At 38.4% G+C, this 144,179-nt stretch overlaps 4 protein-coding genes and 1 long non-coding RNA gene across 5 annotated transcripts; 2 read left to right on the top strand and 3 right to left on the bottom strand.

Annotated features, from left to right (window-relative positions):
* Positions 1 to 2,320: 2,320 nt before the first annotated feature.
* Positions 2,321 to 4,903, bottom strand: UTP3 (UTP3 small subunit processome component). The gene has a single exon (XM_069594291.1). The coding sequence runs from the start codon at positions 3,810 to 3,812 to the stop codon at positions 2,388 to 2,390; it is 1,425 nt and encodes a 474-aa protein (XP_069450392.1). The 5' UTR covers positions 3,813 to 4,903; the 3' UTR covers positions 2,321 to 2,387.
* A 26,816-nt stretch (positions 4,904 to 31,719) lies between these two features.
* Positions 31,720 to 41,760, top strand: JCHAIN (joining chain of multimeric IgA and IgM). The gene is made up of 4 exons (XM_069594292.1): positions 31,720 to 32,131; positions 35,450 to 35,576; positions 39,924 to 40,004; positions 40,856 to 41,760. Exons 1-4 carry the CDS (start codon positions 32,068 to 32,070, stop codon positions 41,058 to 41,060), a joined length of 477 nt encoding a protein of 158 aa, XP_069450393.1. The 5' UTR covers positions 31,720 to 32,067; the 3' UTR covers positions 41,061 to 41,760.
* Positions 41,761 to 50,424: 8,664 nt separating this feature from the next.
* Positions 50,425 to 58,363, bottom strand: ENAM (enamelin). Its single transcript, XM_069594293.1, has 2 exons — positions 58,313 to 58,363; positions 50,425 to 53,754 (listed from the first exon to the last, which is right to left on the bottom strand). Exon 2 carries the CDS (start codon positions 53,686 to 53,688, stop codon positions 50,842 to 50,844), a length of 2,847 nt encoding a protein of 948 aa, XP_069450394.1. The 5' UTR covers positions 53,689 to 53,754; positions 58,313 to 58,363; the 3' UTR covers positions 50,425 to 50,841.
* Positions 58,364 to 91,599: 33,236 nt separating this feature from the next.
* LOC138442609 (uncharacterized) lies at positions 91,600 to 128,648 on the top strand. The gene is made up of 4 exons (XR_011257788.1): positions 91,600 to 91,758; positions 91,876 to 92,004; positions 121,427 to 121,580; positions 127,051 to 128,648. It is a non-coding gene; the product is annotated as an uncharacterized lncRNA (long non-coding RNA).
* On the bottom strand, positions 93,391 to 110,219 carry AMBN (ameloblastin). The gene is made up of 11 exons (XM_069594996.1): positions 110,148 to 110,219; positions 103,608 to 103,676; positions 101,576 to 101,626; positions 100,255 to 100,302; positions 99,661 to 99,771; positions 97,967 to 98,203; positions 96,904 to 96,942; positions 96,579 to 96,638; positions 96,441 to 96,485; positions 95,995 to 96,039; positions 93,391 to 94,153 (listed from the first exon to the last, which is right to left on the bottom strand). Exons 1-11 carry the CDS (start codon positions 110,217 to 110,219, stop codon positions 93,605 to 93,607), a joined length of 1,326 nt encoding a protein of 441 aa, XP_069451097.1. The 3' UTR covers positions 93,391 to 93,604.
* Positions 128,649 to 144,179: the final 15,531 nt, after the last annotated feature.

Raw genomic sequence — 144,179 nt, 5'->3', positions numbered from 1 at the left:
ATGTTCACACGTTACTAAAGGACATGATCTGGAGGAGGAAATGGCAACCCACTCCAGTATTCTTCCCTAGAAAATTCCATGGAAAGAGGAGCCTCACAGGCTATACAGTCCTTGGGGTCGCAGAGTCAGACAAGGCTGAACATGCACATACGTCCACACACAAAGGACATGATAAATACAGACGAACAGCTGGATAAGTAAGTACATAGGATAAAGACTGGGAAGATCCCCTTTACAGGAGTTTCTGTCCCCATGAAGTTGGGTACCTCATCCTCTCAATATGAGGATGTGTTCACCATCCTGGCATGTCCCCAAACCTCCTACTATAGGGATTTTGTGGAGACTTCCTCACATAGACATGACCAATTAATAAACTTCATCTCTAGCCCCTCTGGGAGAAGGCGATGGCACCCTACTCCTGTACTCTTGCCTGGAAAATCCCATGGACATGGATGGAGGAGCCTGGTAGGCTGCAGTCCATGGGGTCTCGAAGAGTCAGACAGGACTGAGTGACTTCACTTTCACTTTTGTGCATTGGAGAAGGAAAAGGCAACCCAGTCATGTTCTTGCCTGGAGAATCCCAGGGATGGGGGAGCCTGGTGGGCTGCCGTCTATGGGATCACACAGAGTCAGACATGACTGAAGTGACTTAGCAACAGCAGCTAGCCTCTCTCCCCTCTCTGCAATGTGAAGGGCTGGGGCTGAAAACTGCAAGCTATTAATCATGGCTTGGTCTTTCTGGTGATCCGTTCCCATCCAGAAGCTCACCTAGAGTCCTCTCATTGTAACAAATGATATTCCCAGTGTTCCTGTTACTTAGGAACTTACAAAGCTTTTAGGAATTCTGTGCCAGAAACAAATATATGTATTTTCCATTATCTAACAGTTCTTAACCAATTACATATATATACCTATACCTAAGGTAGGTATAATAGTACCATACAGAATAAGAAAATGAGTCAGAAATCAGGTACTTAACTCAAAATCACCCTAGTAACTTAATTCCAAGAAAGACCTGTACTTTTTCTACTATATCAGAAAAGGAAATACAAGATAGGGCTCTTAATCCAGAAAGGCTAGAATGAAATCCCTGTTTTTCCACTTAATAGCTACATGACCTTGAAAAAGTTACTTCTCTTTGCCAGTTTCTTCATCTCTAATAGAGGTATGGATACTAGAAGTTACTACATGAGTTGTGAAGAATAAGGAGATAAATGCTTACAAAAGTATCTTCACACTCAATATAAACTTCCAATTTTCCTTTTTTATTTATAGTAATTTGGCACATGTGCTATGCTGGCAGCAGCTGTAAGCCAGAGGTTAAAATGATGAAGGCTCAAGGTAAGCCATCTTGGGTCCAAATCCCAAACACAATGTCCTTTAGAAAGTTAATCTGGAAGTTTGGCATCCTCATCTCTGATAGTTATGGCAAATGTTTTAATAAATATTAACCACTGACATCTCTGCATTTCTAGCAGCTAGCACAACATTTAATGAATAAACAGTTAAGAGGTCCTTTGTGCTCCTTTACTAGTCTTCTCATTTTCTCCCTGGCATCATCCTAAGAATTTTTAAGTTCACCATATCATCATCTTTCCCCTACTGTAAAGATCAGAATAATTATATATATATAAAAAAATAATGTAATTTTGAAGTTACCACTTACTCAGTAGTAATCTTATCAGATTTTCTGCAAGTGGAAAGTACAAAGACCAACCAACAGTATGGAAGGAGAAATGGAATTTTTATGACATTAAGCACTATGAAAAAATATTCACTATTAATGTAATTAAGGCATATCTCTATTTTCAACTAAGTTCCCCTTCTTTCCTAAGATTTTACCACAATAAAATGTACAAAAATACTTAACATTAAACCCATTATTAGTAACTTTCCGGCTCAAGAATTATACTTTAGGCAATGAAACATCAAAACTACTTTATATCCTAGCTTACAAATAAGATGACTACCAAAGCTGCATTCTCTTCACTTTACGTGAAAAATTACAAAAGTACTTTAAGTATAAATAAAAGACTGATACATGAAAAAAAAAAAGTACTCTTTAAGTCTGTTGCTCCACAACTAGCTATGTAATTTCCCCAGGCTACTGTCTGACAGAATAGTGGAGAACTTTTTCCATCACCACCTCTTTTCCCACTCATCTTCATATTGTTCCCACAGTTCTCTGTATGACCTCATTACAAATTAAAACACAAATAAAACTGAGCAATAACCCTCAATAGGGTCATATAGGAAATTTTCCTATTGTCAGAATTTTTAACATTTAAGGCTAAGCATTAAGTATTAATACACTCTTATCACCAGTTAAAAATAAAAATTTATTAATCCAAAATTATTGCCAAAAGACTTAAAGCTAAGCAAAAACTTTACTTAAGCTTAATGCTCTTTTTAACTCCTGCACGAATGCCAGACAGTTCACCAGTATAACGTTGCTCTTCCCTACGAACTTCACGAACCTGGCCTCTTCTGCGAATTTTGGCTTTTCTGAACTTCTCCCGGTGTTTGACTCTGGGATTCCGATCAATCTTCTTTCTCCTAGGTGTAAGTCCCCTATTTTTAGCAATCTGATAAGTAATGGCTCTCTTTGCATTTTGATCTTCAAGAGCCTTTTCTTCGGTACTATTTTCTTCTTTCTTTCTCTTTAATTTTTGTCTCTCTTCCATTTCTTTATAGTATTTCAGTGCAGCTTCTTCATCAAAATCAGAATCATCAGAAAGGTCTCTAACAGCTAAGGCAGCAGCAGAAGTCTCTGAAACTGATTTTGGCTTGGTCTTCACGGATTTTGCTTTTAAATTCAGTTCTTTCTTTCCAGCACCATCTTTAAGTGTGAGCAGATGACGAATTTCAGAGGACAGCTTCTGATCCACAACTGACAACTTGTTGATCAAATTTCGGTAGGTAACAAGCCTTTCAATGACAGGATGTCCATGTACAGGGACTCTCCTAGCTTTCAGGATCAGATAAAAACTAATGTTGGAGCAGTAGTTCAAATAGAGATTGTATTTGGTCCTCAGGTATTGGCTTCCTTTTCCAGGGGGGATGATCTTTTGCTCCACTAACTGTAGCAATGGCTCCAGCTCATCCTTCATCTCTGTCAACTTAACTTTCAAGTCGTCTATCAGCTCCAAGAGCTCTGGAGATTCCTTTCGCAGCATTTTCAGCTTCTCTTTCACGGAAACTTTCGCCAAATCCTTCACGACACGTGTCTCAGCCTCATTTACCTGAGGTACTGGTTTTGCAAAAGCCTCCACCCAGCTAACTCCAAAATCGTCCTCTTGCAGGGCTTGAGCTAAGCGCCGCTGAATGAGCTGTGCCTCCGCCTCCTCCTCTCTTTCCTCTTCCTCTACTTCTTGTTGACTCTGCCGGCCTCGGGACTTGGAGCCATAGTCCGTGTCGTAGTAAAGTTTTTTCCTCTGACCCCACGACAAACTGGGATCCACAGAAGCCTCAGTCTCACTCTGCACGGAGCTCCCACCATCATCATCGTCACCCTCCTCACTCTCTCCATCTTCATCGTCCTCATCGGCAACATCTAGGGCAAGCACCTCCTCCTCCTCATCGCCATCCTCCTCGTCCCCACTCTCCATTTCGCTCCAGCCCTTAGCCAAGGCGGCCCGAGATCGGGCCTCATGGAAATCATCTACCTTATCTTGGTAGTAGCTCGAGTCCCCCGGTGATGGTGGAGATTCTAAGTCCTCTCCATTGTCGTCCGCTGGGTCGCGACTTGCCTTAGCTCGCACAGCTGCCCACTTGGCCGCTCCGCGCGCGCGCCGCCCGGATCTTCCCACCATAGTTCGCGGTCTCAGCTTCTACACCGACGTCAGGCTTTCAGCCACCTCTGACCTCTGCACACGAGCCACGCGCTCCACCAACACGCCGCTGTAACAGCCACGCGATCTCTCAGCACGCTGGTCTTGCGGGCGCTCCAGTCGGATACGGCAGTTTCACCTCCTTCCGGTCTCCAGGATGCTCTCCGTGGAGCGTTTGCACCAGGACTTCCGGTTGGTCATTCGGGCCTTTCCGTGTGGGAACAGTAGGTAATGAAGTTCGGTTCCGGGACCCCTTTGGTCCTGTTCTTACTCTCGCGAGCCTGGGCGTGGCTAGGGTGACGGCCCCGTTAACCGCATGTGAAGTAGCAGTGACCATTAGAGGGCGCTCTACCTCTGCGCCTAGAAGAGGCAGCCAGGCGGTGCCGTGAGTTGTCCTGCTCTTGTACGGACGTCACCGGCCCGGAGCCGAGTGCAGATGTATAAGATTTTCTTGTTTGCTGAAGTCTTGTCTTCGCTTATCTGTCAGGAAGTTAATCAGACTGTTTTTGTCTACGCAACGTCCAAATGTGACATTTCTGGGCACGGTAGGCGGAGGTGGCGGCGGCGCCGCGGCTGACTGGAGCAATCGCGTGCGGGCGCTGGGAAGGGCACAGGCCTCCGGCGGGTGGCAGCTCGTCTCCAGCCCCCTGCCCGCAGGCCTCGGTGACTTCAGGGAATTGGAGTCCCTGAGGAGTTTCTGAGGGGTGGTGACGGTGGGGAGGCAGGGCTGTGCTCTGTCTGCAGTCTGACTGTTTCCGAGGAACTCAAGTTGCCTGCAGGAGGCGCTGCGATTTCTCTTCCTTCTAGTGGAAGAAGTTCATTCTTCAAGGTATTTTGGAAATGACACATGTTAACCCTCAGGAGCGGCCCTTTATAAATTCTTCAGCCCTTAATAAGCACGAGGCAGGGTGTTAGGCTCTGGGAGAACGATGATGGGCAAGAGCAGATGCTGTTCTCGCAATGATGGAACAGGTGGTTTAGTTAAACCAAATCATCACGCGAAACGTGCCAGATCATAAGTGGGCTGAGTACTGTGAACACTTATCCTGTTTCCCAGCCTTCAGCTACTGAGGACACTCAACGTGCCTTTCACATCGCTGTCTTTTGGTACATGCCATCCAACCCCCTTACTAAGAAGAGTTTAGTGCTCCCGGCCAAATTTGAGAAATTCTGCTGTATTGAAGAGACAGTCTAAGCATCACTTGTTGGACTTTTCTTTAACTCCCTTAACTGCCTTTTTCTCAGCTGTTTTGTATCACGTCGTAGATCTCAACAGAACTGTGATATTGCAAGCACGCAGCACAGCGTTTGGCACAGAGTAAGTGTTCAGTGAAGATTTGTTTAGTGAATAAGTATTGAAGTTACAGTACTTGATCATGTGTTGATCTCAGGTGCTAAATAAATGGAGTGAATGAATGATGCCTAAACCTGCGAACATCCCTACGGGAGATAACCTGAGCTGGAATGGATTTTAGAAATCATTAATTCCAGTTCCAGTATCTTCATTGTCTACATGTGGAAACAGAGACTTGGGAAGATTAGGTTAGCAAATTTAGCACAGAAACCTGAGACAGGGCTCCTGCACCAGGCCCTCACACCCAGCTGTTAGCAGTCCTTTGCCAGTTCAATGTGAATGAGTTTCAGACCTTTTCCAGAGGGTAGGCTGTACTGGGTGGATGAAAGAAACTTTAAGAGCTCAGATGAAAGTATTTCAAGAGAAAGAGTGGTAATAAGGAAAAAATTAGCCAGATTTGTCGGTAGAAGTTTTTCTAGGGCTGTAAGTGTGAAAGGACTGCCTCACAATCTTAGAGTAATTCAAGGTTTAAGTTTTCAGACATTACATATGGTCAGTTCATGTTCACTATATATTTTAGACATTATGCTTCCTTCAAATGTAGATAGTTTAAAGGTGAACTGTAATAAGTTGTTAAAGTTAATGGTGACATACAGGTTCTTTGTAGAAAGTGCAGTCTCATCAGGTTATAAAAAATAATAAAATTTTTTAGGAAAGTGCCATTTTGAACTAAAATATTTTTAAAGTGCTACAAGTTATTATAAGCATTTAAAAACCTGTACAGGATTTTAGGAAGTACAATTTAATGAATAAAAAATGCGTAGGTAAAAGTATGTTCTGATGCTAAGTGCAGAATTCATTTTTGAATGTAGACTTTAATAGATTTTTTGTCATCAGCAAATATTAACTGCTTATTAATTGTTGCAGAATGCTATATGCTGTAGTAGATTCAAAGGTGAATTAGCCATAGTCTCTTCTAATGATTTGGTGATGGACAGGGAGGCCTGTCATGCTGCAGTCCATGGGGTTGCAGAGTTGGACATGACTGGCCGACTGAACTGAACTTTTAATGAGCTTCCCAGGTGGCGCTAGTGGTAAAGAATCTGCCTGCCAATGCAGGAGCATGAGAGATGAAGATTCAGTCCCTGGGTGGGGAAGATCCCCTGGAGAAGGTAATGGCAACCCACTCTGGTATTCTTGCCTGGAGAATCCCATGGACAGAGAAGCCAGGCAGGCTATAGTCCATGAACTCCTGAAGAGTCGGACATCACTGAGCGACTACATCTTCTTCTAATGAGGTAGAAAAGAAGTTATGCATACAGATTATACTAAAATACAAGGCAGTATGTGATGTAAACACAGTGCTGTGAGAGATCAGAAGGGTGAGAGATCATCTCTGCATTTTGTTCTGGAAATATTGCTTAAAAGAGTGTGGCATCTAAGCTAGGACTGTAATTATATCCTTGCTTTAAATGTATTAAATTTGCGTTATATCTAAGCAATTTTTTCTGCTCATTTTTATTGCTAATTATTTAAGAATTGTAGTCATACTCAACAAAATACATATACTGTTATAGAGAAGATAGAAACTTATTTTAGATATTTTTAAAGGAATGATCACATTGCTCTAATATTTATTTGGTTTATACTATACATTTCCTAACTATATATGAAATAATATAATAATATCCAGAGTATATTCACAGAGTGTTGTATTCTAACAGTCTCAGATATTTTTGATGAACAGTTCAGAAGTCAGTTCTTCAATTCCAGCAGCTCCTGTAGTATAAACTTCCATAACCGGATCTTGGAATTATTTGCCATTTAGGTGAGGAAATTGTTTCCTTAAAAATTTATATCACTTATAATTTATATTATTTATTAAAAGACATATTAATGCTTTATTATATCATAAGGCTATGACAATTACAAAGAAAAACACTGAGTCCTTAGAAAATAAACACATATTAAATAACATTTAACCATTATATTTGTGGCAACTGTCATGTATTATCAACTCGAATCTTTGTTACATTATTGTGATGCCTGACTCAGGAGTTTGCTAACTAGACCTAATGAGAGCCAACAGGTTTGGGAGTTTTTGTTGTTGTTGCTTTTCCCTGTAGGAGGTAGGGGTTTATGAATGAGACACTAGGTTATATTAGGATACTTCCTTCAGGGCATGAGTTCAGGTTTTTAAAATTCTACCACCAGATTAGCTTAAACTGATCTCACATGCTTGTGGACTATTACAGCAGTAACAGCTAGCATTGAGAGTGGTTATTATGTTCCAGTACTATTATAAGCTCTTGACATTCAACCCTATGAAGAAGTACTATGATAATCTCTAATTTAGGATTCAAAGGCACCTGCAGTTTATCTTTAAATAATTAATTTATGACTGTCCTGGGTCTTTGTTGCTGTGTGGGGGCTTTCTGTAGTTGCTGCTAGCAGGGGCTACTCTCTAGTTGCAGTGCGTGGGCTTAGTTGCTCCATGGCATGTGGGATCTTCCCAGACCAGGGATTGAGCCCATGTCCTCTGCATTGGCAGGTGAATTCTTAACCACTGGACCACCAGCGAAGTCCCAGATGGAATATAAATGAGGCCTTAAGATGTAATGGTAGAACCAGATTTGAATCCAGACAGTCTGGCTTTGGAATTTCCACGATGCTGTCGCTAACTGCTGTACTGTATTGGCTTTCCAATATTCCCTTAATAAGTCTTTTTAATTCCAGTCTCTGCTGTACATTTGATTCAGCATCATGAGATACATCTTTCTAGAATGCTATTAATATTTCCATCATTCTGTACCCTTGCTCAAAACCTTTCAATGATTCTCCATTACTATCAAAATAAAGTTCACAACATGCATGACCCTCCCACAGTTTGCCTCAAGGCAATCTTTCCAGCCATACCTTTCACTGCATTCTCTACCACTCTTTATTCTCCAAACATTGCTTTGCAGTCTTCTCCTCTGTTTTTTGCTCTTTTCAGTGTTCCCATATTTACTTATGTAAGAAATTTACAGATAACTACACATCCTTTTGGCTAACAAATTCTCACATAGATCCATAATTGGACATGTATGAGGCTGTCTGAAAAGCTGTTATTGAAAGCATGGTGTTGGAGACAACCTGGATGCTAAAGAGAGATCAATAAATATCACGGGTGAGCAGCATGGAAATAAAGTAACTATCCATCTTAGTTTGCTTAGTACAGCCCTGTTGAACTTGTTATTTCAGTGTAATTGTTCATAGCAACCCTTTTATGATTTAGATGATAAATTATATGGGTATCTTAACTATGCAGTAATTGGAAAAAGTGAAAGTTGCTTCGTTGTGTCCAGCTCTTTGTGATCCCATGGACTGTAGCCCACCAGGGTCCTCTGTCCGTGGAATTCTCCAGGCAGAAATACTGGAGTGGGTAGCCATTCTCTTTGCCAGGGAATCCTCCCAACCTGGGGATCCAACTGGCATCTTCCACATTTCAGGCAGTTTCTTTGCTGTCTGAGCCACCAGGGAAGCCCCAGTAGTTAGAAACTGGATTACATATACATATAGCAACACGAATGGGTCTTAAAAACAGTGTGCTTAGGAAAAAAGGTAAAAAAAGTGGAGTATGTAATAAGATGTGCAACTATACAACAGTACACAGAATATGTTTTATAAGAACATATGCAAACAAAATAATGTACATTAAATATGAAAGAAGGTTGCTCATGGAGGAGCAAAGAATGGGATAAAGCTTGGAGATCAGAAGAATTAGGAGAGGTCCTTACCGTGGACCGATAACGATAATGTGCCAGGAACTGAGGAGGATAGTTAACTGTTTGCATCTGGGGTTCAGTTAAAAGTAAATAAGCAGACAAAAAATGACTACACATCTCTAACTTATAAAGTCCTTTAAAAAATTCCTAGCATCTACAGATTCAAGTTCATATTCCTATGACCTGACTCCTGCATACATCTTAAACTTCTTGCCATGCTGTCACTGCTACCGCGTGTGGCATAGCCTTGCATGTGTATATACTATGTGTGCTGCTGCTGCTGCTGCTAAGTCGCCTCAGTCGTGTCCGACTCTGTGCGACCCCATAGACGGCAGCCCACCAGGCTCCGCCGTCCCTGGGATTCTCCAGGCAAGAACACTGGAGTGGGTTGCCATTGCCTTCTCCAATGCATGAAAGTGAAAAGTGAAAGGGAAGTCGCTCAGTCATGTCCAACTCTTAGCGACTCCATGGACTGCAGCCCACCAAGCTCCGCCGTCCATGGGATTTTCTAGTAGGGATTTACTACAAGTAATATATGTAAATATTAGGCCAAGAGCTAAAACCCTTATTGTGTAGCAAACGAGGGCTGACTAAAAACGGTTTATGTGGATTGTGTTTCAAAAACCTTTATCATCAGAGCTGTAATTATCATTGTATCAGTATTTAATATAAAAATAATTGTATCTACAAGATTCCTTATTAACCTGGTGCAGGCTATGATCTTTCTTGCCGTCTTTCCTTTATTATACATGTTGGTTTTTTCTGTGCTTTCTAGAGAAGTCTTACTCATCATCTAAGACAAATGTCTTTTTTTTTTTTTTTTGCTGTGCCATGCGGGATCTTAGTTGCCTGATCAGGAATGGAACTTGTGTCCCCTGCAGTAGAAGTGCAGAATCTTAACCACTGGATCCCCAGGGAAGTCCAAGATTGACTTTCAATGTCACCTGAAAAGCCTTTCCTGCCTCCTCAGGCAGGATGAAGAACTTTCGCTTTCTCATTTCCGTGCTTCATATCTTTATTTATACTTACTGCTTCCCCTCCATTAAGTGTATGAGCTATGTTAAGTCTGGATCAAGTTGTTGTTTTTTAAATCTTTAAAATATAGTTCAGTATTTGAGAAAATATGTTTCTAAATACAATGTCAGCATACAAAATAGTAGCCTTTAACATGGAAGCAACCTAAATGTCCATCAGCAGACGAATGGATGAGAAAGCTGTGGTACATATACACAATGGAGTATTACTCAGCCATTAAAAAGAATACATTTGAATCAGTTCTAGTGAGGTGGATGAAACTGGAGCCAATTATACAGAGTGAAGTAAGCCAGAAAGAAAAACACCAATACAGTATACTAACACATATATATGGAATATAGAAAGATGGTAATGATAACCCTGTATGCGAGACAGGAAAAGAGACACAGATATATAGAACAGACTTTTGGACTCTGTGGGAGAGGGAGAGGGTGGGATGATTTGGGAGAATGGCATTGAAACATGTATACTATCATGTAAGAAACGAATTGCCAATCTAGGTTCGATACAGGATGCTTGGGCTGGTGCACTGGGATGACCCAGAGAGATGATATGGGGAGGGTGGTGGGAGGGGGGTTCAGGATTGGGAACTCATGTATACCCGTGGTGGATTCATGTCAATATATGGCAAAACCAATACAGTATTGTAAAGTAAAAAATAAAAAATAAAGAGCACACACAAAAATAAAATAAAATAAGGAAAAAAAAATTTAAAAAAAACCAACAATGACTTACAGTGTCTTTTGAACTGCTCTGGTCATCAGCGCAGGTGTTTTTTTGTTTTTTTTTTTAAGTAGCATTTAGAAAATAAAATATTTGATATATCCCTTTTGTGAACTTAAGCTAATAATCCAACACATATTTATTTTTTATCCCAGTGTCACAGACTAAGTTATGGTGACTAAATTTGTCAAATAAGTAGTTTTTGGTTTTTTTTTTAATGCTCAGAATAGTAGTAATAGTAAAACTAATTGATATGAGGGTAATAATGGGAAAATGTATTCTTGGTAATTTAATACACTCACAGAAACTCCTTGAACTATTTTTTGAGTACAAAAAAAGAAGGATTATTTTTAGGTATAAGAAAGAAAATAGAAAAGGTGAAGCATAGTTGTCATCTGTTTTCATTTCTGTGGGAAACCACTTACTCTGAAACCAGTAGGTTACAGATTCTTTTTGCAACTAAGGTCTGTATCTATTTAAAGACACAGAAATCCTAAAAGTGATTTGGGAGTAAAATATAGAACTTACCCTGAAATATGAACTAAACATATGAACTCTTCTAATTCTTTAATTAAAAATGACTAGGTTTGGTAGTTTTAATTACAAAATGAAGAATGTAATGAAATTGTGACACTGCTTTTCCATACAAATTCTAATCCTCTGCAATTATTTTCTAAACATTATTTTAATCCCATTTTATTTTTTCTTGTCATGAGAAATCTTGTAGATACAATTGTATATATAATTATATATATATACACAGAAAAAATACATATATACACAGAACTATTGATTCAATGATACTTACAGCTTTGATGTTGAAGGTCTTTTGAAACACAGTTCATGTAATTTTTTTTCTCTTTAGTTGACCCTCATTCTCGAGAGTGTAAAGCCCTAGCTCTTAAGTCATGGTGTGCCTTTATCTGACTCCAATTCTTATTTTTCTAGCTGCTGTCCTACTACTTTCATTAAAGAACTTTACATTCTAATCAAACTGATATGCATTGTTCTTTTTTGCTTTTTGAGATTTCTTTCCCTTGGCCTTTGCTTATGCTGCCCCACCTCTCAATTCTTAGATGACCTACAAGGCCCAGCTAAAATCATATCTTCTCAGGGCTGTATTCTCTGATACACTTCCTTCCATTGGCATGTAGTAGCCCTCTAACTGTTTGTTAGGAATTTTTTTTAATTGAGTATAGTTGATTTACTTTATTGTGTTAGTTTCATGTATTCAGCAAAGTGATTCAGTTTTTTTTCAGTTATTATGTGTTAGTACAAGGTACTGAACATAATTCCCTGTACCATACAGTAAATCCTTATTGCTTATCTGTTTTATTTATAGTCATTTGTGTCTGTTAATCCCATACTCCTCTAATTTGTCCCTTTCTCCCTCTCCCTTTTGGTAACCATAAGTTTGCTTTCTATGTCTGTGAGTCTGTTTCTGAATTGTATATAGATTCATTTGTTTTATTTTTCAGATTCCACATACAACTGATATCATATAGTATTTGTATTTCGCTGTCTCACTCATTCACTATGTGTAACACTCTCTAGCTCCCTTCATGTTGCTGCAAATGGCACTATTTCATTCCTTTTTATGGCTGAGTAACATTCCATTCTGTGTGTGTGTGTGTTTGTGTGTATGAAAGTGTATATATACACATACTCCAAGGCTTTCCTGGTGGCTCAGAAGATTAAAGAATCTGCCTGCAATGCAGGAGACCTGAGTTTCATCTCTGGGTTGGGAAGATTCCCTGGAGAAGGGAATGGCTACCCACTCCAGTATTCTTACCTGGAAGATTCCATGGACAGAGGAGCATGGTGGGCTGTAGTCTCGGGGATTGCAAAAAGTTGGACACAACTGAGTGGACAGACACAGCTGAGCAGACTAACACAATGCATGTCTGTCATATCTTCTCAAGTCAGTTGTCTGTTGATGGGCATTTGGGTTGTTTCCATGTCTTGGCTATTGTAAATAGTGCTGGTATGAACACTGAGGTGCATGTATCTTTTTTTTAATGTGTATTTTTGAATTAGAGTGTTCATCTTTTCTGTATGAACATATGCCCAGGAGTATGATTGCTGAATCATAAAATAGCTCTATTTTTAGTTTTTGTTAGGAACCTCCATACCATTTTTCTTGGTGGTTACACCAATTTGCATCGTCACTTATAGTGTAAGAGGATTCTCTTTTCTCCACACCTTCTCCAGCATTTGTTATTTGTAGACTTTTTGATATAGTCATTCTGGTGTGAGGTAACATCTGATTGTGCTTTTGATTCCCATTTCTCTAATAATTAGCAATATTGAAAATCCTTTCATATATCTTTGAAAAAAATGTCTATTTAGGTCCTATTTGGGGATTTTAAAGTATTTTCTCCATTGTGTCAAGACTTTATATACTTATGGTTCTCTCAGATATATCACCATGCATCTCTGTCACTTTTATAATATCTAGTATAGTTACATACACATAGTAGGTACCAATAAATAGCTAATCAAATACAGAGTTAAAGTGAGTTCTGTTAAATTTCAGTAAAGTATTAGAAGTTAATAAAAATAACTTAAGAATTTGAGTTGGAAAATATGACATTGATCTGTATCTTTTTGATATTAAGAGATAAACAGACTTTATGCTAGGATCAAGGGGAACCATTGGAAGGTTTTAAACAGGGTAAGATTAGAGAATTGATGGGAAAAGGTAAGATTATAGAGAGGTTAGTGTGACGCTGCTAAATTCATCTAGGTGATGAATTTTAGTGTCTAAACTAGTACCTGGAAATAAAGATATAAAAAAATACACAGTTTAACAGCTATTTAAGAGATGGTTTTATAGGACTTAGTGTCTGATTAAGAATGAGGGGGTGAGGAGTTATAGTAACTCACAGATTTTCTTATATAATTGAGTGGATAATGGTACCCTCCACTAAGATAGAAAACACAGGAGGAAAGAGGTTACCAGGGGCCAGTAAACAAGGGAAAATAAGTTTTGGACATGCTGCATTTTAGATTGTCTGTGAAGAGATTTAAGTGTCTGATCGCTTCTGGACAGTACGATATATGGTTTTGAAGCTTGGGAGAAAAATATGAACTAGAGCAAGAGATTTGGGTGTCTTCAACATGAAAAAATACTAAAAACAACAATACATCTGAATAAAGCTTCTGTGTGTGCTCAGCTCACATTTTTATCATGCCCCAAAGTTTTAATCCCTGTCTGGACCTGGATTCTCCACTTGGTATTGTCAGTAACATTGAATATTTGGAGTGATACTAATTATGTATCAGGTACTCTGCAAAGTATTTTAAGTATATTATCTTATTTAATTCTTATAATATATCTATGATAAGGGTGCCATCATTATCCTCTTTTCACAGATGCAGCTCAGAGATGTGAAGTAATTTGCTTGAGATTGTCTAACTGGTAGTTAAACCCAAGCCTGTCTCATTCTGAAGTTAGTTTTCATGACTATTTTATTATACTGTCTCTTAGTCTACATTTTATATCAGTGAAAAACTTATAGAGTCTAGACACATGTATTTCTGTTTCAATATATCCTGAAAATACTTGAACCCTCAGATTTATAGACTAAGATTACTCAGAGATATGGTATCAATTTCAACCTATACAATGGCAGAAAAATGGGAAAATCAGGAGGCATCAGCCATATTATATCTCTATTTTGGGGCCTGGGAAAGCATGTTTAGTAGATACATTCATAGTACTGGGAAATATGGTCAAATTATAACTAGAGGATATCATTCAGAAAGTGATCTATTTTTCATTATTTTGGGGTAGGTTTATTCTGTTTTTGTCTTCTGTGATTTTGGTAAAATTGTTTATTTACTGTAGATTGCTTTATTTCAGTTTATTTTTGTTTCTACTAATTGCCATATCAGAGCATTACTTCACATTGTGATTACTAACTACTGCAATTAATGTTTTATTATACTATATTTAAAATAACAATGAACTCATCTTTTATTTTTCATATAACTGTAAATCACTGATAATATTGTGTTGTTATATTTGGAAACTTGTTTCATGTTGCTTAAGAACAGAACTGAATGAAGATATTTAATAATCAAATGTTATACAGTTATCTATACAAAGTTATTACTCTACAAGCATATCTTATAATAATGCTAAATTTACATCCATGTAAACTATTTTAATTTTGCACAGCATACAGCACTGTACTAGGTGCTTAAGGGTAGGTGTGGTGAATCGTATGTAATATATGGTCTCTGGACTCATACTGGTGTATTAAACTTTCGTTTCCTCCAATAGTTGTGTTTTCTCTCAGCTCCAAATTGTTGACATTTTATTTTTTCTTAGACCATCAGTCAGTCAGTTCAGTCACTCAGTTGTGTCCGACTCTTTGCAACCCCATGGACTGCAGCATGCCAGGCTTCCCTGTCCATCATCAACTCCTGGAGCTTACTCAAACTTATGTCCATCAAGTCAGTGATGCCATCCAACCATCTCATCCTCTGTCATTCCCTTCTCCTCCAGCCTTCAATCTTTCCCAGTGTCAGGGTCTTTTCCAATGAGTCATTCTTCATATCAGGTGGCCAAAGTATTGGAGTTTCAGCTTTAGTATCAGTCCTACCAATGAATATTCAGGGCTGATTTCCTTTAGGAAGGACTGGTTGGATCTCCTACAGTTCAAGGGACTCTCAAGTGTCTTCTCCAACACCACAGTTCAGAAGCATCAACTCTTCAGCACTCAGTTTTCTTTATAGTCCCAACTCTCACATCTGTAGATGACTACTGGAAAAACCATAGCTTTGACCAGATGGACCTTTGTTGGCAAAGTAATGTCTCTGATTTTTAATATGCTGTCTAGGTTGGTCATGGTTTTTCTTCCAAGGAGCAAGCATCTTTTAATTTATGGCTGCAGTCACCATCTGCAGTGATTTTGGAGCCCCCCAAAATAAAGTCAGCCACTGTTTCAATTGTTTCTGCATTTATTTGCCATGAAATGATGGGAGTGGCTGCCATGATCTCCATTTTCTGAATGTTGAGTTTTAAGCCAACTTTTTCGCTCTCCTCTTTCACTTTCATCAGGAGGCTCTTTAGTTCTTTGCTTTCTGCCATCAGGTGGTGTCATCTGCATATCTGAGGTTATTGATATTTCTCCTGGCAGTCTTGATTCCAGTTTGTGCTTCATCCAGCTTGGCATTTTGCATGATGTACTCTGCATGTAAGTTAAATAAGCAGGGTGATAATACACAGCCTTGGTGTACTCCTTTGCCAATTTGGAACCAGTCTGTCCAGTTCTAACTGTTGCTTCTTGACCTGCATACAGAGTTTTCAGGAGGCAGGTCAGGTAGTCTGGTATTCCCATCTCTTAAGAATTTTCCACAGTTTGTTGTGATCCACACAGTCAAAGGCTTTGGCATAGTCAATAAAGCAGAAATAGATGTTTTTCTGGGACTTTCTTGCTTTTGTGATGATCCAGCAGAGGTTGGCAGTTTGATCTCTGGTTCCTCTGCCTTTTGTAGAACCAACTTGAACATCTGGAAGTTCACAGTTCACATACTGTTGAAGTCTGGCTTGGAGAATTTTGAGCATTACTATACCATAGTCCTCCCCTTTTTGTCCATTTTGACCATTCCTAGACCATAGTCCTCCCTTTTTTGTCTGACTTCTATTCATCTTTCAATCTCAGCATAGATAGTACTTCCTCTGGGAAGCTTTCCTTGACCCTTCCTACCTCTCTCTCAACATCTGTGCTCCTGTGGCACTTTGTACTTGACATCATGTAAACTTGTTTGATCAATGGTCCTACCTATTTTGTTCACTTGTATCCCTACCATGTAGAGTACATGCCAAAAGATACTTGTTGAGAGAAAGAATAAATGAATGAATGATCATTTGAATTAGGGGCCAGGTAGGCAGCATTGGGCTTCCCTGGTGGCTCAGATGGTAAAGTGTCTGCCTGCAATGTGGGAAATCCAGGTTTGATCCCTGCATCAGGAAGATCCCCTGGAGAAGGAAATGGCAACCCACTCCAGTACTCTTGCCTGGAAAATTCCGTGGATGGAGAAGCCTGGTAGGCTATAATTCATGGGGTCACAAAGAGTTGGATACTACTAAGTGACTTCACTTTCTTCTTTCTTAGGCAACATTAGCCTTGCAGACCACATATGCATATTTGCTATAATGGCAACTCAATTGCAGTGTCATGGAGAGAAAATAAATTTAAATTTTATTTTAAACATTTAAACTATGTGGTTCTTTCCAATTATATGAGAAATTATGAGCCAAAACGATAGCTATATTAATTTCCTGTTTGTACTGTAATAAATGTTGGTGCTATAAAAACGTTATTTGGGAAATAATTATTGCACACCTTTTGGATGAAAGCAACTTATTTGAAACTCTGAGAGAGATTCAAAAGAATTATATAATAGTCTTGAAAGACTATTTAAATCAGACATTAAAAAATTTTTTTTGATGAGATATTCCTCATCATGAATTTATGCTTTCTCCTTGTTATTGAGGGAAGCACACTTAGTACAGTACTTACATATGATGTAAAACCTCTGAGTAGAAGAGCTAGAATATGAAAAAATTCATTTTCTCAAACATTTTCCTAACTGAGCCTCTATAGTTCCTTTTGGTGCTTTCTTATATCCTTTTATGGGGGTCCAATTGCTACTGCTCTTTATTAACCCCTCTCTGCATCTAGAAAGTGTTAAGTTAGTATGAGATAAATGGTACACAAATGAAGAAGAGTGATAACAATGCAAAGTAACATGCCAGTTTGTGTAAAATGATAAAAAATTTATTAGCAATGAAGAAACAGTAATGGAGTGAACAGAATGGGATGACATTAAGCAGGGAAGACTTATAAAATTAGTTTTAAAGATTTTAGAATTTTCTACAAAGGTTGACAGGAAGAAAATCTAAATTTTTGGTGAGGAAAAACAGAGTGAAAAAAGATTCTGAAACAGGAATTAGCAAATCATATAGGAAAAAGGAAAGCAGACATATTTGACTAGATCAGAGGCCCCCGGTGAAAATAAATTAGACTTTACTTAAAGCAGTGAGGGACCAGACCACTGGAGTTAATGGATTAGAAGGAGCATATTGTTTGAGGGGTTTCCTGGAAACCCTGTTTATTATTGCATCTCTAAAATTATCATGAAATCTAAACCGTTTTTTTCAAATGACTTTTTGAAGATAGGCTGTTTGTAAATCAGGACCAGGCCAGAAGGTAGTGTGGTGAGGAGGAAGTGCTCTGTATATGGTCAAATATCTGACATGTAGTATCCCAAATAGCAGTTCTGTGAAAAGCAACTGCAGGTGCGAGTTTATTTTAAAACAGACCACATCACAGGTGCAATTTTCTTTACAAACATTTAACCACAAACCACCACCCTAAAAGTCTATGTGGAAAGATTGGGAAAAAATTTTTGTTTAATTTTTAAAAGAGTTGAGGATGAAGTTTCTTACTCATATTTTGAATTCTTTTTAAATTTAGTTTTTGCCTCCGATATCTAAAATGTAAATTTTACATATGCTGTGATTGGACAAAGATCAATATTTGAAGAAATTCTGTATGCAAGAACCAAAAAACTGTCAATTAGAAGAAATTTCTCCATATAGTTGTAAAAAAAAATACTATTGATGACTTTTGGTTTTGTGGGAAGTGAAAGAGACTGGAAGTTAAGAGGCTTAATGCTCCACCACCATTAGCTTTAGAATGACTAAGATTGATTCAGAAATTCAAAATAGATTCTAAACTTGTACAATTCAAGTAGGAAAAAGTTACTCATGTAAGGAAGTGTATGATGTCGTTACTATGGTTCTCTCCTTCACTTTGCTATGGCTCGGGAGGCCTTTTTTCTGCTATTTGTCCTGTGCAGCCCAAGCTCTTTTCTATCCTAGGCCTTTTGCCTACTGTTTCCTTTCTTCTTGGAGTAGTGTGTGTCTGAGTCTGTGGAAGGCAGAATAAGGTCTCCTTAAAAATATGTATGCCCTAATCCCTAGCACTTGTGAATCTGTTACCTATTACATAGCATGTGTGCTGTGCTCAGTTGCTTCAGTGGTGTCTGAAGCTTTGCAACCCTATGGACTGTAGCCTGCCAGGCTCCTCTGTCCTTGGAATTCTCCAGGCAAGAATACTGGAGTGGGTTGCCACACCCTCCTCCAGGGGATCTTCCCAACCCAGAGACTGAATCTGCCTCTCTTGCCTCTTCTGCATTGGCAGGCAGATTCTTTACCACTAGAGCCTCATGGAAAGCCCATTACATAGCAAAGGGGCTTCCCTGGTGGTTCAGGCAAGCGGATTCTTTACCACTAGCACCACATGGGAAGCCTATTACACAGCAAAAGAGACTTACAAATGTGATTAAAAGTATGGGCCTTACAATGGGGAGACTATCCTCAGTTATCTGGGATGGGCCCAAGGTAATCACAGGAAGCCCCTAAAAGCAGAGAACTTCCCCTAGCAGGATATGGGCAAAGCAGCGGTCAGAGACATTTTGAAGCATGAGAAGGAGTTGACCCGCTGTTGCTAACTTTGAAGATCCAGGGGACCACTCGTCAGGGAGTGCTGTCAGCATCTAGAAGTTGTGAACAACCTCAGGCTGACAGCAGGCAAGGTTCTGGGGACTTGAGCTCTAAAAGTGCAAAGGACTGAATTCAGCCAACAACCTGAATGAATTTGGCAGTAGATTCTCTACCAGCACCTCAAGTTAAGAGTTGGGCTGGCTGACCCATAATAGGTTTCCACATTGTGAAACCAGAGCAGAGGAGTTAGCTTACCTAGACTTCTGACTTACAGAACTGTGAGATCATTCATTTGTGTGTGTGTTTTTTTCATTTGTGTTTTTTAAACCACTCAATTTGTGATAAGTTGTTAATAGCAGCATAGAAAATTAGTGCAGGCTCCTTCTCACTTGTTCCTGTTTCAGCCTAGATGTGACCTCTTCAAGAGAGCCCTTTCCAGAGTGTCTCTTCTAAAGCAGGCGACCTCAGCCCTCCACCAGGTGCTGTCACACTACCGTTGTCCTTCAGTATCCATGGGGGGTTAGTTCCAGGACCCCTTGGGGATACCAAAATCTGCAGATGCTCAAGTCCCTTATGTAAAATGGGACTTATATAAAATGAGTCTGTGAATTGCAGATGTGGAACCTGTGGATAATTTTCCTTAGCTGTCTTCTCCACTACAGTATAATCCCTGGAAGGCAGGGCCAGGTCAGCTATATCTTAACACCAAGGATGCAGCATACTGGATACATATTACATTGGCCACATACATTTTTTTAAAAATTGTTTTTGGTGTATAGGCATGCCTTGTTTTATCATATTTTGCTTTATAGTGTTTTATTGTGTTTTCTACAAATTAAAGGTTTGTGGCCACCCTGCACTGAGAAAATCTAGTGGTGTCATTTTTCCAATATTTATTCATTTTATGTCTTTGTGTTACATTTTGTTAATTCTCTCAATATTTCAGACTCTCCACCAGCAAAAAGATTACAATTTGCTGAAGGCTCAAATGCTGGTTAGTACTTTTTTTTTTTAAGCAATAAACTACTATTAAAAAAAAATTTATTTTGGCTGCACCATGCAGCATGTGGGATCTTAGTTCCCTGATCAGAGATCAAGCCTGCATTCCCTGCCTGCAGTAGAAGCTCAGAGTCTTAACCACTGGACTGCCAGGGAAGTCCCTAAAGTACTTTTAAATTAACGTTAGTACTTTTTTAAAAGACATAATGCTATTGAACACTTAATAGACTAAACGATAGTATAAACATAACTTATATTTATTGGGAAACCAAGGCATTCATGTGACTCACATTTTTGCTGTGGTCTGGGACCCAAGCTGCAGTGTCTCTGAAGCATGCCTATAACAGGAAACGAAGTAATTCCAGTGCAGTAGTAGAGAATTTGTGACAAACTATAATATATCAACATGATAGAATATTTCATAACTACTTCAAAGGTTAACATGTATTCTATATCAATTTTTTGGAAATTGGTATATGAAATTGTCAAGTGACAAAGAGGTACACGAAATAGTTTGCACAAATAAAAGTGAGTTCATATAAGCTTTTAAAAATTAGAAGTTAATTTTGGAAATAAAGTTTAGTATTCTTAATTCTGTCCTTAATTCTAAGTATTTGCTTAACCTCACATTATGCAAAATGTGAAGCCATTATTTAATTCTTAATCTGCAAAGGAGATTCAGCGTTAAGATTCTGAAAGGGAAGAGATGGGCATGCACTGTTTGGAGTGATAATTGGTCTTTGGCAGTGAAAATATTTTAAATTTAATAGGAATATATAAGCTTTCAAGGATAATATAAAAACCACACAGATACTACTACTTATTCAAGAAGTAAAGCATTACACATGCAATTGTGGTTGCTTGTTTACTTCTTGCCATTAATAAGCATATCTTTAAAATTTTATTGATAACAATTCTCAGTAAGTTACAGTTGCTTTTGTAGAAGCGCTCTGCAGGTGTTCTGGGAAGTCGAGAACAACCCAGCTTGAAAGGCTTTCACCTTCCATGGGAGAAACAGACAACAGTGGATCAAGGGCTTTAGCTTGCATTTGTCATAGAAAAACTCCCTCTTTAATCTTTGTGAGTAACTTTATATACAATGAATTTATGAAATCTTGAGTGACTATGGGATGTTTTGGGACTTCTCAGATGTTTAAAATTAAGCTGACAACAATTATATATTTATTATTTATAAATACACAAAGAATTTTCCACTTTTGAATGCTTTATCCTGCTTTGCTTCTCTTGGAGATAATTTTTGTAGTCACAGTTAGTGATTCTTGGATCTTTCCTTCAGTGATAATAGGATCTTCCCTCAGTTTATTTTCCTATGTTGATTCAAAAGTTACTTTGGTATTGTCTAGTGTCTCAAAGGTAAAGAAGGTAGATATACAATATATAGAGAGAAGGTATAAAGACTTTGTTGCTGATAACTATAACATATTTTAGAAGTTATGTTTTTGGAGCTGATTGGGCAGTACTATTCATAACCAAGACTTGTTCTTCAAGTTCAAGGACAAATGGGAACAATGAATTGTTACACTGAATGCAGAATTCAATCCTTTAAAAGGAAAATCAAGAGAGTTCAGCCACTTCTTGGGTTTAAAGCCAAGAAGCCTATTAAAAAATACCATCATCCTTTTAAATGTTTAACTGGAAAAATGCCAGGATATCAAGGCTCCTTTTATGTTATGGAAGACTTTCAAGGAGAAAATATTAAAGTTAGAGGCAAAGGAGAGATAGATTACTTATGGTAAGTAAGTATTCATGCTGTCCTTGCGCTTCCCAGGTGGCACAAGTAGTAAAGAATCTGCCTGCCAGTGCAGGAGATTCAGGAGATGCGGGTTTGATCCCTGGGTCAGGAAGGTCCCTTGGAGGAGGAAATGGCAACCCACTCCAGTATTCTTGCCTGAAAAATTCCATGGACAGAGAAGCCTGGTGGGCTACAGTGTCACAGAGTGACATGACTGAACGATTGAGTGCTATGTTATCCTTATGGATGAAATGGAGAATTATAGTTCGTGTGATTGTATGGTATAACTTGATGGTATGAGTTAACGTGAAATTAACTACTATACCCAAAATGTGTTTATTAATGGATTCTTGTAAGCTTGGAGGTGGGACTTTAGGTGTAAGCCATAGAAATTTTTTTAGCAGTATGCCATTGTACATTTTTATTAATGACTTAAATGGGGATTCTGATGGTGTATGTATCAAGTTTGTAGATGCTGTGAAGCTGAGAGAAATAATAGATGTGCTAGGTTTCAAAACCTGGATGCAAAAAGAATCTAGTTGGTTGTAATGTTGGTTTGAGTTTAGTAAGAGAAAAGTTAGGGACTAGTGCTGAATCTCATACCCAAATCCCAACTGTTTAAATATGAAGTCATTACTTTATAGAAACACTGAAAACACTTTTTTAAAAGATTTTAGTTGATTGTACTGGTTAATAGAAGCCAATAGTGTAACATAGTTGTCAAGAAAGAGATACTATAATCTTAAGTAGCATTTATTGAAAAATGTTATAGTCCTTCTATGTTTTGTACTTGGTCAAATAACACTTGGACAATTGTATACATTTCTGGAAATCACAATTTAAAAAGTGACATTACAATAGAGTCTGTCCTAAAAGAGACTAATAGTAGGAGAAGACTTAAAATTAGACACAGTTTTCAACACCTTATGAAGATGTTCTCCATTCATCCTTTGTTCACTTAATATATTTTAGGCATTTGTGCTTAGTTCTTGGAAGTGAGCAAGACAATGCAGTTCTCAAGGAGCTTTTATTCTAATGAGGAGGAGACAGATGCTAAGTAAACTAAATAAGATTTTGAACAATGATAAATTCTATGAAGAAAATAGAGTAATATGACAGTGACTAGTAATTAGGATGATTAGCAATCAGGGAGATTCTCTCTAAGGCAATGACATTTGACTTGAGACTTGACTGGTAATGAGGGGCCAGACATGCAAGGATATGGCAAGTGTTTACTGCAGAGAGACCAGAGTACAAAGGTCCTGACCAGGAGTGACTGGAGGGTGATGGGTAGAAGGGAGAGTTATGGGCAATCGAGGGAGATAATGAGTTTGAATTTATTCTAACTGTAATGAGAAGCCAGTAAAAGGTTTTAAGTCATATATATCTCATTTACCTTTTGAAAAGGTCACTGTTCAGTGGACAATGAGTTATGGCGGTAAGACAATGTAGAGAAAAGTTTCGGGCTATAAATAGTTTAATGAGTTATAAACATGAAATCACTTTTTTCTCCCAATCGTTGCTTCCAGTTACCATAATTAAATTTTCTTTGCCTTACAAGGTTTTAAGAAGATTCAATAAATTTGATCATTTTCTATTATTAAATGTGTAGTTAGTTTGCTGTGAAACTAAAACAGCTCTGAAATGCAGTCTATTAAAAAAAGTTTGTGCATGCATGCTCAGTCACTTTATTATGTCTGACTCTTTGTGACCCTTTGGATTGTAGCCTGCCAGGCTCTGCTGTCCACAGGATTTTTCAGGCAAAAATTCTAGAGTGGGTTGCCATTTCCTTCTTAAGGGGATCTTCCCGACCAAAGGATTGAACCCATGTCTCCTGCATTTCCTGTAGTGCAGGCAGATTCTTTACAGGTAAACCATTGGGTTAAGTCTAAAAACTTACATCTCATACTTTATAGAAATCCATATTTTTTACAAGAGGATGTTAGTTGGCTGTACAATTATTAGAAGCCAATAGTGTAACATAGCTGCTGAAAAAGGATACTATAATTTTAAGTAGAATTTATTGAAAAATATTATAGGCCTGTTGTTCAGTCACTAAGTTGTTGTCTAACTCTTTGCAACCCCATGCACTACAGCTTGCCATGCTTCCCTGTCCTTCACTATCTCCTGGAGTTTCTCAAATTCTTGTCCGTTGAGTCAGTGATGCCATCCAACCATCTCATCCTCTGTCATCCCCTTCTTCTCCTGCCTTCAGTCTTTCCCAGCATCAGGATCTTTCCCACTGAGTCAGCTCTTCGCATCAGGTGGCTAAAGTATTGGAGCTTCAGCATCAGTCCTTCTAATGAAAATTTAGGGTTGATTTCCTTTAGGATTGACTGGCTTGATCTCCTTGCTGTCCAAGGGACTCTCAAGAGTCTTTTCTAGCCCCACAATTCAGTTCTTTGATGCTCAGCCTTCTTTATGATCCAACTCTCATATTTGTATATGACTGCTGAAAAAGCCATAGCTTTGACTAGATGGACTTTTGTTGGCAGAATGATATCTGTCTCTGCTTTTTAGTCTAGGTTTGTCATAGCTTTCTTTCCAAGGAGCAAGCATCTTTTAATTTCATGGCTGCAGTCACCATTTGTAGTGATTTTGGAGCCCCAAAAAATAAAATTTGTCACTGCTTCCACTTTTTTCTTTCTGTTTGCCATGAAGTGATAGGGCTGGATGCCATGATCTTAGTTTTTTGAATGTTGAGTTTCAAGCCAGCTTTTCCACTCTCCTCTTTCACCCTCTTCAACAAACTCTTTAGTTCCTCTTCACTTTTTTTCCATTAGAGTGCCATTATCTGTATATTTGAGGTTGTTGATATTTCTCCCAGCAGTCTTGATTGATTCCAGCTTGTGATTCATCCAGCCTGGCATTTTGCATGATGTTAAATAAGCATAGAAGTTAAATAAGCAGGGTGACTATATACAGCCTTGATGTACTCCTTTCTCAGTTTGGAACCAGTCTAGTGTTCCATGTCCGGTTCTAACTATTGCTTCTTGACCTGCATACAAGTTTCTCAGGAGACAGGACTCCGAGGTAATAGGCTGGTCCTCTATCTCTTTAAGAATTTTCCAGTTTGTTGTGATCCACAGTCAAAGGCTTTGGTCAGTGAAGCAAAAGTAGATGTTTTTCTGGACCTCCCTTGTTCTCTCCATGATCCAGTGAATGTTGGCAATTTGATCTCTGGTTTATCTGCCTTTTCCAAACCCAGCTTGTACAGCTGAAAGTTCTTGGTTCACATACTGCTGAAGCCTAATTTGAAGGATTTTTAGCATAACCTTGCTAGCATGTGAAATGAGCACAGTTGTATGATAGTATGAACATTCTTTGACATTTCCTTTCTTTGGGATTGGAATGAAAACTGACCTTTTCCAGTCCTGTGGTCACTGCTGAGTTTTCCAAATTTGCTGTTATTGAGTTCAGCCCTTTAACAGCACCATCTTTTAGGATTATAAATAGCTCAGCTGAAATTCCATCATCTTCACTAGGTTTGTTTGTAGTAATGCTTCCGAAGGCTCACTTGACCTCACAGTCTAGGATGTCCTCAGCTGTAGGTGAGTGAACATGTTTTCTCAGAAGCCTTCACTATGACCTATCTGCCTTGGTTGGCCCTGTGGTGTGGCATGGCTCATAGCTTCATTGAGTTATGCAAGTTCGTTCACCACGGCAAGTCTATAGTCCATGAAGGGGGTTATAGGCCTGCTTTTTGTTAATTTCAAGTCTTTGACATCTAATTCAAACAAAATAGAATAGTAGAGACCAGATTTATCCTCCTGCTTGGAACAGCTGACAAAATCTATGAAAGTGATTTTTAAGACATTGGCCATTAGGCCACAAAGGACAGTGATCTCTGAGAAATAGAAAACAGATGAGGAGACCTTTGCAATTGCCCCAGCTTGCTTTCTTGAGAGAATTTCTAGGCCATGGCTTCATTGGTGAAATCTGCCTAACATAGGGAAAATATTGCTAATTCTATAAACCCTTCCAGAAAATTGAGAGGAGGAAATACTTCTAAACTTATTCTATTGGGCCAGCATTATCCTGATAAAACCAGGCAAAGGCATTATAAGAAAAGAACATTTCAGACTAATATCCATTACGAACATAAAAACGGAAATTCTAAGCAAAATGTTAGTGAGTTGAGCTCATCAGTTTATAAGAAGGATATTACATCATAATTAAGAGGGTTTTATACCAAGAATGCAAGTTTAGTTTAAACTGTTAAAATCAGTGCAGTTTACCACACTAACAAACTAAAAAACGAAAATCATATGGTCATCCAACAGAGAAAAAGCATTTGAAAAAAATACATTATACGTTTCTGATAAAGAAGAAAAGTCTTAGCAAACTGGGAACAGAAAGGAACTTCATCACCTTGGTAAAGGGAATTCAAGGAAAGCCTAACATCATACTTAATGTAGCAACAGCTCATTCACATTTGTTTTAAAGCTGCATTCACAGGCAGTTTTAAAAATAGACATTTAGGTTGTTTCCAGTTTTAGGCTATTACAAGTAAAACACTTTTCCCAAGTGTCTTCTGCCTCCTCCTCCAAGTCCGAAAAACTCTAGATAAGTATTCTTTTCTTCCTTCTGGCTTCACTGAGAAATAATTGGCATATAATGTTGTGTAAGTTTAATATATTTATCACATTTCTTTATCTATTTGTCTGTGTGTGGACACTTAGATCATTTCCATGTCTTGGCTATTATGAATAATGCTTCAGTGGACACGGGTGTGTAGATGTCTTTGAGATCATTGTTTAATTTCCTTTGGATATATACCCAGAAGTAGGTTTACTAGATCAAATGATAGTTTTATTTTTAATTATTTAAAAATCTTCATATTGTTTTCCATAGCCACTGTATCAGTTTGCATTCTCACCAGTAGAACACCAGGGTTTTCCTTTTCTTCACATCCTTACCAGCATTTGTATCTCTTATCTTTTTGATAATAGCCATATTTAGCAGTTATGAGGTGATATCTCATGGTTTTGGTTTACATTTCCCAGGTGATTAGCAATGTTGAATACCTTTTCATGTACTTGTTGGACATTTATATACCTTCTTTAGAGAAATGTGTATTTAAGTCTTCTGCCCATTTAAAAATCAGATTTTTTTTGCCAGTTAGTTGTATAAGTTCCTTCTTTATTTGATATATATTAACTTTTTATCAAATATATGGTTTGTAAATATTTCTTCCCATTCATTAAGTTGCATTTTCATTTTGCTAATTGTTCCTTTTGCTGTGCAGATACTCATTAGTTTGATGGTCCATGTTTGTTTGTTTCTTTTTTTTTTTTTGCTTGTGCTTTTGGTGTAATATCCAAAATATTATTGCCAAGAACAATTATAAGGAGTTCTTTTCTGTATGTTTTATTCTAGGAGTTTTAAGGTTTAGGTCTTACATTTAAGTGCTTAATCCATTTCAAATTAATTTTATGAGTGGTTTAATAATATGGGTGTCCAGTTTCTTTATTTTGCATATGAATACCCAGTTTCCCCAACACTATTTATTAAAAAGACTACTGTTTCTCCATTGAGACTTACTGTCTCTTTTGTCAAATATTAGTTGACCATATATGTATGGATTTATTTTTGGGTTCTCCCTTCTGTTCCAGTAGTCTCTGTGTTTCTTTTCATGCCAGTGCCCTACTGTTTTGATTACTCCTATAGATTTGTTGGATATTTTCATGCATACCGTGTAAGGGTCATGTAACAGAAGCCCATATCAGTTTCCATGTTCCTACATGCCTGCAACCCCAAGGGGATGTGTCAGGCTCTCCCAGGAGTGTTTTCCTTAAATTTCATTGCAGTCAGTAGCCCCAAGTTCAATTTGCATTTTCTTCAACCCAGCAAGTAGTGACCAACATAATGCTGGTAATAATGGTTATGATGATGATAATAATCACTAGTACCTATATAGCACTAAAAAGCAGAGACATTTACTTTGCTGACAAAGGTCCATCTAGTCAAACCTATGGTTTTTCCTGTAGTCATGTACGAAAGTGAGAGATGGATCATAAAGAAAGCTGAGTGCTGAAGAATTGATGCTTTTGAACTGTAGTGTTGGAGAAGACTCTTGAGAGTCCCTTGGACTGCAAGGAGATCCAACCAGTCCTTCCTAAAGGAAATCAGTCCTGAATATTCATTGGAAGGACTGATGCTGAAGCTGAAACTCCAATACTTTGGCCACCTGATGTGAAGAACTGACTCATTTGAAAAGACCCTGATGCTGGGAAAGATTGAAGGTGGGAGGAGAAGGGATGACAGAGGATGAGATGGTTGGATGGCATCACTGACTTGATGGACATGAGTTTGAGTAAGCTCCGGGAGTTGGTGATGGACAGGGAAGCCTGGTGTGCTGCAGTCCATGGGGTCGCAAAGAGTTGGACATGACTGAGTGACTGAACTGAACTGAACTGATATAGCACTTAGCATATGCCAAGATCTGACTTCTTTATATATGGCAGTATATGTTAAGTCTCAACAATTCTGTGAAATATGTGTTATGAATTATTATTGTCCCCATTTTATAGAGAGAGGAAATGAAACATAGAAGTTGAGCAATTTGACCAAGGGTTGCCTCGTGTCACACAACTACTAAGTGGTGGATTGTGTGGTGAACCCAAGCAGTTAGATTCAGAAGCTTTTCTCTGAATTGTTATATGTATTGTTTCTCAATTTCCCCTTCTTGCAGGGTCCCTGATTTCATTATTTTCTTGATCCTCTCCCTCACTTTACTTTGGGGAGAAAAGAAAACCTTATCCTGCCCTCTCTCAAAAGTAAAAGGAGGAAAGTCTCTTACCACAAACCATGCTATTTCCATAAGCTTTTTTGATAGCATTCCTCTTTTCCCTCCAAAGTTCTCTAAGGACTGGAGGAGGTAGCTGGGAGTACTGGGGGCAGTGATAGCAGTAAGTTGAGTTCTGTTGCTTCTTGTTAAGTCTTGGAGGAAGTATCTAACTCCCTCTAGAATTTAAGGTACTTTAGCCTTTTAGCTGTGAGCCCTCATTGCCAATTCTGGGGCAAAGGGAAAAAATAACTTTTTAATACAAGGCTATTTTAATACTTTTAGGAAACAGGATGGAGGCTTGAACTAGGGTGGCAGTGAAAATGGAGAGAATTAGATAAATTTGGGATGTATTTTGGAAATAAAACCAAGTAAGACATGGTGGCAAATTGAATGTGAGGGAGAAGAACAGAAACAAATTAAAGAAGAGGATTTTGTCTTGAGCAACCTAGATGGAGGTGGGAGATGGAGGTGCTATTTACAGAGATGAGGAAGAGCAGAGACAGAAAGGCTTCCCTGGTAGCTCAGAGGTTAAAGTGTCTGCCTGCACAGAAAGAGATTGGAGTGGAAGTGTGAGGGTGGCTTGGTCATCAAGAGTACTGTTTTACCTGGTGAAGTTTTAGATACCTGTTAGACTGCCCAGTGAAGAAGATTGGATACAGGAGTTTGCAGCTCAGTGGGCAAGATAAAGTCAACAGTCACACATCTGAAGATCACAGCATGTCTTATATTCAAAGCCATGGGATAAGATAAAATCAGTTAAGGAGAGGATAAGAGAAAAGAGAAGGCTGAGGATCAACCTTAAGATTCAAAGGAAAATTCAGCAAGATCCTGAACAGGAGTTGTCAATGCAATAGTAAGACAACAAGAAGTGTGTATTTTCTGTCTCAAGAGAATCAAGTGTTTTTTCACGATATGAGTATCCTAAATATAAAAAGCTATGAACAGAGGAAGTGAAGCCTTGACCTTTTTCAGATGGTTTTCTAAACTCAGCCTGTCTGCTGTATAGGTAATTGAAACAAAACTTGAGCTGGATGAGAGAAGGTGGGACTAAATTACCATAATATCTCTTTCATTCAAATGAATCTATCACTAAAAATTCTTACTGTAAGAATTTTATATATAAATGTGGAAAAATAAACCATTTTTGGTGAAAAATTGAGAACATTGAGCCAAGCTCCCAATTATTTAACTTACTTGAATGAAACTATCTACATTTTTTCAGTGGGAAGAACAAAACCAGAGATGAAGTACTTTAAAAATTAAACCAGACCTACTGAAAAGGTTATGAGACAATTCACCTGTAAAACATAGATACAGATAAATAGAAGCCTCAGCTAAGTGATTTTTAATGTAAGCCCATTTGTTACAAAGAAAATACCTTTATTAACTTCTTGCTCTTCCATAGTAAATGCTGCTAGTTACTCTCCTCCTCCACAGGCTTCTTAGTCTACCAATTTTCAAATTTTAGTGTACATCTGAATCAGCTGGAAGGCTTTTTAAAAATACACATTTCAAGGCCACATCTCTGAAAATTCTGGTTGGGTATAGCCAGAAAGTATGTATTTTGACTAATACTTCAAGTGATCCTGTACCACACTTGACAGAACACTTGTCCTGACCCTGGATTACATGTGTACTTGACTGGTGGCAAAAGTGCTACTTGGCACTGTCCACACTTTTTAAAAATAATTTCTTATAGATGCATGGTTTATATAATAGAATTACAAAGCTGTAAGTTTGAAAGAATAAAAACATTAAATACAGAGTGCCTCTTTAGCTTAGTAATTATATGTCAATATTTGCTCTTATAAAAAATACATTTCTGGTGGTGGTGGGGGGGAGGGTTTAATTTGTCTCCAGGGATTTATCCAACTTCCTTTGGGAAGGCAGTCTACCTGAGTTTATTTTTCAAGGAAATAATGGCTTAAAAACGTATCCAGCTAACTTCTATTTACTGTGTATTTTTTTGTGTGTGTTATAATAAATCAATTATTTAGATGCCAGCACAATTATCAACCACTTAACACTTTTAAGTGGTTGATAGTTATTTTGACATCCTGACCATGCACTAAAATAATGAGCTTTCAGGTGTTTCTTTTTCTAACAGATACAATTATTCATATGAATTTGGTATATTTTTCTTAACCCTGAATAGTTTCTAAGTCCTATGCAGGTAGAAACTAAGATGAGAGTAAGGTTTGACAGTACAATAATATTGTGTACTCTAGTGCTTGGCACTTTGTTCTTTCTAGTCATTTAGTACGTGTTAATTAAAGGAGTACAGTTGTGTGCTAGCTTTTAATAGCATTCATTCTGCTAGTTTTTTACTTCTAGCTCTTAAACCCACTTGCCTACTTCTGGCCCTGAAGTATTTCTTTAGTAACTCTCAAAATGCTAGGAGATCCTTAAAAAAATCAGAGAGCTGAAAATCAAAAGTAACATAGATTTGATATTGTATATAAACATAACCAGCATGTTCTTGGAACCGACCCTGCCCAAGAGGCATTATTCTAGGCTGTTGGGGTAGGAGGTAGGGAGATGCCCTATATGAAAGATCACAGTTTTTTTTTTTCAACATTAATTAATGAAAAAAATTATAAGAAATACTGCAGTGATTCAGTTTTCTGTTGAGACATCTCAAATGAGCATTGTTTCTTGGGTTTACAATTCTGAAAGGTATGATTGGGTAAGCAAATACAGGGTCTGCTTTAATACTGTCAAATTGAAACATGGCAACAGATATCCAGCATCCAACAGTTTCTAACTGCAAGTTTGAATTTATGAAATAACTGAAAGTAATGAGATAATGTATGTATTATAGATATAATCTGTAAGTTATATGTTAAACCTGATAGTTCTGTTAAGTAAGGACTGAAAGAAAAAGTTCACATAAAATACAATTGGACTTAAAGGGCTTCAATTATTTCCTTTTCCTTCTCTCTGCTTCATTAATTTTTCCAGGTACAACAAACACCATATTATATATCATTTGAATATGTTATTATCTAGGTAATAACGTTGAGAATCCCTGTTTGAACATTCTTAATGGGCTCATGCTTTGAAATGATTAATCTTTTGATTTAATTATATAGAATAAATGTAAAATAAAAAGTGATTGCACCAGAACATGGCTTTGGGGGATATTTTGGAAGAAACTACGTAAATCTGAGCCATAATATCTTTCCAGTGCAGCATTTAAATTACAGAGTTCAACCGCAGTTGTGATCTTAGTTTGTTAGCTGCCTGGAGTGTTATTTTAAGAAAGCAGAAGCCCCATCATTTGCACACTCCTTATAGATCACACACCTTAACCCTGACTTCTTAGCTCCAGTTTTTCAAAAGAAGTGAAGTCAAGATGAAGAATTGTTTGCTTTTTGGGGGAGTCCTGGCCATTTTTGTTAAGGCTGTTCTTGTGACAGGTATGTGGTATTTTGAGCATGAACCCAGATAAAAGGAAAAATAGAATACAGATCTGTTCTTCAGATTAAACATTTATGTTTGTGTTTTGGTTGGACAGCTAGCTGGCTATGTTCTTCTAACATGTCTTAATCTTTGTATGGGCAGTGGTCTTTAACATGGACAAGACTCACTGTAATTCTTTTCATTCTTTTTTCTCTTATATGTCTGCCTATTAAAACCTAGAAAATAAGAAAATAGATAATTTTTAGATAAGTATAGATAGTTATACTATACAAATACCCATATTGAATCTTGAAAATCAATTCTCTCCTTGAGTGTCTCAAATTAATAGTCTGGAGAAATGAGGTAATAATTGTTGTAAATACAGTATAGAGTGCATTGGGATTTTATTTCCCCAAAGAGGCTGGTATTAGTTCTAACAACTTTCCTGGATCCAAGCCTACAAATTTATTATGACCCTTTAACAATGTTTAATGTTGTATACATTTCCTGGAACTTGATGGCTGGACTTCAGTTATCTTGTTTATTAACTTTTCAAACTTTTGTAGAAAATGGATTATTTTCTGAATATAAAAGTATAGTTTTAATAATTTTCATCTAGAAAGGTATGTGAATTAGAAATGATATAACTTGATATATGTTGTTTTAAGACTTACTGAGTTTATTCCTTTTTTGTTTTGAGCTTACTTTTCTTTCAGGACAGTATGATGTAATTAAGAATAGTAATTTTACATATACTTTTCACTAATTTAGTATTAAGAATAAAAGATAGCAGTAGTAAACCATATATAATATATGTACCTATATATAAAAATACATGTGTTTATGAACATATTTATATACCTATAAACATATACATGGAACATATATAGCCATTTATATATAAAAGAGCTGTAACTTATTGAGCACATACTATAGTTTAGACATTATGCTAACTGCTTTACATATTCTATTACATTTAATTCTCACAGTAACCATTTGAGGGTAAGTACTATCATTATTTCTGACATATCCTTGAGCCCATTTAAGTTTAAAGAGGTGAAGTAACTTAGCTCAGGTCACACAACAAGCAATGTGGTAGGTGGAACTCAGGCCATCTAACACCATAGCCCACACTCCTATCTAGTCTCCTATTCTGCTTGTATAAGAGAATCACCTTTTTGGTAAACTCATTACATTCATAACTAGTATGTGTTAAGTCTATTTTCTTACTTGAACTGAATTAAGTTGCTAAATACTTATTGAGCCACCTCTTCTGTCTCAGGTGCTCTTGGAATAAAGTAAGGCATAGTCTATAATAACAGGTGTATTAGGAAAAATATTTCCTGTTGATGAAACAGAAGTTAGACTCTTAAAAGTCTTGGTGAATTAAATGTATTTTTAAATTTTCCTGGTAGGTATATTAGGCTACCTAGTATTCTTATATAATAACAGTAGAGATACTTTCCCACTAGGTTTCTGGCAAGAAAATATAATATGTGCCATAAACAAAACATATGTATTTTCTATTTAAGTCTTAATAGTCATCACATACTCAACTCCACCTATATTTTTGGTCAGGTATTGCCTGCTTATTTGTATTTTAATGAGAAAAGCATTTAAAAGTCACTAATACAGGAGTAGAGAAGAGGACACCTTTTAAATCATCTTACTCTTTTCCAAAAATTAAAAATTATATCATTATCTTAAATTGGCTTCATAATGGTTTTTCTCCAATACCGTAAGACTTTTATCAGAAGATTTATCAAGGACTTATGAATAAGGACATAATAATGCATTATAAAGTACTTAAAACAATTATAAGTACAATAACAATGATCTTAAATTGTTTTTGTAATGACTGTATCATTAAGACTGAAATACTGCAGTTAGGTCCTTTCTCCTCTGAGATCAGGAATAATTAGATGTCCAGTTACAATTTATTTCCTTATCATTTAACCTGTATAACTTGAATTAATGTGCTAAATCTTTTTTCAGGTTGAGATTTGATTGAAGGAAATTTTAAAGGTCACTTAGCTAAAATTATAGGAATAAAAAAGATATTTAACAACATTATTATTGTTTAATTACCACTGTCAAATAAAGCTATTTATTGTTACTTCCTCAAATATCTGTTAGTTGATCTAAGTACAGATAATAAGAAATTTTGTTAATTCTTTGCAGCACTTACCAACATTTTATCTAATATTCATATTGGACAGTAAATGTTGACATTTACAGTTATGGCTTTAATAGTTATTTGTGTATTCGCTCATTTGGTTTTTTTTTCTGTACACATGCATATTATATTAAATAGAACTTGTACCTAACAACATATTCTAGACTGTTTTAGCAAGTTTATAGCACTTTACGTCTATAGATACTATATCTTTAAAAATAAGTCTTATAAGAAATATTAATAAATATTGCACTTAATGGATTAAATCATTATGCCATGATAACCTGATTGTTATTATGAAAAGGAAGAATATAATTAAGTTTAGGGAAATTTTAATGGAGAATTTTAAAGTCTTACAAAATAAGGCTATCTTGGGGAAAATGTTCATGTTCTTAGCATAAGGGAAAAAAAGTATGAATGGGTGTTTAGGAAGGATGTTTTTATTATAAAAAACTGGTTTATTTGTTCAATTTTGAATACATTTCTCTAGTCTGAGAGAAATTTAGTGTAGATGTTTGTTTTCTCTCTCATTTTGGCATTTGGCACTAATTTTTTTACAAAGCTCTATCATTCAGAGGGTTGTGCCTCCATTAAAAGCATTTGGTTAAAACCAGAATTCTTTCAGTTCCAGGTTCCCATAGACTGGTCCAAGGAAAAATGAGAAAATTCCTTTTGGAGTTCATTTGTATTTCCTTCAGTATGCTGTGAGATTCCACTTAGCTACTTTAGGTTGCTGCTGCTGCTAAGTTGCTTCAGTCGTGTCCGACTCTGTGCGACCCCATAGACGGCAGCCTACCAGGCTCCCCCGTCCCTGGGATTCTCCAGGCAAGAACACTGGAGTGGGTTGCCATTGCCTTCTCCAATGCATGAAAGTGAAAAGTGAAAGTGAAGCCGCTCAGTCGTGTCCGACCCTCAGCGACCCCATGGACTGCAGCCTACCAGGCTCCTCCGTCCATGGGATTTTCCAGGCAAGAGTACTGGAGTGGGGTGCCATTGCCTTCTCTGACTTTAGGTTAGGAAAGAGAACAAATGGAGAAAGCTGAAACTGATCAGCCAAAAGACTTGAGTTTTCTGTTGGGGAGGGTGATAAATTAACTTGATACAAAGTATGAAATTAGACTCTTGGTTACCTTTCTTCTTACAATATTTGTCTTTCAAGCCCAAGATGAAAATGAAAGGATTGTTCTTGTTGACAACAAATGTAAGTGTGCCCGGATTACTTCCAGGATCATCCCTTCTGCTGAAGATCCTAGTCAAGACATTGTGGAGAGAAACGTCAGAATTATGTATGTAGTATTTCATGCTTCATATTTTCATTTTGTGAGCAGATACTTTCTGATATTAGTATTTGTTTGCATGTGATACCTATATCTTTGCTTCTCTTTTTGGTGGGTAACACCTTGGTGGTAGTTGTTTAGTTGCTAAGTCATTTCTAACTCTTGTGACCCCATGGACTGTAGCCTGTCAGGCTCCTCTGTTCATGGGATTCTCCATGCAAGAATGCTGGAGTGGGTTGCCATTTCCTCTTCCAGGGGATCTTCCCGACCCAGAGACAGAACCCAAGTCTCTTGTGTCTCCTGCATTGACAGGTGGGTTCTTTACCACTAGCGCCATCTGGGAAGCCTAAGAGTATAACAGCTTAAGTGAAGTTGCTCAGTCATGTCCGACTCTTTGTGACCCCGTGGACTGTAGGCCACCAGGCTCCTGCGTCCACGGGATTTCCCAGGCAAGAATACTGGAGTGGGTTGCCATTTACTTCTCCAGGGGATCTTCCTGACCCAGGGATCGAACCCGGGTCTCCTGCATTGCAGGCAGACGCTTTAACCTCTGGGGCCACCAGGGAAGCCCGTATAACAGCTTACATGAGATTAAACCTGGGTAATGGACTTAAGCCAATTATGTAGTTGGGAGCAGAGACAGAGGTCTCCAGGCAACCTAAAACCAGTCAGCTACATCAAATAATAACTGAAGGTTCGGATCTAGTCATCAACATGCCCTGTTTATATGGAGTTATTTCAGTCTGAATCAGAACTTATAGTTGCCCTTGATCAGTTCAAAGTGAAACTTGAGATAATTATAAAAGGTTTGTTTTGCACCACATATGGATCACAAAGTACTTCACCTTGTATTCAACTTCATCTGTCTGCATAAAAGTATGGTAGACTAAATTTACTACATTGATTTCATCTCCACTTGTATGTTGGACTTCAGATACTCATTTCATTTCACACATAGTCTTAAGTTATAAGCTATGAGTCTTACTCAACAGCAAAAACATTAATAATATTTAAGAACTGAGATTTCTATTGGTCCAGTCATTAATGTCTCCCTTGTGAAGTACTTCTACTTTAAATAGTTTCCCTCCTGAATCAAATACCTCTTACTGAAACAGAACATAGCATTCAATCCCATGTAATTAATAGGAGAAGTATAATATGCTTAAGAATTTGTTTTGAGTTCTGGCTGTCACTAAATATTAGTAGCTATGTGCTATGGTATGCTAGTTACTTAACCCTTCTAAACTTGAACTTTCTCATCTCTAAATATTAATAGGAAAATAATGTGTGTTCATAGGGTTATTATAAAGATAAATTGAGATCTATTCCTTTTAAAGACTATGTAGTTCTTGGCACATTTTCAAAAAAAATTTACTGTTATTTATCCATCTAACCTATGTGCCAGTTATCATTATGCCACTACCCTTCCTAAAATGCTTTTGCTGGTTCCCCCAATGTTGTTACTGGGATAAATTACGAATGTTTCAGCCTAACCTACAGTGCTCAGCATAACTCTTAAGCTCTTCCATGGTCACTTCTTTTTCATCTTAGGTTTAAAAATTCAGTATGTTGCAGTACCTCTTTCTTCCTCTTCTGTTTTTGCATAGTCTAGTTCCTCTGCTTGAAGGACTCTTTCTTGCACCCCTCTCAGCCTGGTTAATTCTTCAGCCTGCATGTCTCAGCTTAGACATCACTTCCTTGAGCAAGTTTTCTTTGACCACTCAAGTCTATACCACTTAGTCCCCTCTTGAGTAAGTAAATATTAGTCACTCAGTTGTGCTCAACTCTTTGTGACCCCATGGACTGCAGCCCACCAGGCTCCTCTGTCCAGGGGATTTTCCAGGCAAGGATACGGGAGTGGGTTGCCATTTCCTTCTCCAGGGGATCTTCCCAGCCCAGGGATTGAACCTGGGTCTCCTGCACTGCAGGCAGATTCTTTATCGACTGAGCTACAAGGGAAGCCCCAGTTCCCTGTTAAGGATAGAATAATTGGAGAATCGTGTATCTTAAGAGAATGGCATCAATAACACTGGCACCTAATGACACTAATGGCATCAAGGACACTGGCAACACTCTTCACAGTGTTGAAGAGGAGTATCTCTCTTATATTTAAATCTCCAAGGGTAGATTTAAAATGATACTCCAGGATTCTCTGATTTATCTTTTTTTTTTGAATGACATGATCCTTTTTATGATATTTTATTTACTGAAATCAGGCAGTTCAGTAACTTCATGCCATTTCCCTGATGTATATTGATGCTTCTTTAATCTTCTTTCTAAAAGTTCCATTATCATTGCTGTGTCATTATGGCATTATCCCCAACTCCATCACTTAATGATGTTATGGCTTTGGGCAAGTTACTTAACTAATTTGAGCCTGTTCCCTAAACTGAAAAAAAAAAAAGGGATATGTATAGGTATGTATATATACACATATACTTCATAGGGTTGTGAGGATTAAATGTGATAATATATAAAAGCACTCAGAACAGTAGTCCCCAGTGAAACTCTCCTATGTGTCTGTTCTCTTACTTTGCTCATTATTTAAAGCATTTTCTGATATTACTAGAGATTTTGTAATATAATAAAGAATAGATATGTTCATTCATTCATTTATTAGTTTGAAAAATATTTATCGAGTGTTTCTGAAATCCACTGAGGATTGGAGCTGGGGATAGAATAATTTATATAAAACACAGCCTGTGCAATCAAAGAATTTACAGTCTAGTGGGAAACTATAAATAACGGAAAAGGCGATTACAATGCAATATTGTAAATGCAGTGACAGGAATAGGTGTAGGATGTTACAGGAGCACAAAGAGGGGCACCAAGGCCAGTCCCTGGGGAAAGTGGAGAGAGGCGGGGGGAGGAAGGAGAGGGTATTTGGAGTAAGTGGTAGAAATGTGTGTGGGTGATGACAGGGTTGATAGGGGAAGCAGATTATTCCAAGAAAAGGAATCAGGGTTTCTGTGACAATTGTATGAGATCATGAGGTTAACATGTTCATCATAGAACCAGGCAGACTGTAAGTTTTTGGTAAATGTTAGGGCTATTACTGTTTTAGTTATCTTTAACACTTAGAGATGAGAAAATCCTGGTTAGTTTTGTACCATAGCAAACAGTTGTTTCCATCTGGCACATGGTGTAAGGAGGGTGGTGTGGTGAGGTTTCCATCTGGCACATGGTGTAAAGAGGGTGGTGTGGTGAGAGACGAGGCTGGAGAGTGAGAGGTACGTCATGCAGTGCCTTCTATGCCATCTTGATGATTACCTTGTTTTCTGTGGGGAGACACTGTAGGCTTTAAGCAGAGAAGGAAGTTAGGCTTGTAGTTTAAAAAGACTGTTTTGGCAATAATGTGGCCAACGCATGGGAGGGGTCAAGACTGAAGGAAGGTATTGCTACAAATTAGGACAGAAGGGTGGTGTCCTGAATCAAGTTCAAAGATGCAAAGTATTAGAGCCAGTTGAACTGTGAGATGGATTTAGACCTATGTGGTGACAGAGAGGGAAGACTGAGGGACAGAATCCAACTTTTTAGCTTGGATACATATGTGGATAATGTTGCTAAATACTGAGTTAGGAAAACCTGAGGTTTGGGGGGATCTTTTGGTAGGGAGCAGTGCATGTGAAGAGGAATGATGACATAGATGAAAAAATGTAAAAGTTAATGAAATCACCTGAACTAGTCGATATGTTATCTAATTTTTCATGGAAAACCTCCAAATCAAAAGGTCTGGATTCTAGTTCCAGCTTTACTACTTAGTACTTGTGTGAATTTGGATAGGTCACCAACCCCTCTGATTTGTAATTACTACATTTCTAAAATGTGATCCTTAGTATCTCTGTCCATTCATTCACAAATATTGGACATATTCTATATGACACACCTTTTGCAAGGCACTGGGATGTGTGTTTTTGGCTCAAGGAATTTATAGAATCTAGAAACAGCTATTCTGTAGGTAAGCAACTATAATATGGCAGTATAGTAAAGGTATATGAAACATTAATGAGACTACAGATGAGAAGTTTATTGAGGGGTGGAAATGAGATTGAGGTAAAAATCACAGAGAAAGTAAAACTTGAGCTTATTTTTAAAGGAAAAGGAGGGATTTACCAAGTAATAAAAGATAACTGACAGAGGAGTTATTGTGAGGTTTATTTTGAATGCAGTTGTTTAAAATGTAGCAATTACTGTGAAATGTGAGTAATAGTGTCACTAAAGAGTGTTTATAGAGTGCTAAATGTCCTAAATGTCTGAATGAAATAGTAAGTACTGTCCTAGCAATATACCTATTAGCAAAAACAGCAGTATCTGCTAATTTCATTATTCTTCGTTTTCTTTTTTTCTTTTTTTTAGTGTTCCTCTGAACAGCAGGGAGAATATCTCTGATCCTACCTCACCAATGAGAACCAAATTTGTGTACCATTTGTCTGACCTGTAAGAGATTTTCCTTCACACTAATAAAGATACCTAAGTCAATAACTTTTCATTAAGCTTGTCAGTAAGAATGTTTTTGAAAACATATTGGGGTATAAACATTTACCAATATCATTTGAACTTTTGAATACATTAATTCACATGTTAATTATTGCTGTGCTGTCCTGTCCTTAGTCACTCAGTTGTGTCCGACTGTTTGCAACCCCATGGACAGTAGCCTGCCAGGGCCCTCTGTCCATGGGGATTCTCCAGGCAAGAATCCTGGAGTGGGTTGCCATGCTATCTTCCAGGGGATCTTCCCAACCCCGGAACTGAATCCAGGTCTCCTGCACTGCAGTCAGATTCTTTACTGTCTGAGCCACCAGGGAAGCCCATGTTAATTATTAGGCATCATAAATTCATAAAACTTTATAAATAAAGGTTAGCTCTAAATTTATTCTAAAGACAAAGTTATTTTCACTAGTACAAGAAGGACCAATTTGTCTTTTTAGTTCAATAATTCAGACCCATTAACATGCAGTTGTTTCTTTGGAAACCATTGAATCCAAAATTTAAAAAAAACCCTTCCTTTATTACTGTAAATAATTAATTTAACCCTGCAGTATAGTTGGGAATAAATTTAACAGAGTGGAAGTTACTGAATAGTGTACACAATCATATATATTAATTCTATTGCTTACTTTCAGTTAAAGGTTGAAAAATTACATAAATGATTCTGTATTATAGAGAGGTTGGTCTGAAAGGAGTCCTCCTTTCTTAGAACTAACTGATTTTGGATAGCAATGTATAGTCACTCAGATTCTGAGACAACACTTGATGGGGAGTGTCTAATGCGTGTATTTGTTTTTCAGGTGCAAAAAATGTGACACTAGAGAAGTGGAGCTGGAAGATCAAGTAGTTACTGCCAGCCAGAGCAATATCTGTGATAGAGACACTGAGACCTGTTACACCTATGACAGAAACAAGTGCTACACAAACAGGGTCAAACTCAATTATCGTGGTCAGACCAAACTGGTGGAAACAGCTCTGACCCCGGATTCCTGCTATCCTGACTAATTCAGGTCATGCTCACTGCACAACTGCTTATCTTGAAGGGCTCTCCATTTTGATCCCAGGTAGTTAGTATATTTACTCCTGATGAATTTGAAACCATGATTTTTTTGGGGGTGGGGGTAATATAAAATTAACTACCGCACCCCTATCACTGGCAAATAATTGAAATAGTAACACTGTTAATGTTTTTAAGGTAAATTTCTAGCATTTAAAAAAATAGACAAGGGGAGAAAATAAAATTCAAAAAGTAAAAAAATCAGGAGGCATAATTAAATTTTGCTTTTTTTTTTTTTGGCTTTGCCTTGGAGAGCCTGAGCTTTTGCACTTTCCTTACTATTCTCTTTAAAAAAATATCACTGTGCAGAGAATATTTATATATAAACATAGGTCAATTATTTGTCTTCACTAGAAAAATAATAATTGGAAAACATGTTTTGGAAATATTCATAAAATAATTTAAAATCAGATCTCTAATATTTATGAAATAAATTAGCTGAAAGTGACATAATTAAATGTATAATTCAAAAATACATTTTGACATAACAGATTTGGGAGCAAATGATACAAATTTTCTTGATAAGTAGGACAGTATAAGAAATTCCCATTGAAATCACCTCTGTTGTAACTAAATCTAACAAATTATGTACTCCAAAATATGTATTCTCTAGCACAGTTTGAACAATTAAATAGATTCATAAGCATATACCTGCGTGAAATAATTTATTGGTAAAAAGTTTGCTTGTGTTAACTTTGCTGTATGTAAGTTAAAATATCATTTATTACTGAGAAACAGGTTATAAGTATGATCTAATTATGCATTAATCACTAAGTTCAAACATGATATTTGAGATAGCTTTGTCATTTTATACCTAAAATTAAATAAAAAGACAAAGTCCCTTCTGACAAATGTGTTTATCATGGCACATATACTTTATGTCAGAAAGTCAAGCCCAATTGACATAAATATGTAAGGGTACTGTGGAAATTATATGCTGACTCTGAGTTTAAAATAATGAGAGGCTGATTAGTAAAATCAGTTTCTTGAAGAGACATTGTTATGTTTTCTTTTTTTCCCCCAAGGGTAATAGTCATTTTTAATAACTTCCACTGTGCTCGTACTGATTAGTATTTTCTTTTAGGGATAAGGCTCTGACACTGGTGCTTCAGTAGGAATCATAGTTTTGACATGCTAAAGACAAATTCTTGTCCAGTCTTCAATTGGTATGTTGTTTTAGATAAGACCTTGAACTTTATTTAATCAGCACACAATTATTGATTATTTACCACATGCAGGGAACTCTGCTAGATTTTTGGTGATTGAGCTGTGATAGTCACTGTCACCACTCACTTTCTAGAACTCTGCTCAGTTGGACCCCAGTTCCTTTTGGTAATGATTTTCTCCATGAAATTCATCCTGACCACTTAAAAAAAATTGTGAACCCCATTCCCTTATCTTGGTTTATTCCACCCCATGTGCTTATCACCCTCTGGCAGACTACATAATTTACTGATATATTATGTTTATGCTGTCTACCCTAACAACACATAAGCTCCACAAAGACAGCTATTTTTATTTTGCCCATTGATATGTCCCCAGCACTGGGAAGGGCGGAAGGGTGTCTGGTGTGTAATGGAGCTCAATAAATATTTGTTGAATGAATGAATGTGAATACAGCTTAGATGAGGGAAAAAGACGTGTACATAATTACAGTCACTTGGCAGAATTGCATAAATCAAAGAAATAGGTTTCAAAATGTTCTGAGAATTTATGGGAGACTTCTCCCCCAGTTTTATTGAGATATAAGTTTTAAGGTATACAACAGAAGGACTTCATGTACTTACCTATTGTGAAATGGTTACCATGATAAGTTTAGTTAATATCCAGGAGAAGGCAGTGGCACCCCACAGTACTCTTTCCTGGAAAAATCCAATGGGCAGAGGAGCCTGGTAGGCTGCAGTCCATGGGGTTATGAAGAGTCGGACACGACTGAGTGACTTCACTTTCACTTTTCACTTTCATGCATTGGAGAAGGAAATGGCAGTCCACTCCAGTGTTCTTGCCTGGAGAATCCCAGGGATGGGGGAGCCTGGTGGGCTGCCGTCTATCAGGTCGCACAGAGTCGGACACGACTGAAGCGACGTAGCAGCAGCATCACCTCATAGAGTTACAGTTTTTTTCCTTATGATGCGAACTTTTAGAGGAAGACTGTTTCTGAAGAGGCTTCTCTGTTTTATTTCCATCTTGGCCTTAGTTTCTCTGCATACACAACAGAAAAAGTTTTTGGTGCCATGTTGAAGATTCTTATAGAAGAGATCTCTGTGCCAGTATAACTGCCTCATTGAATGCCAACTGGAAATCTTCCTTCTTTGTGAAATTTAATTATACTCTAGGATTATCATATTAATAACAATTTCACACTTATGCCAGCTGCTAGGTACTAGGCTAAGTGCTTTATTAAGAAATAACTGATTCAGTATAAATCTAGAGTAGTTGGTGACTCTTAAATGAAAGCTACTAAAGAGTGATTAAAGCCTTTTCTGTTTAGTTACTCAGTTGTGTCCAACTCTTTGCGACCCCATGGACTGCGGCACACCAGGCTTCCCTGTCCTTCACTATCTTGGAGTTTGCTCAAACTCATGTCCATTGAATTGTTGATGCCATCTAACCATCTCATCTTCTGTCGACCGCTTCTCCTGCCCTGAATCTTTCCCAGCATCAGGGTCTTTTCTAATGAGTCGGCTCTTCACATCAGGTGGCCAAATTATTGGAGTTTCAGCTTCAGCCCAAGTCCTTGTAATGAATATTCAGGATTGATTCCCTTTAGGATTGACTGGTTTGATCTCCTTGTAGTCCAATGGACTCCAAGAGTCTTCTCCAACACCACAGCTCAAAAGCATCCATTCTTTGGCATTCAGCCTTTTTGATGGTTCATGTCTCACGTGACTACAGGAAAAACCATAGCTTTGACTAGATGGACTTTGTTGGCAAAGTAATGTCTCTGCTTTTAAATATGCTGTCTAGGTTGGTCATAGTTTTTCTTCCAAGGAGCAAGCATCTTAATTTCGTGGCTGCTGTCACCATCTGCAGTAATTTTGGAGCCCAAGAAAATAAAGTCTCTCATTGTTTCCATTGTTTCTCCATCTGTTTGCCATGAAGTGATGGGACCAGATGCTATGATCCTTGTTTTTTGAATGTTGAGTTTTAAGCCAACTTTTTCACTCTCCTGTTTCACCTTCATCAAAGCTCTTTAGTTCTTCTTCCCTTTCTGCCACAAGGGTGGTGTCATCTGCATATGTGAGGTTATTGATATTTCTCCTGGCAGTCTTGAGTCCAGCTTGTACTTCATCCAGTCCAGCATTTCGCTTGATGTACTCTGCATATGAGTTAAATAAGCAGGGTGATAATATACACCCTTGACACACTCCTTTTGCAGTTTGGAACCAGCCATTGTTCCATGTCTAGTTTTAACTGTTGCTTCTCTCCTGCATATAGGAGGCAGGTAAGGTAGTCTGGTATTCCTATCTCTTTAAGAATTTTCCAAAGTTTGTTGTGATCCACACAGTCAAAGGCTTTAGCCTAGTCAATGAAGCAGAAGTAGATGTTTCTCTGGAATTTTCTTGCTTTTTCTATGATCTACTGGATGTTGGCAATTTGATTTCTGGTTCCTCTGGATTTTCTAAATCCAGCTTAAACATCTGGAAGTTCTTGGTTTGTGTACTGTTGAAGCCTGATTTAGGGAATTTTGAGCATTGCTTTGCTAGCATGTGAAATGAGTGGAATTGTGGAGTAGTTTGAATATTCTTCAGCATTGCCCTTCTTTGAGATTGGAATGAAAACAACCTTTTCACATCTGTACGTGACTATTGGAAAAACCATAGCTTTTACTATATGGACTTTTGTCAGCAAAGTGATGTCTCTGCTTTTAAATATGCTGTCTAGTAGTTTCATTCATACATTTAAGTGAGAAATTTAGCAGGAATTCATAAGGAGTCAATGCAGATGAAACAGTGGTGAAAGGAATCTCTGCTTTGTCTTTGCCTTTGTATGAGGTTCCATGGGCTGCTCCCAGTCATTGATGATTGAGTGTGGCAAGAATACCAGGCTTTGGGGGGTGGCAGTGTGGTATAGTGGGTAAATCCATGGCCTAGCTTAGAGTACTCTATGCTTAGAGTACTTAGGGAATAATAATAAGTCACTAACGGTCAAGTTTATTCAATGTAAGGTTGAAAAATGGAAGTAAAAATAGCTCTCTTATAAAATATAACTGTCTTATAAAAATAAGGATATATGCCATTGTATATGTTTATCATTAAGCACAGCTTTATATACCACTCACTAACCTTCTGTAAATTCTAGTTGGTATTGTGTGTTAATTGTCTTTTGGCTTTTCTCTGCCCAGGCAACAAATGAGAGAAAAATGTGGACATGTATTAATTCAGTGATTCTCAAACTTTAGTGTGTGTGAGACTCACCTGGAGAACTCCTTAGGACAGATCATTTAGCCCCAGTCTCAGAGATGCTGATTAAGCAGTTCTCGGGTACCACAGGAGAAATTAGAGGGTGCAGAAACTTCCAAAATGCTTCTGCTGCCTGGAAATTGCTTTAGAACCGCGCCTTTAGAATTATTAATATAAACCTTCATCTCCACCTAGTGGTTGATTTATGAAATACAATGTATATGCATTTTATTACATTTCATTTAATCCTTGTAAGTGCCTTGTGAAATAAGTACTCTCTTCATTTACAAATCATGAAACTAAGATGCAAAGAGATAAAGTGATTTTATTAAAGTTTGACAAATAGTACATGAAAAACTGATCATTGGATCCAGATTGTGAGGCTCCAAAGCGGAAGCTCTCTTTCAGTTTGTTATGTCTAAAATACATTTTCCAGATCACTTCCTCCAGTAATTCCACTTCTGAGGAAGTAATCAGAAATATGGACAAAGAGGCATAAAGATATTTATCACAACATTATTTATTATACTGAAAATTCGTAAGAAACTTTAAGTCCATCATTGAAGGGAATGATGATATAGTATATACTTCAGATTATTTTACAGACAACAAAAATGAAGCTTTAAATACTTTTAATTGTATGGAAATTTCTTGCATAATGTCAAGAGGGAAATGTTGGCTAATTCATAAAATAATTACTTCAAAATCTTCCCTCCTGTATACATATAAAAGAGAAAATGGGCCAAAATATTAACATTGGGAGTGAAATTATGTGTTATTTTTATTTGTTTACCTTTTCATTATTTGCCAAGCAGTCTATGATGAGAAAGTATCTTGGTAGTTAGAAAAATTATTTTAAATCAATAACATTAAAATTTGGGAAATTCTAAATTTCTGTCCATTTACATGTAAGGGAAAAGTGACATTTATCTAGCATCTGCTCTGTGCTCAGCAAAATGCCAGTTATTGTGAGGGATAGTTACATGAGATGAATAAGAACTGAGTCTCACTTTCTCTCTTCTATAGGTAGAACTAACAGGGAAAAACCAGCACCTGATATAAAACAGTGAGGGATTAAATATAAAAAACTATGTGCTGTGAGCCTTCAGGGAAGCTGGGGAGTTTAGGGCTGGTTAATCTTGGAGGAGATATAGTATTAACGGAGTAGGGCCTTCATGGATAGAAGTAGAACTTTTTAGAGTAGAACTACATGAGCCAAGCAAAGAGACAGGAAGAAGCATAACATACTTGTAAGAATAGAGACAGGATTGGCCTGCCCCTCTTTCTTCATGTTCTCTTTTCGAGCATGTCACTTGCATGCTTCATTTATACAAACCCCCTCAAATTGGTAATATTCCGTTTTTTCAGTGATCAACACCTTTCTGTTTCTTTTCTGGTGATTGTTCAGTTATCCCTTAATTATAGGAAATAGCCTAGGACTTTGCCACTCCAACTTTGATCTATTGATACCAACTGGCTGATTTATTATCACCTGGGAGTATTTTCATAATACAGAATTGCAGGCCCCTCTCCAGATCACAGAATCAAAGCCTGCATTTTAAAAAGATCCATGTGCACATTAATGCCTAAGAAATTCTGGGGTAGCATGCAACACTGTCAAAAGCAGCTTGAATCCTAGGTAAAGGAGGCAGTTGCCAACATGGTTTAATAGCTGAGGGACTGACAAGGTCCTGACCAAACAAAGGTTTCTACCGATATCCTTCTCTAAATATGCCGTGATTTGACTCACTCTTTAAGGGCATGACTACATGTTAACCAACACTGGACAAGGAATGTTTTTGCCAGGTTAACCACAGCAAATACCTGCTTTATACAATGCAGAAAGGAATGAGGCACAGTTATTTGATTAAGTGCAGAGGAAATTACTGTCCCATTTTGATGCAGCACAGACATGGAGGATGTGTGTCCTAAGGGAGATGACATGGAGCACTAAGATGGCAGAGGATCTTTGACTGGGGAGGTGATGGGGCACTGAGGGCAGCTTCATCTGTTTCACAGTTATGTCTGTGTTGACCAACAGTTTAGTTTCCTCCTTGCTCCTTTATTTGAAGAGTTCTGTTCCATCAGCATCGTATTCTGTTTGTTACCTGTTTATTCGTGGTGAATTCAGATAGAAGAAGATCCAGTGACTGATGTTTTTGGGCTAGGGATTAGGTGCAGAGGCATGGAAGAACAGGTGGACAAACCAAGAACTATAACTCATTGTGAAATGATGATTACCTATTTTCTACCAAGTACAGTTCTTCTGAGTTTTAGCTGGATACTTGGCCTGAGTCACAGTGAAACCTTTGAGGTTTTGTGAAGGAGAGACAGCTGTTGATTTCAAGTCCTTTATTTCTAGTTCCCTTTTGGGTTTTTAGAAATAAAGTTTGGTTTCCTGAGGGCAAGATGAATCTTCTTTATGGTCCTCAGAGTCACGACTGAGGGAGACCAGTTAAGTGAGGCCAGAGACGTGTCAAAACAAATGATAAAAGTAACTCACATGTCATGTCTTGTAAATTTCTTTTAAGATGTGTAAAGTTAAGACTGATGTTAGTTCAGGGAATCCAAAAAGCCAAGGAATAATCTCTGTGATAACGGCTACTAGGCTGAGGTTTAAGAGGTGGTTCGACCCTATATTTCATCATTCTATTTTGCTTTTTGCTCAAAGTAAAAAAAAAAATATGTCTTTCTCTAGCCAACTGGCTCAGTGCCCAGGTACCCCTAGAGAAATCTATTATAGGCTATGAGACAGAAAAGCTTATAAGGCAAGTGTTTGTTAGCCTTGCTGAATTATTTCCTATGTTTGTTATCCTCAGATATTATTTTCTTCTTGTTTAATTTATCATTGAGTCATCACCAGGATATATCTAGTTATTTTAGAATCGATAGGTAACGACCAGAGGACATAGGAACTCAACACAGAAATTGGGCCATGGTGGTGGGATGGAGGCACTCAAGACAAGAGGGTGTCACTTTCAAGGCCTGCCATCCCCACTGTGTGCACCTTCATCTTAGAGCTGATATTTTGCTTAGCAAGGGCACACAAAATAATTTCTTTACTGTAAGAAACTCAGCCCTGGTGTCTGGGTTTATGGAAGAATACCTGTGGTAGTAGTGATGATGGTGGTGAGATGAAGAGTCGTCTTCTACAGAGATGTTCCCTCCCCGCTTTTCTCACTCTGTATTCTCAAATTCAGTAGATGTTTTTGTTCCACTGTGCTTTTACATTTTATATTACAGAGGTCTCAGATGATAAATTAAAGCTGTGGTGCCTCATAGATAAAGATCAGTCAACATATCTGGCAAAAAATATATGATCTATGCATTTTGAGGAAATACTGAAGTGAATGAATGTTTTACAGTGAAGGTATTTGTGTCTAGATTAAAAAGTCATTTGAAAAGAAGTAGTGAAACATAGGAATGTAGTTTTATTTTGATGAGGATAATTCTTGAGAGACAGTTTTATATAGAATAAGTTAATAATTTTTCAACATGTGATTAAAATCTGGTGGTGGTGCTGGTGGATTTAAGCAACTAGTGGATTGACCTAGATAATCTACCTCTAAACCCTGAGATTCTACAATGCAAATGTTGCTGAGTATATAGAACTATGGAGTATGGCGGCTCATTTAGCATCCCAGATGGTATACCCACAGGACAAGCTTACTGTGGTATTTTCATGGGAGCTTTCAAAGCTGTTTAAAAACCAGTCAATAAATATTTATTGGCTATCTACTATGTGCAAGACACTGTGCCAGGGACTCGAGAAGACTCAAAGGGAAAGATTCCTTTTCTCAGGAAGTTTTCAGCGTATTTTCCCAAGTGTCTGAGATCTTATGAAATCTGTCCCAGGAAACTTTCTCCTAATACACTCCTAAGAGCTAACAGGTAACTTTCTGGATAATTTGGATAATTCTTCCTCTCTGGGAAGGAATATACAGAGAGTAGGCCAAAGTGCCCTTAATAAAAACAAAGCAAAACACCTAGATGTATTCTAAGCAAGGCAGTATAGAAATATCTACTTCACAAAATAATTTACACCATTTAATCAAGATACAAAGAGAATGTGTCTGTGAATAATTCTACCAGGGCATGAAGAATAAGTCTATGTTAGTAGCAGAATGCACTGGTAGGACCACTTATACTGTACTACTAAAGAAATTAACCTTTGGGTGTTTCTCTTGTTAGGATAGTGTTACCCTAAAGATATTCTCTAGATCCTGCAGATTATGAGTTGATGGTGGGGTATGGCAAGTCCTACTTTTTTTATCTGGATGCTCAGTTGAAGAGAGGGAGTCCCTCCCTCTTTACCTTCTTAAGTCTTGTCCCCAGGCTACTAGGTCTGGGTAAATATCCTCTTTTCCCTTATTCTTCTTTTTGAATGTGTTCCTCTCACTGAGCTGTGTCTACTTGGTAAAGACCATACGAAAATTAAAAATAAAAATAGGTATCAGTGTCTACTATTTCCAAAATATGTTCTGCAATGATGGTTAGGCTGGGCCAAGAAAAAAATCAGTATGGAATTTAGAGTAAAGACAAGGAGGGAGTGAGATGTGCATGTAGTCTTAAGTTATGCAAATGATATAGCAGAGAAAAAGATGAAAGGAAGAAAGGAGTCAGAGAAGAAAGAGATTGACAAGTGATACACTGGGAAACAGAACAGAAAGCTGAGAAGAAAAGAAGGAAAAATTGAGAAATTGGATATAAAGACTAGTGATAGTTAAAGGTATCTTAGTACATAAAAAGAGAGTGAAAGATGGGGAAGGAAAAATAAAAAGCTAAACACAGAGTGGTTGATAGAAATAAAGGAGGATTAAAAAAGGAAATGATAAAGGTGAAGAAAGAGGTAGTGGAAGAAAAATTCCAAAAGAGAATATTAATCAGGAAAAAGACCAACACAAGGAAGTAAAAAGTACAGTGCATTAGGATTATATTGATGTATAGATCTCCATACATAAAACGGCAAGTTCATCTGCTTTTCTGTCTTGCAAATGCAGACAATTTTGCAAGTATGGAACTTTGAGAGGAAAAGGAAGAATCAGCAAGCACAAAGAAACTAATCCAGACAAGTGGATTACAAGTTTCAGGGCAATGGTGGTCAGAGCCTTCCTTTTTTTTTTTTTTTAAAGTCTGTGCTAATTAGTGACAATACTGACTCTAGCAAACCCCAGAGGCCCAGCCTCCTGTGCTGGAGTGGGGAAAAACTTAAGGATCACCAAGAAAGTGAGATACTTAATCAAGTCTTGGGGGAGAAAATGTCTGGAAACCACTGAAGAATAGCAGGTATTTTCCTTCCCCAGAGAATACTTGCTGGAGATGATTCCTAGGCCTGAAGTAGTAAGCAGTCTTGAACCTGGTCCTGTGGATTGGTCCCTATTTGAAGAGGATCAAATGGAGTGTGATCATCTGCATTAAGTGGGTCTAGATTTATATTCTGAAACTGTGCCCCAGTGGCTGACTCAGCCAATGAGTTAGGAATTTCAGTAGGCATAATTGGATCCCCATCAAATGAGCCTTGCCTTCCAAGACTAGATGGAGTCCCAGTGCTGGAGGTGTAATACTTTGTTAATTTGGAGTCAAAACATGGTAACTGTAGGATGGTAGATGGTCTTTGTTGCCGCCTTTTGCCCTCATTTCCTTGCACTTCACTTGGAATTCCTTCTGGCTTGGGACCTTCGTCAGGTGTATCCATAACAAGCTGCTCAGGAGTAAGATCAACAGGTCTTTCACTGAGCTGGTTGCCTTCTAATGTTTGTTCCAAAACATGGTTTCCATCTCCTCCAAGATCACTTTTGAGGCAAGGTATATTCTTTGATTGAAGGGAACTGGCTTCAGGAAGGGGCCTAATTCCCCTTTGGCTCAACTGATTATTTATAGAACATGGTGTGTTCCTCCTCAGAGTGGACACGTCATCTCTGAAAGGACTTGGGTTTTTACTTTCTCCAGGAAGTCTTTTTTCTGAGCTGTTTCTTTGGCCAGGTAGGATGCTTGTTGGAGATATAGTATATCTTTCATGCTTAGTATGACTGTCTTCTGTATAGAGAGGGCTGGTGTCTTGGTTTTCCCCTGGTGCAAGACCAAAAGATAGAGTGTAGTCTTGTAGAGCAAGTGGATTGTCCTTGGGCCCTGTGGAGCCACCAGCACAGCAAGGGCCTCCCTGGCTTAGGTGAAATAGATGTGTTTCTTTTTGACTTCCTGGGTAATGTGGAGGAATCAAGTCTGGAAAAGCCAAATGTCCTCCCTCTGGTGAATTTAACCTAGTGATTTGCATGCCATAATTCAAATTCTCACCTTCATGCCATGTTGGGTTTTTCTGAAGCCCAGTTGGGGAGTTACTGAAATAAGGCTGATTCTCCTTGTGGTAGGGTGGACTAGCAGGGGTTTTGGGTAGATTCGTTGGCTGACCCCAGAAGGTTCTTGTAAAATATGGCCTCCTTTCTTTCTGTCCTTGGACTTGAACCATGTGGTCCCAGGAATTCCAAGAAGGAAATATAGTGTTTTCTTCTTGTCCAACAGCATTATTAGGATAATAGCCCCTGTTTTCCACAAGCAGTGGTATAGTGGGAGCAGTATTATATGATGGAAAATTCTCATCTGGGCTCCAGGGGTAAAATTCACCATAAGGAAAATACTCCCTGGGTTTTGGTAGATTATCTAAGGAATAGGGAGAGTATTCCTTTGGTTGGTTTGAGGTTCCTCTGGTTGGTTTTTGGTTCCTCTGGTTTGAGGTATATTTCTTGCCTTCATACCTAGCCGTTGGGGCTGTCTTAAAGTTTGACTTCTCCACACCCCATCTCGTTTGTCCTGGGAAAGGTTCATCTCCAGTTGGATCATTTGGGTCTTTTTTATTATAAGGGATTGTCTCTTTTGGATCTGGAGTATTCATGGGATAGTGTGGATTTTCAGGTTGCCCCATTGTATTGTGAGGATCATTTCTTTCATCCCAGGTATTACTTCTAAGGTATGGTGGGTTTTCCCTGCGATCATAGGGGTTGTAGTCAGGGTAGTAAATACGTCCTCTAGAGCCATGGGAAGGATGAGGTAAGTGTTCTTCCTTCCTTCCAGGATCTTCCTTAAAAGGTGGAGAGATTTCTTGTTGGTTCCAAGTATTTCTTCCTGCAGGAAAACGTTCCCTTGCAGGGGAAGGAGATCCCTCAGGGTACACTGGCTTATGTGTACTCTGCCTTATTTCTGGCTGATTAATTTGTGATTCATATGGAATTCTTCTTGGTTCTAAAATAATCCCTTTGGGCAAATTCTGGCTTTGGGTTTGTCCATTAGAATTTGGGGTTCCTCTGGCATCTCCTCTGGGGTAATAAGAGTTTTCTCGTTGATCAATAGAATTAAAATTTGGGACTAGAATGTTACCCTCAGGGTGAGGCAGTTTATAGTTTGATTTACTAACTCCATAGTCTTGAGAGTTTCTCCAGGGGCCATTTGGATCCCTTGTAGGAATGACTGTTCTTTCTTTTTGACTTACTGGATTCTCTTTTGGATTTTGGATGTTTTCACTGTGGCCAGTAGTACCATGTTTGGGACCCAGAGGGGCAATGGTTCCCGCAGGTTGTTTACTGGGCCCCTCAGGCTTTCTTCTGAAATTTACTGGATTTCCTGCATAATTGGGATAATTGCTCCTTGCGGTGGAGGCATAAGCTCTGCGATATATTGGATATCCTGGACGAATTACTTGTTTGCCTTCCAAAACAAAAGAGTTCCACCGAGGACCCCTTTGAATTTGTTGATTTCGGTAAAAAGGCCCATTACGTCTGTGCCCCATAAAGGTACCAGTAGGATGCCATTGTCGATGCCATTGTCTTCCTGCAGGAAAATTTCGGATGTTAGGATGTGGATAATTTTCATGATTATTTGTCTGACTTGGTCCCCATGGGGTCTGACTTGGTCTCCATGGGGTCTGACTTCTTGGAACTCCTTGGCCGGAAACATTTACTACAGGGTTGTTTTGAACTGTAGGGTTGCTCACAGTGTTAGGGCCCTGACCGTTGTTTGCTGCTGGGCTGGTGTCATTTCCGCCTTGACCCGCTCTGGGACTGGGTGCATTTGGCTGGGTAGAGTTAATCTCAGGAACTGTTGAATTAACAGAAGGATCAGTGGCTTCAGTCTCTGTTTTAGGAGGATCTTCTTCTTTTGGCTTTTCAAAATCTTCAAACATCTCTTCTGAATAATAAGGAGGACGGCCCCCAAATCCATGATATCCAAAATATCCAAAGAAAGGGTTCTGTAGGAAGAAGATGGAAATAATAATTGCTGTCTGTTTCCCACTGTGGTGCTGCTTGGAATTTTTTTGAAGGAATAGAAAAATCTATTAGTGATATACTTTTAAAATCACCACTGGTTATGCTCTCTTCTTAGTAATTTGATTCTTCCTTGGTTTCCATTACCTTTCTTCCTTCTGGTACTCTTACTTTCTGAGCAGTACTTAATTCTCTCTTCTTAGGCCTGGATTCTAAATATAAGTTGTTTTTTTTTTTTTTTAAGAAATCCATCCTCTATCCACCCTATTCTGTTCTCATTTAACACACCTGCTTTGAGCAATCTATTACAGGCCAGTTTTTCAATATGGATACATGCCAGTGACTCATAAAGCCATAATTCTGGTGCATGACTCTCTCCTGAGGTTGAGACAGCAAGACTGCTACACTAAAGATCTTATAAGTGCCTCTAACTGTATTTACCCAGACTAGACTCATTTCCCCCACACCTCATTCTCCAGTGTTCTATATGTAATAAGCATTCACCACTATCTACCCAGTTTCCTAAGTTTCCACTCTGTTTCCCCCAGACAATTAATGACCAAATCTATAAAATCTGAGCTTCCCTGGTGGCTCAGCTAGTAAAGAATATGTCTTCAAAGTAGAGATCAGGTTCAATCCCTGGATCCGGAAGATCCCTTGGAATCCGAAGGAAATAGCAACCCACTCCACTGTTCTTGCCTGGGAACTCCCATGGACAGAGGAGCCCAGAAGGTCTCAGTCCATGGGGTTGCAAAAGAGTTGAACAGGACTTAGCGACTAAATAACAAACAGCAACCCAGTTTCCCAAGTTTCCACTCTGTCTCCCCTAGACAGTTAATGACCAAATCTATAAAATCTAAACCTTTGCCCCTCCCCCTTTATCCCCAATAGCCCTGTGCTATTGCAACAGGTTTCTCACTGGTTACTCTGGATATAATTTTACTTTCCTCTAATCTTGCCTCTCAATTGCCATCAGAGTAGTAGAGGTTGGGGGGTGGGTGTTTGGGAAAGTTCTGTCACTTTCCTCAAATACTAACTAAAATTGCCCTTACCTTACAGGATAAACTCTAAACTCATAGCATAACATACAAACCATGGTGCTAAAAAGTGGGGCTCTAGACAGATATAGGTTAAAATCTCTATGCCACCAGTCCTAATAGTATGACTCTGGGCTAACCTCAGTTTTTCATTTGTAAAAGGGAAATAATAAAATAATATCTACCTCATAGATTATCATGAGCATCAAGTGAGGTCAGGCACTTAAATGTTGTACTATATATTATTATATTAAGCAGTATACTATATTTTATATATATATATATATATATATATATATATATATATATATATATAAAACACTTATCAGGCATTTACTAAGTACTAGGCACTGAGTTTTATATATGTTACCTCACTCGATGCTCGTAATAAACCATGAGCTCCACAGGTTCTATGAAGACCTATATGACCTTCTAGAACTAACACCAAAAAAAGATGTCCTTTTCATCATAGGGGACTAGATTGTAAAAGTAGGAAGTCAAGAGATGCCTGGAGTAACAGGCAAGTTTGGCCTCAGAGTGCAAAATGAAGCAGGGCAAAGGCTCACAGAGTTTTGCCAAGAGAATGCACTGGTCATAGCAAACACCCTCTTCCAACAACACAAGAGACAGCTCTACAACACATGGACATCACCAGATGGTCAATGCCAATAATCAATGCCAGACTGATTATATTCTTTGCACCTGAAGATGGAGAAGCTCTATACAGTCAGTAAAAACAAGACCGGGAGCTGACTGTGGCTCAGATGATGAACTCCTCATTGTCAAATTCAGACTTAAATCGAAGAAAGTAGGGAAAACCACTAGCCCATTCAGGTATGACCTAAATCAAATCGGGCACAATTATACAGTGGAAGTGACAAATAGATTCAAGAGTTTAGATCAGATAGACAGAGTGCCTGAAGAACTGTGGAGGGAGGTTTGTAACATTATACAGAAGGTGATGATCAAAACCATCCCCAAGAAAAACATAGAAAGGCAAAATGGTTGTCTGAAGAGGATTTACAAATAGCTGGAGAAAAGAAGTGAAAGGCAAAAGAGAAAAGGAAGGATATACCCATCTGAATGCAGAGTTCCAAAGAATAGCAAGGAGAAATAAGAAAGCCTTCATAAGTGATTAATGCAAAGAAATAGAGGAAAACAATAGAGTGGGAAAGACTAGAGATCTCTTCAAGAAAATTAGAGATACCAAGGAAACATTTCACGCAAAGATGGGCACAATAAAGGACAGAAACAATCTGGACCTAACAGAAGCAGAAGATATTAAGAAGAGGGGGCAAGAATACACAGAAGAACCGTACAAAAGAGAGCTTCATGACCCAGATAACCACGATGGTGTGATCACTCATCTAGAGCCAGACATCCTGGAATGTGAAGTCCGAGGGGCCTTAGGAAGTATCACTACATACAAAGCTAGAGGAGGTGATGTAATTCCAGTTGAGCTATTTAAAATCCTAAAAGATGATGCTGTGAAAGTGCTGCACTCAATATGTCAGCAAATGTGGAAAACTCAGCAGTGGCCACAGGACTGGAAAAGGTCAGTTTTCATTCCAATCCCAAAGAAAGGCAATGCCAAAGAATGCTCAAACTATCGCACAATTGCACTCATCTCACATGCTGGTAAAGTAATGCTCAAAATTCTCCAATCTTGGCTTCAACAATACGTGAACCATAAACTTCCAGATATTCCAGCTGGTTTTAGAAAAGACAGAGGAACCAGAGACCAAATTGCCAACATCCACTGAATCACCGAAAAAGCAAGAGATTCCAGAAAATCATCTACTTCATTGACTTTACACTAAAACCTTTGTGTATATCACAACAAACTGGAAAATTATTAAAGAGATGGGAATACCAGGCCACCTTACATAACTCCTGAGAAACCTGTTTACAGGTCAGGAAGAAACAGTTAGAACCAGATACGGAACAATGACTGGTTCCAAACTAGGAAAGGAGTACATCAAGGCTGTAAATTGTCATCCTGCTTATTTAACATATATCCAGAGTACATCATGTGAAATGCTGGGCTTAATGAAGCACAAGCCAGAATCAAGATTTCCGGGAGAAATATCGATAACCTCAGATATGCAGATAACGCCACCCTTGTGGCATAAAGAGAAGAACAAAAGAGCCTCTTGATGAAGGTGAAAGAGGACAGTGATAAAGTTGGCTTAAAACTCAACATTCAGAAAACAAAGATCATGGCATCCAGTCACATCACTTCATGACAAATAGATGGGGAAACAATGGAAACAGTGAGAGACTATTTTCTTGGGCTCCAAAATCACTGCAGATGGTGACTGCAGCCACAAAATTAAAAGACAGTTGCTCCTTGGAAGAAAAGCTATGACAAACCCCTAGACAGCATATTAAAAAGCAGATACTGGACATTTGGAACTTTCCTGGAGATCTTTGCCTTTCAACGCAAGGGGTGCAGTTTCTAATCCCACATCAAGGAGCTAAGATCCCACTGCCCAAGTAAACCAAAACCTAAAACAGAAGCAATACTGTAAAGAGTTCACCATGGAAAAATAAATAAACTTGAAAGCTTAAAAGAAAAAAAAAAAGCAGAGATATTACTTTGCCATCAGAGGTCCATCTAGTCAAGACTATGGTTTTTCCAGTAGTCATGTATGGACGTGAGGGCTGAACCATCAAGAAGGCTGAGTGCCAAAGAATTGATGCTTTTGAACTCTGGTGTTGGAGAAGACTCTTGAGAGTCTCTTGGACTGCAAGGAGATCCAACCAGTCAATCCTAAAGAAAATCAATCCTGAATATTCACTGGAAGAACTGATGCTGAAGCTGAAACTCCAATACTTTGGCCACCTGATGCAAAGAGCCAACTCATTAGAAAAGACCCTGATGCTGGGAAAGACTGAAGGCTGGAGGAGAAGGGGACGCCAGAAGAAAAGATGGTTTGATGGCATCACTGACTTAATGGATATAAGTTTGAGCAAGCTCTGGAATTTGGTGAAGAACAGGGAAGCCTGGCATGCTATGGTCCGTGGCATAGCAAAGAGTCGGACACAACTGAGTGACTGAAGAACAGCAACAAAGCTTCAGTTTATTTGTACAATGAGAGTATTAGATGATCACTTAATTGCCTTCTGAGTATAACATTCTAAGATAATTTTTCTTCATTCCTGTTGACTAGTTGTTCCATCACTGTTCACAGTCCAGATCAACTTTGAACAAAGGTTATTAGGCTTGCTTTTTAGAGAGGTGGCAGAGAGAGAGAGAGAGGAAGAGAGAGAGAGAGAGGAAGAGAGAGAGAGAAATAGAGATTGGTTTCAATACATGTAGAGGAGAAATGATACATCACATTATTTTAGGTTACTTGGTTAGTTTCACTTTTTAAAAAATCATGGGTGCTTGAGCTACAGATTCATGTGTTGGATTTTAACTTTCTTGTTAGATAGGGATCAAAAAAGCAGAGACTTTCAGAATGTAATACTCAGTGAAGAATGCAGCTTTACTTGTACTTACCCCGCCTTCTTCATTGCTACCTGGTGGACGTCCAAAACCTGGTGGTATCTTCTGAAAGGTGAAAACCATAATAAACATAGAGAAAACCACTTTTTATGCTGCCATTTGATTGTAAACACCAAGATGTTTTAAAAATAGTTTGTCAGTGTTAACACTGTTGCTGGCTTTTAGTTTCTGAGTCATTTGCTCTTACAGTCTAGCTATTAATAATTATGACATAACCATCAATGAATTTTTGTAAATAGAAAGACCTTAACTGGATCCTTGGTTATGTTACTCAAAATACCATGTGTGGCTGCATCTCTTAGCAGTTGTTCTGTCCCATCACCAACACACACACACACACACACACACACACACACACATGCACACACACACACACACAGAAGGGAGAGAGAGAGAAAGATTTGAGTGCTGTGAGGATCCAAATATCCACGTTAGAATATCTAATAATGGAGATTAAATAATGATGTTACTTTAAAAATGTTTACTAAGTTGACAAACTGACAACCTGTACTGGATTATTAGTATAATATTTTTATACTCAAAACCAAGGTTATTTTTCTAATCAAACTTGGAGATTGAGTTTCTGCACATGGGAGGGTTTGGAAAAGCAATTCAACTCCCACAGAAGTTTTATGTAGATGAGATTAAAAGCTATTTCAGCCAGAGAATCATGTTTATCTGCTTTTTCAATCTTTACCTGGTACTGCCTTTGTTTTCTTAGTTCATTATTGCCAGTAAAAAGGATGTCACTCTTACAGGGAAAAAAAAAAGGTAAGGAAGTTTTACTCCTTGAAATTTTTCCTTGGTGATAAGAAGCCTTCTTGGTTGTAGAGTTGTAGACAAGAAAAAATGATGCCATAGTGGAATGAAGCATCACCAAATATTTATTATTGTTGTTTTTGTTAGTTCAGTTGCAACTGACCTTTAATGTTTCTTTAGTTTAGATAGTTTGTTTTGCAATTCATATTTTTAAATGCTTGTCATGCAATTTCATTATTTTGCTTTATTTTGATGATTTTACACTTTAAAGGATTCTTATTATTTTGCAAGATTCCTTATAATGAAGTGTCTCTGGCTAGAAATAAGATGATATTATGGAAATATCTTAGTCTAGTCATTGTTTTAAACTCTATTTGTCATAATTTCCCTGTGACATTGAATGAGGATAATCTTTGTATTTTCTAATCTCTTGGGTGAGGAATAGTAGTGAAGGGGCACAGCCCTTTGAAATGAATTCATTAACTAAGTTATTAGTAGTGTTGGATTATTTAGGCTCTGTTCATGTCACCAATTTGAGTAAAAGATCCATTTAAAAATTCTTCTTTTTCCAATAATGCATTATTACTGATGTGATGATTTTGTGTCATATTCTCTACTCATTGGTATATGGCATTCTATTTAGAATGTATGAACTGAAATTAGCTTGAGATACAACATGATAATATTATTTTCAATTCTAATTTAAGGGAAAAACACTCACATGTGGAATATGCCACGGTGGCTGTTGATAGGGAAATAGCCCATTGCCGAATGGTGGGAATGCCTAGAACAAAGGAATCAGAGTGACGTGGAAATGAGAATAAACGAAAAATGAAACAAACCTATTAAAGACAATTGTTTGGAACTTGGAGGTCTACATCTTCCTTTGCATTAAACTGTGAACTTTTAAAGGGCAGAGATGATAATAATAATAATAATACTTGGTATTATTGAACACTTATGTTCTAGGTAATGTGTTGAGAATTTTATATTGGGAAACTCATTTAATCCTCACATACCAATGTAATAATGTGCTGTCATTATTCTCATTTCACTTAAGATTCTGAGGTTCAGAGAAATTGAGTCACTTGCCCCAAATCTCATAGCTGATAAATGATTGAAGCCAGGATTCCAAGCCAGGAGTGTCTTTTCATTCAACTTTGTATTCTCTACATCTATAATAGGTCTGATTATGAAAGTTAATCAACTCAAGACAATATTTTATAAGCTCTACACTGGATGAGATCTTGAGAAACCATCTGCACATCTTCTTGCTTTAAGTCAGGGCTACAGTTATGCTATCCTGAAGTCCTGGAAGCAGTGTTAACTTTCAGGGCAATGTTTTAGATCATTGAAGAATAGATCTGTAAGGGACTTGGAGAACATTTCATTTACTTGTGATGAACGTGGAGTCTAGAAAGCAAAATGACTTGCTCAGGATCATACAACTAATAAGGGCCAGGGTAAAATTCAAATATGTGATCCCTGATCCTCTGTTGGTGCCCTTGTTCATACCATGTTTCCTCTGTAGTTTAATAGGAGCCTCTTTAGGGCAACAGTACATGATTCTATTTTGTACATCAGTTCCGTTCAGTCGCTCAGTCATGTCCAAGTCTTTGCAACCCCATGGACTACAGCACACCAGGCTTATTTTGTGCATAGTGGTACCCATATTGGGGAGCACTGGAGAAAGTGTGTTTGTGGGGGTGGCATTGTTCTCCCAATCCCTCTGAGGTCATTTATGACTCTGGTTTGGAATTTTGCTGGGCGAGCCTCACCTGAGGTGTCTGGGTTTCCTCCTCTTGTGGCTGAGCCGTGGTGGGTGATGGCTGCTTTAAATGCTGGTTTGGTGGGGAATCGCTTGGTTGAGGCTGGTTGGGACTCGGGGTCTCAGGGGCTTGATCTGTCTTGCTTTGGTGTTTGGGTGCTGAGGGAGATGAAGGCTTCTGTGGGTGTTTCTTGTTGGGTGGTGGCTGAGGCCACATGGGCATCTGGTACTGTGGGAAGAGCTGAGGGAGCTGTATACCATTTCCATAAAAGGGACTCAGGTGTGCCAACTGTAGGGTAGTAAATAACAGTGAAGTCACATGAGGGCTGAGATTCCAGCTCTCCCCGCCCTCTTCAGTCGGTCTCTAAAACTCAGCCCAGGAAACTTAAGTCAACAATGGAAGCTTTAAGCTCTTTAGCTGGAATTTCTTTACACGTTTTCTTACAGAAGTGAATTTCAGTCTTTCAGAAAACCAACCAAAGCAAAAGGCACAACTGGGTGAAAAACTTCAGTTAAAGAATGTTGCTTATAATTTTCTAACTTTGAAGCCCTGACTCAGGTAAGAAATGTATAAGTCAGATTACAGAGGAGTTGATATCAAGTTCAAAATTTCTGTGACTTGTTACAAAAAGGAGACAGAAAGGAGAAAGAACAAAAAAGGAGACAAAGGTAATGAGAGTGTTAAGAAAAAAAAAACAAAAGAAGGAGAAAGAGAGAAAGAATAAAAATGTTATGTGTGGAAACATCCTTATATGGGGCTATGCTTCTTGATTACTGGTGAATTCTCATAATTCTGTTTTCATAATGAAAATCTCCACAATTACAAGGGGGCTGCTTCTAAAGGAAATCAACCCTGAATATTCATTGGAAGGACTGATACTGATGTTGAAGCTCCAATACTTTAGCCACCTGATGAGAAGAGCTGATGCACTAGGAAAGACCCTGATGCTGGGAAAGATTGAAGGCAAAAGGAGAAGGGAACAGCAGAGGATGAGATGGTTAGACAGCTTCACCGGCTCAATAGACATGAATCTGAACAAACTCTGGGAGATAGTGGACAGAGGAAACTGACATGCTGCAGTACATGGAGTCACAGAGAGTTGAACATGACTTAGTGACTGAACATCAATAACAAGAGGGAAGCAAAAGTAGTTATAATCCGAAAATAGTAATGTATGAATTAACCTCTTACAACAGGAGTTCCCATTCAAACATTCCCTCTCTGATATATCACCAGTCTCTGTCTCCAGTCTTCATTAATCAGTCTTTCACTGTCTATGGTTGACATACACACAATAGTGTGCAAATGCCATGTGGATTAATGGAAGGCGAAATTGCAACCTTGCATTAAGACGTGAGATTTTATGATTAATTAAGTTGGTAAAATTTCAAACCCCTGGCAAAGTTGCTAAAACTGAGATTGAGAGTTTGAAAAGTTGGGTCTCCCAGTAGATAAAGAAGAAAAATTGCCAGTGATGATAATTTTAGGTGAGGGACTTTAAAAGAGAATGACTTGAATGAAAAAGATGAAGGTAAAATTGATGAAGTCGATTTTTTTCCCCTGCAGCGGGTCTCATGATCATGTCATAAAAGTTGAAAGTAACATATAATATTATTGTACTATCATAAAATCGTTTTGGAAAAATTATGCCAAAAATTTTTATTCTAAATTAATAATGGATTCATTGTTAATTAGTTATAAGAGTTAGCACATAGTGGGAAGTATAATCTAAATTTTAAAAATTGGGTAAAAATTAATTTCATAATTTTAGTGTTATCTTTCAAAATAATCCACATAAAACTTCACCCTCCCCCCCAGCATTTACCTGTGTTATTTTTTTGTTCTCATTATTTGTAAATATATCTTGTGTAGTCTTAGAACCAACTTCTCTCAGATATAAAGAGGCAGTATAATTAATAAATGATTTTTATCTACATGAAAGTACAATAGATGCAATGATTTTTCTTCCTTGAAATTCTTATAATGATTATTAAAACATGTGAATAATGACTGGTATCTTTATTCGCAGAGACAAACCATATAATTATCTGTATATGAACAGGAAATCATAAGAATTAATATAAAGTGGAACTTACATGTGGGAAGTTCATAAAGTTGAAGTGACCATAGCGCATCATCTGTGACCAAAGGAATTCATTAATGTGGCAGAAAGTGAAAATTTTATTCAATGAAATCACAAGAAATAAGTTAATTTTCTGATTTTTAGGTACAACTGTCATAATGTCTTTTACTAATTATGCATGAATTTAAAATAAGTATGCAGTTCAGACTTTTCTGGTGGTACAGTAGATAAGCATCTGCCTGCCAATGCAGGGGACATGGATTCAGTTCCTGGTCTGGGAAGATTCCACCTGCCATGGAGCAACTAAGCCCATGTGCCACGACTACCGAGCTCACATGCCCTAGAGTCTGCATGCTGCAGTTACTAAGGTTCGTGCACCTAGAGGCTGTGCTCTACAATAAGAGAAGCCACTGCAATGAGAAGCCCATGCACTGCAATGAAAAGTAGCCCCTGCTCTCTGCAACTAGAGAAAGCCTGCATGCAGGACGAAGACTCACTGCAACCAATAAATAAATAAAAATGTTTTTAAAATTACCTAAAAAAAAAAAAATATATATATATATATATATATATATGTAACTGAAAAAAACTTCTGTGGCATTTTTTTTAAGTCAGATTTTATTTTGACAGGAATCAGTATAGAATAATAGAGGACAAAAATAGTGTCTACTTTGAAGTTTTTTAATGTTCTGCTCTCCTCTTTTGGCCTTCAGGACTTAGGAATTTGATATTCTATGAAAAGATGAAATGTATTTATATACTTAAGTGACTGCCTTCTAACAACCCCTGGTAGAAATGGCTACCTTTGTCAGCTTGAAAACTTAACAAGGAAACTAACATCAACTATAACAAAAATTCACATTTACCTTGAAAAGGAGAAGCACATAGGTGGGATAATGCTAGGGAAATAACTCACTTTGTCTTGATTTGAGAGTTTAAGAGGTAGAGTCTCTCTACATCTTTTATAGGAAATTTTATATATTGGAAAGTTTCCCAATAGTCTCCTTTTAAATTTTTATTATTTCCCACACTACACAGCTTGCAGGATCTCAGTTTCCTGGCCAGGGATTGAACCAGGCCCAGCGTTGAAAGCCCAGAATCCTAACCAGTAGGCCACCAGGGAACTCCTTAGTATCCTCCTTTTCAAATGAACTCTAGGAAGGGCTCTGGAAAATGTCTCTCCTGAGACTGAACATACATACCTCCTCACTTTTACTGCTAAATCCAGGTATTCGGGGCATATGCATTTGCAACTGGAAGTGAGAGAATATGTGTGACAAGTTCAGAACATCGATTGAAATAAGTCCAAGAACTGTCCTCAAGCTGTGCAACAGCAGAACATAAAGTCCTAACATTTTAAAGATACTCACTGGCATAGCAACGGAATAACCAAGCAGGCTTAGAAAGACCAGGAGAGTCTTCATTTTTCCACTTGGTACCTGGAATGCAAAACTGGATTTTATTTTTGAATTGTGAAGTAACAATGCTGGGGTTATCTAAGCATTAGATAAGCACTTGGTGCTTATCTAAGCACTAGCCCATCTGTTTGTCAAGGAGAGTATAGATATACACAATCTCAGGGGCCTCTGCTGCCATGTTTATTTTGCATCAAGAAACTATTAGATAGTTATTACCTGGTGGTGTTCTAATCTGCTTAAAAAGGAAAGATAAAAGCCAGAGAGGCAGAGACAGAGAATACACTGATGCTTGAGAAAATGGTTCATAGCACCGGAATGTGGAAATTAGAAATTAGGAGTTTATCTTGAAAAATATAAATATTGGTGATTTTAAATTTCCAGTTGCTAGGCTAGTTTAGAAAGGCATAGTAGTGTCTGACTATATTCACCATTGAGGGTGATCTCAATTTGAATGATAGTACAGTCCAAAATCAGTATTTTGAACATTCTATATTTAAAATGAATAACCAACAAAGACCTAGTGTATAGCACATGGAACTTTGCTCAATGTTATGTGACAGCCTGGATGGGAGGGGAGTTTGGAGGAGGATGGATACATGTATATGTATGACTAAGTCCTTTTACTGCTTACCTGAAACTATCACAACATTGCTAATCGGCTATATGCTGCTGCTGCTGCTAAGTTGCTTTAGTCGTGTCCGACCCTGTGTGATCCCATAGACGGCAGCCCACCAGGCTCCCCCATCCCTGGGATTCTCCAGGCAAGAACACTGGAGTGGGTTGCCATTTCCTTCTCCAATGCATGAAAGTGAAAAATGAAAGTGAAGTCACTCAGTCATGTCCGACTCTTAGCGACCCCATGGACTGCAGCCTACCAGGCTCCTCTGTCCATGGGATTTTCCAGGCAAGAGTACTGGAGTGGGTTGCCAAAATAAAAAGTTAAAAAAAAAAAAACACAAGAGAACAAAATCAGTACTTTGAGCTACGTTCTAAGGTGCTGTAGACCACATTCTATTATAAAAGGCTAGTTATGTAAACAGGAATATTCTAGAATCTATGCTTTTCTTCTTTCTGCTATTGTTTCTGTTATTACTGTTATTTCTATTATTTTATCTTTTTGCAAATATTTAAGAGCGGTAAAAGAAATAGGAGAAACAGGCAAAACTATAAATGTGTCTCTTTCTTAGACACTGATTAAACACAGAGGAAGTTTGATACTATAGATTTATATATGAAGTTTGGAGATTGTTTTCATGGATTTTATTTACCTCACTCTAGTTAATTATGCAAGGCTTGTATAATTAATTCTTGTATTTACATCTTTGAATGAGATTTATTCTAAAGGTAATTCCTTAAGAAACTGTACCATTTGCAACAAAACAGCCCAGAGATAAATCCACGCACCTGTGGGACACCTTATCTTTGACAAAGGAGGCAAGAATATACAATGGAGAAAAGACAATCTCCTTAATGAGTGGTGCTGGGAAAACTGGTCAACCACTTGTAAAAGAAAGAAAATAGAACACTTTCTAACACCATACACCAAAATACACTCAAAATGGATTAAAGATCTGTAAGACCAGAAACTATAAAACTCCTAGAGGAAAACATAGGCAAAACACTCTCCAACATAAATCACGGCAGGATCCTCTGTGACCCACCTCCCAGAGTAATGGAAGTAAAAGCAAAAATAAACAAATGGGACCTAATTAAACTTCAAAGCTTTTGCACAAAGAAGGAAACTATAAGCAAGATGAAAAGACAGCCTTCAGAATGGGAGAAAATAATAGCAAATGAAGCAACTGACAATTAATCTCAAAAATACACAAGCACCTCCTACAGCTCAATTTCAGAAAAATAAACCCAATCGAAAAATGGGCCAAAGAACTAAACAGACACTTCTCCAAAGAAGACATACAGATGGCTAACAAATGCATGAAAAGATGCTCAACATCACTCATTATCAGAGAAATGAAAATCAAAACCACAATGAGATACCATCTCATGCCAATCAGAATGGCTGCTATCAAAAAGTCTACAAACAATAAATGCTGGAGAGGGTGTGGAGAAAAAGGAACCCTCTTACACTGTTGGTAGGAATGCAAACTAGTACAGCCACTATGGAGAACAGTGTGGAGATGCCCTAAAAAACTGGAAATAGAACTGTCATACGACCCAGCAATCCCACTGCTGGGCATACACACCAAGGAGACCAAAATTGAAAGAGACACGTGTACCCCAGTGTTCATTGCAGCACTGTTTACAATAGCCAGGACATGGAAGCAACCTAGATGTTCATCAGCAGACAAATGGATAAGAAAGCTGTGGTACATATACACAATGGAGTATTACTCAGCCATTAAAAAGGATGCATTTGATTCAGTTCTAATGAGGTGGATGAAACTGGAACCTATTATACAGAGTGAAGTAAGCCAGAAAGACAAACACCAGTACAGTATACTAACATATATATATGGAATTTAGAAATGGTAACAATGATCCTATATGTGAGACAGCAAAAGAGACACAGATGTAAAGAACAGTCTTTTCGACTCTGGGAGAAGGCGAGGGTGGGATGATTTGAGAGGGTAGCATTGAAATGTGTATATTATATGTGAAGCAGATCGCTGGTCAGGTTTGATTCATGAGACAGGGTGCTCAGGGCTGGTGCACTGGGATGACCCTGGCAGATGGGATGGGGAGGGAGATGGATTGGGGGTTCTGGGTGGTGAATGCCTGTGTGCCCGTGGCTGATTCATGTCGAAGTTTGGCAAAACCCACTACAATATTGCAAAGTAATTAGCCTCCAATTAAAATAAATTAATTTAAAAAAAAGAAATGTAAAGGGCTTCACATAGTGTCTGATGTATACTGACTATGTATACTACTATACTATTGTTTTGTATTCAGCAAAAAAAAGAGAAACTGTTCATTTGCATATACAATAGACAAAAATAAAGGTTTTAATCAGAATGATATATTTTCATGATTTAGTAGATGCAAGATGATTCCTAGCATATTAATCAGGATATAGACTCCAGTATTTGTTCATTCCTTTTGTTTCTTCTGTTGGGTTGGCCATGAAGTTCATTCATGTTTTTCCATAAGATGTTGTATAAAAGCCCTGAATGAACTTTGTGGCCAACCCCGTATTTTCTGGGCATGAAATGATCTAGAAGTGACTTGAGCCAGTTTTCACCCTCCTGCTTGCTTTTCTAGAAGCACTATAATTAGAGAACATTTCATCATTTTTCTAAGCTGTAGGTGTAATCAATTACCTTTTATATATCAGAGAAATTGGAAGAGTGCAATTAAACAAAGGAAGCAGTAGTATGTAAGTGCCTTTCCTACTAGATAAAGATTTAGAATCATAACATTGTGGAGAATTAAAAATAACTGAAATTAATGTGTTTAATATAGTCTATAGCAACACAAAGAAGTTAATAAGGAGAATATTGGTAAATCCTTTCCTAAATCTACTTTCTAAGATTATGGCCCAACATTTTGGGGGAACTTTTGTATGTCTACAATGCGGGAGACCTGAATTTGATCCTTGGATTAGGAAGATCCCCTGGAGAAGGAATTGGCAATCCACTCCAGTACTATTGCCTGGAAAATTCCATGGACAGAGGAGCCTGGTAGGCTACAGTCCATGGGGTTGCAAAGAGTCGGACACGACAGAGCAACTTCACTCACTTTGTATGTTTAATTTCTCTCTTGCTTAATTATCTATCTAATTTCTGTGGTAGCAGTCACTGAGATTCTTGATAACATTATATACTCATATGAGAATATGTGATCTTTTATTTTGTAAGTACAAAATGTCACTTATTTTCTTTTTATAAAATTAACATATTATGTTAGATGACTTTTAAGATTCATTCTGTGTCTAAAAGGTCATGATCAGATGAAAGTCTATATTCAGCTGTTTTTTCAAAAAAATTTTTTTAATTTCTGTGATTGCTGTGGGATACAATGACTATGTAAGTTCCTAGCTCTAGTTCTAACATTCCATCTGTCAACTCAGATCTCTTTGGGTTTTTTTTTTTTTTTGACATGTTTAAATAGTTTTATCTTCTCAAATGTACTTCTGACAATATTTAGTTTGATATGTGATCTGTTTGTATTAGGAAAAATAAATGAAAATACTCACCAAGTAATCTAGCTTAGGAGAAGAGGCTTCATGCCTACACTGCAGCAGCATTTTTTCACCAAAATTTTCATAAGCCTTTAAGAAAAGTATAGATTTTGCATGAGAAGAAACCTAAATATAGAACTGAAGCAAACAAATGAAGGAACTAGTAGAAAAGCTTCAGATCTACCTTTATTAAAGAGTCTTCAAAATTAAGCTTAATCTTCAGTTCCTTTAAGAGTAGGGTGAAAGCTAAATCAGAAAATGACCCAGGCACCGTACTTTGAGATACCTTTAGTGACAAAAGTTGACAAAGTTGACAAAACTTGATTGCTTAGTGGGGATGTGTACATTAGCCCAATGTTAAATGAAATCTAAGTAGTTTGGAAGAAAGCTTATAAGAAAAATAAATATACCAACTAAACCAAGCAGTTTGAAGTTTTATCAGAAGATTAGGCTACATAAAAATAATTATCAGCCAACATCAAAGAATGCAATTAGGAAGTCAATCAACATTATGAATTAAGCTCATTATTTGAAAATATATTATTTATGTTGATAATCTCTAATACTCACCCAATGCCAGTTAGACGCTCCAGTATATAAAAAATAACTTTTACCTGAACTTTGCTAACCTGTCTTTGAAATATATTCTTAATAGTCTACATTGAAAATAACTACAAGTTGCTAAAGCCAGGGAGATCTCAGGAGCTAGTCACATTTATTTCTTAATGATGAAACAAAAATTCTTCATAAATAGTCATGTTCTGTACCAAAAAGACTTAAAATAAAAAGATTCCTCCTTGTCAGAAAGCTTGGGTCACATTTAAGCACTGTTGTAGACCTGCACAACCAATCAGCTTTGAGAAAGATGGTTTTGCCATCTCAAGAGTTTAAGGTGAAAAAACACATCCAATGTGAAATTTATAATGTGTTATTATAGAAGCTGTCAAATGAAGTCTCTCATTATGTATAATAACAGTCCAGGAAAACGAGCTTACAGCAGTAAGATTTAGAAGATGCTTTCCTTGATGAATTTGGGATTTTTCAAGTATAGAAACTTTTGTTTATACAAAGATATTTAGGGAACAAAGGTGAATATTAACCATGTGCTGTTGTCATAAATCATTGACCATCATCAAAAGACAGGCCAAAATATGTAATTAATTTAATATACTTAGTATATATTTGTGTGTGTGTGTTCAGTTGTATCTGACTTTTTGTGACCCCATGGACTGTAGCCTGCCAGGCCCCTCTGTCCATGGAACTTTCCAGGTGAGAACATTGGAGTGGGTTGCCATTTCTTTCTTCAGTATACATTTAATATATAATTAAAATTAACTCATATTGCAACACCATGGACTATACAGTCCATTCTTCAGGCCAGAATACTGGAGTGGGTAGCCTTTCCCTTCTCCAGGGAATCTTCCCAACCCAGGGATCGAACCCAGGTCTCCCGCATTGCAGGCTGATTCTTTACCAGCTGAGCCACAAGGGAAGCCCAGAATATTATTCAACTCAGTGACTTGATTTGATTTATATTGCAGAATGTTTCCAGGACATAGTGTTCTTTTTTGAAGTCAAATATATGTTAGTTACTGGGGATTCAAAGTTATTGAAGAGAAAAGCAAAATGATAAATTAGCTCTCAGCTATTCATGATAATACAACCTCACAAAGATCTGAGTTGAGAAATTTACTGAAGGGATTATGTTATGGATGTTTTTAGAAGTTTGATTTTCCATAATAAAGATTTCACTGCTAAATAAACAAATAAACACGACAGTTATTCTTTTCTATGATAAGAGCAAGATTTGTTATTTTTGCTGAATTTAGGTTCTCCTGTCCTCTGTGGCTCCATTTGTAGTGGTGATATTTGCTGCTTATTTTTAGGTTGGCATTAATTAGTAAGAATTTTTGAATTTGATGCCCAAAGCTGTTTCCTAATTGGTCAGACTGTGCACATCAGATCACCCAGGTGTTGTACAAGGTGCTGTTCTCTAAGGCATGAGAGGTGCCGCGTTCTTCCCCTTGGGCCAAATAACACTGAATTTTTTTTTTTTTTTTAGCCCTTCAGCTCCCTGAATTTAGTACCACAAAGAACAAAATTGCACCAGAATAGTTAACTTTAAATTAATCTCTAAATATCTATCCAAATATCTAAGTATCTTTTTAGATTGTGTGTGTCCAAGAAGGTATGCAAGTTTATATCTGCTCCAAGTGTCTGACTGTCTTTATCTGATTTTGTAGAAACTGAGTAGGAATTACAATACCATGTGTATGCTGACATTAGTTTGCAAGTGCTAGGACACCTAGAGGACAGTGTATTCACAGAGATGCAATAGGAGTTGTGATGCCTGATGCCCCTGGTTTCTGCTTGCACCCTTCACATTGAGGCTATGGTTTTGATACCAACCTTAGCCATAGAGGTTGTTGGGAGTTGCCACTAAACCTCACCTGACTGCTTCTCCATTTACCCTTGTGCTGTGCTTAGTTACTCAGCAGTGTCTGACTCTTTGTGACACCATAGACTGCAGACCACCAGGCTCCTTTGTCCATGGGGATTCTCCAGGCAAGAGTGCTGGAGTGGGTTGCTATGCCCTTCTCCAGGGCATCTTCCTAACCCAGGGATCGAACCCAGGTCTCATGCATTGCAGGCAGATTCTTTACTGTCTGAGCCACCAGGGAAGTCCCCCTTTACCCTTTTCCCTGCCATAGGCTGGTTAGTGGTTATGGAATAATCCATGTTTTAAAAACCCAGCTAAGCTACTGAATGAATTTTCTACAGTTTGTTGACATAGTCAAAGGTTTTAGCATAGTCAATAAAGCAGAAATAGATGTTTTTCTGGAACTCTCTTGCTTTTTCAATGATCCAGTGGATGTTGGCAATTTGATCTCTGGTTCCTCTGTCTTTTCTAAAACCAGCTTGAACATCTGGAAGTTCATGGTTCACGTATAGTTGAAGCCTGGCTTGGAGAGTTTTGAGCATTACTTTATTAGTGTATGAGATGAGTGCAATTGTGCGGTAGTTTGAGCATTCTTTGGCATTGCCTTTCTTTGGAATTGGAATGAAAACTGACCTTTTCCAGTCCTGTGGCCACTGCTGAGTTTTCCACATTTGCTGGCATATTGAGGGCAGCACTTTCACAGCATCATCTTTTAGAATTTGAAATAGCTCAACTGGAATTCCATCACCTCCTCTAGTTTTGTTCATAGTGATACTTCCTAAGGCCCACTTGACTTCACATTCCAGGATATCTGGCTCTAGGTGAGTGATCACACCATTATGGTTATCTGGGTCATGAAGATCTTTTTTTGTACAGTTATTTTGTGTATTCTTGCCACCTTTTCTTAATATCTTCTGCTTCTGTTAGGTCCAGATTGTTTCTGTCCTTTATTGTGCCCATCTTTGCATGAAATGTTCCCTTGGTATCTCTAATTTTCTTGAAGAGATCTCTAGTCTTTCCTATTCTATTGTTTTCCTCTATTTCTTTGCACTGATGACTGAGGAAGGCTTTCTTGTCTCTCCTTGATATTTTTTGGAACTCTCCATTCAAATGGGTATATCTTTCCTTTTCTCATTTGCTTTTCACTTCTTCTCACAGCTATTTGTAAGGCCTCCTCAGACAGCCATTTTGCTTTTTTGCATTTCTTTTTCTTGGGGATGGTCTTGATCCCTGTCTCCTGTAAATGTCATGAACCTCCATCCATAGTTCATCAGGCACTCTGTCTATCATATCTAATTCCTTGAATCTACTTCTTAGTTCCACTGTATAATCGTGAGAGATTTGATTTAGGTCATACATGAATGTCTAATGGTTTTGCCTACTTTCTTCAATTTAAGTCTGAATTTGGCAATAAGGAGCTCATGATCTGAGCCACAGTCAGCTCCCATTCTTGTTTTTGTTGACTGTATAGAGCTTCTCCACCTTCAGGTACAAAGAATATAATCAATCTGATTTTGGTATTGACATCTGGTGATGTCCATGTGTAGAGTCTTCTCTTGTGTTGTTGGAAGAGGGTGTTTGCTATGAGCAGTGCATTCTCTTGGCAAAACTCTATTAGCCTTTGCCTTGCTTCATTCTATACTCCACGGCCAAATTTGCCTGTTACTCCAGGTGTTTCTTGACTTCCTGCTTTTGCATTCCAGTCCCCTATAATGAAAAGCACATCTTTTTTGGGTGTTAGTCTTGTAGGTCTTCATAGAACCATTCAACTTCAGCCTCTTCAGCATTACTGGTCGGGGCATAGACCTGTATTACTGTGATATTGAATGGTGAGCCTTGGAAACGAACAGAGATCATTCTGTCGTTTTTGAGGTTGCATGCAAGTACTGCATTTTGGACTCTTTTGTTGACTATGATGGCTACTCCATTTCTTCTAAGGGATTCTTGCCCACAGTAGTAGATATAATGTTCGTTCTTGCCTGGAGACTCCCAGGGATGGAGGAACCTGGTGGGCTGCCGTCTATGGGGTCGCACAGAGTCGGACACGACTGAAGCGACTTAGCAGCAGCAGGAGAATTAAAGTCACCCATTCCAGTCCATTTTAGTTCTCTGATTCCTAAAATGTTGATGTTCACTCTTGCCATCTCCTATTTGACCACTTCCAATTTGCCTTGATTCATGGACCTAGCATTCCAGGTTCCTATGCAATATTGCTCTTTACAACATCAGACCTTGCTTCCATTACCAGTCACATCTACAACTGGGTGTTGTTTTTACTTTGGCTCCATCTCTTCATTCTTTCTGGAGTTATTTCTCCACTGATTTCCAGTAGCATATTGGGTACCTACTGACCTGGGGAGTTCATCTTTCTGTGTCCTATCTTTTTGCCTTTTCATACTGTTCATTGGATTCTCAAGGCAAGAATAGAGAAGTGGTTTGCCATTCCCTTCTCCAGTGGACCACATTTTGTCAGAACTCTCCACTATGACCCGTCCATCTTGGGTGGCCCTACATGTCATGGCTCATAGTTTCATCGAGTTAGACAAGGCTGTGGTCCATGTGATTAGATTGGTTAGTTTTCTGTAATTGTGGTTTAAGTCTGTCTGCCCTCTGATACCCTCTGTCGGAACCTACCATCTTACTGGGGTTTCTCTGACCTTGGATGTGCGGTATCTCCTCTCTGCTGCTTGCCACTCCAGCGCTGCTCAGCCGCCACTCTGTTCCAGCGCCACACAGCTGCCGCTCACTGCTGCTCCACAACAAACTATGGAAAATTCTGAGAGATGGGAATACCAGACCACCTGACCTGCCTCTTGAGAAAATTGTATGCAGGTCAGAAAGCAACAGTTAGAACTGGACATTGAACAGCAGACTGGTTTCAAATAGGAAAAGGAGTATGTCAAGGCTGTATATTGTCACCCTGTTTATTTAACTTATATGCAGAGTACATCATGGGAGATGCTGGGCTGGATGAAGCACAAGCTGGAATCAAGATTGCTGGGAGAAATATCAATAACCTCAGATATTCAGATGATACCACCCTTATAGGCACAAAGTGAAGAAGAACTAAAGAGCCTCTTGATGAAAGTGAAAGAAGAGAGTGAAAAAGTTGGCTTAAAACTCAATATTCAGAAGACTATGATCATGGCATCCAGTCCCATCACTTCATGGCAAATAGATGGGGAAACAATGGAAACAGTGACAGACTTTACTTTTTGGGGGCTCCAAAATCAGATGGTGACTGTAGCCATGGAATTAAAAGACGCTCACTCCTTGGAAGAAAAGTTATGACCAACCTAGATAGCATATTAAAAAGCAGAGACAGTACTTTGCCAACAAAGATCTGTCTAGTCAAAGCTATGGTTTTTCTAGTAGTCATGTGTGGATGTGAGAGTTGGACTATAAAGAAAGCTGAGTGCCGAAGAATTGATGTTTTTGAACTGTGGTGTTGGAGAAGATACTTGAGAGTCCCTTGGACTGCAAGGAGATCCAACCAGTTCATCCTAGAGATCAGTCCTGGGTGTTCACTGGAAGGACTGATGTTGAAGCTGGAACTCCAATACTTTGGCCACTTGATGCAAAGAGCTGACTCATTTGAAATACCCTGATGCTGGGAAAGATTGAAGATGGGAGGAAAAGTGGACTACAGAGGATGAGACGGTTGGATGGCATCACCAAATCAATGGACATGAGTTTACTCCCAGGTAAACTCCAGGAGTTGGTGATGGATAGGGAGGCCTGACGTGCTGCAGTCCATGGGGTCACAAAGAGTTGGACACGACTGAGCAACTGAACTGAACTGAACTGAAGCTACTGAATGAGTGGACTCTTAGTGGTGGATTGGATTGAGAAAAACAACCAAGCATCATTTTTTCTTTAAAAACACAAGACAAGTGCTTAATTCCATAGACTGTTTAAAACTAATCCTTTGTGACTTTTTCTCCTTTACTCCAATTATCTTTACTTTATAAATACTGTTTCCCTCCAAACTATTACAGCAGTTTTTGAATATATTTGTGATTTGGCTTTTAAAATTTTTAGAATTTGTCTCTTTCTATTTTCCTCTGTGTTTCCCTTTTTGTCCATAAAACAAGGCTGCTTATTAAGGCTCCAAAACCCCATGAAATTTTAAGAATTTGTGTGTTTGTATGTGGATGCATTTTTTTTTTTGCCCCCGAAGGAGAACCTATATCCTCAAAAGTCTGTGACTTTCCCTCTCTCCTAACATGATCTTATTGCCCTAGATTTTAAGTTACCAGGAGTAGAAAAATCTTTTGATTTTTATGGGTGGAAAGGGGCTGGCTTTGGAGTTGCCAAACCTGAATTAAAACTTGCCATATATTTTCCAACTGTTAAATTTCCTGTTCCATAAAATGGGGGTAATAAGTTTCTTTTAGGAAATAATTTAAATAATGTATGTAAATTATCTGGCACCTAACAGGCACTGAATGATGATCAGTATCTGATCAATACATTAAAGTACTTCTGTGGTTCCACATTACACTTCATAATTAAGGACTTAAGAGTAATAACAGCAGTGATAATTCTCATTTCCTAAGCATGACTATCATGCTGAAGCTCTACTAATAATAATCCACTCAAGTTCTGTGGATTATTACTTGTAGAACTCTCCCACAATTCAAGATTACTGAATTTGGGACACTTGAGATAAAGTAGAGTCTTTGGAATCCACCATTAGGTGGCCAAATAGTATATAAGCATCCACAGTCTTGATTTCTGTCTGATTAGCTTCAGGCCCTAAGTATGAGAAGCTTTCCTTCATAAGGGAAGAGGAAGTGTATTTTAATCTCTCAAAGTTTAAATGGTTAATAATGTATTATTTCACAGACATTTCCCAAGCAGCCTTTTTATGTAAATCCCCACGTGAGGTTCCCACCCATCCTGTATAAGCTATTGGGATAGAAATTTTTCCGAGTCAGAGCTTAGTAGTTGGTTTGAATTCTGGTTCCTACGACTTAATTGTTTTAAAATTTCAGTCAAGTGACTTAAAGTCCTTAAGGTTTAAGTTTCTTTGTTTGTAAAATGGAGGATAATATAGTATTTCCTTCATTGGTTTGTTGAGAATTTAATGAGTTAATTTGTTTAAAGTCTTTATAGTATATAGCTGAAATAAATGCCACAAATAGATATGTAAATATTACCTGGGGTTATGATTAGAGCTTGTTCAGTAGCTGTTTTGTTACTGACCACTGACAGATTTCCCAAAGAGTTTAAAGGATGTTTCACCTTGTTGTGCTTAGTGATGAAAAAAGAGCAAAAAGAAAGCAAACCAAAAAACCTCTCAAGGAGCAATGAAACATCCATAGGATATAGGAAAAAACTGGATAATAAAGTTTACCAGGTTTATTCAGTTTAAGTGTAGCTTTTGATCTACAAATGCAGAAATTACTCCATGATGCCAGTGAGTTACTGCTGGCAGGTGGTGATTTATTTGGACCACCCTCACAGGTAGTGTTTATATGTACTGAAGGTCAGCTTAACAATGCCTGAGAATCTAAGAAGGTTAGCTTGTTCTCCATCTTCTCCATCTTCTTCAGTCTGAGAAGAAAACGCAACCCAATGGTTAAGAACATAGGCCTTGAGTTTCGAAATACTGAGTCATGTATACCCTGCACTTAGAATAGTGCCTAGCTCAGAGTAAGTGCTTCATAGAGTTAGGTGGTTTTCTACTTTTTATACCTCATGGAGGCTGGTTGTGATGTTATCTCACCATGGAAATAATATATATATTGACCATTTATTGTACGCATTGGATGCAGCTCTAAGCACTTTTCATGGCTTTATTCTCACTAATGCTCACAACAACCCTATGAAATAGTTTCTATTATTATATACATTTTATTATAAGGAAATCAACACGAAGAAAGATTAAGTAGCTTGTTTAGTTACATAGTCAGTAAGTGGCTAAAGCCAGACACTCTGACTCCAGGATCCCTGTTCTGTTTTCTACTCCACGCTGTCTCGGCCTGGATTGAAGCAGTGATGTTAATGGACAGCTTATTTAGCTTCTCTTTGATAACAATGACTGCCATTGTCCCTACTTGAGTATCTTGGAGTTAACTGGAGGTGAAAATCACAGGGATTCAGAATGTCTAGTTCCTAGTTCTTGATTGATCACTCACCAACCCTGGGACTTCAGGAGTGTCCTTAGCCTTCACTGCTTTTTGGTTTCCTTAACAAGAATCTGCCTGTTTGTTTCCCAAAGCCTGTAATATTGTCCATCAGCAGAGTAGAGTCCTAGTAGTCTGGACTTGCATGCTAAGGAGAAAATGAAAATATTTGCAGTTTAGTTCTGCTGAAATGCCTGGTTGAGAGAAATGGATTTGGGAATAGAGCTATTCAACCACCTTCCTGGGAATTCCTAGATCTGTGTCCAGGTCAGGTCATACCATTGGTAGCTTGTACCCTTAGATTAGCTTAGCTTCTTTAAAGAATCACCTTAATTAGGTTCATTACTACAACTCACAAATGAGAGAAAGATGTAAGAAGTCTTCCTAGAAAGTGCCCACCATGTGCTGGACACAGTGCAAGTGTGTGATATTTTGATTGGGAACACCATGGAAAGAGTCTGTACCTTCATGGAGCTGTTTATTAAATAGCAGATCTAGACTTTGAGGTGTAGGATATAATGCTGTGTAGTAAGAAATAAGACTGGAGCAGTTCAGAGCGTGTAGGAAGGACTTTAAAGAAGGTGTCCCAGAGGAAGTGAGATACAAGCTGTAACCTGATTTCTGAGTTAAAGGTAGCCAGAAAAACACAGAAACATGTTCAAGGCAGAGAATAGCATTATTGTGAAGTCTGGAGGAAGAATGAACAAGCTGAATTCTAACAACTTAGAGAACTCTAGAATGGCTGCAAAAGAACTCCAGGACTGAGAGGGGTGAGACATATGGCTAGAAGAGGTGAACAGGGCTACTCAAACAGAATCTCAAGTTTAGCAAAGGACTTTCCCATAAAATATGGTTGAAAGCTGTACTATATCACTTAAATATGCATTATATAAAACTCTGCAGAGGAAATTTCTGCTAGAATTTTGTTTCAGGAAGAATCTTGCTGTTCTTGACATCTGATAACTTATTTTTCTGGAGTTACATTGTTAGTGGAGTATCTAGACCAGGGTCTTTACCTTCTACACCTTATTTTAGGAATATCAATCACTTTTGTTACAACTATCATCATGATTTATTTCCTCCTTTGCCATAACAAGAAATACGTAACATTCTGTATTTCCCTGTCACTCTCGTTACTTGGAGAAGGAAATGGCACTCCAGTCCAGTATCCTTGCCTGGAAAATCCCATGCACAGAGGAGCCTGGCAGGCTGCAGTCCATGGGGTTGCTAAGCTAAATTTGGTGGTTTAATTAACAGTGGATCCAGGTTATGTGAGGCTTTAGTTACTATAATTTTGGAGGCTTTTTCTTTAAGAAAAACAACACAAAATTTAGGTAAGAAAAAATATTTGTTTAGATAAAACAAATTGCAAACAAATTCCATATTTTAAAGAGTTGACAAATAGTACAGGCATTACAAAATCTGGAAAAACAATGCTTTTTTACTAACTGCCTGACCTCTATTATAGCATCCATACATTTGAAGCCCAATTTCTCCTCTCCTCACATGTTGCCAGGTCAGCTTCCAAGACATGTCAGTATCACGATATTTTCTCTGGTCTGACACCTTTAGGTCACATATAGAATGAGTAGGTATTGAGAGTTAGGCATGGGAAGAAGGGATATTCTTGGAAGTCATTCCAACAAGAGAACATTTTAACTACATATAAAAGTTTATTGTGGATCACATAAAATACGTAACACTAAACCCAAACTAAATGTCTCCTACCTCAGCTTCTCAGAATGTCCAGGGCTATTCCAATGCCATTTGAATTTAGGAGAAGCATGTTGAAGGGACTCTGGGAATGGGAAGATACAGCAGTCTCAGCCACTTGTAGGAAACTGACTCAGCCTCTGACCCTGTATTGAGCCTGTGAATGTCCTTTATATCTACCATCTAATGTTACTAACCTTATTACTATTTTTTTTGGAGTTATTTTTTTCTTTTTTTTTTTGTACTTTTAAAATTGAAGTATAGCTAATTTACAATGCTATGTTAGTTTTAAGTGTATAGCAAAATGATTTAGTTATATATACAGATTATTTTCTAAATTTTATATTATTGTTACAAGATAGTATAGTTCACTGTACTATATAGTAGGTCCTTGCTGTTTACCTATTTTATGTATAGTAGTGTGTATATGTTAATCTCAAACTTCTAATTTATCTCCCTCCTTCATTTTTACTATTTTATGCTATGAACAAAATAGTGTCTGAGAGGAGATAGATATAAAAAATTTAATTAATAAAATAGTAACAATAAACCCTGCCTAATTATCATTTCTTTATAGTAATAGCACCTTAAAATATATAACAATAAATAACTTCATTGACTGCATGCTGGACCCTGGGCTAAGTTCTCTAGATGATTTATCTTACTGAATATTGACACAAACCCTATGCAGTAGGCACTGTGATCCATCCAGCAATATTTTACTGTTGAAAACATGGAATCTTAATGAAGTTTAAGAACTTGCCAAAGGCTAAGTGGTAGGATAGGAAGTTGAACCCAGGTCTGCCTGCAGTTAACTATTTCCCTTTAAATAGTGTAGACACATATGGTATGTATGTTTTCACCAGTGGTTTCAGGACACTGGCACCAAGTTTCTTTTTTAAAAAATATTTATTTATTTGGCAGCATTGGGTTTTAGTTGCAGCATGTGGAAAGTTGTTGTGTCATACGGGACCTTTTGTTGTGGTGCATGGACTCTCTAGTTGTGGGGTTGGTCCACTGCAGATGGGATCTTCATTCCCCAACCAGGGATTGAACCCATGTCCCCTGCATTGCAAGGCATATTCTTAACCACTGGACAACCAAGGAAGTCCCTCCAACTTTCTATAAAAGGCTTTTTTTTTTTGTAAAAATAAAGTGGGATGCGAACTTATATAAAATGGGTTTTTGAAGTTTCAATTCCAAATACTAACATGAATTATGATTATTTTAAAGTCCAGTTGCATGGAAAGTAAAAGAAAAATAAGTCTTGCTTTTCTTGAAAACAGGAAGCTGTCTCTTGGTATTTGGAGTGTAGTGCATACTGGGCAAGATGAATCAACTTCTAAATAAACAGTTAGAGCAGACTGGATAATTGAGTAAGTGGAAGCTTGTTGAGTCTATCACCTCATTTCTTACCAGACATCATCTAATCATCTTTTTTTCAGAAATGCTAGCATTCAGACTACCCTTCTACACTGAGATGATACACATATTTCAAGCTCCTCTTCCTCAATGGCCTCATATACATGGGATGTAGCCCTCTGTTTATGGCTTTTGTGTTGTATGGGTTCCCTTTCCTACCTGCCACCACTGACCTTCACCTCTCTATTCAGAGGGAGTTGGTCTCATAAAACTACCTTTGGGATGCTAGACCAATGTGAACTTGTATTCCGAGTTTCTACCACCCATTTGTTCAGCCTGAGATGTAGGGTTAGAGTTGTATACTTCGGATATGTTGTCCTTCCCTTGTAACTCTGAATGGTAGGTATTAATACTGGTAGATATTTAATATCTAGTGGAAACTTGGGGTGATTAATGAGCAGAATCTGAGGCTACCCAGAGCATGAGTTTGCACCACTGTCTGTTGCCTCAACTTTCCAGTTGCTACAATAGCATCGTCACAAAGTCTGCACTGTGCTGTGCTGTGCTTAGTCGCTCAGTCATGTCTGACTCTTTGTGACCCCATAGACTATAGCCCGCCAGGGTCCTCTGTCCATAAGGAGTCTCCAGGCAAGAGTACTGGAGTGGGTTGCCATGCCCTCCTCCAAGGGATCTTCCCAACCCAGGAATTGAACCAGGGTCTCCTGCATTGCAGGAGATTCTTTATCAGCTGAGCTACCAGGGAACATCAGCACAAGGGCTACCCTTTATCTGGAGCCATCAGTGTTAGTAGGTCAAAGTGTTGACCCCAGGGGATTTCTCTCTGTTTCTCGCCTGGGGTCCATCTTGGTTCTTCTGCTTTCCTTTGATGACAAGATCATTCTGGGCTCACCAGCAATTCAATACTCGCCTTATCCATAAGAAATGCAGGAATCCAGCCTAACTGAGTGTTCAAAAGGTAATTGGAAAAGATTGGTTTTTAAACAAATGAATATTTTCTTTCTTTGTGTTTTTAAAAACGTTTTTGTCATAGATTTTCCTTTATTGGGAAAGCTTCCTGAAGAGAGACAGTAATGTAAAAGGGATACCATATATGTTCAGTTTTTTAATAAACTAGTTTCTGAAAGAGTGAAAGATTCCACTCTGAAGCATAAGTTTCTCCAAATCATAAAATCTCAGAGGCAGAAGCGACCTTCAATTCAGTTCGGTTGCTCAGTCATGTCCAACTCTTTGCAACCCTGTGAACCGCAGCATGCCAGGCCTCCCTGTCTATCACTATCTCTCAGAGATCACTCAAACACATGTCCATTGAGTCAGTGATGCCATCCAGCCATCTCATCCTCTGTCATCCCCCTCTCCTCCTGCCCTCAATCTTTTCTAGCATCAGGGTCTTTTCAAATGAGTTAGCTCTTCGCAGCAGGTGGCAAAAGTATTGGAGTTTCAGCTTCAACATCAGTCCTTCCAGTGAACACCCGGGACTGATCTCCTTTAGGATGGACTGGTTGGATCTCCTTGCAGTCCAAGGGACTCTCAAGTGTCTTCTCCAACACCACAGTTCAAAAGCATCAATTCTTTAGTGCTTAGCTTTCTTTATAGTCCAACTCTCACATCCACACAGGACTATTGGAAAAACCATAGCCTTGACTAGACGGACCTTTGTTGACAAAGTAATGTCTCTGCTTTTGAATATGCTGTCTAGGTTGGTCATAACTTTCCTTCCAAGGAGTAGGCGTCTTTTAATTTCATGGCTGCAGTCACCATCTGCAGTGATTTTGGAGCCCCTCAAAATAAAGTCAGCCACTGTTTCCATTGTTTCCCCATCTATTTGCCATGAAGTGATGGGACCAGATGCCATGATCTTAGTTTTCTGAATGTTGAGTTTTAAGCCAACTTTTTCACTCTCCTCTTTCACTTTCATTAAGAGGCTTTTTAGTTCCTCTTCACTTTTTGCCATAAGGGTGGTGTCATCTGCATATCTGAGGTTATTGATATTTCTCCCGGCAATCTTGATTCCAGCTTGTGCTTCTTCCAGCGTCATCTGAAGGGATGTGTCCCTGTCCTAGTCTCACAGACCCCAAACCTTGGGGTTATCCTTGACTCTTCCCCATTCCTTGGAAGATCCCGGCAGCTCTATCTGCAGAATAGATCCAGAGTCAGACCACTTTGAACCTGTTCTGTTCACTCTTGCTGAGTCTTACCACCTTAGTGGTCTCTCTGTTTCTTCTTGGCTCCTTTTTAGTTTTTTCTCAAATTAGCAGCCAGAGTGATATGTTAAATATATATTTAAATATATGTAAGTCAGATCATGAACTTCTTCCAATGGGCTCAGCTCAGCCTGTGCCCTATGAGTTTGAACCCATCTCTCTGACAGCTTTCTCCTCCTACTTTGTCTCCCTGCTCGGCTCAGGCCACTCTGGCCTTCTTCATTTAACTTATTCATGCCAGATATGCTTCTGCCTCAGGGCCTTTGCCTAGGACACTCTAACCCAGAGTCTCCATGGCTTACTCCCTTGCCTCCTATAGGTCTTCACTCAAATTTCACCATCTCAGTGAGGTAAAACTGTAGCTCTGTCATCCTTGCTAATCCTCTCTCCTGCTTTTTTTTTCTTGATTGCGCTCATCATCAAATAATGTATATTTTCCTAACAGTTTTTGTCTATCTTCTTCTTTTGCAGTAAAGGCAAAGAATTTTATGTATTTTGTACATCAAATAATGATAATGGGAGAGGCAGTGAGCCAGAGGGAGATAGAGAGTGTGAGAGAAAGCAGAGAGCCAGAGGACTTGAAAGAGGGAGAGATGGAGTCATGCCCGTGCACACACACACACACACACACTCACACACACACAAGTCAGGGAGACAGAAAGGATAGACAGGAAAGAAGACTCAGAGGACAAAGACAGTCCTAACTGGATTCACTCCTCCAACCATTCCCTAATTCAAAGATACCCTCCAACCCACTTCCCTGCTGCCAGGATTAATTTCGCTCAAACCAGTTCCGGTCTCGTATCCTGCTTCTTTGGGAGGTACAGGACAAAATGTAAACTCCCTAATTTGGCATAAAGTCACCATCTGCCTCTTCTTGTTTTTCCTAACACACCACTGAAATTATTTCCTAACATCCTGACACTCTTGCCATATTGTTTTATTTCCCTTCCCCAGACTCTTCAGATCTTTCTAAATATTCGTCCATCTGCACTTGTGGTTTTCTGAGCCTAAAATTCTCTCTTTCCTTCTTCCACTTAGAAAGCTCTGTATTTTTTCAGAGCCAGCTCAAAAATACCCTTCTCTGCACCACTTCCTCCTTTACTCCCCACAGAGTCAGCTTTTCCTTTGAGTCCTCGTCTAAGTAGCAGCATTTACAGCAGCATCTGAGTGACCTACTCATCTTGGTATCATTGTGTCTCTAGTGGCTAGTGCAGTACCAGGGCCTAGTAGGTGCTCAAAATGTGTTAGCTGAATGAATGAAGTCCAATTGCAGAGGTTTAACTGAACTTGACTCTTGTGATAAGTAATTCTGGGTAGTATAAAGTAGGGGACCATATTGACATAGCTACTCATACAGAATGAGTTAGGCTATTGCTTACTTAAAGCCTTCTCTTGTGGCAATAAATAGTGAGTCTAAATTAAGACTCATTAAGTAAAAATGTGCAACGGCAGTTTTTACTGGCAAGATTCTTACCAATTTTGCTTTCTTTTCCAAAATCTATAACAATTATGCATTTTAATTCATTAAGTCATTCAGTAAATATTTATCAAGTCCATATTCTGAGTCAGGTACCATTCTAGCATCTGGAGACACTGAAGTAAACAAGACAAATAGCCCTGTCATCAGAGAGCTTATGGGCTGGTGGGGGCAGACAGATCTTAAACAAATATTACACAAATAATTTGTTCATTACAATTGTAATTATAGGCAATGCTATATACATCAGTAGTTCTAAAAAGCATAGTAATTCCTAGTATTAATATTTATGGAGTTCTAATATGCAAGTCACTATTGTGTGTTCTAATGTGTTGAATTTGATTACCTTTCTTAGCCTTGTCTGTTTTGTTTTCATATAAGGAAGCTCTGGCACAGAATGATGAAGGAATGGGGTCACAAACCAGGAAGAGCAGAATTGGTGTTTAAACTACTGTGCCATACTGCTGTCTAATGAAATCCAGGCATGAGGTCAGGGTCAAGTCACATGTTTCCTTCTGCCTGTGCAACACCAAGACGGAGAAGGTGCTTTAGAATGGGGCAGATGGGAGTGCAGAATCCCAGACTGGGAATACCTTGGTCTGGCTGACTTCTATTTGTAGATCCCACATTCGTCTGTGTGTAACCTTGTGTGTGTGTGTATGTGTGTGTATGCGCGCGTGTACTAAGTCACTTCAGTCATGTCTGCCTCTTTGCGAACTCATGGACTATATCCCACCAGGCTTCTCTGTCCATGGGATTTCCCAGGTAAGAGTACAGGAGTGAGTAGGCATTCCCTTCTCCAGGGGATCTTCCTGACTCAGGGATTAAACTGTGTCTCCTGCAGCTCCTAGATTGGCAGATGGATTCTTTACCACTGAGCCATTTGGGAAGCCCCTGTGTAACCTTGAGCAAGTTTTAACTTTCTGGCATACAGTGTTTTATTTTTTAAATTTTAGTGTATGTGTTTGACTAGTTGTTCTTTAAGGAGCTTTCAGTTTTGAAATTCAAGTGTCACCGCCTCAGGGAGCTCTCCTTAACCACCCCCATAGTCTCTCCTTCCTCTTTCTTCTCTTACCCTGCTTTAGCTTTCATCACAGGGCTTATCATTACTTGAAGTCATGTCACAGATTTGGTGTTCCCCTTACTGTTGTTTTTGCATTGCCTAAAACAGTGCTTAGTGCATGGGGTTCACTTGGATCTTTGTTGGACAAACGTGCTTTCCAGCAAACTGAGATGGATGACCACCTTCAGCACCTGCACAGGATCTTTCACAAAAATATGTACTTGATGCTAACATTTTTAAAACTGCAAAAAGGAGACAAATGCTACATGTTCGACACCCATATGTTTCATGAACTCATCTTGGAAGTAGCTGGCTTGGCATACTTGGCCTTAGGATAGGTATAAAAGTAAGCCTCAGAGATCCAAGACAGAGGGACAGTCTCAGGGTTTCTGACTTTCTATCTCCCACTGTTTTTCCCCAAGTTACAACCTGTAGTGATGCTGTAGCTTCATCTTATGGGACTTAGCTTTCCTTGCTTCATGGAAGTAGCATAGCCCTGTGCGTCCATGCGCAGTTGCTCAGTCACTCAGACGTGACTGAACCTGTGATGGCATGAACTGTAGCCCGCCAGGCTCATATTAAAATAATGTCCAACCTGTGCTAGACACATATCTCCAGGACTAACTTGTTTATGTCAGTTTTTCTAAACACATCTTTAAATAACAGCCCCCTCCCCACTACATTTCTAGTTTGTGAATAAATTAGAATGTAAATCCCGGTCCACTCTGGAAAGCCCACAGTCATTTCCTTCACAGTGCTCACATAGCTTATCTTTAAGTCATTATCAAACTGGTGGTTATGTGGGGGTCTGTTGGCAGAAAAGTGCTGAGCCCTATGAAAGATGAAAGTGCAGGGAGAAAGCTGAAGGCATCAGCAAAAGGTATGATGACAGACAACTTTGTAATGATTATTTCTCAAAACTGGGAATTTTGTTTCTAGCGTCTGGTTTTGTGGAGTGTGGTTGCATGTATTCCCACCTCCCCTCAGTCTCCAGTGTTTCAGGAAGAAAGGAACTGTCTAAACTTCGTCTTTGGTGCCCCTCTTTGCAAAATGCAGTCCATCTGTGTGTTGATTGATGTTCTTTGACTGATAATCACATACAGTCTGCATTAGCCAACCCTTCCCTGGTGGCTCAGAGGATAAAGTGTCTGCCTGCAATGTGAGAGACCCGGGTTTGATCCCTGGATAGGAAAGATCCCCTGAAGAAGGAAATGGCAACCCACTCCAGTATTCTTGCCTGGAGAATCCCATGGACAGAGGAGCCTGGTGAATTACAGTCCATGGGGTCGCAAAGAGTCGGACACGACTGAGCAACTTCACTTTCTTTCTTTCCGTGTGAGCAGTTTTGGATGGAAGCTGAACACTCCTAAGAATTCAGAGCTTTCTTTCATGTGTTTGAGAGTTACTTTCCCAAAGAAAGTATTTGCAAGCTCTGAAAAATTCAGACTGTGAGTCTGGGTCAGTTTGAATATTTGCCTCCACTCATACAGTACCACATACTGGTAGGTATTTGAATGATTTGACTGTAGGCTGTCTGAGTAATCACTGAAATTGTAGGCAGAATTTTATGAATATTCAGTTCAGTTCAATAACTCAGTTGTGTCTGACTCTTTGTGACCCCATAGACTGTAGCACCCCAGGCTTCCCTGTCCATCACCAACTCTTGGGAGTTTGCTCAAACTCTTGTCCTTTGAGTTGGTGATGCCATCCAACCATCTCATCCTCTGTTGTCCCCTTCTCCTCCTGCCTTCAATCTTTCCCAGCATCAGGGTCTTTTCAGTTCTTCATATCAGATGGCCAAAGTATTGGAGCTTCAGCTTCAACATCAGTCCTTCCAATGAATATTAAGGATTGATTTCTTTTAGGATTGACTGGTTTGATCTCCTTGCAGTCCAATAGAATCTCAAAGAGTCTTCATTTCACAGTTTTCATTAGATTATCAAATGAATGCTTGAATGCTGTGGAGCGTCTCTGTGAGAGCCGAGGGGAAATTTGAAGGCTTGTATTTTTAACCTCTAATGCAAATAGAGTTTGAAAAAAGACATTATCGTTCTGGGCACGAGACCCCTTGCCTATAAATGCAAAGATTGAATTAAGTCAGTGTTTTTCTAAACTTTGTTCATGTACATAGTCATTTACGTACAATTGCCTTTGTGATTGTTGCTGTATCCTACCCTAATCTGTCTGTGCTAAGTCATTTCAGTCATGTATTAGACATTTCAGTCTAAGTAATTCAGTTTCTTTGCTACTGCATGGACCGTAGCCTGCCAGACTCCTCTGTCCATGGGATTCTCCAGGCAAGAATACTGAAGCGGGTTGTCATGCCCTTCTCCAGGGGATCTTCCCTACCCAGGGATCAAACTTGCATCTTTTGTCTCCTGCATTGGCAGCTGGGTTCTTTACCACTAGTGCTACCAATCTGTACTATTTTTAATTTCAAAATTTTTAACACTTTAAAAGTCATATAAAGAAACAAATGTGAGTCAGTAGTTCAACTGAGGTAGGTGAGTGTAGAGCCTATTATATAAAATTTATCTAAAAGAAACTTCATTTTTACATCTGTAAATGAAAAACCATCATCACTTGATGTAAATACATTTATTCATGTGCTACATAAAAATTATTGTCTTGGGCTTCCCTGGTGGCTCAAATGGTAAAGAGTCTGCCCTCAATGTGTGAGACCCAGGTTCAATCCCTGGTTCAGGAAGATCCGTTGGAGAAGGGTATGGCAATTTAATCCAGTATTCTTGCCTGAAATTCCCAATGACAGAGGAGCCTGGTGGGCTACAGTCCATGGAGTCTCAAAGAATCGGACACGACTGAGTGACTAATACTTTCAGTTTCGCTTCTTTACACTGATGGCAGGCATGCCACAGGTAAGACACATTGGTGTAATGCCAGGTATTGGTGTAATGGTTCCATTATGTTTACCATTCCAGATTTATTCCCAAACCTTCTCCACCCAGAAGGGCCTAGAAGACCCTTCCTTGACTTAAGGCATTATGGAGAGCTCTGTGGTTTTATCCTCTGTAGGGCAGATATGATGGCTTCCCTGGTGACTCAACAGTAAAATATCTGCCTCCCATTTGGGAGCCGCAGGAGGCATGGATTCAATCCCTGGGGCGGGAGATGCCCTGGATAAGGGGATGGCAATCCACTTCAGTATTCTTGCCTGGAGAATCCCATGGACAGAGGAACCTGGCGGACTACAGTCCACGGGGTTGCAAAGAGTTGGACACGACTGAATGACTTAACAGTAGCAGCAGCAGGGCAGGTATAATGATGGAGGTTGCTGCTTTGGAATATCAGTGGGAAATATAGGATTCTGAAATAATAGAGGCCAAGTCTCTCAGAGACAAGGAGGGTGCAATTACCACATTAAGTCACAGGATAGAATGGGAGTCAGGATGCTTTGACCAGCAGGGATATGTGGTGGTGACTAAAAGATCATGTCTCTAGAAAACAATCTATGGACTTCCTGTTAAGGTGCTGCTTGGCATAAAAAGGTAAGTTTCTAGGTTCACTGAGCCCAACTCAAGTCACCACAGTAGAATTCACATTCCCTTACCTGCTTCCCAGACCTGGAGCCCCTTATCTGAGGGGAGACAAGGTCTCTGTGAGAAAGACTGCATATGTATATTATGGAAGTTTTCCTAGGTCTTCTCTGGAGAGACTAGAAGCAGTTTACTATGGTGACTGTATAGAGTGGAGTGGGGGAAGAGAAATACCCAGACTTTCTGGAGGTTATTAGACAGTGGTTCTGAATCTGAAAAGCCTAACAGTTTGCCAATTAAATCTTTGGAAATCAGACGAGAGACAGAATTGGTCCACATCCATCTAATAGTGTGTGTGTGTGTTGGGGGGGGGGGTAGTTAAATGACTCTATCTTGTGGTTACTTCCCTAGACCCAGAATGTATAGTCAGGAGATATGCCTAGTGATTGATAGAATTCCATACTGATTCCTACACCAGTGGAATTAAGTCTATAATGGTAGGACAGGCCAAGTGGAAGGAAGCTTCTAGACCTGTACTGCTTCCTCCAATCCCCTTGACAAGATGGTAAGACCTGTAGGGAGAATGATAGCAATTAGCATCGCCACTGAAGGCTTGAGAGAGAAAGGGAAGCGAAGATGACCTACCACATCCCTATTTAACTCAATTGTTTGGCTGATGCAAATGCTACATGGGTTATGGGCACACAGTGGATTATTGCAAAATAAATCAGGTGATGATGCCAGTTGTAGCTTAAGTTCTAGATGTGGTAGCTTTATTGGAACGAATTAGTAAAGCCCATGGAATGTCATATGTGGTTATTGTTCTGGCAGATGCTTTCTTTCAATTCCAATCAGTAAGAAAAATCAGAAGCAATTTGCTTTTAAAGGGTGGGAACAATACAGACTTAAATTGTCTTGCCTCAAGACTGTGTCACCTTTCTTGTAATCCATCATAAAATAGTCCTGAGGGTCCTTGATCATCTTTAAATCCCATTTGAAACCATGCTAGTCCATTCCATTGAAAACACAATGCCACAGGTTTTGATTAGCATGAAGAATCAAGCCAGAAGGTGGAAGATAAATACTGGAAAAGTTTATGGGGTTCATGCCGTTTCTAGAGGCATAGGAGCATGGGACATGTCAAGATAGCTAAGGCGAAATGCAAGTTGAGGCAGCTTGCACCACTGGGCAAGATGAGAGAAGCACAATGCTTTGTTTTTTTTGTGTGTGTGTTTTGAGGACAATGTATATACTACATAGTGTATGGCTTGAAAGGTGGCCAGTTTTGAGTGGGACTTAGGTCAAGAAAGAAAATTAAAATACTTCTTTGAGCCCCTTTTTTTTGGGGGGGGGCGGCGGCAAGAATACTGGAGTGTGTTGCCATTCCCTTCTCCAGGAGATCTTCCTGACCCAGGGATTGAACCCGGGTTTCTCACATTGTAGGCAGATGTTTTACTGTCTGAGCCACCAGGGAAGCAGTCCCTTGGACTGCAAGGAGATCCAACCAGTTCATTCTAAAGGAGATCAGTCCTGGGTGTTTATTGGAAAGACTAATGCTAAAGCTGAAACTCTATTGCAATACTTTGGCTACCTCATGCGAAGTATTGATTCACTGGAAAAGACCCTGATGCTGGGAGGGATTAGGGGCAGGAGGAGAAGGGGACGACAGAGGATGAGATGGCTGGATGGCATCACCGACTCGATGGACATGAGTTTGAGTAAACTCCCGGAGTTGGTGGTGGACAGGGAAGCCTGGCGTGCTGTGATTCATGGGGTCTCAAAGAGTCGGGCACTACTGAATAACTGAACTGAACTGAACTAGGTCAAGAAAGGGGTACATACAGTAGCATAAGCTTCTATGTCACGTGTACATTATGACTTATGACTCAGGGGCCCATGGAAGGATCTGAGGCTTTATGGGACCTCTGACAAACCCTGACAGAAGAATAAGAGCATGGAACCTTAGGATTTTCATTGTGAAAAGAAGTTCTTGCCTTGCTACTGGACCCTAATATACCCAATGTGCTGACTTGGGGATGCCAAGTGATTATGCTATTTGAGTTACTCATCCTGAACTAGGTGGTTTATGATCCGTTGAACCATGAAACAGTATAAACAGAAGTAATCCATCATAAATGAAAATAATCAGGCTATAGTGGATTCGAAGCCCTCAATTTGTGTAAGCAACAGGTTCAGACTTTCATATAACTTGATGCCTTTCCCTCAATCCATACATCTGGTTTCACGGGGAGTTCTGTATGACTAGAATAAGCAGATATCCAGGTTTACCCTAGGTAGTACTGGTTTATACCTGTTGGTCTGCATTATTCATCATTCATGACACCACTTTTCATTGTCAAAAGTATCCTAATTTGGAGAATCAATTATGACTACCCTATATATGATCAATTAATGAATAGAAAGGAATGTGTGCCTGGTTTATGGATTTTTGTACTCTAGCATCTGCTGGAAGTGTACAGTTAATACCGCACAAGCCCACTGAGTGGACAGAATTCCAAATAGTATATCTGGTGTCTCTTATGTATGGAAGGACAAATGGTTTGAGATATTGATCAATACCAACTCAGGGTCAACACCAGACTGGTCAGCTGCTCAAGGAGTCAAAAAGAACAAAACTGGACAATTACTAATAAGGATGTCTAGAAGGCAGGCTACTTAGATGTTTTAGAATGGGCTATAGTAGGAAGATATTTATTTCTTACGTAAATGTCCACTGGAGGGGAGTCACAGTGGAGGAAATTCCCAGTAATTAAGATGGCTCCTCCTGTGGGGTATATTGAACCCACCTTGGTGTTTGCTCATGGACTGGTGCTTGAAGTGATATGGTATCAACAGCTTGGTATCCCCCTTGTCAAAGCTGATCTAACCATTAACACAATTAAGTGCCCACCTGCCAATAGCAGAGACCAGCTTTGAGCCTGTTATATGACATCAGGGAAACCAGCATATGTGATCTTGTAAATGCTTGCTCTGAATTCCAAAGAAGGACAAAAGGGGTAGGGTATGGAGTGTGAATGGAAAAGCACAATTTCATCAGATAATGGGAATATTCCATTTCTCCACTATTACTGAAGCTATTTTGTTAGGTTCTCCTTATGAAAAGGATCAGTAGGAAAAGAAGGAAACTACTATGATGTAGCAATTCTATTTGTGGACTTTATCTCGTTTAGTGTTCACAGCAACCCTGTGGGGTGAGTTGCACTCTGACTCCCTTAGGGACATGAAAACACAGGAGCAGAGAGACAAAGTCTCCACTTTCAAAGACTCATAGATAATTAGATGTGATGTCAAGGTTTGAACTCATACCTGTCTTTAATGGAGACTTTTTAGGAGACTGGAATGCTAAGGTGGGTCTCAGTGGGTGTCTGCTGGCTACTGTGGCTATCATTCTCTTATCCTTGCACTTTTGCCAGAGCCACTATGGGACGCAAACTGAATTTTTATCCGCCGAATCTCTCCTTCAGTTCCAACCCATGGAGTGGGAGTGAGCAGAGCTCACCTGAAGAGAGGGAGGAAATAAGAGCTCTGCCTGAAGAGAGGGAGCAAATAAGAAGTGGCTGCATGGTCCTGTTAAGGCTCTTGAAATAGCCCAGGTGAGGAGGCATGTCAGGGCTCTTTTCCTTGGCTTATTCTCCAAAATCTCCACAAGAGATGGAGGGGAATCTGAGTTGCACAGACTCTGAGGCCTGGTCTGGGCATCTTGAGAGGAAATGGAGAGAATGAAGGAGTAGGCTACTTTTTAGGGGTGAGGTGACTTTTCAGATCTGGCCTTGGAACCTCTTGATTTAGGCAAGTAGCCCTGGCTGATAAAACCCTAGCTTTGGTGACAAGTACTGATCATTATCTGGGTTCTTTTTTCCCACGTTATGTTTCACAGAAATGAGCTAATTCTCACATGATGCCCACATGACTCTTGGGTTTCTTCTTCTTGGAGGCCTCATTCTGCAGATGCTTTCGATACTGTTCTGAGAAAACTTGTGTGATTCCCTCCCAGCCCCTTGCATACTCCCAATCTTAGCCTGGAGATGCCCTAATCTCTCTGGTTCCTGGGTACTCTGTACTTGATCTTGTTATAGCATTTTTCACATGTGTTAGGGGGTTGGGGATATCTAATCTGCAGTGCTGTTGTGAGATAATACATGTAAAGTACTCAAGTTTGGCCCTGAGTGGCTGTTTTTGTTATTGTGTCTGTGTGTGTGTTAGTCGCTCAGTTGTGTCCATTTCTTTGTGATCCCATGGACTGTAGTCTGGCAGTCTCCTCTGTCCGTGGAATTCTCCAGGCAAGAATACTGGAGTGGATTGCCATTCCCTTCTCCAGGGAATCTTCCCCACCCAGGAATTGATCCTGGGTCTCCGTCATTGCAGGCAGATTTTTTACCATCTGAGCCACCAGATTTTTGTTATTACTGTGGTTGTTTGTCTACTTGTCAATCACCCCTGTTGAAAGCTCAGAGGCAGGGGCTGTCTGTGTCCCTGTTCTCTAGCACAGTGCTGAGGACATCAGTAGATACTCAAACTTGCCAGGAAAGGAAAACAAGTTGAATAAAATGAGTTAAAGAGTAGCAAAGGCAGGGCATGAGTATGCTTCTCTTAACCATTTAAATATATGTAAATAATAAATAATTCCTGATATTTTCAGTGAGAAAAATTCTTTATTTAAAATAGGCTAGATGTTTTTACTAGATTAAATAAAATACTCTACAAATGAGAATTTTAAATCCAGTAAACCAAACCCAGTAATACCAGTCAGGGATTGTCGACCAGTCCCCGTTTAATAACGTTTGAATGAAATAACTTATAATTCTAAGAATATGTGCCTTTGCTTAAAGAAAAATTTCCGAAGTACTGTCACATTTCCTGGATATAACAGTGTCATGCTAGCGGGAGAAATTCTGTAATGCCAAGATAGCTAAGAAACAGTGATTTTCAAATGAAGAGACCCTTTGACTTGCTCTGATGTTATTAATAGTATTTCTAAATCACAGAGACAGGCGGCACATTTTATTTCAATAAGAGAATGAAAGCAAGAAGGGGACCTACACTATTTCTAGCCACTTGTGTTTATTAATATGTGCTTAGCACTTTTAATGCCTTTGCTGCAGAAGGGTAATAAGTGTTTTCGCAAACAGATATGCTATGGGGACAAAGCTGGGGAGCTTGTGCATACAGAAAGTAGCCGATATCTCCAGACTCTCAGGGCTCTTGGAAATGCCACGCATCATGCTTGATTTGGGGCTGCTGGGCCTTGTTTCTTGGCATCAATGGGTGCTGAGTGTCAGGGGTTGCTGTGGAGTCCATGGTCGTTTCTTCCTGGAGACCCAGAGTTGTGGTCTCATCAGCACCGTAGGTCTCATAAACCTCAGCTAATCCAGGGGTCATCAGTGGGTCGGCAGCTGCTGGGGTGACTCCCCTAAGGAATCCCCTGCTGCGCCCTGCAGGGCCCCTTGCCAGGTTGGGAATATTGCCCTCAGGATTAGCAAGAAGCCCTCCGAGGGCACCAGGTGCTAGCTCTGAAAGGAGAGCTGGGCTTTCCGGATCGGCTAGGTGGGCCTCCGGCACGGGGGAGTCTTGTGCACCTCCTTCTCCCTTCTCTGGGCCTTTGGTTGCAGCGACTGGGGAGTCAAACTCCAGAGTAAAGTCCCCAGCCATGTCTGGGTTCTGGGGCATCCCTCCAAGGCTGGGCCTCATGCCTCCAAATCCTGGGAATATGGCTCCATAGGCCACGGGGCCTCCTCTTCCTCCCTGGAAAAAACCATTTACCAAAGACACTATTGTCACATACTGTTAACTATACCATGCAATTATACCTGGTCAAATTCACAGAGAAGCCGCAAAAAAACTGATAGGGAACAGGGAATTGGCTGACAGCTTTGCATAAACACATTTCTCACTAAATTGACTTCTGCATTTTTCTGAGTGGGGCTCTCACTTCTTTGAAAGGGAGATGAAGACCCTTTGAATGTTTGCTGAAAGGAAAGAAGAGAAGCAGGGAAGTAGGGAAGAACCACGTCTACAGGCAAAAGGTAGTTTGAATTTAGTTTTAAGAAGACAATAAGCAGCTGAAATGGGCAATACCACTGTAAAACAAACATAAATCTGATCCATTCCTAAATAGGTTGAGCAGAGTTTTGGAGGACCTTATCAATATAATTTCTCAGTATCTCTCAAATTAATGAAGAGAAGCCCCATGTGGTATTTTTTCTTTAAAATTTTTTTCTTCCTTCCTTCTTTCGTTCTTCTTCCCCTCCTTCCTTCCTTCCTCTGGAAAAATGGTAACATTTCCTTCCTGTGGACAGTTAAAATTCTAGAACTGACCATGTTTCCTTTTTTTTTTTTTCCTTTGTTGCAAAACATTTCAGAACCAAAATCTTCGGCTACTTACAATGGTTGTGCATGGCCTTATAACTTACATATCTGTATTCTCATTTTGACTCATTTTAAAATTCTATCTTCAGTTTTTTTTGGTTATATTTATTGTCTTTTTTATAAGCTACAGGAAAATCTTTTAAGATTGAGGCAGAATATAAACAAGTTAAATAAAATTACAAACTGAAAATTGTCATTTGAATTTTCACCCTGTTTTGTAGAGTCAGTTGTGTTTGTTGTGTTATGTAGAGTCAGTACTTTTTCCTCTTACCTTCTCATGGCTCTCCACCCTCAGATTTTCACATCATCTCCTCCAGAGATGGTACTATGAACCCCTGGGCTGTGACCCTTATCACATTATCTGCTCTGGTATCTATTTTTCCCACTGATTAGTCTGTAAACTCCTTGAGATCAGAAACCTTATTTTATTTAACTTATCTCCAGAGGATCTTTTTACATGTCTTACTCACAGAAGGCATTCAATAATTTGAGATTTGAATTTTCTTTGAGGGATAGCATGCTAATGTATATTTATTAATTTGATATGATCTGTATTTATTAATTTGATGTGATTTGATAATGACATTTTACTTTAGTATGGTTTTGTTTTGTGTTCTAACAGATATAACATAGAAATTTCTGAGAGAAAAAGTCCAATTGTGAGTCTGTTAAAATTTTAAAGTTGTAATATGCATGGATAATGATAACAGAGTAAGAATGTACTTGACTTAAGTCATTAATGTACTTGGAATTTTACAATAATCAAATTTTAAATTTGGTTAATTTTTTTCTTTTTGATCTCTCAATTTTGAGGTCTAAATGATTTGTTATTTTGTTGAGTTTGTTGTTTTGAGGGGTTAAATGGTCTGAGAAGTAAGGGGAACTTTATGAACCGTGTGTTTCTTTTTTGGTTTGAAGCATTTGCTGTTCAATAATGATGGCTTTTCAAGAGATGTTGCTCCTGTGCTCCTGTGCATTCAAGAAATGGGGCAAAATTCTATGTGCAAGAATGCTCATCACTCAGAAACAGTTGCATGGGAAATGTGATGACTCTTTGCATGCTGCTTCAAAATCCAGCGTTTGGTTTTGGAGTGGAACAGCCTGAGTCCCATGTTGTGTATTCAGCTACATTCATGGCCAGTGCCTCTTGCAGCCAGTCATCTGTGACTGTTCTCCCTTGGCCACTGTTTTAAGAAGAGTTTGAAGACATTACTCACCCCCATTTCTTCTGAGCTCATGATGCCAAGTCTGGCAGGAGCGTTCTGTTCAAAAAGAAACGCTGAATCATATTATGAACCAGCTGACTCCTATTATCTTTGTAGATACTCAAGAAAAAAGTCAATTGGTCTTTCCTTAAACCTTAATATTAATGCTGTGTCCAGAGGTGGAGTAAAGTGGAGAGATGAATCATTATTGAATAAATGTGGCCAATTTGGATAATTCCGATAGAAAATTTATTTACCTTTTCTTTAATGCCATTGTGTGTGTGTGTGTGTGTGTGTTTGTATGCCCAGCCAGAATCATCCATATAGGAAATGTGCCTCCTTGCCATTTCGGTTGCTAACTTCGGCAGTCAGAAAACATGGGATCTGCTGTTGGAGACCTGGATTTTATAATATTATCTCCTAAGGTAACATTTAATTAAAATAGGATAAAGACTTACCAGCTGATTTGCTCCATAGGTCACATAAAATATTCCTGGGTAAAGCTAAATATAAATACAATAATCGTCACATAATCCATTCCCAAGAGAAAAGTTTTGAAATAAATTACAAACAGAGAAATGGTATAAAAAACTTACTGGAGATGGTTTATTTTGTGGCATTGGTCCCCGAGATATCAAATGGGCTATTGGAAACATCTTTAAATGGTAGAAAGAGAATAAACAATTCATATTTGCTATAACACAGCAAACCTCCCATTACAGACATTTCTAAGAGTTATATGAAATACATTTTCAGATGAATTACTAAGATAAATTTAAGTGTTTAATATTTAAGAAAACAAAGCAACCCATTATACTTCATATTTATGAATATATGGGACAATTAAAATTTTTTACTCTTCTTCCTTAAAGTATTGAGATGTATTTCCCAAGAAAGTACCTTATTGAGATTTGTACTTACCGGTGGATCTTGTAGATCAGCAAAATCCATTCCTGGCAGCTGCATTACAGATAAATATTAAAATTACTGAGCAATCAGAATAGACAAAATGAACTTAAAGGGTTCTGATCCTTTTTACAATTACATAAATAAACAATCTAAAATGAATTTCCATGTTTTTAGTTTCATTTCAGCTTGGAGGATACAACCTACAAGATTACAATTGCCCCTTCCTGACACGACTCAAGTGCACAGTAGGGGGATGTATCATGTCTCACAAATTTGTTTGGTCTTGCAGCATAGAAAGTAATGAATTTTGGGATCAGAGCCTGTCAGGTTGGTTTGAATCCTGGCCCTGTCACTTAATTTTTGTGTGATACTGGGAACATTTTATAACCTCTCCGTATCTGTTCTTTTTCTCTTAAAAAAAAAGATGATTATGTTTATCTTTATAGGATAGGAGTCAGGATGATATTGGAGAATGTTAAGTGCCTGCCACATACTAGTTACATGGTAACTTCCTTTTCTGTCCATTGCTTTTTTCTCTAGTTTATCACACAGTACTTTTGCTTGATTGTCTTCTCTACCACCAGAAAGGAGTATCTCACCCCACGAGACAGGGAAGCCTGGTGTGCCACAGTTCATGGGGTTGCAAAGAGTCAGATACAACTTAACGACTACAAACAGCAGCTACCAGACAGAGAAATGGTAATGCACCAATACTGCTTGCAATGCTGAGAGATCAATCACTGTTCTCAGTCTTCTAGCACTGAAAAAGAGCTTGATGATAGGAAGCCTGGACTTCTCTGGACTATCTTATTTTCAGTGAAAGCTTTCACTTTTGCAACTAAGAGACCAGTCTTATAGAACAGGATCTTTTAGAATCCATACTCCCCATCTCAGATGGCAGAGGGCAGGAGTGGATATCTGTGTTCTACTCCCAAATATGTCAATTGCTCAGACACATATTTGTATTTTCGTGCATTATACCCAAAGCTCTGGTTATTTAAATGTGCTCTGCAAATCGGTTTTCGTTCACTAAGTTAATGGATGATCCTGACAGGACTTCAGAGAAAGGAGGTACCTCGGTCGTTGGTGGCTTTTCTGATGGCGCCACCTGCTGTTCAACCATCGGCCCCTCTGCTTGCTGCAAGGGCGGATGTCCCTGGTAAATCGGAGGCTGAGGTACGCCCTTCTGGACTGCGTTCTGCATGGAGGTGACAACGGTGGGCTGGAGGAAAGGTTTCTGTCCTGGCTGTTGAGGCTGCAGGGATGGCTGCGATGGGAGAGGTGGGGGATGCACAGGCAAAGAATATTCATACTGCAGAGAAATTTGAAAGGAGCGTCAGGAAGTGATGGCTCACTGAACTGTGGGGTCTAGAATTTCTAAAGCGAAAGGTCTTGGGGAACTTTGAACTTGCGAGAGAGTCTATGGGACTTGCCTTGAAGTTGTGTTACATAGAGAGCATCTATTTGCTTAAAAGCAATGCTATTTGGGTAAGACTGGTAGGTGTCTACCTCCCTTGCTTCCACTGGGACTGACTACCACTGCTCACGTGGATGGGAAGCTATATGAACTTCTGGGTAGAACAAGCTATTTCCTCCTCTGGGTTCCTCCAACTGCCTCTGTGTATTTCTGTGTTACCATCTTCTCAGTGGATTACAATGATTTATGTCATGTCTTTATTCCTTCTTCAACTAATACAGAATACACTGTCTTATTTATCTTCATAGCCCCAGGACTTAACTAGCTTCTAAGTTCCTGGCGCATGATAGATGATATATACATATTTTTTTTTTTGAAAGAGAAAGGACAACCAAATAAAATATCAACTGAATTCTGGCATCATGAATTCAATTTGGAAATAATCATATGGAGAAAGAATCACCCTTAACGTAATTTACTGTCCCACTAAATGTAGCTTTGTCAGTAATGCTGTTTGTTGTCGAAAATCATCTGAAATCAAAGCTTCCTGTTCAAGTAACCATGCTTGGTTGCTCCTCTTTGAAATGACCTATTGTGAATAGCTCCCTATGACTTTTAAATTGGTTGCAGCCACTTCAAAGTGGCTTAGAAGTTTCACCACAATGTGAACTCTGATTTACCTCTTCAAGCATTTCCCATCTCTAAACTCCCGGCTTTCATTAGTATTTATACTTCATTCATTAGTTATACCTCACAACTCAGCACCTTGTAATGTGTTGTTTTGTCTTTTCCCCTAATCTGATGTGAAATTTCATAAACTTTAGAGCCATTCTTAAATGACTTCACTTTCACTCCCAATCTATGGAGTGAAAGCCAACCTATCATTTGGCTTATGTATTTATTAGGCACCAAATAAATAATAATTAGCTGATTAATATATTAATTGCTACAGGGCTCATGGTGTTTTAACTAGGACTTTGGCATCATTTTAAATATGTCTTTTAGTATTTAGGGACTCTTGACTAAAATTAGATTTTTCTAAGATATCTCCTGCTTTTGAGTCTAGTTTATTTATTATTACTGTTCATATCTTTAACATAGGTCTCTTTTATTTTGGAAGCCATAACTTCCTATTTGAAATAGATATACAAAATGGGTTGAAATTCTGGACCATTTCATTTTAAATTTTCCTAAGTGCTAAAAACAGTTATAGATTTTGATTTATTTTACTTGGGTTTTTTTGTATTCATTACTGTTACCTGTCTGTGGTTAGTATAGGACAACTTAGAGAAAGCAAGCAGAGGAATATTTTAAAGCTTGAAGTTTCAGACACGCTGATGCAACTAACTTACCTGTTGAGTTTCATGTTCCCTTGGTCTCATCCATGGGAGAGAGGAATGTGGTGGGAGAAGACCATTCATCCACAAAGAATTAAATGATTTCCCAAAGCCAAATCTCGAATACTAAAGACATGGAGAAAAACAAAAGTATGATTACATTTCAGTGTTGTCTTGGTTTTAATTTTCTAAAAAGATCACAGAAAGTGCAGAAATAGCAAAAGTAAGAGTGATATTCATTAATGTGGATAGGTAAGTCTTCCAATAGATTTGCTTTCTATTCTGAGCCAGTCTGCAATATTTCCATAAACTTGTGTGAGATTTTGCTTTTTTAAAAGCATTCATATTTTGGGCTGTATAATAAAATTGATAATACAAAAAAGAATTTTTTTGTACTAAAGAAAATTCAACATTATTTTTATTTTTTTCCTACTATCCCATCCTAGGTCCTTATTTTGTTTTAGGTTATTTCAGTTACTCTTTGCTCTTTTAGTAGTTAGGATATTGTTTATTCACAAGCAAATTTTATGAATTACAATGCTGCTGCTAATATCACTACCACAAATACCATGAATATTTGCAATAAGAAATATTTGAAAATACGATTACCTGAGAAAGCAGGTTTAATCCCTGCAGACTTCCCAACTGTCTCATTGTCTATCAAGAAAAAGAAAACTCAGTTAGTGTTTGCCACATATGTTCCTTTTGTGTATGACACAATTGATTTTTCAACATATCATAATATTAAGACAAAGTTTGGGGTGGGTCAACTTGAATAAGATAGGAGACACAAATCATCACTGAAAAGTGGAGATGTTAAATATGATTCTGCCATTGTTGTTATTATTGCTATTAAAATAGTAAGCTTTTTATCATTAATTAAAAGAGAGATAATATCATTTAAGTGGAGGTCATATTGAAACATGGGAAAATAGCCCATTCAACTGAAATATCAGTGTAATCATGAAGACATTGTCTCATTGACTCTTTTCCTCCCATTTAATTTACTCTGCCTTTTACAAATACAGCCCAAAGAGAAATTTGGAAAAAAACACGTACACACACAAGCAAACAAACTAAAGCAAATCAAAACAAAGCAACCCTACCACTTTCCCAAGTTAAAAAAAAAAGCCCTCAAAATAATAAATATAAAAAATACTGGGGGAAATGATATCTAGATAGATGGTCAAGAATGCTGCCAATTCTAAAGTCAATTTCATTTTTTCCTGGGGAGAGGTTTAGAAGGCTTTGAGTTGAGGTTAAGCTAGAAAGTAAGAAAAAAAGTAACTCAATGAAACTAGCTTCCATGTGAAAAAAGCTCTAGCACATACAAGTATCGATTTCCTTTAGACTGTCATGATATAAATAAATTTTGTAAGACCTTGTGAAAAATTTGTAATCTCATAAACATTTTTCTATTCTTAACTGTGTATATTTTCTACTGACACCTGAAACATTTCTATTTTGCTGGGATTTTCTAAGCAGAGTATATATTAGTTATAAGAACTGAAATAAGACAGAGTCTATGCAGGAGGTAGCATCTTACAGTGTTAATGCTCATTTACAATTAAATTTTGTGAGATAAACTTTCCTCATGGGAACTTTATCATACACTGTAATGAGAACGAACTAGGTATAAATCATTTGTGAATTCAGAACAGTGTTTTAATAAATGTATTAAGTATTAAATATTAGTATTGCTTTGATTTGCATACAGATGGTGTTCTAAAGACCGAAACACCTGAAAATTTAAAACTGCAGTAAAATTATAAGGTGAGGCTCTAATAAATGTCATAAACTTCTCTAGAACTTCACAGGAGGACAACCACTGACTTCTGGCTCAGAAAACTGAGAAACAGCCCTTGTATTTCTCTCTTATCAGAAACAAACCAATGTAACGATTGTATGTAAATACTCTGACAATACATACCTCAAGGCTCAAGCTAGCCATGCCTGGTATCCCAGGTTGCTGAGGAAACGCCTAAATGGGAATAAGAATAATTGGTGTTCTCTTTCAAGAGAAACCCACCCCCCACCACTTTTTTTTAATGATGAGAAACTTTCTTACACACTTAAAATAGAAAAACACACCAGTACATAGTTTTCCTCTGTGAGCAAGAATTTCAAGAACATTTTTCTGAGCATATGTTATCCACTTTCTTACTTTTTAACACAGGGAAAATCCCACCATCTGAGTCATGGTGCTAATTTCTCCAAATAATTCAGTTTTGCAAATGGATAGAAGGAAAAGAGCTATAAATGTGTAGCAAATACTCCAAGAAGAGAAAAAAGTTAGCTGTGTAGGCAAAAAGAGTGATATGTGTGTATGTGTGTGTGTGTGTGTGTCTGGTGAGCAAATTGTTCAGAATTTTAGGGAATGTGAGAGTTTAGCCTTCTTTCCTCCTATTGGCCAGTACGAAAATAAGGTAACAGGAACATATTCAACTACAGGACAAAGAATACTTTGCTTCTGTTTATCTAAGTCATGCATTAATGAACAATATTTACATGAATGTAGATAGAGGATATCTTTCCCAGTGGGAAGTAAAAGAACATCTGATTGGGCAGGCAGTCAGTTGACAATCCTAAGCAATTTTCCTCTTTCTCAGAGTGGACCTGATTGACACAGTTGTGGACCATTATAGGTTCCAAGAGTGTCAGGGGGTTATATTGATGGTTGGTGGCTGAGGTGACCCCAGTGTCAGTATCATACGAAGGTCAGCTAAGGTGGCAGGTTTTTTTTTTTTTCATTTAAAATTCACGTTGAGGAATGGAATAGAAACTTTTTATTTGTAGAATGGAGGTTTTCATCCTAGTAGTCAGTTTTCATTGCCACCCCTCCTTTCCAAAATATTTTAAGACACCCAAAGAACTTTTGTCTCAAGAAACGTAAATATTTAGAGTTCATTTGAGGCCATTTACAAGGTTCTCAAGATAAGAGACCACATCACATTTATCTTCATGTCTCCAATTCCAGCATGTTGCTGGATTCATGGTAGGTGCTTAGTCAATGTTTCCCAGATTCATGTAGGAGCTGAATAAAGTCTTCATGTAAACTGAATCACATACTATTGATGGGAGTAGGTCAGTGCTCAAAGGATGGTATTCATATGAAATCATCTCAGTATATGAGAGAATGTGCCAGGTGCAGGACTGTGTAACACACCATTAGCTCCATTGCCATGGCATGTTTTCATTTAAGAAACTTAAGCTTTCGGTCACACAGTATCTCTCTATAAAGCAAATCTGTTGGTAATCGCTAGCTTCAAATGGAATTACTTAGCTCAGTTTTGTAACCATAGGAATTTGGCTAATATTGTTCTTTTAAAAATGAAGAAGAAAATGTACCTTACTTTTTTGGAGAAATTTCTTCTTTCTATTTCACTTTCATAATGATAGCAGGTAGTTGATAATAAATCTGTGCTGTGACATCATTGGAGACCACATACATCTTATAACTGAGTTGAATAAGACCAAACTCTGAGTTGAACAATGGGAGTTGTCTTTGGAATATTTAAAATATCTTTGTGAATAGGCAAATTACATATTTGGCTATTGCTTTTGGTTGGTAAGGCTTTTCCCTGTGGCTTAGTGGTAAACAGCCTGCGTGCAATACAGGAGATCCAGGTTCCATCCCTGGGTTGGAAAGATCCCCTGGAGAAGGGAATGGTAATCCACTGAAGTATTCTTTCCTGGAGAATTCCATGGACAAGGGAACCTTGCAGGCTATAGTCCATGGGGTTGCAAAGAATCAGATAGACTGAGAAACTAAAACTTGCATTTTTTACTTTCTTTTTGGACTGTAAAGGCTGACATCTAGGCAGCTATAACTTTTCACTCAATAGGAAGATACCACTGGATTAATCCCAATGAGCCCCTGTATGGACACTCAGCTAGGTCCTTCAGTGTTGTCTGTTGTCTGGTTATGTCTCTACTAGGGTACCCCCAGAGGACTGACTTACCGGCACTGCAGAACTCATTTTCAGGAGGCACAGGATCAGTATCACGTCCTTCATTTTGAAAAGTGGGATCTGAAACGGAGTTGGATTGGAGAATCAAATCAGATGAATTTTTATCTCAGAATGGTTTAAAGACAATATTTCCGTTAGCCAAATCTCTGCTTTTTCCAAACAACTAGATTCAAAAACAAAACAACTAAATATTGCTAAACAACAAATTTTTAGAATGAATTGATGAAGAATTTAAAAAATTTCTAAGTGCTTTTTTTTTTTTTAAACAAAGCTACCACCTAAATGAACATGTGGGAACACTTCCATGAATATTCTATAACTTCATTTCATAAAATATATTATGAATTTAAAAATCCCTTCCACTATGTGAAATGTTCATCTATAAAGTTTGAGTCACAGAATTTTATACTTTGTTTCCTTCCAGAGTAAATTTTTGAAATGCATTTTAAAATGTAATACAACCAACAGTCATTTCATAACAAACCTTTATGTGCAGGTATAAAGAGTGTACCATTCTATGTTTAGTTTATCCAGGAAACCGTGCCAAAAATTATCTTTTAAAAATAAAAATGAACTAAATATTTTAATTTCCTTTGATATTAGTATAAAATATGTCTCTAAATAGAGTTTTCCTCTTTCTAAAATGAATTATCTCTCATTTATTCTGTGAACTCAAAAGGCACTTTACATTTACACGAACAGAAATCTGACTAGGCAAAAGATTTGCTCAACTTCCTATACTTTTCCAAATTTAATACTGTCACTAATAATCACAAATAACAAAAAAGTCGAAAGATAAGTCTTTTTCCCTTAGCTGAAAGGGTATTAGGCATGTCTTCTTGGGAACATGCTAATAATGGTTCACCATAAGCTATTATTCAGCTTACGGTGACAAATGAAGATAAAACCTCTTTATAAAAGCTGCCTGGAGATAGGAGAAAAGAACTAACAGGAACACATGGAAATTATAAAATCACATTTTACCTTCAATGCTGGCATGCACTGTGCTCTCAGGGCCTTGCGATGCCAACCAAGATAGTTCTAAGAAAAGAAGATTAAAACTTTTTTCTGGACTGTGCCTGGGACTCACTCTGTATCTCTCATTCAGGGAAGACCTGAAACCTTTATTTAAAGTGCCAATCCACCAATCAAAGTAAAGCTCAATGGGAGGGAAAAAAACTGTAACAGCTCTGCTCCTGCAATTAGCCCACACCCTTTTATTTCATGCAAGGACACTGGGCCAGTGGAGTCTCATTATTTTAATTGTAACTCAACCCCTGTATTTATTCAGAGAACTCAATTGCAGGGGAGACAGTGAAGGAATAATGAACATAAACTCTGAAGACAATCATTTTGGTGAGCTAGGGGAAATATATGTAAAACAGACCATTATCTGTTTTGTGTAGGTTTTTAATCTTCAGGTAAAGCTAGTGACCCAGTGCCAGTATTCTCAAGAGTTTCACCTTCATATTTGTTGTGGTGAAAGTAAATCCTCTCCTTTCCCCTCAACATACACACACTCTAGAAGGAAACACTGAAATAACTTTCTGGGCCTGGAAGAGAGGATAAAAACATTAGATGGATAATGAATTTATTATGACTTTTTCCTCAGAGTTTCCTAGATATTTTCATATCTGAAGATGATAGACTAGAGATAGACAAACTTTTGCAAAAAAATTGCAGCTGGACCCTCTGAAATAATCACCTGAGGTGAACCTTTAGTTCCTGGTCATTGCAGGGAGAGGGACATAAATCAGGATATTCTCATGAACCAATGGAGCCCATGGGCTCCTCCATGAACTACTCTCAGTTCATTCTTCAGACAGAACCATTTTCAGGCATTTAGTATTCATCCAGGTTAGTAAGTCATATCTGTGTCACGTAAACAGCCAACATCAACATGAATGGGATTTTCTCTGTGAATAGATACGAATGTCTTGGATATGGATCAAACTTTAGCTGCTTTTGCTATTTCTCTGCCCCTCCTTGTCTTTCCAAAAGTATGATTTCAGATGTGGTAGAGATAAGCATTTAGGACTACTTTCTTGAGAAAGGATGAGTAAGCACACTCTTCAAGGAAGCAGAGATCTTGACAATTACAGGGAATGTTGAGGAAGCTGGTATTTTGGGAGAAAGATTTCTTCATACCCAAGTTAGGTCTAACTATCAAATAATGTTATCTAAGAAGCTGTGCCTGAAAAACTCCATTCGCCATTGATGAGAGATTTTAGGAGGCAAAGAAGTAAGAATCTGAATATGTTTTATAAAGAGCAGAATATTCTTGAAGTGGAATTTTTTTTTTTGGTCTCTGTTATTCCAGCTCTGGTGCTTGATCAAGTCCCTTAATCTCTCTGAGCTCCACTTTCTTCCTCTGTTGTTCAGTTGCTCAGTCATGTCCAACTCTGCAACTCCATGGACTACAGTATACCAGGCTTCCCTGTCCTTCATTATCTCCTGGAGTTTGCTCAAACTATCATCCTTTGAATCCTTTGAGCATCTCATCCTCAGTCTCCCTCTTCTCTTTTTGCCCTCAATCTTTCCCAGCATCAGAGTTTTTTCCAGTGGGTCAACTCTTTGCATCAGGTGGCCAAAGTATTGGACCTTTAGCTTCGGCATCAATCCTTCCAATGAATATTCAGGACTGATTTCCTTTAAGATTGACTGGTTTGATCTCCTTGGGACCTCCAAGGGATCTCAAGAGTCTTCTCCAGCACCACAGTTCAAAAGCATCAATTCTTTGGTGCTCGGCCTTCTTTATGGTCCACATCTCACATCTGTACACATGACTACTGTAAAAACCGTAACTTTGACCATATGAACCTTTATTGGCAAAGTGATATCTCTGCTTTGTAATATGCTGTCTAGCTTTTCTTCAAAGGAGCAAGTGTCTTTTAATTTCATAACTATAGTCATCATCTGCAGTGATTTTGGAGCCCAAAAAATATTCTGTCAGTGTTTCCATTTTTCCCCCATCTATTTGCCATGAAGTGAGATGGGAAAAAGCAAGAGAGTTCCAGAAAAAACATCTATTTCTGCTTTATTGACTATGCCAAAGCCTTTGACTGTATGGATCACAATAAACTGTGGAAAATTCTGAAAGAGATGGGAATACCAGACTACCTGACCTGCCTCTTGAGAAACCTATATGCAGGTCAGAAAGCAACAGTTGGAGCTGGACATGGAACAACAGACTGGTTCCAAATAGGAAAAGGAGTATGTCAAGGCTGTATATTGTCACCCTGCTTATTTAACTTATATGCAGGGTACATCATGAGAAACCCTGGGCTGGAAGAAGCACAGGTGGTATCAAGATTGCCAGGAGAAATATCAATAACCTCAGATATGCAGATGACACCACCCTTATGGCAGAAAGTGAAGAGGAACTAAAAAGCCTCCTGATGAAAGTGAAAGAGGAGAGTGAAAAAGTTGGCTTAAAGCTCAACATTCAGAAAATGAAGATCATGGCATCTGGGCCCCTCACTTCATGGCAAATAGATGGGGAAACAGTGGCAACAGTGTCAGACTTTATTTTGGGGGGCTCCAAAATCATGGCAGATGGTGACTGCAGCCATGAAATTAAAAGACGCTTACTCTTTGGAAGGAAAATTATGACCAACCTAGATAGCATATTCAAAAGCAGAGACATTACTTTGCCAACAAAGGCCCGTCTAGTCAAAGCTATGGTTTTTCCAGTAGTCATGTATGGATGTGAGAGTTGGACTGTAAAGAAAGCTGTGCGCTGAAGAATTGATGCTTCTGAACTGTGGTGTTGGAGAAGACTCTTTGGAGTACCTTGGACTGTAAGGAGATTCAACCAGTCCATTCTAAAGGAGATCGGTCCTAGGTGTTCTTTGGAAGGAATGATGCTAAAGCTGAAACTCCAATACTGTGGCCACCTCATGCGAAGAGTTGACTCATTGGAAAAGATTCTGATGCTGAGAGGGATTGGGGGCAGGAGGAGAAGGGGACAACAGAGGATGAGATGGCTGGATGGTATCACCGACTCGATGGATGTGAATCTGAGTGAGCTCCGGGAGTTAGTGATGGACAGGGAGGCCTGGCGTGCTGCAGTTCATGGGGTCGCAAACAGCTGGGCATGACTGAGTGACTGAACTGAACTGAATGGAACTGAACTGAAAAAAACTAAGATCGTGGCATCTGGTCAACTGATGGGACCAGATGCCACGATCTTAGTTTTTTTGAATGTTGAGTTTTAAGCCAGCTTTTTCACTTTACTCTTTCACCCGCATCAAGAGGCTTTTAGTTCCCCTTTGCTTTTTTCCTTTCTAATGTAGGGATAATATTTATTACCTGCCATAGGCTTAGTTCAAAGATTTGGCAATATGATCAAAATATGGCAGCTGTCTGGGCTTCCCTGATGGCTCAGTTGATAAAGAATCTGTCTGCAATGCAGGAGACTCTGGTTCAATTCCTGGGTCAGGAAGATCCTCTCAAGAAGGGCACTCCAGTATTCTTGGGCTTCCCTTGTGGCTCAGCTGGTAAAGAATCCACCCGCACTGAGGGAGACCTGGGTTCAGTCCCTGGGTTGGGAAGATCTCCTGGAGAAGGGAAAGGCTACCCACCCCAGTATTCTGGCCTGGAGAATTCCATGTATGTCTAGTCCATGGGGTCTCAAAGAGTTGGACACGACTGAGTGACTTTCACTTTCTTTCACAGAAGCTATAGTGGGTGCTCAATAAATGGGTTGATTGTCCTTCATATGGAAGAAACTACAATGAAACATAGGACCATGAAGATATAGTGTGTGTGTGTGTGTGTGTGTGTGTGTGTGTGTGTGTGTGTGTGTGTGTTAGAGGTGGAGTAGTATTGGCAGTTAGGTCCATGAGCTCCAAGGATGTAGAGAAGGGACCTGATGGAAGGCCTTTCTTTTGTATGGAAGTCGATGCTAAATCTATGGGATTAAGCTTCCTAGTTGACAGCTAAACATGGAAATGGTGTCTTTTACAGTTTATGAGCATGATCATCATTTTGGTAGGACTCATATGTTCTGTCTTCCTCTTAAGCCAAATATCCAATATAGGTAATATAGGTAGTGTTGCTTTTACCTTTTTAAAAACTTCAGTCCTGGGGTTATTGTCTCCTAGATGTTTGCCTTTTAGTTTCTTTTTCCTTCAGTTTCTTGTACAGCAACATCAAGTTTATCTTCCTAAAATATTGACTTCAGCATTTCCCTGTCCCACTCGAAAACTTTTTAAGGATCCCTAAGGCTGTAATGTAAAATTCACCCTCTTTTACTAGAAAGTCAAATTAACATTTTAATTCACCTTTCCAGTCTTATCTCCCACTGTGGGTATAGTAATAATGATTGTTGTAATCAGTTGAAGTTAGTCTCATTTGTCTCTAGTACAGTTTTTTATTTTTGGCTTATGTTACTGGGAAAGTTAGTACATATAATGCTAATTCATGCTATGGAAAATGTTTTAACCACCAAACATCTGGAAATTAATGTGAATATATGAATGCATATCTGATAGTGATTATAGGTGTTAAGGAGGTTACTGCAGCTGATGGAAGCTATGTAATGTTGGGCAAGACAGTACCTATATAAAGAACAACCAGAGCCCCAACTAAAAAAACTATGTCCAAAGCCCAGCAAAAATAAAAAGCCTCAGGATAACAGAAAATCTGAGCCCCTGAGGGGACACATGCCACAGAAAAAATTATAAAGAAAAATCTAGTGAAAGAAGATCCTATGGATGATGTTATTATAGCAGCTGAGAACAGAGCTGTTTAAATCCCCTCTGTGACAATGATCATGTGACACTGGGTGAGCTACTCAACTTGAATATATTTAATATTTTCATATAATAATTTAATTTGTGAAATATGGTCTAGCATAGAACAGCATGAATTTATTTTAATTTGAATAGAATACTGAAACAAAATATAGTGCTCAGTGTGTGTGCTTGCTCAGTTGTGTCCAACTCTGTGACCCCGTAGATGGTAATACGTTAGGCTCCTCTATCTATGGAATTTTCCAGGCAAGAATACTAGAGTGGGCTGTCATTTCCTACTCCAGGGGATCTTCCCAACCTAGGGATCTAGAGATCGAACACACATCTATTGTATCTCCTGAACTGGCAGGCAGATTTTTCACCACTGTGCCACGTGGGAAGCCCCTTTAGTGCTCAGCACACCATCTGATGAAGGAAATGTTCAATGATCATAAGTCCTTCTTGAAGTAAAGAAACATATATGCTGAAAATATGCTTCATATTGAACTCTGGGCCTTGGCTGTGGTTATTCCAGTCACCAGTGGAAACTGTAGCAACTAATTAAAATGTATAGAAATGATTTTGTGTGAGCATTCCATATGACAAAATATGGAATTTGATTTTTGCTTTGTTTTGACACATTGTCCTTTCAACTGTCTATTCCAACCAGAATTGTTTAGTCACTGTCTTCTGCCATGGTTTTTGTCTTCCTGGGTTTTGAGTGAAACTTTCTCTCTGCTTAGACTCTTTTCTTACCTCTTCACAACTTGTTTTTAAAGTTCTACTCAATTTTTACCTCTTCAGTGACTCCAACATTCCATTCCTCTGTGATAGTCCCTTCTCTGAATTCTAAACAATTGTCAGTCATTTGTCAGTAGTTCATATACTACATGGTGACTGTTTGTCATAGATCCTTCACATTTTACTTTGCAAATGGTCCTCTAAATTCTGGGATATGGTTTTCATGTCTTTCAACCATAAAAACATTCCTGTGAGAATAGAAATCACTCATTCTACTATGTTGCATCTTTTGGTTCTATGAACATCTTGAAAGTGAAAGTTAAAAGTCCCTCAGTCATGTCTGACTCTTTGTGACCCCATGGACTATATAGTACATGGAATTTTCCAGGCCAGAATACTGGAGTGGGTAGCCTTTCTTTCTCCAGGGGATCTTCCCAACCGAGGGATTGAACCCAGGTCACCCGCATTGCAGGTGGATTCTTTACCAGCTGAGCCACAAAGGAAGCCCAAGAATACTGGAGTGGGTAGTCTATCCCTTCTGTGGATGTTCCTAACCCAGGGACCAAGCTGGGGTCTCCTGCATTGCAGGCAGATTCTTTACCAACTGAGCTATCAGGGAAGCCCCCTATGAACATCATAAGAGGCAATACTTGGAATAGTATTTACCATGGGAAGGTGTTAATTTAGTGTTTTACATGTATTAATTTATTTAATCCTTATAAGGACTTCGTGAAGAAGATACTATTCTTCCTTTTCTGTTCATGATAAAGCTGATCTATAGAGAAGTGAAGTAAATTACCTGAAGTGGCAATCAAGTAAGTGGTGGAACCAGAGTTTAAAGACACACATATCTGCTCTTATGCACTGTGCCAATGACATGGACAAATCAACCACTTCAAATACAGAGAAGTAAACGCAACATACTTGTCTGTAGGGAATTTATCAGCTATTTACTCAAAGGAGAGACAGACAGAAAAATAATGAAACTTACAACAAACCAACAATCATTTAATTAAAAAGCACATATAATATCAAAGGACAGAGTCCCGAATGGATTTACTGCTGAAATAAGAATGCTACAGAACAGTGATTCTCAATCAAGGATGGTGTTATTGCTCAGGGAGCATTTATAAATGTCAAGAGAATCGGGATATTTTTTGTTATCACAATTTGTAGCAGGGCATGGGGAAGGAAGGGTTTGCTATTTGGCATCTAGTGAGTAGAGGCCTGAGATGCTGCTACGTATCCTACAATACACAGGACAGGCCCCTCCCTGACCAAAAAAATTATCAAGCCCCAAATGTCAACAGTGGTGAGGTTGGGAACTGCTGTAGAAGATGGCTATAAAATTTTTGAGGTTGGAGAAATACTTTGAGGCTTTCAGGTCAGATGTGAAGAGAACAGATTCATGCTGAGCCTTGAAAGAAGGATAAGATTGGCAAGATGCTCAGTCAGTAGCTGGTTTATTAAGTTTATCAGGGAGAGGATCTGATGGAGTATCAGGCATTAAGCTTTAGTGAAAGGGAACAAGGGCAGAAAGTATTATGTCAAGGAAGGACAATTTTTAAAACTGATTTTGTATGTTAAAATAATAAAGCAATACTAAAAGTTTCATGGATCTTACACTGAAGTCTACTGTATATAATACTAATAGCTTATTTGTACTGGCCAGTTACCATACACTTACCATGCTCCCTTGGTGGCTTGGATATGCCTGCAGTGCAGGAGATCTGGGTTTACTCTCTGGGTTGGGAAGATCCCCTGGAGAAGGGAATGACTACCCACTCCAGTATTCTTGCCTGGAGAATTCCATGGACAGAGGAACCTGGCAGTCTATAGTCCATGGGGTTGCAAAGAGTTGGATACAACTGAGTGACTAACACACTTACTATGCCCTAGATGCTGTGCTTTATATTCCTTACCTTAAATCATTTTCATGAACACCTCATGAGATAATTACTGTTAAAACTGGGCTTTAGAAAGGGTATTATGTCCTTCAGGGTTAATAAGTAGCACAGCTGGGGTCAGTCTCCAAAGACCATGTTCTTGACTGCTAGGTCACTCATAACGATTGTTAGAGCTTAGTGTTTTATAGGGCTCATTATCATGCTGGTTTAGGCTAATGGTTATATCTAATTTTTAATTCTTATAAAATATAGATAATAAATTTGGGGGATACCTAATAAATTTTAGGGATATCTGTTGATACGTTGGGCTTTCCTGGTGGCTCAGATGGTAAAGAATCCACCTGCAATGTGGGAGACCTGGATTTAATCCCTGGATTGGGAAGATCCCCTGGAAAAGGGAAAGGCTACCTACTCCAGTATTCTGGCCTGGAGAATCCCATGGAGAGAGAAGCCTGGAGTGCTGCAGTCCATGGGGTCACGAAAGAGTTGGACACGACTGAGTGACTGAACTGAAGGGATAAACACTGTATTTTAAGTTGCTGGGGTGGTAGCTTCTCAAATTGATGCTTAAGACTCCTACTTTTTGACTTTTGATTATTTTATCATAAATATTTTAATTAGTAAAGATTTTTAAAATTTATATTTTAAATTATTTTCTTAGTATAATTTATCATGAATAGGATTCCTACCTGAAAGTATGCATATGTTTATTGCTCTTGATAAGTGTTGCTGAGTTATCCCAGTTTATATGTTACCAATAATTTATGTTATGTTCATCTAATTTTTTTTTCCCAAATTTAATACATGTAATACAATACTTCATTTTTTGTTTTTTTTTAGGTATAATTTTTTTTTGTATCATTGAAATATATTGGTTCCAGGTGTACAACATAATGGTTCAGTATTTGCTTATACTGTGAAATAATCACTGCAATAAGCCTAGTTAACACCTGTCACCATACATCTTTACTATGTGCTTTTTTCTTAGGATGATAACTTGGTGTTTCAATTTATACTTTTTTGATTTATCAAGGCAAACTATTTTCCTCACATATTTGTTTTCTAACTATATTTCTAATTTCTATAAATTGTTCATGTTTTTGCTCATTATTCTTATCATTGTGTATGTTTTATATCGGGGAAGGCAATGGCACCCCACCCCAGTACTCTTGCTTGGAAAATCCAATGGACGGAGGAGCCTGGTGGGCTGCAGTCCATGGGGTCGCTAAGAGTCGGACACGACTGAGTGACTTCACTTTCACTTTTCACTTTCATGCATTGGAGAAGAAATAAGCATTTTATATAACATGTAAATTAATCTCTTTCCATGTTTGATGTAAACTTTTTGATAGACATTTAAAAATATATGTTAAAATCCCTTCCATGTAAAAGCTTTATATTTCATAGAAATTCCTCATACAGTATTCTTCATATATACTTATTGGAATCAGGTTGAACTCATTTTCTGCCCCTCTTTCTTTACATGGTGAATTCAGAATCCCCATACTTGAAAACTCTGACAATGAACAAATTTGTCATTAGTCCTTTAGAAACAAAGGAATTTATAACAGAAATACGCATAACGGGTACAATAGTTGTTGGCAAATTGCCAAGTAACATACCCACTTGCTTTGTATGTTAAAAACAATGTTTCATTTGTATTCTTTTCTGGATTATTATCTGCCAGTTTATACCCATTATAAGCCCATTTCAGAAGGACTTTTGGAAAAATGAGTTGATCATTAGCCAATACAGAATGACTTCAGGTCTTCATTCATTGACCCTACATGATAACATGATTTAATTTTACAGTAGAAATGGTATTTTTTTTCTTTTTTTTCACTCTGCCCAGGAGAAGGCTCTGATGTGGATAACTGGAAAGCAAGCCAGGAAACATATCTTGTACTAGTCGTGTAACTGCTGAGCTTGTTAAAGAGCATTTAATAGAGGCTCACTATGAACAGACCATCATTAAATTAAGTTAAATTAAATTAAAATATCTATGCTCAAGCTCCCGTTTTTAAAAAATTAATTTATTTTAATTGGAGGATAATTGTCTTACAATATTGTGATGATTTTTGTTATACATTGACATGAATCAGCTGCAGGTATACATGTGTCCCCCCAGCCTGAACCTTCCTCCCATCTCCCTCCCTCCCCTATCCTTCTGGGTTGTCCCAGAGCACTGGCTTTGAGTGCCCTGCTTCATGCATCAAACTTGCCCTGGCAATCTATTTTGCATAAGGTAATATACATGTTTCAATGCTATTCTCTCAAATCATCTCACCCTCACTTTCTCCCACCGAGTCCAAAAGTCTGTTCTTTATATGTGTCTCTGCTGCCTTGCACATAGGATCCTCATTACCATCTTTCTAAAGTCCATATATCTGCATTAACATACGGTATTCTTATTTCTTCCTGACTTACTTCACTCTGTATAATAGAGTCCGGTTTCATCCACCTCATTAGAATGGACCCAAATGCATTCCTTTTTTTATAGCTGAGTAATATTCCATTATGTACATGTACCACAACTTTCTTATCCATTCGTCTGCCAATGGACATTTAAGTTGCTTCCATGTCCTAGCTGTTGTAACCATTGCTGCAATGAACACTGGGGTACATGCGTCTCTTTCAGTTCTGGTTTCCTCAGTGTGTGTGCCCAGCAGTGGGATTGCTGGGTCATATGGCAGATGTATTTCCAATTTTTAAAGGAATCTCCACATTGTTCTCCATACTGGTTTTACTGGTTTGCATTCCCACCAACAGGTTGAGAGGGTTCCCTTTTCCCCATACCCTCTCCAGGGGATATTGTCTGTAGACTTTTTGATGATCTCTGACCAGCATGAGATGATACTTCATTTTGGTTTTGATTTGCACTTCTCTAATAATGAGTGATGTTGAGCATCTTTGCATGTGTTTATTAGTCATCTGTATGTCTTCTTTGGAGAAATTTTTGTTTAGTTCTTTTGCTCACTTTTTAATTGGGTTGTTTGTTTTTCTGGTATTGAGCTGCATGAGCTGCTTGTATATTTTGGAGATTAATTCTTTGTCAATTGTTTGCTATTATTTTCTCCCATTCTGAAGGCTGCCTTTTTACCTTGCTTATAGATTCCTTTGTTGTACAAAAGCTTTTAATTAGGTCCCATTTGTTTATTTATTTATTTTATTTCCATTACTTTGGGAGGTGGGTCATAGAGGATCCTGCTGTGATTTATGTCAGAGAGTGTTCTGCCTGTGCTTTCCTCTAAAAGTTTTATAGTTTCTGGTCTTACATTTAAATGTTTAATGCAGTTTGAGTTTACTTTTTTTGCATGGTGTTAGAAAGTGTTCTAGTTTCATTTTTTCACATGTGGTTGACCTGTTTTCCCAGCACCACTTGTTAAAGAGACTGTTTTTACTCTATTGTATATTTCTGCCTCTGTTGTCAAAGATAAGTTGTCCATAGGTGTGTGATTTATCTCTGGACTTTCTATTTTGTTCCATTGATCTATATTTCTGTCTTTGTGCCACTGCCATACTGTCTTGATGACTGTGGTTTGTGGATAGTCTGAAGTCAGGAAGGTTTGATTCCTCCTATTCTATTCTTCTTTCTCAAGATTGCTTTGGCTAGTCAAGGTTTTTGTGCTTCCATACAAATTATGAAATGATTTGTTTCTAGTTCTGTGAAAAATACCATTGGTAACTTGATAGGGATTGCATTGAATCTATAGATTGCTTTGGGTAGTATACTCACTATACTGATTCTTTCAATTCATGAACATGGTGTATTTCTCCATCTATTTGTATCATCTTTGATTTCTTTCATCAGTGTTTTATAGTTTTCTATATATAAGTCTTTTGTTTCTTTAGGCAAATTTATTCCTAAGTATTTTATTCTTTTCATTGCAATGATGAATGGGATTGTTTCCTTAATTTCTCTTTCTGTTTCATTGTTAGTGTATAGGAATGCAAGGAGTTCTGTGTGTTAATTTTATATCCTGTGATTTTACTATATTCATTGATTAGCACTAGTAATTTTCTGGTGGTGTCGTTAGGGTTTTCTATGTAGAGGATTATGTCATCTGCAGTGAGAGTTTTACTTTTTCTTTTCCAGTCTGGATCCTTTTTATTTATTTTTCTTCTCTGATTGCTGTGGCTAGGACTTCCAAAGCTATGTTAAACGGTAGTGGTGAGAGTGGGCACCCTCATCTTGTTCCTGATTTCAGAGGAAATGGCAAGCTCCTATTCTTAAAAAAATGTTACAAAATAGTTGAAGAAACCATACATGGCATTTTTATGGGGCAATTCTGGCTGGACCTGGTGATTCAGACTGTAAAGAATCTGCCTGCAATGTGGGAGACCCAGGTTCAATCCCTGGGTCTGGAAGATCCCTGGGAGAAGGGTAAGGTTACCCGCTCCAGTATTCTGGCCTGGAGAATTCCATAGACAGTAGAGCCTGGTGGGCTACAGTCCATGGGGTCACAAAGAGTCAGACACAACTGAGCAACTAACACATACACATTCTGGCTGGGTTCCACAGCCTGAAGGGAACCAAAGGCAGAAGCATAGTATAGGTTAGGAGAGATTGTAGTAATCCAGGTGAGAGAAGATGATGGTTTAGGCTGCAGTAGTAGCAGCGGAAGTGGTGAAACATGGCTGGACTCTAAATCATGATCAAGGTAAATCTAATAGGATTTATTTCTTGAGTAAATGTAGGGTTGAGAAGGAATCAAGCAAGGGTGGGGTAATATTTATCTAGTGCATTTAATTCAAGTGTTATTTATCTTTAGATGCAGCTATCTGGAACATTCAAGCACTTAGAAGTACGCAAAAAAGTCTCAAAGCCCATCAAAATAGAGAACACATAGCCCTAAAGCCCATGTGCTTATAAGAAATTTTTTTCTTAGTTTCTTTTTGTTCTTATGTGAGTTACAGTTCAAATAAATGTCATTAGTTTATTATTTTCAGATCATAAGAAAATAAAAAGGGAAGGAGAAATTTCTAAATGTAGAAATATTTAATCACCAGAAATAAAAGCCAAGACTAAGAACAAAGATTAAAAAAAAAAGCAAAAACATAAAAACAGGCTGAGGATGCTTGATACAGAATCTGTGTCTCATTGCCTTAGAAACCCTTCTTAAAATAGAAATGGGAGTTTTTAAAAAATGTATTTATTTTTAATTGAAGGACAATTGCTTTAAAATATTGGTTTGGACGGTTTCTGCCGTCCATCAACATGAATTAGCTACAAGTGTACATAGGTCCCCTCTCTATTAAACCTCTCTCCCACCTCCCACCTTTTCCCACCCCTCTAGGTTCTTACAGAGCTCCAGTTTGAATTCCCTGAGTCATATAGGAAATGGAGTTTTAAATGGTCATTGTGTCATTAAAATCAGGTTAGATTATGTTTTTATCTTTTAGTCTAGGAAGCAGAGAGGTAAAATTACAAATGTTTTGCATCTAAACTATTGAAATGTGTTGGAATTCCTTACCCTCATCAGTGTCTAGGATGAGCACAAGCAAATCTCAATAAATTCAGATAGCTCTGGTTGTCCAGAGTTAGAATCTCCTATTCTTCCTTGGAGATCCAGTGTAGAGACTCTTTTTACTTCCCTCTTGTTAAAAATTAGAACCCAGAGCAAGCCGCATTAAGAATTCTTTTTCTGAGAGTCTTCTTGACACATTCCAACTGCCTATGCCTGCATGTGTGTGGGCTCAGTCGGTTCAGTTGTGTTAGACTCCTTGCAACTCCATGAACTGTAGCCCACCGGGGTCCTCTGTCCATGGGATTCTTCAGGCAAGAATACTAGAGTGGGCAGCCATTCTCCAGGGGCTCTTCCTAATCCAGGAATCAAACCTGCATCTCCTGCATTGCAGGCAGGTTCTTTACCACTGAGCCACTGGAGAGGCCCCTCCAATTGCCTATTGATGCCCCCAAAGCTCTTGGTAAGCCTGTGCATGTATGTGTGTTTGTTCCTCAGTCGTGTCTGACTCTTTGCTACCCTGTGGACTATAGCCCGCCAGGCTCCTCTGTCCATGGGTTTCTCCAGGCAAGAATACTGGAGTGGGTTGCCATTCCCTTCTCCAGGGAATTCCCAACCCAGGAATCAAACCCCAGACTCTTACACCGCAGCCAGATTCTTTACCTTCTGAGCCACCAGGGAAGCCCCTTGTAACCCTGAAGACTCCTAAAAACAAATTATTTTGAATCTTTCAGTTTTAGATCAATTAAATAGACTGAAAAGCCACACAAAATCTCAACTCAGTTCAGTTCAGTCGCTCAGTCGTGTCTGACTCTTTGCGACCCCATGAATTGCAGCACGCTAGGCCTCCCTGTCCATCACCAACTCCTGGAGTTCACTCAGACTCACGTCCATTGAGTCCGTGATGCCATCCAGCCATCTCATCCTCTGTCGTCCCCTTCTCCTCCTGCCCCCAATCCCTCCCAGCATCAGAGTCTTTTCCAATGAGTCAACTGTTCGCGTGAGGTGGCCAAAGTATTGGAGTTTCAGCTTCAGCATCATTCCTTCCAAACACCCAGGACTGATCTCCTTTAGAATGGACTGGTTGGATCTTCTTGAAGTCCAAGGGACTCTCAAGAGTCTTCTCCAACACCATAGTTCAAAAGCATCAATTCTTCGGCACTCAGCTTTCTTCACAGTCCAACTCTCACATCCATACATGACTACTGGAAAAACCATAGCCTTGACTAGACGGACCTTAGTCGGCAAAGTAATTGCTTTTCAATATGCTATCTAGGTTGGTCATAACTACTTCCAAGGAGTAAGCGTCTTTTAATTTCATAGCTGCAATCTCCATCTGCAGTGATTTTGCAGCCCCCCAAAATAAAGTCTGACACTGTTTCCACTGTTTCTGCATCTATTTGCCATGAAGTGAGGGGACCAGATGCCATGATCTTCGTTTTCTGAATGTTGAGCTTTAAGCCAACTTTTTCACTCTCCTCTTTCGGCTTTTTAGTTCCTCTTCACTTTCTGCCATAAGGATGGTGTCATCTGCATATCTGAGGTTATTGATATTTCTTCTGGCAATCTTGATTCCAGCTTGTGCTTCTTCCAGCCCAGTGTTTCTCATGATGTACTCTGCATAGAAGTTAAATAAGCAGGGTGACAATATACAGCCTTGATGTACTCCTTTTCCTATTTGGAACCAGTCTGTTGATCCATGTCCACTTCTAACTGTTGCTTCCTGACCTGCATATAGGTTTCTCAGGATACTTCTAATTTCAAAGCTTCTCTGTCTGCACCTCAGCAGCTTGACATCCATAGCTCTACCCCTCCTGCCAGAGACTGTACCCCATAGTCCTGCAATGTCTGCCCCAGGCAGGATGGGGAAGAGGGGAGGGGATCTGGCAGCACTTTCTGCCTTGGGCCAGGATGTGGCTTATTTTTCCGAATCTTCTCTAGTCAGGCTATCTAAACTGCTCTGAATTCATAATGCAGACTTTGGCCCCTTCTGCATTTTCTTCTCTGCTTTCTAGAACTCATTTTAAGTAAGCTGGGGTGAGTGGAATATGAAGTGGGTCCCTGTAAACTTCATTTATCTGAAATTCACATATGTGGGATAGATCATTCTCTGATAACCCTCACAGAAGGGGCACTATCTGTTACATAATATATATGAAGACTTATGTTTCTCATGATTACTTCTTTCAAATATAATTTTATCATTGAGAAGTAAATTTCAACTATTTCTAGACAGACATGGATTGTACTGTGACTCTGAGACATGGCATTTCATGGTGTCACATTTAATGACACATCATTAAAAAAAATAAATAATTTCCTGACCATGAAAGTCCCAGGGATGAAGGGTTTGGAGGATTTTACTGAATTTTAGATAGAGCAAGGTAATATTTGGTTTTATGTGAAAATGCAGGAGTCTAAACATACTGGACTGCAAATGTAAGAAAGCAGCCAGGATTTCTCATTCAGACAAGAGGGAGATCCTATCACTTTCTTTCTGCTGTCTCAGCATTTCTGGTTGAAACACAGAAGTGCAGAGAGGTACAGAACTAAGCAAAAATAACAGAGGAAGTACACATCATGAAGCCTATCTATTTACTCTTTAAACCAGCAAGATGTGTTTAACTCTTGACTGGTTGTGCTGTGCTTTTCAGAATATAATAAAATCTAGCACAGAATGGAGGGAAAGGGAATGATATCTCTTAGGGTCTACTTTTATTCCATTCATGGTTCTTGCCCCTTATTATTGCATTTATTTCTCATAAGAACCCCAGGAGGCAGGCTTTATTATGATCCACACTTTTAAGATGGGCTTCCGAGGGGGCTCAGCTAGTAAAGAATCCACCTACAATGCAGGAGATGTGAGTTTGATCCCTGGGTCAGGAAGATCCTCTGGAGAAGGAAAATGGCAACCCACTCCAGTATTCTTGCCTGGAAAATCCCATGGACAGAGGCACCTGGTGGGCTACAGTCTACGGGACTGTAAAAGAGTTGGATGCGACTTAGTGACTAAACAGTAACTGTTAAGATAAGAAAATAAGCATGAAGGAGCTTTTGCAACTTGCTCAACACCATACAGGCAAATTGTAGAAGTCTGTGTAGCCCAAGCTAACAGGGTTCAATATTTGTTGAATAAATGACGTATTGAATAAATAAATGAATTCTGTATCTCTTGCTGTTGCCATTCCAGGCAGATATATCTGTGGTGAAGGGGCAACACAGATCTGTCCTTACTCAAGGTGTAGGGCAAGATCCTTCACCTCCTGTATCTTGTCTAAGGACATTCAAGTCATCTCTCATATTTTCTGATATAAGTGAAACTGGATTGATCCTCACTTTGTGCTGGATTAAGATAGCATAGAGATAAGAAAGTAAGATTTATTAAATACTTTCTAAATAATGACAGACTCTTTTCTATGTCATTTCGTGGAATCCTCATATCAGCTTTATGAAATAAGCTTATTGTCCCCATCTTTAGAGGTGATGACACAGGCTTTGAGAGGTTAAGGAACTTGTCAAAGATATATATCTGATAAGCATATTAGAATTTGAATACATATCAGTATGATTCTAGAATCTGTATATGCTGTTTTTTCTGTTTTTTTTTTTTTTAGTTTGTATGTTTGACTTATGATATTATATTAGTTTTAGGTGTTCAGTATTGTTATTCAGTATTTTTATAGATTATGCTCCATTAAAAGTTTTTACAAGCTAGTGATTATACTTTGTTCGGTACACTATATTCTTGTTTATCTATTTTATACGTAATAGTTTGTGTCTCTTAATTTGCCCCGCCTTTCCCTTCCCCCTTTGGTAACCACTAGTTAGGTTTCTATGTCTGTGAGTCTGTTTCTGTTTTGTATATACATTCACTTGTATTGTTTTTTAGATTCTACGTAAAAGTGATATCCTACAGTATTTGTCTTTCTCTGACTAATTTCAATAATCACAACATTCTCTAGGTCCACATTGCTGTAAATGGCAGAATTTTATTTTCTTATGGCTGAGAAATATTCTACTATATGCATGCGTGCTAAGTCACTTCAGTCGTGTCTGACATTTTGCGACTCCGTGGACTGCAGCGCGCCAAGCTCCTCTGTCCAGGGAATTCTCTAGGTAAGAATACTGGAGTGGGTTTCTATGCCTTCCTCCAGGGGGGTCTTCCCCACCCAGGGACTGAACCCATGTCTCTTACATCTGCTGCATTGGCAGGTGGGTTCTTTATCACTAGCACCACCTGAGAAACTCATTCCACTACACACACACACACACACACACACACTACATCTTATTTATCTATTTGTTGTAAATAATACATCTATGAACATTGGGGTGCATGTATCTTTTCAAATTAGTGTTTTTGATTTTTTTCCAGAAATATATCCAGCAATGGAATTGTTGGATCATATAATAGCTCTATTTTTAGTTTTTTGAAGAACTTCCATACTGTTTTACATAGTGGTTGCACTAATTTATATCTTTACCAAAAGTGTATAAGGGTTACCCTTTTTTCAGAGCCTATCCAACATTTGTTATTTATAGGCTTTTTGATGATGGCCATTCTGACAGGTGTTAGGTGATATCTTATTGTTGTTTTGATTTGCATTTCTCTGATAATTAGAGATGTTGAGCATATTTATATGTGGCTGTTAGCCATTTGTGTGTCTTCTTATTCCAGGTCTTCTGGCTCTTTTTTGATTGAGTTATTTATTATTTTGATACTCAGTTGTATGAGCTATCCAATGGTCATGTATGGATGTGAGAGTGGGACTGTGAAGAAAGCTGAGCACCGAAGAATTGATGCTTCTGAACTGTGGTGTTGGAGAAGACTCTTGAGAGTCCCTTGGACTGCAAGGAGATCCAACCAGTCCATCCTAAAGGAGACCAGTCCTGGGTGTTCATTGGAAGGACTGATACTGAGGCTGAAACTCCAAAACTTTGGCCACCTCATGCGAAGAGCTGACTCATTGGAAAAGACTCTGATGCTGGGAGGGATTGAGGGCAGGAGGAGAAGGGGACGACAGAGGATGAGATGGCTGGATGGCATCACCAACTCGATGGACATGAGTTTGAGCGAACTCTGGGAGTTGGTGATGGACAGGGAGGCCTGGCGTGCTGCGATTCATGGGGTCGCAAAGAGTCAGACACGACTGAGTGACTGAACTGAACTGAATTATATGAGCTATTTACATACATGCTGTTTACATCACACTGTCCTTCAGTAGGAAACTAAAGCTGGATGGATTATATTAATCAGCATTATTTACTTTGAGACTTCTAAGTGCTTTGACTATGTTGTCTATTAATTCATAATATTATTTCATAATATTAATTCATATTAGTTGTTAAAACAGAAGGAAGCCCAGACACATTTGACTCAATTACTTTAATTTTAGTTATGGAATATTGCACATTAAAAAAATTCCAAGACAAAGAAATTCCTCCCTAAAGCCTAGAGTTGTAAGTTATGGTGTAAATGCTCTGCAAAGTGTCTATGTTGTGTCACCTTGCTGCTTTTTTAGATAGTATCTCCTTTTGAGATACTATGAGCCTAGCTCATTTCTAGGCTAAATTTCATCACTTGTACCCAAAGGCAAGAAAAATTTACTGATTTATTTTGGAAGAGCTAGACAGAACTGGCAGTCTCTGATTGAAGGCCTAAAGCTATTGGGAAAAAAATCACATTATTTTCAATCCACATTTCTGCCTGATAGGTAATGTCTGAAAGGTGTCTATGGAGGTAATTACCAGGGAAAATATAGGCTAGAAAAAACAAGAAATGGTAGACTGTATTTCCTCCAAAAACCAAAGAAATGAATCAACAGAAAGTAAACCAGTAGAGTCAGCAAAATTTTAGGGTTTTCATGATTCATTTAAGAGACCAATTAAACTTGGAGAAGCATTTTAAAGAATATGATAAAAAATTTAAAGACAACTATATATTAAATAATTAGAAAATGTAAATTTGCCAAGCAGTTTCATTTCTTCAGATGATCCCTATAGATTGTTGTTCAGTTGCTAAGTTGTGTCTGACTCTGCACCCCCATGGACTGCATCACATCAGGCTTTCCTGTCCTTCACTGTCTCCTGGAGTTTGCTCAAACTCATGTCCAATAAGTTGTGATGCTATCCAATCATCTCATCCTCTGCAACCACTTTTTCCTTCTGCTCTCAATCTTTCCTAGCATCAAGGTCTTTTCCAATGAGTCAACTCTTCCCATCAGGTGGTCAAAGTATTGGAATTTCAGCTTCAGGATCAGTCCTTCCAATGAATATTCAGGATTGATTTCCTTTAGGATTGACTGGTTTGGTCTCCTTGCTGTTCAAGCAACTCTCAAGAGTCTTCTCCAACACCACAGCTCAAAAGCAACAATTCTTTGGCCCTTAGTCTTCCTTATAGTTCAATTCTCACATCCATACATGACTACTGTAACCACCATAGCTTTGACCATATGGACCTTTGTCAGCAAACTGATATCTCTGCTTTTTAAAATGCTGTCTAGGTTTGTCATAGCTTTCTTTCCAAGGAGTAAGCGTCTTTTAACATGGCTGCTCTCACCATCCACAGTGATGTTGAAGCCCCCAAAAATAGAATCTGTCACTATTTCCATTTTTCCCCCATCTATTTGCCATGAAGTGATGGGACCGGATGCCACAATCTTGGTTTTCTGAATGTTGAGTTTCAAGCCAGCTTTTTCACTCTCCTCTTTCACCCTTTCAAGAGGCTTTTTAGTTCTTCTTTGCTTTCTGCCATTAGAGTGGTATCATGTATATCTAAGCTTGTTAATATTTCTTCCAGCAGTCTTTATTCCCACTTGTGATTCATCCGGCCTGGCATTTCATGCGGTATACTTTGCATATAAGTTACATAAGCAGGGTGACAATATACAGCCTATAGATATATATATTCTATAATTATATGTCATATATATGTATCTTATAAATAACTGCTAACAATTATTGTAAATGACACAATAATAATAATGAATATTAATGAGCTCTTGTCATATTCTGTGCATATAGTAAACACTTAATATACATTATGCCATTTAAAACTTAAGTTCTAGCAAACTGTCTTTCTGAATGGTAACCATGACCAGTTGTTAAAGTGCATTTTTTTCCTTTAACAGGGCAAGCATCCCTCCTTACTTTTCTTACATCTGTCTGGTTTCACTCATGTATGTTACCTGTCTTGCTTGGGAAAGCATTTTGGCTATTGATGCCTGCTCTAAACCTTAAGTACTTTTCACCACATGCAGGGTGACTTTGGCTAAATTCACTTTCCACTCTCTTGTTAAGCTTACAATGTAATGTGGCTAGCTCTAAGTTGTAAGAACAAATTATGCTTCTTAATACGCAGAAACAAAATAGGAACAGATGCACTTTCAGGCCTTTTGCAGATTGGATGTCACCCAACATCTTGTAATTCCTCTGGTGTCTGCCAGCAGCTTCACAACGCAGCAGGCTCTGCAGCTTTCTCTTCTGTTAGCTGTGACTTCTCACAGAGACACAACTGTTCTCTGTGCTGCTTTGTACGATCCAGCTAACTAGATTCCCTGATCGCTTCTTCCTATGTCTCCAGTTTAAATTTCCTGACTGATATAACTAGTCATCATTTCATATAGGAGATCTGAACTGGGCGGAACTTTGAGTCAGGGCATCTGAAAGACTGTTGGCCAGAAAAAGTATCCGTCCTTTACCTACTAAGTTGAATCCAGGAAAGTAGAGTAAAAGTTGTAAAGCATGATTAAGGAAATTTCTAGAAGGAGATGTGGGTTTGGCAGGCACTTTGAAACTCCCAGAAGGGTTTATGACTGTCAGATACCTTTCTTGACCTATTTAGTATAAGTTTCTTGACTCAATGGCAATATTAAAGTTAAAACCAGACTTTTAAAAATTAATTATAACAAGCAACAGAGCTCTGTCTGGTCAGATTATTCATAAGGATTCTACTATTATCCCATAGAATATCTATGTCAAAAACAAAATCATAATCATATAATTCTTTGTTAGCATAGATGTTAGATGGCAAAAGACTAAGTTAGTCTGGCTCATAGCTAATGAAAGAGTGGATTTATCACTGGACCTGGGATGAATGGAGTTGTTTAGTCACTACCTTCTGCATCTCTCCCACATCAGAGATGGCCTTACAAATGACTCAGAATTTGGAAAATTCACTGGAAAGAGCTTGTTCAGTGGGTGATGGTTGGCTAGATACTGTTTGTGTTTGTCATTTGCCTTTTTCTAAGGATGGTACTTAATTTTTTATTTTTAGCTGAAGAATTGCTATTAATAATATTTTTCAAGAGAATATTTTATTTTAAATTTCTATTGTACAAAATAATATATTACTTTCTTTGGTATTTCCGGTCACAAGCTCTAGCCCACCTGAGACTATGATCATTCCCTGAGCCATCATGGTGGTGGTAAGGGGACCAGAAATACAGTGGTGCATGTGCAAATTATTATCCCCCGAGACTGTGATGTGACCAAGCCAAGACTGGCATTCTAGGGTCTTCCAGGAATAGTATGGCCAATGTGGAGTTCCCGGAGTAGAATATGTGCTGGAGGGAGAGGCCCGTTCACATTTTCTTATCCACTTCCAGTCCACAGGACTACATATTCTTGAAGTGTGGTCTGGGGATACCCCGGGGTCCCAGGATCATTTTAGGGATCCTGAATTAAAAACTATTTTTTATAATAGTACTAACATGTTATATTTGCTCTGTTCACTCTCATTCTCTTCTCTCATAAGTACATGGTAGAGTTTTCCAGAGGCTACATGTTGTATGTATGATATAACAGAGTGAATACAAAAATTGATCAAAGACTCCACCTTTTGTGAAGTCAGGCTTTAAAAGATACTTACAAATATGTAAAAACAATGTCCTTATTTCTTACTAAAATTTTTGTTTTGAGAAATATAGTGATTTTTCATATAATATTTTAATTTCTGTTAACATGTACTTTTGGTTTGTTATTGTTATTTCAAAATAGTTAATAAATTAAATGTTGAAAAAATTTCTAATTTTAACCTACAAACCCCTTTAGGGTCTTCAAGAATTTTTAAGAGGGTAAAGAGTCCTGACACTGAAAGGACCCCTGTATAGGTTTCTGTTTTTTTTTTTTTTTTTACCGTTTCTGTAATTTAACATTGGAAAAAACACATGATTACATTATATGATCCTAATTCTGTAGAACCGTAGACACATAGATACATAGGAAAAAGACTGAAAGGAAATACACAGAAACACTGATCATTTTTGTTAGGAAAATGGATGATTTAAATTTTGAAAATATCTGTCTTTTCAAAATTTCTACAACCAATGTGAATTCTTTTATTATTAAAACAGAATGATACATTCCATACATTTAAAGTATAGGGCATGCTGATTTTATGGTAATGGATATGTGGTAAAATGAACTAAAATAAACTTGGTTAGACATTTAGAATTATTTCCAAGTCTATGAAATTTAGTCTTACAAGAAGTCTATAAAATGTAATTCCTCCTACTTTTCAAGGGGTATAAAGGCTTTCTAACATTGAGATGGGCTCATCTTTTTTTTAACCTGTATTTTCTTTCAGATCTCTTTTAATAATTACCTTGTGAGAAAACTTCTGCAGGAAAAAGAACTGAACACGACACCTGAAGTCACAACAAAATGGTAATGTCAATGTGAAGATAGAAATTTGGGACCTCCATTCCAGGATTTTCTCTGTTGCAGTGACTTTAATTACACTCATTCCTATTGAATTGCTTCTAGTTAATCCATAGTTACATCAGAATCCTCCTCATGGATTTAATTAAATGCATCCATCTGGTCGTTCATAAACACTCACAGGGCAACTTCTATGAACTAGTCAGTGGATTCTGATGCTGAGGTTACAAGGGTGAATAATCATAGTCCCCTTCCTCTCCAACAATTGCGAGAGAGTCAGATATATAAAGAACTAATTAAAGTTTGGTCTGACAAGTAAGATGTGCTGAGAACTATGCTATCAAATAACGTTTAGAAGTTGGTTTATTGACTCAGCCAGAATTTACTGAATTCTAACTTTGTGCAAAGTTTAGTGTTAGAGGATATAGTCTGGTAAATGATTTTGTTTTCTAGAAGCTTGCATTCCATTTGGTGAGGCAATAATGCACACACATTTAAGATTAGCAATGGTAGTTCAAGGCAGTAGGAGATTAAATTTCAACTACTTATAGTAAATAAATAAGAGCCATCTGACACAGAAGAGGCCTTCAGAGGCAGGAGTAGTTTCAAAAATCTAATTATGGGACTTCCCTGTTGGTCCAGTGGCTAAGAATCCGAGCTCCCAGTGCAAGGGGCCTGGGTTCGATTCCTGATCAGGGAACTGGGTCCCACATGACTCAACCAAATATTCTGCATGCTGCAATGAAGATCAAAGATCTCGAGTGCTGCAACTAACCCTGTGCAGCCAAACAAACACATAAAAAAAAAATCTAATTGCAAAACTCCCTGAATGAGCCTTGTAAAACAGATAGAGCCACAGGGCAGAGAGGAGGAACAAGGTGTCTGAGGGTGGAGGTGGCAAATAGTGTCCATTTTTTATCCTCCTCAGACCTGAAGCCCTCTTCTTAAATAAATGTTTCATTTCCTGAAATTAAATTCTTTCTGTAACTTGCATGAACACATAGTTTAAAAACTAAATTACATTAAGTATTCATACATATAATATCCTTACTGTAATTTAAAGGAGAAGGAAAAAATATAATAAGCAGTGTGCATTTCAATATATAATGCTTGAGTATGACTACAGAATAAGCCAAAATGAAGAAGTCAGATGTTTGTACCTACTCGACATGATGATGAATTTAGAAGAAACAAAATTAAAAGCCATGTTGAGCAAGATGTAGAGGAAAATGAAAGAGCAGAGGTACAGTAGACACTAGAATAAAAACTAGTTTTAGGGTAAGTGATGACAGACTGGACCTGTCTATATATGATAAGAGAAAGAGGGAAGTAACCTTAATTACAGTAGGGAAAACAAGTCAAGACAAATTACAGACTGTTGAAGTGAGAAAATGAGGAAGTATGATTTTCTTGCAAATAAGCTGTACCTTATTTACAAGTGTGTGTCAAATAATTCCCTGCGTTGCATAGGACAGAGGTGAGACAAAATAGTTCAATAAACAAATTCTGTCTTAAAACCACATATGGAGGCATACATTCCGTCTTGAATTTACTAAGGGACCGCAGAGACCATATGCTTTGACAGTCCACAGGAAAGTGGAGAACTATTGAAAAAAGAAAGAGCAATTCAGGGGATAATAGCAGAGTTTTGTGGCAGATCTCTGGGGAATAAGGTTAAGAATCTGCCTGCAATGCAGGAGACCCAGGTTCCATCCCTGGGTTGGGAAGATTCTCTGGAGAAAGGTATGACAACCCACTCCAGTATTCTTGCCTGGAGAAACCCATGGACAGAGGAACCTGGCAGGCTACAGTCCATGGGGTCACAAAGCGCTGGACACGACTGAGTGACTAACACTTTCACTTTCCTTATTTACAAGTGTGTGTCAAAATAATTCCCTGCATTGTGTGGGACAAAGACAAGATAGAATAGTTCAATACACAAATTCTGTCTTAAAACCACATGTTGAGGCATAGATTAGCAATTTAAAGAAATTTCAAGTTTTAATTTTCATAATATAGATAATAAGAATCTGTTATGCCCATTTGAATAATTGAGTTATTAATAAAATGTGGTGGTATCTGTGCATTTCATGTATTTCGATTAACATTAATTGGTATCTCAAATCTTCACTTTTAAATACTGGCAAGTATCAACTACAAATGCAGATGGTACAAGTGTGGGCCATTAGCTCAAAGGCCAGGAATGGTGCTTGCCCTTAGGAACTTGATTTTTCCCAGTGGTTAACAACTCTTGGAAAAGTTTGAGCAAAAGCATAGTATACTCTTTCTGTAATGAAGAGGAAGGTACATATTCTGAATGTATTAACATACAAGGGCTTCCCTGGTGATTCAGATGGTAAAGAATTCACCTGCAATGCAGGAGATGCACTTTCGATCCCTGAGTTGGGAAGATCCCCTGGAGAAGGGACTGGCAAGCTGCTCCAGTATTCTTGCCTGGAAAATGCCATGGACAGAGAGTGTGGCGGGTACAGTCCATAGGGTTGCAAAGAGCATTATTCTACAAAATAAAAAAGGCTTAGGCTAAGTTAAGTTACTGCGAAACTAATGCATTATAATGATTTGAAGGAGAGTGCGGAGGTCTTCTGTTGGATAGAGCCAATTAGTAGAGACTTTTAAACCAAAGGCTACAGATTTTATTCAGAAAGTCTTGAGAAGTTATTGCAATGTTCTAATGTCTTACTCTAAAATTCATGCCTCTGTGTTTTTCATGTTTCTATAATTTTTATACTATCATAGCTCAAAAGGACCCACTCCAGTGTTCTTGCCTGGAGAATCCCAGGGACGGGGGAGCCTGATGGGCTGCCGTCTATGGGGTCGCACAGAGTCGGACACAACTGAAGCAACTTAGCAGCAGCAGCAGCAGCTCAAAAGGATCAGAATTCTTGATAAAGACAGTGAGTTTGCAAGTTGTATCAATTTATTGTGAAAGTAAAAGTGTTAGTTGCTCAGTAGTGTCGAACTCTTTGTGACCCCATGGACTATAGCCCTCCAGGCTCCCCTGTAATACCATGCCTGCTTTCCACATCAAACAGGTAGCTACTGGTCATGTAATGAAGAGGGTAAGAATGGAGCATCTCTGGAATTTTTGTTTTGTGAAGTTTCACAGCCTTGCAGCAATGTAAATCTTTAAATCATGTCCAAAGTTAGGAAAGAATCAAGCACATATCTGATTTTTTCTCAGGGCAGCTGACCACGTTTTTATCCCAAACTTCTCATGGTTTTGGGTTACTTTTATCTTTTAATGTCTAGATCTCTTCTTTTATGGCGACTGTCTTAGTTTCGGGCAATTTGAAGCTTAAATATTTTAGTATCTTCCATAGCTTCCCTGGTGCTCAGTTGGTAAAGAATCTGCCTATAATGCTAGAGACCTGGGTTCAGTCCCTGGATTGGGAAGAGCCCCTGGAGAAGGAAATGGCAGCTCACTCTAGTATTCTTGCCTAGAAAATCCCATGGATGGAGGAATCTGGTAGACTACAGTCCATATGTTCTCAAAGAGCTGGACACCACTGAGCGACTAAGGAAATGGCAACCCACTCCAGTGTTCTTGCCTGGAGAATCCCAGGGATGGGGGAGCCTGGTGGGCTGCCATCTATGGGGTCGCAGAGTCGGACACGACTGAAGTGACAGCACTTCACTTCAGAGGGTATTGTAGAAAGGTGTCCCTGATTTTCACAGAAGCACGTTATTTTCATAGCCCAGCATAATACATACCAGTCATCCTGTCTAGGCAGAGCAGATGTTTCTCTTGAGTCCCAGGCTCATAAAATCTTCTGGGGCTTGATAATTTCCTGGTGAAAAGTATAGGACAATTTCAAGGACTGAGATTGTATCTTATTTATTTTTATTTCTAGCACCAAGGATCATATCTAATACAAGCAGGCGTTCAGTAAGTGTCTTTTGATTGAATGAATGAGGGAAGGCTGTGGAGGGTAGTTGTGTTCTGTGGTTTTCCAGATTTATTCTCAATTCAGTCTTCTCTTGTATCTTCCCTCTTAACTCAGTTGGTAAAGAATCTGCCTGCAGTGCAGGAAACCTGGGTTTGATTCTTGGGTTGGGAAGATCCCCTGGAGAAGGGAATGGCAACCCTCTCCAGTATTCTTGCCTGGAGAAATCCATGGACAGAGGAACCTGGTGGACTACAGTCCATGGGGTTGTAAGAGTCCAACAGGATTTAGCGACTACACCACCACCACCACCACCACCACCACAGTCTTCTGTTGATGCTGTCTGGCCAGCAGAGGGAGTCCAAGATCCACCACAGGATTAGAGAGCAATTTATGAAGGCAACGGCACCGCACCCCAGTACTCCTGCCTGGAAAATCCCATGGGCTGAGGAGCCTGGCAGGCTGCAGTCCATGGGGTCACTAAGAGTCGGACACAACTGAGCGACTTCACTTTCACTTTTCACTTTCATGCATTGGAGAGGGAAATGGCAAACCACTCCATTGTTCTTGCCTGGAGAATCTCAGGGACGGGGGAGCCTGGTGGGCTGCCGTCTACCGGGTCGCACAGAGTCGGACACGACTGAAGTGACTTAGCAGCAGCAGCAGCAGCAGCAGCAGTAGGGAAAGGAGGATCGGTTCAGTTGCTCAGTCTCGTGTCCGACTCTTTGTGACCCCATGGACAGCAGCATGCCAGTCGTCCCTGTCCTTCACCATCTGCTGGAGCTTGCTCAAACGCATGTCCATTCAGTTTGATGCCATCCAACCGTCTCATCCTCTGTCATCCAGGTTAAAGTGTCTGCCTGCAATGCGGGAGACCTGGGTTCGATTCCTGGATCGGGAAGATCCCCTGCAGAAGGAAATGGCAACCCACTCCAGCATTCTTGCCTGGAGAATCCCATGGACAAGGGAGCCTGGTAGGCTACAGTCCACGGGGTCGCAAAGAGTCGGACACGACTGAGCGACTTCACTTTTACTTTCAATCTTTCCAGCATCAGAAAGATATTTCTAGCCAAAAAGAAACAGATATATTTGAAATTGCCAAGACGGCTTAAGTCTTTCTAGAAAAGACTACTTGCAGAATGTTAACTAGTTTTGATACTATGTTGATAATATTTATGAAGAAAATATCTATTTTTATATGACTTTGAAACATGGATCAACCAAAACGTTTAAAGAAGAAAATAAAGACTGCTCAGAACTAACTTCGACTCACATTTGACTGTATCTATTTTTGTTTTTAAATGCATGATATATAGGATGTAAGTAACTCAAAGAAAGGGATTTTGGCATTATTTACTAAATTATTCCAAGCACTTATTAGAATGGTGCTTGGCACATATAGGCACTAAATAATTAAACTTTTGATTTGATCAATAATTAAACTTATACTATTTGTATAATTTGCATTATTTTAAATTTAATATTATGTTATCCATTAACAGAAAGATAAAGAAGATACATGTGTATACATGCTATATATACACACACACACACACATACACACATTATTGTGTATATAATGTGCGGTAAAATGCTATTAAATCACTAGAAAGGAGGAAATTTTGCCATTTGTGTCAATATAGATGGAATTCGAGAGCATTATTTATGCTAAGTAAAATAACTAAGACAGAGAAAGAAATACTGCATGGTGTCACTTACATGTGGAATCTTAAAAATAAGTCAGACTTATAGAGTAGAGAAGTTGTTGTCAGGGGTTGGGGGCTGTTGGGGTACAGTGGGAGAGGCTAGAAAAAGAGTACAAACTTTTAATTATAAGATGAATAAAGTCTGAGGATCTAAAATATAGGATGATAACTGTAGTTGGTAAGACTGTACTGAAATTTGCTAACAGAGTAGAACTTAAGTTTTCTTAAAAAAAAAAAGGAAAAGAAAAAGGATGTGTTAATTAACTAGATGGAGAAGTCTTTTCATAATATATATGTCTACCAAATCACCACAACATACATTTTAATTATCTTGCAATTTTATATGTCAACTATACTTTAATAAAGCTAAAACAATTGGCATTATATTGTAAGCATTTTCCTGTTATATTTTTAACACATAATGTTTCATTAATTACTCTTAAAATCACAATTTTATCTATTCAATAAAATCTACCTTAAAAGACAAACTACTTTCCAAAAGGTTCTACTGATCTACAGCAGAATGAGTTACATACAGCACACAGCTGTTCTCAGCCCTCATCATTATGGTTACAGTTTGTGTGAGCGCTCAAAGTGTGGCCCTCAAGCTCAGCAACATTATCATCGCTTGGAGATTATGAGAAATGCAGACTCTGCCTGATCCTTTCTTTGCCTCATTGAATCAGGATCTAAATTTTAACAAGATCCTCTGGTGTTGTGAACATTCCTCAAAGTTTGAACTTGCAGAGGTTCAACTTTTAAATTTAAACTTTCTCTTCCAAATGTTTATTGTGCATTTTTGGCTCTTTTTGAATTGTCCGTTTCCATCCTTTGCCTGTTTTAAAATTAGGGCTATTTTCTGAGTTGTTTTGAAGATTCAAAAAACCTGATGGATTTAAAAAGGAACATGAATGAACTATGAAAAAGAGATCTATTGACGTTGAAGTTTAAATCTATCTAGAAGCAAGTGACATGAAAGGGCGATAGGGGAGAATGGTTTGAACAAAGGAAAACATTTAAACTGATCCTTAATTAGGACTCTTAGCATATATGTCTCTCTTCTTAGCATTTATCAAATATCCATTCATTCACTCAGTACATTTTCTGACTGCCTCTGTATAGTACAGTGTACCAGTGCTGTGAATCCGTGTAACCATAGGAAGTCTGTTTGCTCATCTTGGGGGCATTACAGTCTATTTGGTGTAGCCACATGTATGCAAAATTAACTAATGATAAAAAGTTTCATCGATTATGGTTGACTGAGTGCTAACTATAGGGCTCAGACATTGGACTCATCTGGATATTAGACAGTGGATAGTGGAAGGAATGGGATGTACATTCATTGAATGCTTACCTTGTACGTGTTCTATCTTATTCAGTTCCCTTGATAACTCTGTAAGGAAGTCAGGACATTTGGATCATAAATCATGCAGAGTTGAACAGTGATTGTTTTTGGTGACAAAGCAAATAAAGTTTATTTTGGGGAGAGGGGGACAACTTTTCCTTACATAAGAATTCCAATTAATAAATGTAGAAGGAATGAGGGAAATAGAAAAGTACCATCAGAATGGGGTAGGAATCATTTTTGCAGGCAAGGTCCAAAGATGAATGTTAAAATTTTGGTCAGAACTTCAAGGAGAAACAAAATATTTGCATAGCCAAAAATTATCTCCCACCCAAATGCTTATTCTGTCCAAAGAGAAACAGTAAATTTTATAGTGGAAAAATCTAGCAGGTACCACTTAAGTATCACATAAAACATATTGACACCATTTACTTCCTCAGGATGGGCATGTTCACCTCTATGGTATTCTTCCTCAAAATTTATAACTTCAATCCAATTATGAGAAAACATAATTTTATAAAAAGGCTGAAACAACCTTTTCATACTAAAGGAAAAAGTTTAACTATGCCTCTTTATCTTGATTCAGTCCTCAGCATAGGACTGCAATCCTAACCAGCTTCATGAAAAATAAGAAATAAAAAAAATAAATGAAGTTAGGTTTTCCTTGTAAAGAGTGACCATTTCATTCCAGAATATAAAAGCATTGGCTCTACAGAGCCACTCCTTCACTGTCAGAAGGTCTTTCTGCAAAGCATTGCCCATGTGAGATGAAAATTACATATTATACAGAATCATAGACAGTTCTGAACTTTCTCTTCACAATCAGTAGAGTTTTAAAATCTCGGTCATTGTGTTTCCCAGCCTGCTTATTTTCACTTTGTAATTAAAAAAGAGGATGGAAATAACAGTTTGTGTTTGTATATTACTTTATATCTTGCAAAGGAGTTTTAAATTTATATTTCATCTCACTCTCACCAACCTTATGAGATAGGCTACTTATTGTCAGCAGCCTTGTATTGGGATTTCAAAATATAGACTCTGGGATATTCATTAAGTTCTAAGGATACAGAGCCAGTTATTGGCTGGTACTCTTCTCTACCTTCCTGAAACTTTCTTACACTCTCTAAAAGTGAAAGTGGAAAGTCAAATTCTCTTGTCCTTGTTGCTGTTGTTCACTCACTCAGTCATGTCCAACTCTTTGCAACCCCTTGGACTACAGCACGCCAGGCTTCCCTGTCCTTCACTATCTCCTGAAGTTTGCTCAAACTCATGTTCATTGAGTCGATCATGCCATCCAACCATCTCATCCTCTGTAACCCCCTTCTCCTGATCTCAATCTTTACCAGCGCTGGGGTCTTTTCGAATGAGTTGGCTCTTCCCATTAGGTGGCCAAAGTATTGGAGCTTCAGCTTCAGCATCAGTCCCCCAGTGAATATTCATGGTTGATTTCCTTTAGGATTGGCTTGTTTGATCTCCCTACTGTCCAAGGGACTCTCAAGAGTCTTATCTTATCTTTACAGGTCAGAAAACAGGGTCATACTCAGGGTAATGCTTATGATAATAATAATAACACCCAGCCTTTATTGCATTCTTAAAATATGCTAAAGAATTTGCCAATTGCCGGGGGCCAGCGTGAGGAACTCCGCCCATGGCAAAGGTCATGAGGAAGGAGGCTTGGCATACGCAAAGGCGTGATCAAGCCTCAGGAAACCCCCTGTTCCCGAGCATCTAACCCCAAAACCAGAGTCTGTTTTATGCTCTCACCTACACCTCTGACTTTACGGGGGGCTCTCCCCTATAACCGTTTCTCTCAGAAAGGAGTAAACGTGCAGTTCCAAGGCAATAAAAATTCTTGGGCGTGACAAGACTGTTTCAGCTTATGGACTGCTCTGAAGGTTATCTAGCCCGCCTGTATAGGTTCATCCGGCTACATGTGATTGTTTATAGCCTCCCAATCTGAGAGGCACGAGATGTTTTAGACTTACTAAAGGCAAATTCTTTTGGGGAATTAGAAATTATTAGTATAATGGGTTGGTTAGGAATTATATTGGTGAAGGGTTTTTCGTTTGTTGTGTCAATAATTGCTGCTAATTCCCTGCTCTGGGTGGGACAAGGATGTCTCAGGTCAAACCTCTCTGCTGACAGACTAGCTTGTGTGACAGGATTATCCATACTCCTGCCACATGATTGTTTACTACCTCTCAACCATAAACAGCACAGAGAGTTTTGGAGTATTTTGAGAGTCTTAATTAGCATAGGGCTTTTTCTTCCTGAGTCAATGATTGCCGACAGGCCTCCATATCCTTAGGCACCTGGGAATATATTAATCAATATATTTGGACTATAGGAAAGGAAATATGGTAGTTTTTGATGTTAGCAATACTAGACTTTTTGAGTTAATGGATTTTCTCTTTTGTAATAGATCACTGTACTTTGTTATAAATCACTGTGTCCTTGCTATGTAAAAATGTAACTTTATCATATCTTAAGACTAAATAGATCTTAAGGGGAGCATTGGTGAAAGGATTTTCATTTGTTGGGCTGATGTTTGCTGCTAAATCTCCATGTTCCCTACCCTTATAATGAATATAACTAGCATATAGGAAGAAATAAGTATTAACCTTTAAGCATATAGGAGAAATAAGTATTAACCTTTAAGACTAATCATGTTAACTTTGGGTTAAATAAATTCCTTTCTTGATTGTAACTCACTACAGCCTCACCCTATAGGAATGCAACTTTATTTGGAGGGTGGTGCCTGGTTTAAGAAAAAACACACTTGGAAAAAATGTTTTTTGGTTATCAGAAAGAAAAGATCATAAAATGTCAGCAGGTCTCACTCATGGCCAGAAGATGATGTAATATCCCTAAGACCTTTTTTTTACATTTATGTGAAGCACCTGATTTTGATAAAGGTCAGACCCCCGTGTGACTCTGTGTTCATCCCTATGTGTAACAAAAGGTATATAAGCAAACCCAAAAATAAAGAAATCGGATCAGTTTCCGGAAAGACTGATTCCCCCATGTCGCTTCTTTCTTGCTCCCGTTTTTCTGGCTGAATTCCCATCTGGAGCATGGATGCTATTCCACACAATCCAAGTTATTCAGCCTCTTTTTCTCCACTAATCTTCCTACTACACTATCCGTTTCTAATCTCTCTATATCTGTGATTAAATATGTATTTTTATAAAGACGCCGACTCCGTCCCCACCTTCAAATCACCCTGGATCCACCGGGGCTGGACCCCGGCAGCCAATTATTTTTTAAATATATACTTTCACTAAATCTTATTTACAATTTTACAAGGGGATTGAAAAGCAGCCATGGAGAGGATTGGCATCTGATTGGATGTAATGGGCAGGAGAAGAGGTAACGTAAAGTGTTATGATGATTATGAACTTTGGTGTGTGGAATATGGTGGGACTACTGACAAAAATAAAGGATGCAAGAAGAGGAACACAAAGGAAGATGATTTCATTTTGAGTATGTTGTGTGTACTATCGACCCTACAGTATGTCCCCAGTTTGGCTTCTTTAAAGCACTTAGAATAACTTGTGAACATTAAGCAAAAATTAAATGTGCATTTTATTATAGTGCTTCAGAGACCAAGATTTAATCAGATATGAGAATGCAAGCTCAGAACTCTCAGCAGACTCATCTAGTAGCCACTTGCTTGGCATGAGGGAAAGCTTTTCTAAGCAAGTTTCTGGAGATTGTGTTACTGCAGCTAGCTTCAATTAGCCTGGTGAGACATTACTTTGAAAAGCAAATCAGACTACAATTACAGTGTGTGGGACAGACGGGGTGTGGAGTAGTTAAATGATTGACAATTAACCGTGAGAAGCTTGCTGACACAAAGTCTGATTTGAACAGTGATTAAATAAATATGTCTACAGTTATTATAGTACATGGATTTTCCCCTCATTGTAACCCCACAACTATATCCCTTGGAGTGGAGGAGGATGAGGAGAGCACTGCATTATTAAGCAATCATACGTCAGCTGATCAAGCATACACAGTGCCCATAGAATGTACAGAACAGTTTTTCAGGGCAGAGACAAGTCCTTCAACCCACACAACTCCACAGGTACCAAGGATTCAGTTATCCTCATTAGTTATTCACAGATGACAGACCCTTCATCTCTCATGGAAGTAACAGCTTATACTTCTATACTACTTTATATTCTGTAGGGAAAAAAACCCACGCCCTTCTCTTGGGACTTAAATCTTTTCCATGGCCTCTAGGTTCCTTTTCTAAGAGGCCCCACTCTTTCTTGTACAAGATTTCAAAAGCCAGTTCATTCTCTACTGGATGCGGTTCATTGAGGGGGGTCTCATTTCATGGGTGGAGCGTCTACCAGCAAGTTCATATCTTTGACACTGCCAAGATGCACCACCTTTTAACTGGGTTACATTTGGTATTATCCCAAGAAAATCTCTCTTCCCTTCCTATACTTACTTTTTCTTCTCTACTGAATGCTTCCCCTGTTCTCTTACCCTTGGTAGCCATGTCACTATGATGGGAGGGATGAAAGAAAACATACCAAATCATCTCACTGACACTCATTTTCAGGTAGGGAGAAGGAAAAAAAGAATCTCCCCATGATTTGTTGTTGTTCAGTTGCTCAGTTGTGTCTGACTCTGCAACCCCATGGCCTGCAGCACGCCAGGCTTCCCTGTCCTTCACTATCTCCTGAAGTTTGCTCAAACTCATATCCATTGAATTGGCGAAGCCATCCAACCATCTCATCCTCTGTCATCCCCTTCTCCTCCTGCTTTCAATCTTTCCCAGCATCAGTGTTTTTTCCAATGAATCGGCTCTTTGCATCAGGTGGCCAAAGTACGGGCACTTCAGCATTAGTCCTTCCAATGAATATTCAGGATTGATTTCCTTTAGGATTGATTGATTTGATTTCCTTGCTGTCCAAGGATTCTCAAGAGTCTTCTCTAGTACCACAGTATGAAAGCATCAGTTTTTTGGCACTCAGCCTTCTTTATGGTCCAACTCTCACATCCATACATGACTACTAGAAAAACCATAGCTTTGACTATATGGACCTTTGTTGGTAAAGTGATGTCTCTGCTTTTTAATATGCTGTCTAGGTTTGTCGTAGCTTTTCTTCCAAGGAGCAAGCGTCTGTTAGTTTCATGGCTACAGTCGCTGTCCTCAGTGATTATGGAGCCCAATAAAATAAAGAACGTCACTGTTTCCATTTTTTCCCCATCTATTTGCCATGAAGTTGCAGCCTCACTTATCACACAGACAGATCAACAGAGATCATTAAAGATTTCTTACTGTATAAACTCCCTTTCAAATATTAGGAAATTGGTTGTATAAATTATGATTAATTGATAAAATAGAAGATAACTTAGAGACTGAAATTGTTTTAGCAAAATTACAGCAGAAAATACTTATGGTATATATAATAATTAAGTGGAAAAAATATGTTACATAACAGTATATACTGCTGCAGAATAAACTGAACTTTGTCAAAAAATACATAAAATATTCACATAAAAAAGTGACTAGAAAGTATTTATCAAAGTGTTAATGTTCACAAAATATGGATGATGGCGTTTGAGTGACTAATTTTCTTTCTTGTAAATTTTCTTATAAAAAGTTAAACATTTTTTTTTTCATTTGCTTCTACTTTAAAAAACAGAGTCAGGATAATCAGCTGGTGACTGGCTGACAAACTCCACCAGCTCCAAAGAATAGTGGGTATTTTTTTGTAGACCAGGTATGATAATGTGCTTTGCTTTTTATTTTTAAAAAATTAATTAATTAATCCTGCTGTGCAGCTGGCAGGATTTTAGTTCCCCAACCAGGGATTGAATTATACATTGCTTTGAAAAAACTAAGACTCTATGCAAAGAGATAAAAGCAAAGCTTGAAAACTTTGACAGGGAACAGGAAACTAAATAATATAATGTAGCCGATTTCTAAAAGAGCCAAATAGAAATTCTGGAACTAACAATGTAAATAAAATTAAGAGAACCAATGGATCAGTATAGCAGCAGGTTAGATACAGCTGGAGAAAGAACTCATGAACTCATAGGTCCAAAGTTTAGAATGTAAGATGACTGTAAACATCCTTAGCAATATGTATTCGCATCCAAGAAGTTGCAGTCAAACACTGAAGATGCAATTTGCAACATAAGTATGTCCACAACGCCAGTGGACTCTACCTGGGTGGTAGTAGGAGGGCAATGTGTTTATCTGCACAAAAGTGGTCATACATGTGCTATTTTCTTTCCAGGACTTCTAGTCTATGACTTCTCAAATTGTTCTATTTTCAGTTACATAGGGACACTGAAATAAAATGGTAGGATCTTTGGATTCTAAAAATATTTAGTAGATAGTATAAGGGATATAAGTATACTACTTGTTGAGATGTTCTTATATGTAATGTCTTCTTGCAGTTTAAAGGTAAAGGAAGTTTAATTCAAATTAGTTGTTCTTTTAAATTTTACTCTAAAGTGAAAAATTGTTGCAATTATTTGGTCTATATATTCATCTAAAATCTATTGGAACCTATTTCATGTTGAGTATATAATTACCTGTTTTAGTGTAACAAATGTGAAGTTTTAATTATATTAATAATTAAAAATTCTGTTTGTTTTTGCTTAGTCTCCTTGAGTTTCCTGAATGTGGCTTCTTACCTCTTTGATTAGATGTCTTTTGGTCTGGTCTGCCAATATTTTCGGCGAAGGCAATGGCACCCCACTCCAGTACTCTTGCTTGGAAAATCTCGTGGGCGGAGGAGCCTGGTAGGCTGCAGTCCATGGGGTCTCTAAGAGTCGGACACGACTGAGTGACTTCACTTTCACTTTTCACTTTGATGCATTGAAGGAAATGGCAACCCACTCCAGTGTTCTTGCCTGGAGAATCCCAGGGACGGGGGAGCCTGGTGGGCTGCCATCTATGGGGTCACACAGAGTCAGACACAAGCGACTTAGCAGCAGCAGCAGCAGCCAGTATTTTACTAGGAGGATAGGGCTGCATTAAAAAAATAATTTTATTTTTTAAATTAGTTAATTTTTCGGCTGTGCTTGGTCTTTGTTGCTGCAAGGGCTAGTTGTAGTGAGTAGGGGCTACCCTCTAGTTCCGCGCATGCCTCTCGTTGCCAGCGCTTCTCTTGTGGAGCACAGGCTCCAGGGCATGCGTTCTTCAGTGATTGCGGCTTCAGGGCTCTAGAGCAGTGGCTCAAAAGTTGTGGCACAAGGGCTTAGTTGTTTCGCAGGCATGCATTTTTATGGCCCTTTTAGTATGACATTCTTCCCGGTCTGCAGAGGTTTTCCAACCCTAGGGATACTTAGCCAGTTGAAGGATTTATAGAATTTGGTTTCCTTCCTTCCGAGTCACTCCCGTGGTATTATAAGGCATCAGTCCCTTATATATTTATTCACTGTCTGATTTTTCTTAAATTGTCCTTAGTCCCCCTTCTTCCTGACTACTTGAGCTATTACTTGGATTTATGGATGGCCATCATATTTGAGACTTAATTTGTGTTTAGAACTACCTTCTCCCACGAAAGGGGCTGTTGCTGACTTTTCCTTAGCTCTGCTGCTGCTGCTAAGTCGCTGCAGTCGTGTCTGACTCTGTGTGACCCCATAGACGGCAGCCCATCAGGCTCCCCCGTCCCTGGGATTCTCCAGGCAAGAACACTGGAGTGGGTTGCCATTTCCTTCTCCAATGCATGAAAGTGAAAAGTGAAAGTGAAGTCGCTGAGTCGTGCGACCCCATGGACTGCAGCCTACCAGGCTCCTCCATCCATGGGATTTTCCAGGCAAGGGCACTAGCTGGTTCATTACAGTTGTAGTTTTTCTTTCTCAGAGCCACTAGAGGGCGATATTTTCTATCTCAGTCATTTCTAGCAAACTGCCAATTTGCAAATATTGTGGGCTAATATTTTAAAATACTATCCAGTAATTTTGGAGATATATTTAAAAATTAATAGACTTAAAATATAAGGTTTAGGTTTACAGAAAAATTGAGCATAAAAGTACAGAAAGTTCCCTTTTATTCCCTTTTCTCTCCCCCACAGTTAATTTTATTGTTAACAGCTTGTACTAGTGTGGTTTATTTGCTACAATTGATGATCCAATAATGAAACATTTTTGTTAACTAAATCTCATAGTTACATTAGGGTTTATCCTTTATGTTGTGTATAATATCGGTCTTGACAAATGATGATGTGTATCCACCCTCAGTTTCATACACAATAGTTTCATTGCCCTAAAAACCTCCCCTGCTTCATCTGTTCCTCCCTCCTTCCAAAAATGTGGCAGTCACTGATCATGTTATTGTCGCCACAGTTTTGCCTTTTCAGAAATGTCGTCCAGCTGGAATCGTACAGTGCATATCCTCTGCAGACTGGCTCCTTTTGCTTAGCAGTATGTGTTTAAGACTACTTCCTGACTTTCTATGACTTGATGGCAGAATATTAATTATTTTGTTGTATGTTGTACCACAGTTTGGTTATCCATTCATGTATTGAAGAACATCTTGTTTGCTTCCAACTTTGGTAATTACGAGTAAAACTGCTGTAGACACTTGTATGCAGATTCTTATGTGAATGTATACGTTTTCAACTCATTTGGGTAAATACTACGGAGTGTAACTGCCGGATCACATGGCTGAAGTATTTTAAGTTTTGTAAGAAACTGTCAAACTGTCTTCCAAAGTGGATATGCCATTTTGCACTTCTACCAGCAATGGGTGAGAATTCCTGTTGCTCCACATTCTTAGCAGCAATTAGTTTTACCAATGTGCAGGTTTTAACCTTTCTAATAGGTGTTCAGCATTTCATTGTTTCTGAGTTTGCAATTTCATGCTGGCATAAGGGGTTGAGTATTTTTGCCCATATTCCAAATAACTGCCATCTTTATGCCTTTTTTTTTGGTGGGGGGAGGATGTCAGTTTAGATCTTCTGACTTATCAAAAAAGTGGGTTATTTTCTTATTGTTGAATTTTATGAATTCTTTGTACATTTTGGAGACCAGTCCTTTATCAGATATACATTTTGCTGAGATTTTCTCCCAGTCTGTGTCTTGTCATTTTACTCTCTTAACTCTAGCTTTGATAGAGCAGAAAAATTTAATTTTAATGAAAGTCTATCTTACTGCTTTTTCTTTCAAGGAGAGTACTTTTGATATTATATTTAGTTATCACCAAATCTAAAGTCATCTAGGTGGTATTCTTTTGTATATTCTAGGAATCTTTACTTTTGCATTTTACATTTAGGTCTGTGAGCCATTTTGATTTAACTTTTGTGAAAAGTCAGTGTCTAGATTCTTTTCTCTCTCTTCATATGACCATGATTTTATATTATTATTTTATGATCTTATCTTTTCTGTAACACTTTTGATTAAATTTGATTTTTATTTTTGGTAATTTAGAAGGGTTTCTTTTAACTTTATAACTTGTAATGCAAACCCATGTTCCAATCTTATCTCCACCAAATGGTAGCTCCTAGGTGACACTGGAAATGTTACTTATACCAAGCTTTAGATTCTCTGTTTTTCAACAGCGGTGTTACTTTTAACTCTGTGCTTCTTCTTCCATTATATTTAGACCTGCACTGTTCGATATGGTAGCCACTAGCCAAATGTGGTTTTTAAGCACTTGAAAAGTGGCTAGTTAAAACTGAGATGCAAATGGAAATACATATCTAATCCCAAAGATTTAGTAACCAAAGAAAAAGCAAGATACATCATTAATTTTTTGATTGTATGTATGTCAGGCTATAATACATACATATTAGGTTAAATAAAATATATTATTAAAATTAACTTCACCTTCTTATTTTAATCTTTTTCATGCAGCTACCAGAAAATTTTAAATTACATATGTGAATCATGTTGTATTTCTATTGGAGGGCCCTTCTCTCTGGATTTTGGTATCCATTTACCTTACCATGAGTAAATTAGAGTTCAATTTTCCAAAAATATTTTGCACTTCTTACATAGAATGCTCAGTATATAATGTTTCCCTTTGCTTTGTACTCCAAGCAGAACTTGTCACCTAGAACAAGGGAGGTGATATTATGAACTTTTTGCTTTCTAGTAAGGACATAAATAGGATTATTGCAAAAAA

Source organism: Ovis canadensis, chromosome 6 (genome assembly GCF_042477335.2).
Source record: "Ovis canadensis isolate MfBH-ARS-UI-01 breed Bighorn chromosome 6, ARS-UI_OviCan_v2, whole genome shotgun sequence".
In the NCBI taxonomy this organism is placed as follows: Eukaryota; Metazoa; Chordata; class Mammalia; order Artiodactyla; family Bovidae; genus Ovis; species Ovis canadensis.
This window is presented reverse-complemented; position numbering and strand designations above follow the sequence as displayed.

Coding starts and splice junctions, on each gene's coding strand:
- UTP3 (XM_069594291.1), bottom strand. CDS start 3,812: ATGGTGGGAAGATCCGGGCGGCGCGCGCGCGGAGCGGCCAAGTGGGCA.
- JCHAIN (XM_069594292.1), top strand. CDS start 32,068: ATGAAGAATTGTTTGCTTTTTGGGGGAGTCCTGGCCATTTTTGTTAAG. Junction 35,577..39,923: donor GAGAGAAACGTCAGAATTAT/GTATGTAGTATT, acceptor TCTTTTTTTTAG/TGTTCCTCTGAACAGCAGGG. Junction 40,005..40,855: donor GTGTACCATTTGTCTGACCT/GTAAGAGATTTT, acceptor TTTGTTTTTCAG/GTGCAAAAAATGTGACACTA.
- ENAM (XM_069594293.1), bottom strand. CDS start 53,688: ATGTTTGAAGATTTTGAAAAGCCAAAAGAAGAAGATCCTCCTAAAACA.
- AMBN (XM_069594996.1), bottom strand. CDS start 110,219: ATGACTGACAATTGTTTAGAATTCAGAGAAGGGACTATCACAGAGGAA. Junction 101,627..103,607: donor AAATGAGTTCTGCAGTGCCG/GTAAGTCAGTCC, acceptor ATTCCCATTTAG/GCGTTTCCTCAGCAACCTGG. Junction 98,204..99,660: donor GGGAACATGAAACTCAACAG/GTAAGTTAGTTG, acceptor ATTTCTCTGCAG/TATGAATATTCTTTGCCTGT.